The 142194-nt window shown below is 38.7% G+C and overlaps 1 protein-coding gene across 1 annotated transcript; it reads right to left on the bottom strand.

The window, feature by feature from the left end:
• Window positions 1–48239: 48239 nt before the first annotated feature.
• Window positions 48240–134387, bottom strand: LOC150079598 (uncharacterized). Its single transcript, XM_090382431.1, has 4 exons — window positions 134267–134387; window positions 105749–105893; window positions 79155–79647; window positions 48240–48660 (listed from the first exon to the last, which is right to left on the bottom strand). Exons 2-4 carry the CDS (start codon window positions 105881–105883, stop codon window positions 48620–48622), a joined length of 669 nt encoding a protein of 222 aa, XP_090238557.1. The 5' UTR covers window positions 105884–105893; window positions 134267–134387; the 3' UTR covers window positions 48240–48619.
• Between the last annotated feature and the right edge of the window lie 7807 nt (window positions 134388–142194).

Genomic DNA, 142194 nt, shown 5'->3' with positions numbered 1-142194 from the left:
CCTCCAATGGAAAATATCGTTCTCAGTGATGACGCAACATTTCATCTGCCTGTAAAGGTAAGAGACACATTGTGTCTCTTAATGGGGATCTGAAAATGCTTTCATGTAGTTATCCCTAACTTCCATGGATTATCTGCCATGGAGATGACACCATGGCAGATAATCCATGTAATTCCTGACTAGAAAGCTACATGAAGGGAAAGCTGCAAAGTTTATGATACTTTTCATCTACAGGGTGTCTCAAAAATATTGATACAAACGTTTAGGGGAGGTAGGTAACATCTAAAGGAATATGAATCGCATAGGAACCCATAACCGGAAACGTCACCGTAAGTCTGTAGACGGCGCTGTTCATCAGTTCGCGAGAGGGAAATTTTTTGGTTTGCTCATTCAAGCAGTAGTCGCCGCACAAAGAGCATGCATCGATATACGAACTGTGAGCTGGCAGACATGCACCTAGTGTATGGATTAGCAGAGGGCAATGGACGAGCCGCTCAACGAATTTATGGAGAACGCTTCCCAGACAGACATGTACCGGACCACCATTTGTTTGCGCGTGTGCATCAAAATTTGTGCGATTATGGGTCATTTAGAGGTAACAGGAGTAGTGCGGGCAGACCACGTTCGACCCGAACTCCCGCCATGGAAGAAAGTGTGTTGAATGCCGTCCAGAATAATCCTACTACCAACACACGTGCCATTGCCTCTACCTCAGGAGTGTCTCGTTGCAGTGTACAGCGTGTCTGGCACGACGATTCCTTACACTCCTTTCATCTCCAAAGGGTTCAGTTACTGCTCCTCCAAGATCATCCTGCATGTGTGGCTTTTGCGCAGTGGTTTCTCCAAGATAGTGTTCTGTGGGGGCTCTCAAATCTATCGTGTATGAATCGCCTGTGGAGACGGAAATGGATCTCGGGGCGAGACTCGTCTGCGCTGCTGCTACTGTCAAAGAAACTCCAGGTGTGATCGACCGTGTCCGCCAATCCATGCTGCGTCGGTGTCACGCATGCATCGCGTCTCATGGTTGCACCTTCGAGCATCTGTTGTAACATCATGAAATTCATCCATATCGTACTCCATTGTTAATATTATGTCAAATAAATGTTTGCCACTAATTACTGTCTTGTGTCATTTCTGCTTCTTGTGCCTCTGCTACTACTTTCCCGTGACGTTTCCGGTTATGGGTTCCTATGCGATTCACATTCCTTTAGATGTTACCTACCTCCCCTAAATGTTTGTACCAATATTTTTGAGACACCCTGTATATCTGTAATTTTAAACAATTGATCCTGTGATTCCAGATCACAGCAAAATTTTTCTGCGTATACTGTTTAGTTTATATATACATATTTGCATTGTAAATAGTTTATTTCCTTGTAATTACTATAAATGTTTTATTTTTAGGTATAATTTTCCTGCTGAAATCATTGGCCTTTCAACTATTTTCTTCAATGTGTTTTTCTTGTTGCATTACTATTAACTAAATGTTTTCTTCGTTATGCACAGAAATTAGTTTCCTGTTGTGTATACGTTTCTGAAATAAAAAATGGAGACAATTGCAAAGCTACCCCTAGTGAATAGCTTATCATCACGAGCTTGGGTTCTGGTGCAAGCTCAGGGTCCTCGTAAGTTGCACAACCTGCACCATAGAATGATACACCTCTATCCTTATTAAGCTCACTCAAGAGATAGTTGACAGAACTGGGATAAAGTATGACCAACGGCTATCAGAAAAGAACTTCACATAACATATTATCATAGTCCCGGAGCTGCTCTAAGCCAAAACTTTGTTCCAGCAATGCACGTCGCCGCCTATCCCGACGCAGAAAATAAAAGCATTGGACAGTGCAGTAGGATGTGATCTGCAGTGATCAATTACATTACACAGCCTAGGGATCATCTGGACGCATCTGGACGTTGCTGATAGAACACGTGTGGCTGCATATCTTCTTCCAGCTGAGGTACAGCATAAAATTGGAGCATATCTAGGTAATTTGCTGAGTTCACCAGTTTTTCGTGGTAAAAAATGGCCCAGTTAAGAAGAACTCTATTTGCTGTATACAATTCCCTTCACGGCTACAAGCCAGGGGTTTACATAAAAGAAATTACACAACATAATAAACAAAGATGAGAAAAAAAAAGAATAAAGCATTATGACTCCAGAAATGTTTGAACACTGGAGTGATGGATAGGTCCTCGGGAGCAGGTTCTAATGTTCTCTGACGTGGTACTGGGAAGGAAGTCGACCGAGTACTTTCTGCCTATATTTCTTATCGACTGCGAATTTGTAGAGGTTGCCGTCCAAGGAGTGTATGTCTTGCAGCATTTGCACGGGTATTTATTATTATTACTTTAGGGTTGCCCGTAATTGAATACATTAACCCGTATTTGTTTCTGTAAATTGCGTGTTATCTATGGTCTATTTGCCTGTTTTGCTGGACGAAAAAACCCCAGTTTCTGGGGAGAAAAACCTTACTATCTACGCCTGAGGCTGACTAATTCAGCCACGGAATGAAAAAAACCCATTAAAGTTCCTCGCGTTATCGACGGGATTCGAACTCGGGCCTTTTCCACCCGGTGTGGGGAGGACGGTGACGATACCACTGTGCTATCCGCGCAGACATTTGCATGGGTAGGAACCGATCAGATAACTTTAACTGGTTTGGAATGGCCTGAAGGATTAGATTAACTCTAATGCTTGAGATCCATCTGCAGTTAGCCAGAAATCTGGTACTGAAATAATGCCCACCATCATTTTGATGTCAAAGACGAGTCTTCTCTCGTGAATGATGGAAGGAAGACGTCTGATGTTGAGAGCTGCCGCCATCTGGGTGGTCCTTGGTGCAGGGGGAAGCCAAAATTTCCATATAATCCACTTCAGTAGCCAGAATTCCCCCGCGAAAATCCGTCTAAGATGGGTCGTAGCAGTTGAAGTCCAGACTTCGGCGCCATAGAGTATGACCAGATAATCAAATGTCTTAATATATCTGCACCCAACAGCCTGGTCATGGACGTGCATAAGTTGTTTAGTCATCCAGCGGAGTCGACAGAAATTTATTTGTAAGTGGTCTAAGTGCGGTAGAAAGGAGACCTTTTGATCAAAAATAATACCGAGATCTGTATGTTGTTGGACGGCAGAAACCGTGGATCCTCTTAAAATGGGTTGCACTATTGTTGGGTTCCGTTTGAGAGAGAAAGTCAACTGTTTTTACTTCTCAGGATTGATGTGAAGTCCGAAATCGGAGAGGAAGGCTTTAAGGTTCCGGATTTTTTGAAGGATTAAGGCAATGATGTATTCAGCAGTGTCTCCAGGGCTGATGGGTGTAAACAGTTTAAGTCATCGGCAAAGGTGATGATATCAGTTCGGCCCGTCACGAACGGCACGAGAACAGCTGAAAACAAGATTCCGGACAGGACCCTGCCTTGTGGGACTCCTGCTGTAATAGTCCTGGTGTAGCGCAGATTGCCATCGCGAACAATAATGGCCCTGTTCTCAAGCATTGTCTGAATAAACCAGAGCACGTCTCCACCAATGAGATAATGCTCACGTAGTAGCCTTGCCAACGCGTGAACGGATACGGAATCAAATGCTGCCTGGACGTCGTATACGTAATGGTGATTTCCGAACGGTGCTCAAATGCCTCGAGGATCTTGGTAGTGGTTTTTACTTGGCTGAAGGGCAGTGAGCACCACACGTTTACCTTGGGACTATCACGCACAGTTGTATCGTCACTATTCTCTCCACACCGGGTGGAAAAGGCCCGGGTACGCGAGGAACTTTTTTTCACTCTGCAGCTGAGTTAGTCGATCTCAAGTGTAGCTAGCAAGGTTTTTTACCCAGAAACTGGGTTTTTTCGTCCAGAAAAACAAGCAAATCGACCAGAGAACACAGACACATTACATAAATGGTTATACAAAAGAAATTTTGGGTGACTAATAAAAAATAATTTGAATAAAAATAAAAGAATACGTTACCTACGTTGTGATAGCACGTCGGGGAAGTCCCATACTTGTACCAGCAGGACAACGCTTCATGTCATTCTGCTCGAGTTTGAGGAGATGAGCGTCGAAAAGGTAGACTGACCAGCCAGAGTATTGACCTCAATCCTGTAGAGGGCCTCTGGTATGAATTGGATCGTCCGGTACGTGTGAGGAGAGAGTGTGTGCACAAAAAAAGAGAGTTGGATTGGTTGCTGCTTTTAATGCTGATGGAGAAAAAATATTGGACATTTACAAAAAACTGGTGAAGTGTGTTCTATGGAGACTATAGGCTGTCATAAAGGCTAAAGGTTTCAGCACACATTATCATTATTAGTTTTCCTGTAAATAGAGGTTGTTTGTAAATGTGAAGGTGTCCGGATATTAATGGTAGGGCAGTGTATATGCAATAAAAACCGGAGCGTAGTTTTGGAAATCACTCGCATTAAAAAAAATCAAGAATAAACGTGATTGCGCATTATTATTATTTTACTCTTTAGCTTACGAGTAACATTTTTTTTTTTCGTTAATTTTAATTTTTTGATAATTGAGTGACTGAAAAAAAAACATTTTCAATATTTACACGGTATACTTTTTCCACTGAACAGTTAAATGACTGAGTTATATACGACCATACTTCACCAATTCTACCTTAATCAATAATGCAGATAAAAAGGTCAAAACCATACTGAAAGAATATTAAAATTCACATTTATAATACACTAAGATGACAGAAAGAGAACGTTTTCTTTTTGTCAGAGCCCATTTACTCCAGTTTAAATTCACATCATTTATTTCATCGTACAATTTTCGCAAGCATTTTCGTTATTTAATTTGAGAATAGCTCCAAAATATTACAGGTTGCATTTTTGTTGTTTTTTAAAATTTCTCAGAAATAATCTATAGAGATTCTTCTGACGAATGATTGTGTTTATTTCAAAAAAATGACTCCATAATTGATTTGGCACCCTACTCGCATTTATTAACTTTCCTCAACAAATCAACCACTATGGAAAAAGGCTGTATTTATCATCGCACCATGTAAAATCCATTTTGAAATAATTTTCTTATTGCCAAAACGGATTTTTGTTTCTTTTCAGCAGCTACTACCAGTTGATAAAGAAGAGCAAATGCTATTAGATTGGCGAAGTCCTTTTCATTGATTTCTGTTCTATCTGTCCGTTCTGTATTTTCACAGTTAAACACGTTTTCTCCTTCTTATCAGACATTTCTCCATTTTTCGAGTTTGAGCATTTTTTTATGAAAATTTTTTCGTGAAAAGAATTTCCTTTAAATCGAAACTAAATATAAACACTGTGAATTGATGTAAAACCTTGTTAGTTCAAGTGGCTATGTAGAGTCAATTGGTGTTGGCAATTTAATTGATTAATTAAATGAAGGAAACTACTTTTTAAACGTAAAAGAATCTAAACACGCACCCGCACACACACACACACACACAGTTTACTGTACATACACGCAGTAGAATTCATACGAATAGTCCTTATGAAAATTTCCTTCGAGCAGTGTGTTGTGGAAGGTTGGAATAAGCTGTCTGCAAGGGTGCCAAGGCGAAGAATTTTGCGAAATTCAAGGAAGAATTAGATACGCACTTTTTTACGATGGGAAATATATGAGAGTTTTTTTTTTTGGTGGGGGAAGAGAAGACGTAGAATAAGTCCGCTTCCTTGCATCATTAGGCAATTTTAATACTAAAATTAATTGAGCCAAACACTCCCCTCTTTAGCCTCGAGTTTCGTTTTAGTTTTAGTATTAATGAGGCCAAATGATGCAAATAAGCAGGCTTTTTCTGCATCAGTAAAAAAAAAAAATAATAATAATAAACTCAAATAAATAAAGAAAGCCCTCGTGGGTAGCACAGGTAGTAGAATCGTCGCCCTCCTCAAACAAGGTGGAAAAGACCTGAGTTCGAGTCCCGTCAATGAGAGGGGAATTTTTGGGTCCTTTTCCATAACGTGGCTGAGTTAGTCGGTCACAGGCGAGGGTAGCATGGTTTTTTTTTTCTCCCGGAAATAAGGGTTATTCGTCCACCAAACAGAAAATCGACCACAGACTACGCAATTTACAGACAGTATACATGGAGCAAGATGGCCTTAGTCGCTGATGCTCCCAAAACCCTACTATAACAACAACAAATAAACAATATAAAATAAAATAATTAAACAAAACAGAATATTCAAATTATTCCATACTATTTCCATTCAATTCTGCTTTGAACTTAGCCGGTCTCACCGTCTTTGCTACGTTGGGAGGCAAATTAATCCAGTTTGTCAACCAGCTACCCATAAGACAACTTTATGAGATCCAATCTCTTATTCCCTGAGATTTTATATTTGTGTCCCCTGATTTTTGTCTCACTTATGAGGGAGAAGAAATCTATGTGCATTTCACTCAACTCCTTCAGCGCTTTATACACCTCAGTCAGATTTCCCCTTAGATATCTGGTTGTCAAACTGCAGTTCACATATAGTAAGCCGTTTTTCATACAAATATAACAGATTATTATTATTATTATTATTATCAATTTATTTCTCTGTTGAAGAGACACCCCTGGGACAGTCATTGGCTAGAAGGGCGAGAGTTACATTCTAAGGTGTAAAGCAGACCTATGAGCAAAAGGTTACAAAGTCCATGGGGACGTTCACCCTGAAAGGCTGAACACAGAATTTTGGAACATATGAGTAATTATGATTTTATAATAAAATATTTAAATTTTTGGCATCTTTGAACATCATAGAATATTTAAAATTTTAACATCTTGGGTTGGCATCTAGAATACCGAGAATATATAGTTAAAAGGATCAAAATTAAATGCAGTTTTTGAGCCGAGTGGCTGTGTACTACAGTTACAGGAAACGATAGGAGTCAGCAGAGACTTGCGATCTGTAGGCTTTTTCGTTACAGAGCTTTTCCGGTTCAATTCTTAGTTGATTGAAGAGTTCGATTGTGTTTGCTGGAAAAAGAGCGACTTAGGCTGTCCAGCTTTTTTTAAGTTGCTTTGAAGAGGATGTCTTGTTTCAGCAATCCTGGTGGTTTCTCGACGAGAGTGAAACAAGCAGTCAATAGTGGGAGCGTCAACTCTTCCTTTAGCAGTTAGGCTAATGCGAAAATGTTTCTTATGTTAATTGTCTGTTTCCAGGGAGGAATGCTGAGATTGGAAAGTAGGATGGCTCTAGAGATAGTAAATGGGTGATTCGAGATCCTGTTCAGCCATCTCAAGAGCCAGTATTCAATACTTAGGAAGGCAGTGGGATGGGAAGTATACATTTCAAGATATACTTTTTAACAAGATCTCGGTTTCTAATGTCAATTAACTCCTGTTTGGCAGCCCAGAGCGCTGCATGTGTTTTAGCTTTGATGTAATCAAAGTGCTCGGAGAATGTTAGTCCCTCATCCCATTTTAGGCCAAGGTCTACGTGCTTCTTTGGAACTTCGCATCCGCTTACCAGCATAGAGTTATTGTTCCTGCTCTTTTTCTTTGTAATTGCCATCCGGGCAGATCTGCTTGGGTTTAAACGTAGTCCAATACAGTCGAGGTAATGCTCCAGTTCATTTATTGTGTTATTGGCTTGTTAATTTGTTTGCTTAACTTATTGTAGATCTTTAGATTTGACGAAGAATTTCAGGTCATCAGCATATGCAATAAAGTTGTCTTTATGGGATGCAAAAAATGGTTCCAGAGCTGCAGCAAATAACAGTGAGGAGAGAACGCCTCCCTGCGAAATGGAGTGATGGGCAATAAAATCGTCATTACAGATTATGAGGCGTCTTTCCTTCAGAATGTTACATAAAATCTTCAGGAGATTGCCTTGTATTTTGAAGTAGAATGATAAAATTTGTTCCAGAGCCGTTATCGAGATATTGTCAAAAGCTGCGGATATGTCTAGGAAGATAATATCGAGCTGTTCCTTATTGTTGAGAGCTTTCTGCATACGGAAAAGGGTATCAGGAGATTTGTGATGTTTGATCTTCCAGATAAGACGGTAGGTGCAGAGGACGATGCCCGAAGCAGTGTTGGGTGAGAGCTGAGAGAAGGGTCTTCTCAAAAATTTTTAAGATGGTGCAACTTATGGCTATGGATCTAATCTATAGTCTTTGGCATTTTTTGGTTTCTTTATTTTGGGAATGAGCCTGACTATGTAGCTGTTCCATATACAGGGGAGAGTACCTTTTTGAATGATTTGATTGAAAATATGATGCAACACCTCAATAATGCAAGGGCTGTTGATTTTTGACACGAAAAGAGGGAAGTTATCAGGACCAACAGTTGCTTTATTAGGAAGTTCATTTATGGCTTTCATGAGGCTTTCTTTGGTAATTGTGATGATTGTTAGAGGTGTCTTTTTTTTTACGATTCGGTGAAGGAGGTCAGTTATTCTCTTCCTGTTTTCTTCGGTTGCTAATTGGTTGGGCGTGGGAGGTTGTCCAAATGTCTTCTCGGACCATTCGGTAAAGATCTCGGCAGTCATAAGACCCTTTTTTCTGTTATCACCAACGATCCTTTTTCCTTGTTTGAGCTTTGATAGTACAGCTGCGTAATGTGCTTGTCTTTTCAGCTTTATAAAGTGAGCACTCTCTTTTTTGTACGGAATGTAGTCATTAGGATATCTTCAGCCACTTCCTGTAAAGTCTTTGCTTTTTTCTAAAGACACCTTTTATCTGTGGATTAAACCAGTTTTTGGATTTTCCAGTTATCCTTATGACCTTCGATGCTCCTTTATAGGCAATTTTTGTGAACTTTAGGGCCAATAGCCGGACAGCTTCCTCTGCCGGCTTCGTGCTTAGTTCTTGCCATTTGTATTCTCGAAGTTCTTTGAGAATGATGTTTGGCTTGATGTATTTTAATGTTGCTCTGTACGTCAATTAATAAAATAAATTTATTTATCTGTTTATTTACACATTTCTCACTCACAGCAAGAACAGGTCCTAAACTCTGGTGACAAAGCCGAGAATGACAGAGCATATTACATCAAAATTTATACAAAATTAGCATTAGTGAAACAGAGTAAAAAGGGATTTGGCATAGTAGGTCCCACGTTCAAGCAACTTTGACCTTAAAAAGTAATTTCTTATATATATATATGAGTTGAGCTTATTATCAATGTAGCGATTATTTTTTAGCTGAAGGAAACGGAACAGGATTATCAAGTTAATGTTTAGTACGAGGGGCAGGCACCGTGAAGTAAGTGTTATGACAAGAATTCAGGCAGGGCAGAGTAAAAGGTATTGTCCATTTTGCGGGGAAGCAAATGATGCCACGATAATCAAAAATGCGAAGTAAAAAGGCTGCTTGTAGAGAAGAATTACAAGTTTGTCACTCTTGCAAGTCGAGGAAGGACATTTAAATTGAGAAGTCTTAAAATCTGAGATATTATGATAATACTATTATTATAATATAATTATATGATATTATAATATCATATTATTATAATTTATATCATATCATATCGTTTATTATAATATGAAGCCTATGGCAGATATAAGCTAGTCTGTAATCATGTGTAACAAAGGAGGTTAGGCAGGCGAAGGCAGATTACGAGAAATCTTTAGCAAAGGATGCTAAGAAAAACAGCAAGGATTTCTTTACTTATATAAACTCTAAAAGGAAGGGGATGAATCTGATTGGTCCACTTGATATGGATGGCTCGACTGTTGATGATCCTGCTCAGATAGCAAACAAAGTGAATGAGTATTTTCCATCTACATTCACACATGAGGAGTTATTAAAGTTTGAAAATGGCAGAAGGTTATCAAATTGTAGCAGGGTGCTTAATGATTTTGTAATAACTGAGAGCAAAGTGGAGGAGAAATTGTTGAAGTTAATCATAAGAAAGGCACCTGGGGTGGATGGGATCTATCCAGTTATATTAGTAAAGGAGGAGGCGGCAAAGCAACTAAGCAAACCCTTAGCCATAATTATGAGAGCATCCTTGGACTCAGGGGAGGTCCCCACGGACTGCATATGTTCAAATGTATCCCCAATTCACAAAGGGGGATCGAAGGGTGACACAAGTAATTACAGACCAGTTAGTTTAACTTCTGTTCCGGTAAAATAATGGAGTCACTGGTTAAAGATGCTTTGCAGAATCATCTAGACAAGACTGCAGAAATAATTCAGACACAGCATGGGTTTGTTAAGGGAAAGTCTTGTCTGACAAATTTGATAGGATATTATGATGTGGTTACAAAGGAACTGGATGCAAAAAATAATTTTGATATCATATATTTGGATTTCAGGAAAGCTTTTTACACTGTTGCGCATGGAAGACTATTGTACAAATTAGAGCAGAATGGTATTAAGGGTAAGTTGTTACAATGGATAAAAGGATGGTTGAGTGGGAGAAGACAGAGGGTGGTAATTAATGGGTGCTGCTCTTCGTGGACAAATGTTATTAGTGGAGTCCCACAGAGTTCGGTGTTGGGTCCTCTGTTGTTTTGTATATTTATCAATGATATTGATGAAGGTATATCAGGCTTAGTGTCGAAGTTTGCAGATGATACAAAGGTTGGCAGGGTTGTTAATGACAGTAATCGCAGTGTGCTACTGCAACAGGATCTATATAATTTTTGCAGATGGGCTAAGAAGTGACAATTGAAGTTTAACCTTGACAAATGCAAAGTACTGCATATGAGTAGAAGTATCCCCAGAGAAACGTACCAACTGTGTGGTACTACACTTAAGGTGGTAGAAAATGAAAAAGACCTGGGAGTAATTGTGCAGTCAGATATGAAGTTTTCTGAGCAATGCAGACAGGCTGCCAGGGCAGGTCATGTGGTTTTTTTTCAATTATTTATAGGAATTTTGCTTTTTTTTTTTTTGCTTATTTTAATTTGTACTTTTCACCTTTAAATGATTGACCATCATTTTTGAAACACCCTGTATAACAAAAACAAGTCCATCGGTACAATGTAGTGATACCGATTTCAGTTCTGAACCTCATACAGGTACACCACACCCTACTTGGTCTAGTAACCGGAATCTTCTCTTAAAAACATTTTGTACATAACAAAAAAGCTTAACATTATGACGATTTACAAATAAAATTGTTAAATTATCTCTATCGGGGTACAGAACCTTCTCTCAAGCTCACTTCACAGGTCGACATAATATGGACAGTGAAGAATGAAATGAATGCCAGTTTCCATCTCCCCGCAAAAACAAAAGCCAGAAGGGACCAAGCTGAATTGCTTTAGCCTAGATATTAGGCCGTGCCCCTCAGCAGGGAACAGGCATACAAACTGAATTGCAACTGGGGTCTAATCCTGTAATTCATAGTAGATTCGGACAGGAATAAAAAAAACGTTTCTCTGCCTTTCTCCGAGCCGTTTCAACGATCTTGCCATACATTTACAAGCTCATCATAGATTCTTCTCCGCACTACAGCAACCCGTCGCCTCACTAACCCCCTCCCACCTTCTGAGTAGGGCCGAACACCTAACGTCTCCACGAGGAGTCCATAGCCTGAAGCAATTCATAAGTCCAGCACGAACGATCAACAGGTCAGCAGGCAATTTGCCGGACAAAACCTGAATAGCATCTATAGATACGGGGCGAATAAATACCCAGAAGGGCGAATCTCTGGACCGAAAGAAGATGTTTCTTTATTATTGAATGTTCAGCCTTCATAAACCAAGCTCCAGAGGCATAAGTGATTATGGAGACAAAAACACTTACATATAATAAATTTAAAGGCCGGCCTTTAATTCCCCATTTACTCTAGTAATTCTCCGGAGCTTGGAATACAATAATTTAATTTTCTGTTTCGAGTATTTGACATGTTGTGTAAAAAACAAACGCTCCTCCAGGTACAAACCCAAATACCTGACATATGTACTATGGAACTAGCCTTTTCTTCAATTGTTTTCCGAGAATCACCTGCAACAATTAAAACTAAGTTGTCTGCATAGGAGATGGCACAAGAGTCACCCATACGCGCTCCAAACACTGATCCAAAACCATGTTCCACATATAAGGCCCGAAGATTAACCCCTGGGCACACTTGCACTCCAAAATACAGAACTCCCCTTCAAAACGGGACCGAACCATGACCCTGCGATCAGAAAAGTAATCCCTAAAGATGTTAAAGAGATCTCCAGTACAGAGGCCACAGGGGTTCTAGCCGTGCCTAGGACCACAGGGCATCGAACGCACCCCTGAAGTCCACAAACAAATCGAGCACATATCGCCGCGACTCTTCCTGAACAGTTGTAATTAATTTTCTGATTGCATCCTCAGTAGAATTACCCGTTTAAAATCCATATTATTCTGAAGACGGCAAGCTCAAGGATCATATCTTGTCTGATATCTTATGATGATCAGCCTCTCGTAAACTTTGCCCAAAATTGGCGAAAGAGCAATCGGGCGATATGATGTCGGTTCATTCAGTAGTCTCTCCGAATTCTTTTTAAGGATTACTTTCAAAACAGCAATTTTCACGATCTTACGAAAAATGCATGCCTTAAGACACGCATTATATAAGTCCAACAAGATCAGAGGAAACTTCATGTGAAAGCGCTTGATAACACAAGTCTCCAGGAAATCAATCCTCGGAGCCTTTTCACCTTTAACTAAATTCATGGCTGCATTAAGTTCCACAACTGGCTGTTATTGCCCCCATGATTTCCCTACTGACTAATCCCTATTTTTCTTTACCGACTAATCGGTCGATAGTTACCCACTTCACACTTAGAGTCACCTTCATGAATTGACTACACTGGAACTTCTCTAATCCAAGAGAATAACTTTTGAGTCTAGTGACGAGCTCATAATTAATCTCAATGGCTCAATTCACTGTCTTCTAATGTTTCACACATGCACTTTGGAAAAACTCATTTGCTTCTCCAATCCCACAACTGTCACAATAAAACTGCCGTATGTTATCTGTAATTAGTACATAGTAGTCATAATTAGACTACTATAACTAGTCATAGTCATAAAAGACTACTATAACTAGTCATAGTCATAAAGACTATGACTAGTCGTAGTCTTTTAATTTACCTCATATACCTCTTATTTATAAACCCTCGTGGGTAATACAGTTAGTATAATAACCGTCTTCCCAACACCGGCTGGAAGAGACCTCAGTTCAAATCTCTTAAAGGAATTTTTGATAGGCCTTTTTCATAACGTGGCTGAGTTAATGGGTGTCAAACGAGGGTATCACGGTTTTTCATCCCAGAAACTCTGATTTTTGTCTAGCAAAGACCAACTCGACCATAAAACATACGCAAATTACAAACATATTATATATGGCACAATGTGGCTTCACTTGTTGATGCGCCTAAAACCCTACAACAATCAACCTCTTATTTGCAGCAACCTCTTCTTGAAATTAGACTGAAATAAAAACGAAACTTAGGTGCACAAGAGTTCACAGAAAATTTAATTAAAGACTGAATTTATTCACAGGAAATCTCGTAGAAAACTCAACAGTCTCCTTCCATTTACATGTTTGTTAAACTTCATTAAGTACCATAAAACGTTTTGCTGTTCTTCAATACATTGCCCACACAGATGGTTTTGGTTGAACCGTTCTAAATTCGACAAATAACCAATAATTACCAAGAGTAGAACAAACAAGCGACCAAAGCGTAAAATGTCTTTAGAATTGTTAGAAAATAAAAGTCGCCCTTCCCCCTTTCTACAGAAATGTTTTAATTGATTTAAGGTCTAGAATACTTGTTTAAATCTTTCTGAGGTCCCATTTTCTGTTTCGATAGAACACGTGCAGCCTCGTGTTAATTAATTGTAGCCGTGTAGAAGAGAGAACGGTTCGTAATAGTCTTTAAACGAGAACTTATCCTTCGTGGGTTATTTCCATTAAGAACTAAATCCAATTAATAATACAAAGTACTCCACGATAAACTAATTTATTATATACGCATAACGTTCCAGAACCTATATCAGCTCTCTGAACATATGCAAGATACTAAATCTAGTTACAAGGAATCTTCACTAAATATCGTTCGATGGGACGATGCCATTAGAAAGCCTGGAACCCAGCGGTAATTATTTTTACTGCAGAGAGTGTGTGTGCAGCTTATGATATGATACTCGGTGATCAGTCATAGATTACATTTGATTACAAAAAATAAGTGACCCATAAATTTTGAATATCTCTGTACAATTTTTTTTCCTTGAATTTCCTTATATATGTAACCACTTTAATTTTTCTTTTTTACTGAATCTCTTTCGCCACCTACAGTTTAAGATTACTATTCTTGAATCTTATTTGGCATGTGTGTTCCACTATTTTGGATTTAAAAGCGAGAAAGGCTTGAAAGATGGGAAGAGTATGATAATGCGTATGCGTATGTTTTATGGTCGAGTTGGTCTTTGCTAGACAAAAATCAGAGTTTCTGGGATGCAAAGCCATTAGAAAGAGACTCAGAGAGGACATAAGAAGATTTAACACAAGAAAAGTAGAACAAGCATTAAGGGAAAACAAAGGATTTAAATCAGCAGCCATGAGCAGTAATACAGAAAGACAAATGATACTGAAACTGAAGAATAGCGATGGTGTACTTATAAACAGCAGAGAAGGCATAATTCAAATAGCAGAAGACTACTATAGAGGATTATACAAGGACCAGGGGAATGATGCCAGCAGTGGGGAAGATGGATTGCAAAGTAGTAACACATACGACATACCCAACATTCTTCCTGATGAGGTAGAACATGCATTGAAGAAAATGAAGAATCAGAAAGCCCCGGGGGAAGATGAAGTTACTGTAGAGTTGTTAAAATTGGGAGGAAGAGACATAACACAAAAACTGGCAAGGCTCTTCACAAAGTGCATTAGAAAAGGTGTGACGCCTAAGCAGTGGAATAATGCAATCATAGTTTTGCTGCATAAGAAAGGAGATAAATCAGAAATTGGAAATTATAGACCAATTAGCTTGTTATCCCACATCTACAAGTTGTTCACAAGGGTCATTACTAACAGATTAGAAAGAATACTGGATGAGAATCAACCGAAAGAGCAAGCTGGCTTTAGGACAGGATTCTCAACTATGGATCACCTTCATGTAATATCACAGCTAATGGAGAAAGCAAATGAATATAAAACACCATTATGCCTGGCATTTGTGGATTATGAAAAGGCATTTGACTCCATACAGCATAAGGCAATGTTTCGGGCACTGGAAAGACAAGGCATTGATACCCCATATATTATGATTTTGAAGAAAATATACGAGAGTGCTACCTCCTTTATTAGACTAGACAAAGACAGTAGCAAATTTAAAATTGAGAAAGGAGTTCGACAAGGAGACACAATATCTCCGAAGCTGTTTACTGCTGCCCTTGAGGAAGCTTTCAGAAGATTAGACTGGTCGCAGAAAGGAGTCAATGTGAACGGAGAGTACCTAAACCATTTGCGATTTGCAGATGACATTGTGGTCATAAGCCATGATCCCAAAGAATTAGAGGAAAATCTTAATCAGTTATGCACAGCTAGTAAGGATTTTGGACTAAAGATGAATATGGCTAAAACAAAAGTAATGATGAACAAGTATGCGACAGAAAGGGAAATAATGATTGAAGGAGCAGTAATTGAAAAGGTGGAGTCATATACTTATCTGGGACAAGTTATTAGCTGTAATAATGATAAATGGCTGGAAGTCAAGAGAAGAATAAATTTTGGATGGATAGCATTCAGGAAATATAGTCACATACTGAAGAGCAATATCCCAGTTTGTCTGAAACGTAAAATAATGAATCAATGTATACTCCCCACCATGACTTATGGAAGTGAAACTTGGGCACTCACCAAAAGAATGGAAGAGAAGCTGAGAACCACACAGCGAAGAATGGAACGAATCATATTGGGAATAAGACTGTTAGATAAGAAGAGAAACACATGGATTAGGCAACAAACTCAAGTAAAGGACATTCTTATCAAAACTAAAGAACTAAAATGGTCTTGGGCAGGACACATAGCTCGAAGACATGATGACAGATGGACTAAGAAAATAACAGAATGGTATCCAAGAGGAGCTAGAAGAAAACCTGGAAGACAAAGGCGGAGATGGATAGATGAAATTCATGAGTTTGTGGGTAGTAAATGGATGTCCAGTGCTCAAAACAGAAGCAACTGGAAAGTTGCTGGAGAGGCCTTCATCCTGCAGTGGATTGAAAATGGCTGATGATGATGATGATGATGATAAGAATGGATATAAGTTGTATAGAAAAGTTTTTTCTTTTGCCATACGCAAAAGAAAAAAAAAACCGTCTGTTTTTTTTTTATTCTCACCTGATGAGTAGCTTGTCTTTCAACCTTTCAAGAAGCTCAATGTTTTTAATTAGATGAGTTCAAACCTGGAAGCCATATATGAGACGGTACTCCGCCTCATTTTAGTCATGTCGCTAGAAACCTTTTTGGATGAACGGTTCCCTAATAAATGGATAGGTCGTGCAAGACCCATTGCCTGGCCTGCGTTCTCCTCGGACCTGAATCCATTTGATTTTTACTTGTGAGGGAATCTGAAAGCCATTGTTTATTCTAAATTTATTCCACATCATTTGATAACATTTAAATGCTCCGTCAACGTTTGGAACAAGGCTGCTAGCAAATCCGACAGACACCTGTTATCTTTGAGCTGGTGAGGAGGTCTATGATGTAGGCGTTTGCAGGCTTGTATTCAGGAGCACGGTTGTAAATTTTAGCATTTCCTGTAAACGTGAACAAATAGTTGCTGGAACATAAAATGGCTGTAACTCGGAAACAAGGCAAAATCAGACTTATGTTTAAATGAACTTTTTTAAATTGTTTTTTTAGGCCCTAAATCCAGCCCTGAAGTGGATCTCACGTGTTATGGTACAACCTGCATGTATGACCACCTTTTTTATACTTAACCGTGGTTCATCAGATGGAATCCCTAACTGTACAATCTCTTCGGGACAATCTGGACTGGATAACATAACTTGGACTACCCGGACCAGATAACCTAACCTGGATTAATCAGACTAGATTTCAAACATAAAAGATCTCTTGAGAGGATCTCATTGATATGTATCCTTTTTGCATTCTCTTTCCTACTTTATATTTATTTATTTATTTATTTTATTGTTTTTTATTTATTTTGTTTTGCTGCCATTTCAAGGCAGGAGCTTTTGCTTCCCCTCCTTTTTGCGTTGGTACCATTGGCTCCCGATGGTACGGTTTTTTGGGGTCTGTAGATCACTAACTCCTATAAATGCGGGATTCAGTCTCATCTTATACTGAAATAAGACAGTACAAGAATTAAAGGCCCGCAACTCCTGGTGTGGACAGGTATGTGGAAGCAGCTTTCTTAGTGATGGCTGTTCCCTGATGGCCAGAAACAACACGTACAACATACACTTTATACAACTATTGCACTCGCACGCTTCTGGCCCTTTTACAAAGGTTGTATTACCACAGAGAACCACGGCGGAGGTAAAATAACATTCAAGAGCAGCGCTATACAAGATGTACATGTCCACACATCCACACGTGTTTTCGTGGGAAATCACGGATTCGCAGAGACTTGTGGCTCATTGTTTGAATTCCCAGCCTAATTTAACGGTGTTGTCGACCATACGTGTCCATCCATGCTCATAGTTTATAGATCTGGTAACGGTAATTTCCCGCAGAACAGTGTGTTGTGTCACAAGGCGGGGTAATAGTTTCAGAGGCTGAGGATTATTTTACCATACTTCATTGGCCTACTCAGGCAACGCATCTAAACCCGAATGATTATCAGTGGGACAAGATGGAATGAGCTATTCGTGACAGGAGATCCAACGGCATTCAATCTGAAGATATTGTGGTATGCATTCTTGGGTACTATAGAACGTGGAAATTAGAGCACAAAAGCGATCCTGGTGAAGTTGTTTGCCCAGGGACTCCGTGCTGGCTCTCAACGCCCCCCCTCACCACATACAGTCGCCGAAGTTGCTCAAACGTTACGAAAAAGTGCTGAACTATAAAGCAGAAAACATTAAATGTTTTAATATACGAGTAGTAGTGGTAGTAGTAATAGCAGCATCGGCGAATAAGGCCCAATTTCTCGGTAGATATATATTGTCTGTAAATTGCGTGTTCTATGGTCGATTTTCTGTTTTCTGGACGAATAACCCTTGTTTCGGGGAGGAAAACTATGCTACCCACATCTGAGACCGACTAACTCAGCCACGTTGTGAAAAAGGCCCATAAGAATTTCTGACGTCATCAACGGGACTGGAACTCAGGTGTTTTTCCCCCAGTGAGGGGACGACGGCGATTCTACCAACTGTGGTACCCACGAGGGCAAATATTTTAATACTTTACTGCACTTATTGTGTGGAGTAAAAGAACTTGAAGTTTTGTCATGTCGTACAGTCTGCGCGGGTAGCACAGTTGTATCGGCATCGTCCTCTCTACACCAGGTGGAAAAGGACCGGGTTCGAATCCCGTCGATGACGCAAGGAACTTTAATCGACTTTTTTCACTCCATGGCTGAGTTAGTCGGTTTCAGGCGTAGATAGCAACGTCCCCCCCCCGCAACTCGGGTTTTTCGTCCAGAAAAACAGGCAAATCGACCAAAGAACACACGCATTTCACGAACATAATACACAATGCACAGCAGATGAATTTAATTATTCGGGTGGCCTAAAAATAATAGTTTGGTTTTTTTTTGTCATGTCGTACAGGGCAGTGAGAACTAATTCTGACTAAAAGTTATTCAGTGTGAAGTGATCTTGTGTACTTTCGTTGGAAGCTCAGATGACTCGCTGCTGATGTCTGACACGCGCCACAGGCTGATGGAAAGTAATGAGGTGGAAAGTCCTTCCCCTGGCACTCTGTCTTTTATGAGAATAATTTAACTGATGCTAAATACCATCAGATTGAGGCAGTTACGCCACCAGCTGTCCAACGGACGCTATCTGTTATTTCCGTAGTCATTTAAATAGCTCGCATCAAGTCTAAAGAGAGTAAAAAAGAGAAGAAAGGAAGGAGGGCAGTTCCCTTCTTTATTACTCTCTTTACACTTGATATCGGAGCCCGAAGAGGTTCGCAAATATCGATGAATTTTGGGGAAGATTATTGTTGCTGTTGTTGTTGGGTTTTAGGTACATCGGTGACTTAGACCATATTGTTTACTGGACAAAAAATATTATCAGGCTTTGGAACTTATTTCATAGTAATTGTACTACACTTATGAAACAATAAACTATGATTTTGTCAGTTTATCTTATGGAGTTAAACGTCTTTGTAACTTTAAAGTTAAGTGTCTACCCACGCCACGCCTTTAACACAAAATATACTAAAAGTTTTGTTTTAGTAGAAACAGCAGGTGTAAAATAAAATTTTTTCACATTTGAGAAGTTATCAATAAAACGTAGTGATGGGCATAATCGAATGATTAACAATCGGGAGATTTCAATAATCGAATGATTCGTAGTTAGTAACTACCAATCATTCGAACAATATAATCGAATATAATAATTGAATGATTCGGTCAAATAAAATAATCGTCATAATCGAGTGGTTTTTCCATAATAGAACGAAATAATTGTCATAATCGAATGATTTTTCCATAATCTAATGAATCATTCAAAAAAAAAAAAACATTTAGTAAGTAAATAATCCATTAGAAAAAAAATTAAGCACTGGTATATTTTAAACAAAATTTAAAAAAAAAGAAAAAAAGAAAAATTTTAGATCCATCAGACAGCGCCACCCTTTCTTTAACTACTGAGTTAATTATTCTCGCTTCCTTTGTCCAAATCGCACCGTACGCTTCTGATTGCTAGGTTGGCAAGAGTCAAGAGGAAAAAGTGGGCAACGGCAATTCCTTATACCTGCTTGTAGAATTTGTGGCTCTAATTGCAGTACTACAGAGTTCCATTTTCAGTGCAGTGCATATTTTATAAAAGGACTATTTCACACAGTTCCTGTATGCGATAAGTAAACGCTATAGACGTAAAGCAATCAAAAGAAACGATATGCCCCAACAACCTTGCATCTATCCTTTTGCCCCAACGTAATCATCACCCAGGTCGAAGTGCTTCTCCCACCAGTGAGGCAGATGATCAACAGCAGAGCTATAATCGAACATGCTCAGTCGATGTAATGATCCTCTCTCAGCCATGATGATAGTGTCTGAAGATTCAAACGTGTCCTTCTGCCATTTCTCCAACAGTTACATAATACTTTATACCAACAGGGCAATTTTGGTCCTCACATGGCTAATGTTCTCGGAGAGTTTCTCTGCAATATCGACATGCTTTCCTAGTCTGTTCCCTGATACTATGATTCATATTGAACATGCCCGGAACACGCCAGACTGCCTAAAAGCTATCTACTACTGTTGTAGATTGTATTTCTTAAACATTACACACAATTAAAAGACAAACTAAACATCCACGCAACTACAGTATCTTTTTTTGTTCCATTTTCAATTCCAAAACTTTTAAAATTAATTCCAGCAAATTAAACTAAAATATTTCCAAGAATCACGGTATTATCTGTTGCATAGTCGTAGAAGAAATACGAAGACACACTGCGTTTCAGTTTAAAATGCATGAATGGCAAAAGTAGATTGAGTAGAATGTTCTCTCCAGGGAACGAAGAAAAGTTAATAAAATGCATCTACCAACAAAATATCTTCCTGTCGTTTCAGACAGTGTTTTATACTCTTCCTAGAAAAAAAAACGCAACTTATCTAGTTTAAGGGCATCCTTTTGACGTGGTTGAATATATTTAATATATCCCAGAAAGTGAATTCGTTTTTTTTCTCTATTGGAGATTTTTTAGATTTAAGAATAACATTCTTATTTCATGGATATATAAATTTACAACGGTTGCCATAGTTACTAGCAGACCTGCTATTTCATCGATACATAAATTTCTAATGGGAAAAAAACTGAAATCTGTAGCAGTTGCCATAGTTACCAGTAGATTAAATTAATTTATTCCCAGTTGTTATTATTATTATTTTTTTATAAGACCGCATAGATTTTCCAGTGCCATGTTTATTTTTTCTCGTTTTATTACTTTTTTTTTTTCTTTTTTTTTTTCTTTTTTTCCCGGATTGGCGACCTTTGACCATTTTTGGAGAATTACTGTCAAATAGTGATGTATGGCTGTTTAAAAATCGAATTAAGTTTTTGGATATCCTGCTTCTACTGTCGATGTTTAGTGAGTTGGAGGGAGGAAAAAGGCAGGGAAGACTAGAATAAAGGTTGAAAACTGGTTCCTTTAGATTCTGTTTGGTGGCTGTTTCATCAGATAATTGAATTAAAAACAAATTAACTCCATTCCATTGTCGTTGGAAGTTACCAAGAAAATATCCTATCGGACTGGCTCCTGCTGGATTTGTTGTGAGGGGTAGACAACAAAGTTTCCTCTATAAAAGGTTTGTTATTTGGTTGTTAGTGAGAAAGATACTCAAGTGAAGGGAATTTTCCAGCCAGAAAAGAAGTTCAGGTAAGACACAGGTTGCCTGTGCCGATACTGTGTTTGTTAACTCTGTGCATAGTATGTTATATATATTTTTATATCCAACGCATAAAATTGGTGGTCAGTACTTTCGGAAAGGTTAAAAAACACCGATTTAGAGTAAAGGACCACGAGACGCCAATATACTGTATTGTATTTTAGCTCGCACGTTTTCATCTACTTTCACAATGACAGGTGGTTTATATTCGTTTCTTAAGGAAAATTTTATGAAAATTTTTATTCTTCCCAGCCATCACCAGTTAAGGCTCTCAGTATTTCTGTAGATACTATTTCTTGAGAGGATTTATTTAATTTTTGGCAAAGTAAGGCTGTAAGGCGTCAATGTAGTGTCTAATTGCGTGTATTTTTAAGTTGGCTTGCCGTTGTTGGATGAAAAATGTATGAATTTTAAGGAACAAAGAACAAAGAATTTGAACAAAGTGGTAGAGATTTTCTGAAGTATTCTGTCTTTAGTATAGGGCGAGTTATTGTTTGTTATTTGGTTTTTTTTAAGGAGCATTAGCAACTAAGGCCATATTGCTCCGGGAATATACGGTGGTCATTCCCTGACCTTTCCGCATCCTCCGTATTTGGTGATCACGGGCTCGAACCCCGGTCTAACCAAGAAGCATGTGCTACGCACTGCTGCTCCTGCCCACCTGGCTATGGAGGCGATAGGGCGAGTGTCCACTTCTGCTTTACAACTACATGTTCATATCTCTGTTAATATTTCCTCTGCTGGGTGAAGACTTGGCAAATTCTGCTGAGTTATCCGGAATCTCTGCGCTGACTTGGTTCATAGTTCCAAGACATCTGATTTTTCTGCTTGGATTTCGAGTTGGTCCCGGATCATTTGGAGTCTCTATGTTGGCTTGGTCAATAGTGTTCGGTCAACTTGACTGCTTCAGCTGTGATTTAGATTGCAAAGAAGATCCAAGAATTCTGAGACAATGGATTAGGGGCTAAAGGTTGAGATTTTTTGTGCATCTTAGGTGTAATCTGGTGCGCGTCTCCTTGTTATACTCATGTTTGTGGTTTCTACGTGTGGCTCCTTGTATCACTAATGGTGTCTCTGTATGGATTTGGTGGCTCAAGAAAGCTCTACTCAGATTGCCCTTCAAGAAGAAACTGCTCAATCTATTCCTGTGCTTTTGAAAATCTGTTTGACACCTTAGTTCAAATCCTGTAAATGACACAAGAAATTTTTATCGACATTTTCGCAACGTAGATGAGTTAGTCTCAAGCGTGGGCAGCATGGTTCCCCCTGCCCCGAAACTCGAGTTTTCCATCCAGCAAACAGCAAATCGATCACAGAACACGAACGTATTATACAGGGTGTTTCAGAACTTCTAAGAGGGGTAGGGTACATCCTGACAACTCGAAATCATATAGCAATGTGGGGTCGGAAATGCTTTCCTGAAGCGGTGTTGTACACAGAAGCACCATAAAAAGAAAAGAGACCGTAAGTGAGAAATCGTTTTAATAATACATGAAAAGAAGCAAAAGGTACATGGATTAAAGTAAGTGTTCGAAGTTTCTTCAACCTCGTATTGCTTTCGCACAGTGGTACCTTGGAAAATGTGCTACAAATCCCCTTTTTCCTGCTGAAGTGTTGTTTTCCGATGAGGCATCCTTCACAAGGGAAGGAATTTTCAACACGCATAACGACCATATCTGGGCGGTCGAGAACCCGCATGCAATACGACGTCGTGCAGCACAGATTCGATTTTCGGTCAATGTATGGGCCGGTATTATGGGAGATCACCTCATCGGACCTTACCTGTTACCCTGTCGTCTAACCGGACCTATCTACTTGATCTTTCTGCAGCAAGTATTGCAACAACTTTTAAGAGATGAACAGATTTCTGCATCGACGCAACAGACAATGTGGTTCCAACACGATGGAGCCCCTGCCCATTATAGCGGAGATGTTCGTAACTACCTGGATGTCACATTTCGTCAACAGTGGATCGGACGTGGTTGTCCCGTGCGTTGGCCTGCTCGGTCATCCGACCTATCATGTCTTGATTTTTATTTCTGGGGTCATATGAAATCGCTAGTTTATGACACCCCTGTTGACAATGCTGAGGAGCTGGTTGCAAGAATCGCAGTAGCTGCCGAAGAAATTCGAAATTCGCTTGGAGTATTCCAGAATGTTCGGATGTCCATGCATCGGAGATGTGAGGCGTGCATTGTAGCCCGTGGAAGAAACTTCGAACACTTACTTTAATCCATGTACCTTTTGCTTCTTTTCATGTATTATTAAAACGATTTCTCACTTACGGTCTCTTTTCTTTTTATGGTGCTTCTGTGTACAACACCGCTTCAGGAAAGCATTTCCGACCCCACATTGCTATATGATTTCGAGTTGTCAGGATGTACCCTACCCCTGTTAGAAGTTCTGAAACGTTTAACTAAACACCCTGTATACGGTTATTATATGGCTTAATAACCAATCAACCAACTTGACACTTGGTTTGGACTTGAGACCTGATTGTGACTTTTTTGTGCTTTTCTTTAAGGAATAAATCTGTAAATTGTAAATATGAATCTATGTTGTAAATATACAGCGGGAGTGCCCAGATTTGGCCGGGATTGCTTAGTACAATAAACAATAAAATAAAAAAAAAAAAAAAAAAAAATTCGTTGTAATAGGGTTTTATGAAGGAGCATCAGCGACTGAGGCCATATTGTTCTCTGCATATTGTCTGTAAATTGCGTATATTCTGAGGTCGATTATCTGTTTTCTGAACTTAAAAAACATGCTACCTTACTATCGTACAGTAAGCTGAGACCGAGTAATTAAGCCACGAAAAAAGTACCATCTAAATTCCTCCCGTAAAATCCGGGCGAAATATATGCTAAATCAGTTATTTCATTGATATAACGTATCCTCAAAATAATGTCTATTTAACATGCTATTAACAATGGAAGGCTACATACTTCTAGGAACTAAACGTCGCAACCATTCTTTAGAAACATCTGTAAAAAGATCAAAAGAAATAGGTTAATATTTTTTTTAGAAATATTTGCTGATCACAAATTCAGCCAATATTTATTATAATAAAATATCCTTATTTATGATAACAGACTTCGTAAATCATCTCATTCCAGTTAGACTAACTTTATGTCTTTTTGATATATCTATATTAAGACATTCGACAAGTAATCCATTTCTGACTTACATTCCCCGGATTTGTCTCAATACATTTAGTATTTACTCCTTGGCTTTCTGTTGCTAGGGAACCGCTCTTGGCTTCTTTAGTTCGGCAAGTCATTTCCAGATAACGTGATTTCGGTATCTTTAATCCTGAGACTTTAATGTCACCAGTGAAGTTCACTGAAGTGGTCAGTGCTTTCTTATGTGGACTAGACAACCAAAGGTCACATAATAGCCACAATGGGTCGATTTTTGACATTTTGACCAATGTATAACATCTCTCATTTTGATTTTTTCAAACACTCAGGCCTAAGAAGATAATCGTACCTTATATCCATCAATGTCCATGTAGAAGAATTCGAATATGAGAAAATAAAATGTCAAAAATTCTTTCTAATAATCTTGCATAACAGTAACTTAAAGCTATTTGTTCGTGTGGCACACGAAGAAACCTTGACAATAAAATATTGATTGATGGTTGTCAAATTAAAATTATATCATACCATAAAATTTTAGATTATTTTTTGAATTTATTTCAATATAAATAAATAATCTTTATTTATAATGCACAAAGATAAAGAGCAGAAATGCACTCACCCCAATAATTATTTCAAAGGCTTTTACATTAGCTGTTGGTTGATTTTAAAGGTCAATCGACAGCTGAAGTTAAAACATTCACGTCCCCAATAGAAACAAATTCACAGTACAGTATTAGCATATTAAAGTATCATTTATGCAAGATCACTGCATTATTTACAGAGTAACTAGGTCCAAATTACAACATTCCGTGTCGGTATCCTACAGTAAGCAGCTGTAAGTTCATCACACAACCCCATGGGCTCACATCTGATGAGTATGGACTTGGCACCACAGGGTCCTGAGGCTGGATATCATCATTCTTCTCTTTTTTGGTGATTCCTTTCTACCCCTCTCTCTCTCTCTCTCTATAATAATAATAATAATAATAATAATAATATATACACTACTTGAATTTACACCTTTATCAGCAGCTGAAGTAGCAGCAAGATAGTGCTCAATAATCACACACTTGAAACATCTGGCAACTGACCGCCTGTTTTCGGAATCAGTTGCAAGTTTATATAAGTATACTTCGTGATTTAGGAGGATTCTATCCTCGGGAGATTTTTAGTTGGAAGAAAACTGTCACCAGTCTTTACACGACTGCTTTTAGTTTGAAGTGATCAGCAGATATAAAGGCTGGACGGGGTATCGCATAAACAGAGTGATCACTTAATTATGATAACCTATCTAATACCAAGGTGGACCACCGTTCGCACGAATAACGGCCGCCATTCGTCGAGGCATTGACTCTATTAGCTGTCTGAAGACGTCCGTAGGGATCTGCAGCCATGCTACCTACAAGGCTTTTTACAGTGTCGAAACAGATAACGGTTGAGTATACATACGCCTCACTTCCATTCAAAAACATCCCACAGTGTTCAATCAGATCGAGGTCAGGCGAATTTGGAGGCCAATCAAGGTGGGTGATATCTTCACTATGTTCCTCGAACCACTTGTGCACAATGCGAGCGCGATAACATGGCGCATTATCGTCCTGGAAGATCCCATTTCTGGGATCTTCCAAGACGATAATGGCGGCCGTTATTTGTACGAACGGTGGTCCAACTTGGCATTAGATAGGTGATCATAATTTAGTGATCACTCTGTTTATGCGAAACCTCGTCCAGCCTTTATATCTACTGATCATTTCAAACTGTACGGGGAAAAATGTAACATGGCAGGATGCACATGGTCTCCTAAGAACTGCCGATAGATCACACAAGTGAAAAGTTGGCAAATACGCAATTGTGATCCTAGTTTTTGCCAGCAAAATGTGTCCCATAGCAACCACCGCTACTTGCATGGATAGTGGGCACCATACACTATGGATCCATTGACTCCAGTTGATTGCGCCATACACGGAGTTCGTCGGCGTGTTGCACCAGGTATTTGGACTCATTCCACCAGCACACTCGTTTCAGTCATACAGTGTCCGATCAGCATGCTTTTGACACCACAGCATTCGCCGTCGACGACGATCAGCGGCGAAGGGAGTGTCCCTTGGGTCGTCTGCTTTGGAACACCATACATCTGAGTGTGAAGCGCATCGTCAATTGGGACGTTATTCTTGCATTCCCAATATTGTATTCCGTGAGCAATCGACAAGATGTGCCGTTTCCGATATGGATGCACCTGATTCACGAACTCCCACAATTACACTCCCCACAGGTCTTTTCCACCCGGTGTGGAAAGGACAGCGATCCTACCACCTGTGCTACCCATGAAGGCGAGTGTTCAAGAGTACTACTTTTTAAGCATATAAAATGATTCATACATTTATTTAATCACTAAACCACTATAGTGAGCCCTTATGGCATTCAAATGTACTTTCTGGATGTTAATTAGTAACGTACGTAAAATTCTAGGTGGAGAGGATTAGAATTAACCACTTGATATTTGATTTTCCAATGCATCCCATATATGCACAGTAGGATTTCGACTGCACCCTAATTTTTTCTCAAAGGTGTATTTGCACCTCTAAAAAAAGTGTAAACACCAGTGCCCGTTTAAAAAAATAGAATATATTAAAAAACGGTGATTGAACACTATATATTTATTTTTTTTTTTTTTGATTAAACATGTTTCACTATATGGATGGTTCTTTTATAAATTTCTAGAGGTTTTACTCGGGGTTAATGGAGATTTTTTCAATGGTGAGCCATTAAAAAAAACTTACTGAAAACTCTCCGATCTTGGTGCAGTCTTTCAAGGGAACTTATTTATAGCCTTGAAAATAAACTAATCGTGCTACATGTGGGAAGTTTTTGCAGAGTCTAGTAAAAACTGCTAGCAGATATTTCATCACTGAAAAGAAATTAAATTCTTTTCAACGACCAAAATCTTCAACTATAAATTCGTACCTCTTATCAATTGCTAACAATTAATATTAATAAACTTTTTAATGAAATAAAATCGCCAAAAAAAAGAAAAGAAACTTTCTCTCTCTACGAAGAGGCTAATCTAATTTAATCTCTTGAAGATTACGTTCTGAGAATAAATCATTATCTAATGCTCTAAAACGCCGAGCAGAACTGTTAAAGAATCCATAACGTAAGTAGTTCTAGAAAACTTCGAAACTAATAACATAATCTTCCGTAAAGGTCTAAAAGGGCATGAAAAATCCAGGCTTCCTAATAAGACAAGGTAACACTCCTAACCCTAAAGAGTTCTCTTGAAGAAAGTAAGATCAGACGCTTCTCTTCTCAATTTAGAAGCATAGGAGAGTTTTAGGGGGACAGGTTCAAATAACACGCGTCTAATCTAGAGCAGAGATGATATGAGCATCAGAAATTCTTACAAAAAAAATTATATCGTAGTATTTTAAAGAAGCCAAGTTTAGAAGATACAAGTTTCCCTATATCTTTTAATGCGAAGTTTATAGAGTATGCTGATCTTATGAATTTAATTCCCAGGTGGCTCACTGTGCTCCACTCTCTCACCCCCTAAAATAATGTTATACAAAACATCTATCTAACACTGGAAGGAATGGGATAAACCACATTGGACCATTAGGTATGAATGGTATAACTATTCATGATCCTGTTCAGGTAGCTGATAAACTGAATAAGTAATTTGCAGCTACATTCACGCGTGAAGACGTTTTTAGGGACGGGAATACCAGAAGTATATCAGGTTTTAACTAGGAAATAAATAATGTGAAAACTGCGAGGAAAGTCGATGAGAAATTGTTGAAGCCAAACATAAAAGGGCAGCTAGGGTGGATGGGATCTATCCAATAATATTAAGAGAGGCAGCAAAGGAGATATGCAAAACCTTAGGCATAATTATGGAAGCATCTTTGGATTCAGGGGAAGTCCCCGAGGACTGGAGATGTGCAAATGTATCCTCAATTCATAAAGGGAAATCAAAGGATGACACGCGTATTACAGACCTGTTGGTTTGGCTTCTGTTCCAGAAAAAATAATGGAGTCACTGGTTAAAGAAGTAATGCAGGAACATATAAATTGGATATTATGACGCAGTAACAAAGAAACTGGGTGGAATAATTCCACACTGCTCCAATTTGTACAGACTGCTGGACAAATTGAAGCAGCGTGGCATTAAGGGCAAATTACTGCTACAGATAAAGGGATGATTGAATGGGAGAAGACAGAGAGTGGTTATCAGTGGGCACTGCTCTTCTTGAACTAATGTTATTAGTCGAGTGCCCCACGGTTCAGTGTTGGGCCATTGTTATTTTCAATATTTATTAACGATACGGATGAAGTCAAATCAAGTTTAATGTCTAAATTGCTGATGGTACGAAGGATGCAAGGTGGTAAATGGGAAGAAGTAGGGTATGGTGTTCCAACAAGACCTGAATAAATTAGGTGCACGGGCTGAGAAGTGAATAACTGAGGTTAATTATTGTTAAATGGAAGTTTTAATTTGGGTACCACCACGGCCTCCGTAGCTGAGTAGTCAGGAGCGGGAGTGCAGTAGCACACGCTCTTTGAGTAGACCAGGGTTAAAGCCCCTGACTGCTAAATACGGTGGATTTGCCAACCCGCATTGGACCAGCATGGTAGATTATGGTCCATTTCCATCAACATGAATTTTTGAGGAGACTTCCATCCTGCAGTGGATTGATAATGGCTGCTTCTTACCTGTTCCCAGAATAACATACCAATTGGGTGAAACCATACTTATGGCAGTGGAGAACGAAAAAGACCTGTGGTAATTGTATAGTTCGAATCTAACTAATCCTTTGCCACTCAATCTTTTCCATAAACGTTGAATTAAAGATTTCTTTTACTTTAACTAAAAAAGTTTTCAGTATGTCAGGGAAATTGCTAAACTGCACTATCCTTCGAAAATCTAATGTGAGTAATCGATTGAATTAAAGCATTCTTTAATTTAATTTATGGAGTCTTCTTTCATTTAAAACATTGACATTAATTAATATCGCAAATATTCAAAGTAACTTCATTGTTCCAAAGACAAAATGTGTTTCATTTGTTGAGAGAGAACATTTACTCAATTTGATTCATTTATAAAAATGACATTAATATTTCAGAGTCCAAGCAAATTGATTCAATTAATAGCGACCTATATTGTTTACAACTTTTGTGACGTTAAAGAATTTGTAAAATTTTCAAGAAAATTGATTTAAAACTTTACTTAACACTGGAAATTTTTTTAGAGATAAAATGACTGGTAAACCTATAGTACAGAGTTACAAAATACAGTATTTCTAGAGCATCAGCTCTGGCTTTAACCAGTGATTTTTCCGGACGACTGGACGTAACAAAAACCTGTTATCCGGAACTGGAAGCTCACAACATAGACAGGGGAATGTGTGGATATGTATATGTTTCTTAATTAAAATGTCGTTTTTCGTATTTTATTATTTTTATTTTGTGAATAAATACTTTTTTTTCTTTTTCCTTTCTGCTTCTGTTGCTTTTCACACTAAATTTCCAGACAGTGTGTAAATATGTATTTTACGTATGTAGTTAAATTTATGGGTAAACTATGGTGTATCGGTAAACTACACCGATATTATATATTTTATTTTATCACACTGAAAAATAATAATTGAAAGCCAGAATTAAACAGTCATATATTTACAGAACACGTTGATTATAATAGTGGTTGTTATTCAGAAGGGCAGTGAGACTCGACAGCTCCGAATAGCAGGTTTTTTGTCACAACGAATCGGCCATAGCAATCACAGGTCGGAGTTCGATGCGATTGGAATGGTAGAAATACGAATGTTAGAAATACGATTAATACCAAATAATCACTCACATTAAGTTTGGCTTTTACAGATTGCTCCATTTTTTTAAACAGGCACAGCTGATCGAAATATTTAATAAATAGAATAGTCAATCGATTTGCCCTCTTTCATTTGTGACGTTAACACTAACTCATAGCACAAATTTTCTAAGTTTATTTTAAAGCTTCTGTCTCATTTACAGAGATTAAATGTTTAATTTATTTGAGAGAGAATACTTACCGTACTTTGCACAATTCAACTTATTCATTTATAACTACGATATTAACTGATTTTGCAAGATTTCCAAGCATATTAAAGCTTCCATTAACTTACGTAATGGTAAACTGCGTTTATAACGCCCTCTTTCGTTAATAACATAATGACATTTAATAAATATATAAATAATAAATAGTAATCCATAATGACTGACGCCAATCACAAATAGGAAATTTTAACAACTCATAGAAACAATTTAACGTTTAACAAGATAATAATAACCCCGCCGTGGAATTCCTTTAGTATTGATGCAAAGTTTAAGGATTCTAAGTTTCATAGTCTTCAAGTTATGGTGCTGAATCAACGTATGAACTTGTATATTATTAATAAAAGCTACAGTTCATGCGACTTAGAATAGACTCAAATAGTTAACAAAATGTAATAAAAACATGATCTTTCTCAACTAAATGTGATTCTGAAAACCATAAGCATAAAAATTATTCAGGGAAGGGTACAGATACCGGAAAAGGGTATGATAAATGAAGTCATTATGAATATTTCGAAGGCAATAAAACCTCACACATGGATAATCTAATAAATTTACTAGTTTCTAGAAGAGAGAGAGAGAATGCCATAATTTAAAAAAGATTCAGTTATTTAAATAGTACTTGAAAATGTGGAGGAATCCCGTTAATAATACAGCAGTGCTTTTGCTTGGTGCTTGATTAAATTCGCCCCTTACCTTATTAACAGTTTAAAAATATTTAATGAAATATAAAATATTTAAAATTTAAAGATAAGTAATTTAAAACATATGATAGACAACATGTACAGTGTATTTAGAGGTAGTATCTACAGTGGCGCCAAAACAATTGCAAATTCACTGAATTTCTGTGAGATTTGGCAATATATCATACATGAAAGAGTTTGTTTAAGCATGGATAATGCACATACATCATTTATACTACCCAGGTAGTATGAATGCATCGTTTAATTATATCTCATATTGTGAATTAACCTTCACAACGAGTGGCCAAGGTATTGCACTGCCTTGAATAAGTAACGCTACACCAGCGAAGAAGACTAATGTTACTTATTCTCGGCGGATACCACCACCCCGATGACACCGTTTGAAAAATGTTATGGGATAAACACTGTGTGATCCACATACCTATTAGACTTAGGAAAGTAAAAAAAATATTTCCTTTTAGACTTAGGAAAGTAAAAAAGGTGTAGGAAAGTGATAGTAGGAGAGGAAGAAGAAATGCCGTCGAAAGAGGAGAGAGACAGTTACTCCTCACACTCACTCCTGAACTAAACCACTCATAAATCCCCCGAATAAGCAACGCTTCCCCATTAGGGAAGACTGTTGTTACCTATTCGCGGTAATGTGGGCCCATCAAAACTCCCCCGCCAGACGGAACCGGTTCGATTCTTGTTGGCTTACTCATCGGTGGGTGGGCAGATATCCTGTTCTACTACCTGGATAGACTGATATACACTGATGCAAAACGTAAGGACTAGTCAGGTTTTCACCTGTAGCTTCTCATAGGAGTGGCCTGTATATGGGAAAAGCATACCAAAGGAACCTCGTGAGGTACAGAAATGACGAAGGAAACAACACCGACACAACAACGGAAACAAAACAGTACAGAGGACTTTATTCAAAAATGGCAACATAGCACTGGCTGCCATCATACTGATGCATCACTGCCAAAGATTCTTGGAAGAGGTGGTCATCAGTAGGAGATATGGCTACCCCTAATGTCGATGCAGTCTTTGCACCGCCTGTCCATACTTAGAATAATGTTGTTGATAAGTTTTTGCGGTAACATCGTCCATTCTTCAGTCAGCGCCATCTTCAGCTGGTGAAAATTTTCTGGTGGGTGTGGACGTGCCGCTAAGCGTCTCCCCCAGAGCGTTCCATATGTCTTCGATGGGATTTAGATCAGTGGAATGGGCAGGCCAATCCATACGAACAATGTCCTCACTTTCCAAAAGCATTTCAACAGCTGTGCAATGGGGTGTGCAACAGCTGTGCAACAGTGCAATGAGGTGTGGCGTTATCATCCATAAACACGAACTCGGGGCCAATGGCACCTCGGAACAGACACACATGGGGAAGGATTACCTCAGTACAGTAGCGTGCACCGGTTACAGTACTGCCTTCCAGTATCTGGAGTTGTGTACGTCCATCCAAGATAACGCCTCCCCAGACAAGAACACCTCGACCGCCATATCGATCCCTTTTAATGATGTTTGCGGGGTGATACCGTGTGCCACCCTCTCGCCAGATTAGCTGACGTCCAGAATCGCTGCTGAGACTGAATCTACACTCATCAGTAAAGAGTACCTTACCCCATTGCGCTGCTGTCAAGTCCTTGTGTTCGATGCATCACTGTAAACGGTGTCTGCGATGGGCAGGTGTTAAAAGGACACAGTGTACTGACCATTGGACAAACAGTCCACCTTTGTGGAGTCATCTGGCCACAGTAACCGCGATATCCTGCGTCCTGTGCTCTTGTGCAGCTGGTCTGCTCTGGTGTCGGTCCCACTTGGCCTGTAGGATTATATAGCGGTCATCATCGGACGTTGTTTTTCGTGGACGACCACCACTGGTCCTTCGAACGGCTGTAACTGTCGTTCAGAAGACCCACCACGCAAGTGAGACGATGCTATGGGCGATACCGAACTCTGCAGCCACTCTCCTCGCACTTCGACCTTCCTCGAGCTTCCCAATTATTCGACCTCAGGTAAACGCATCCAGATGTTGTCTACTGGCCATTTCGTTGTGTGTAGCACTGTATGAAACCAATCGAATGTCTATAACAATCGTGCTCACCATTCGGTAATTTGCCCATAACTGCTGCTTTTATCTGTTTATGTGAGCCCTCTCATTACGATTCAAATTTTTGCGTGTGCACCAGTTTTCTATTGAACGGCCACAGTTATACAAATCGCCACAGGCTGTTTCATTTGATTTTGTGGTTGTAACCTTTAGGAATAAATAGTGTTGGTCCCTAAGTTTTGCACACCAGTGTAGAAACGATGTATCTGCATTACCCATACATAAACAAACTCTTTCATACTCTTAGGCATTTAGTCAAGAAATATTTTTAGATTATGCCACGCACACCATCAAGCATCTCTCATATTGTGGAGTTATACTTCATAACTGAGTTATGACTATTGCAACAACAGGGTACCTGCCCACCCACCGATGAGAAGCCAACAAGCTTCGAATCGGCGCCGTCTGGCGGAGGGGAGGGTATTGATGGGGCCCTCGTTACCGCGAATAGGTAACAACAGTCTTCACCAATGGGGAAGCGTTGTCTATTCGGGGGATTTAGGAGTGGTTTAGTTCAGTGAGTGAGTGTGAGGAGTAACTGTCCCTTTCCTCTTTCGACGACATTTCTTCTATCTATGTTATCGACATACAAAAAATTAAAGGCCACCGTCTAACTTGGACAAAAGAGCATGCTAGTTGGTCTAAAGATCAGTAGAAATGTGTTATTTTCCCTTGCATGGTTCAGAAGGCCAGAGAACTGTTAGACAAAGAAAAGGAGAACAATTTCGTCCTGACTATTTAGTCTCCATAGTGAAAAATTCTGCAACTCAAATTATATGGAGCTGTATTTCACATAGAGGAGTTGGTCGTGTTGAATTTATGAAGGGTACAGTGAATGCAGAGGTATAAAAGGACATTCTTGAGACAAAATTACTTCCCACAATTAGAGATCACTATGGGGATGTTGCCAATTGCATTTTTCGGGACGACTCTGCTCCATGTCATAGAGTCAAGATAAATCAGTTTGCACAATAACAAGGAGTGGGAACGATCCAGTTGAAAACTATGGAACAAAATGGGTGTTTCAGTAATAAAAAAAGAAACCTCAGGAGATATTAAGATAAACGAAGCTTCAAGAGATATTAATCCGTGTTTTGCACCATGAGATTTCCCATGAATACATAAAATAAAAATAATAAGCATAAAAATTTTCTATTATATGAAAATAAGTAATATCCTGTTATTTTGGAGAGTAGTACTTATTTCATTGTATTTACCCCTAAGGCATAAAAGTAAATTTTTCTGCAATTAATAGTTTCATTTGTGTATTGTTATTACTTATTTATGTTCTTCCAGCTAATTATAAAAGACCAGCTGTCAGTATAAAGACAAACCTAAAAAATGAGATTCTGCAATTTTTTTGGACACCACTGTATGTTATACATTTGATACATTTAAACTGAATACTCTAGTAACTTTTAAATATTCTATTGAACAGGAAGATGCTGTGCTTCACGCTGTTGTGTGCCTGTGGTGCTGTTACAGGATTTATTCAGCCTGCAATATGTAAAGTTTTGCCCTTACGGTACATGCAGATGGAAAGTAAAGAAAGTGGACAAATGGAACCCATATCTCAGGTGAGTGAACATTGCTGGATTATCCCTTTTTGCGTTTGAGTTATACATAATACATGATGTCTTCAATAATGAATAAGCACTTTAGACATTCAAGAAAACAAAAATATATATAACTGGATGATATTTAACTGCCATCTGCCATCACTGCTGCCATCTAATGCAACTAGATGGCAGTAGCGTTCTGTTTTATTTCCATGTTGGGTCTATATAGAGTTCGTGGTAAACAAAATTATGGGAATTTGTTTGACGTTTTACCAACATTGTAAAGTCTTAAGTGCTATTAATTCATAATGTGAGAGAAGTACAAAGGTGGTAGAGAAATAAAACTATAACAGAAGTACCAAAATGTTTATTGTATTTTGAGGAATGCATTAATTTACTCAATACAGGGCAGAAAACCACATGCCCTCGTCTGAGACCGAATAATTAGGCCACTGGATAAAAAAAATTTCCCTCTTCACGTGGTTCGAAACCAAATATTTTTCACAGGGTGGAAAAGCAGTATTTATAATCACTATGCTATCCGATAGGATAATATTTAAAGGCAACTGCTAGTTTTATCTTCTGGTAGTTTCAGAAGTGTTTATCAACAAATGTTCTGAAATTATGGTTCATGAATGAGAATTATCGTGAATGTAATTCACATTAGGCAACTGAGCAGATACCCCCATGACCTCTTTGCAGTAACTGCCTGCCAATGTCTTTGTAGATACGTTCATTATCGATAAGATATCGACCGCTTTAAGGCTCAATTTAGTGCCTTGAAAACGTCTTCCATGAATTGATTTTTTCAATTTTAGGTAAACGTAGATGTCTTGAGGCACCAAGAGCTTTAAAGTGCTTTTACATCAAGAGGTTGATGTAAAAGCACTTCTCATCCATATTTTGGTAACAGTTCAATGGCTTTTTCTGAGGAGTAGCATTGTCTTGAGTTGTGAAGAACACATCAAAGATTTAGGTCGTTTCTTTTTAATTTCGGAGGGTAATTTGTTTTGGAGAACGTTCTTGTAAAAATTAGCTAAAACAGTTGTATCTCGAAAGCATTTTGTCAATCACTTCCATGCAGGCAATATCGAAACAATGATCACCATTTGCTTCCATTTTGATTTAATTACACTGATTGAAGTTTGAAAAGCATCTGCCTCTGTTCAGTCCGTTTCCAATCTCAACCCCATTGAGCATCTGTGAGGTGAACTGGAAAGGCGTGTTAATTAACATCCTCTACCCACGTCACCCCAGGAATTGAAGATAGTTTTGTTACGTGATTAGTGCAGTATTCCTCACATTACTTGTCAACACGTTATTGTCTCCCCTCTGCATCGTGTAGGAGCAGTGACTCCAGCCAACAATGATCCAACTCGTCATTAGGTCATTGTCCTAATAAAATGACAGGTAGTGAACACATTATAAAAAAAAATATACATATTATTTTATTAGGGTCTCCCGTAAATGATTACATATACCCGTTCATGTATATTGTCTGTAAATTGCGTGTGTTCTCTGGTCGATTTGCCTGTTTGCTGGACGAAAAAAAACCAAATTTCTGGGGAGAAAAACCTTGCTATCTACGCCTGAGACCGACTAACTCACCCACGGAGTGAAAAAAACCCACTAAAGTTCCTCGCGTCATCGGCAGGATTCGAACCCGGACCTTTTCCACCCGGTGTGGGGAGGACGGTGACGATACCACTGTGCTACTCTCGCAGACAGTGCACACATTATACTTGATCTTCATTCCTAATCCGAGCCAACACATTCTTCCTCCATTTCGAAACGTTATTGTTCAAAATTAAAGAAGAAACTTCTCGCTGGAGATCTAATCACCAACTGAAGGCTATACAGAACGATATAGCATTAGCATGTTGTACACATAGCGTGTATCATTTTTGGGATATTCTTCGTATTTGACCAAACCTCTAATTCTTTTGTTCCATGCACGTCAAGTTTCTACTTTGAATTTTAACGTCGAGAGCCCTTCGTTAGTTTCATGTATAATGCGCTTTTCCCATAGCTTGAACTAGGATTGAAATGTGTCTTGGCGATTCTTTCACATCTCTGGTTTCACCTCTATAGCCTTTATGTATGCACTGCATCAGTCAATGGATACATCTGATCCTGAGCACAAAACCTCAACTTGTATTTGAAATGTCTTTCCATATAAGGGTAAACTTGTATTTGGTTGACTTGAGCGCTGCCTAAAGTAGACAACAAATCGCGCATGACTTAAAGATATGCTTGGTTGGATTTTCCAAAGTGATTTTAAAATTGGCAAATACTGGTTTACTGATATCAAGACTTTAAGAAAGAGCATATACCAAGGAGGTTCTTCAAGAGTTCACCAAAACTTTAACAACCTAGCGGTAGCTCAGTTGTTATAATTGCTGTCCTTCCACTCTGTGGAAAAGACCTTTTCGAGATAGAAGGAGTTTTATGCACTTTTTCTGGTATTATATCTGAGTTAGCCAGCCTCAAACTTGTGTTGAAAGTTTTTTTCTCCCGTAACTCGAACTACTCATGTCCAAAGTCAGGCCAACTACTGAATCGTCACAAATGCCAACAACTCGACTGTTTGTGTGGAAATGCAGTGAAAAATACCTCCAAACATTTTCTCCTTCATGGATAAGAAGCTTTTATTATTATTATAAAACTTTTTATACTTTATGGGGTTTTTCCCGGCACGTGACAGGCACTGGTACCAAGTGCATGGGGTGGTTGGTTGTGTCCGTTTACTATTATTACTGTTGGTCGAGGAATTTTCTTACTATCCTGCAGGTGTTCATGATCGCGGCTTTCTGGAGTTCCACGTAAGCGTTCTCTGGGAGGCCTATTGCTGGGTTCTTATGGAGGCTCTTTGGCAGCATAGGTGGATGACACGATGAACGGGATGGTCATTACTTGTTCATGCTGCATATCTTTGACTTCCTGTCTTAGGTCTGAGTACCTTCTAATCTTTTCCTCGTAGGTTTTTTGGAGGTTGCTAATGTTGGGAACCGCTTTATCGAGCTGGTATTATTATTATTATTATTACAATACCAGCTAATTATTATTAATGATTATTATAATTATAATAATAGTAATTATTATCATTCGTTTTTACAGTGCACAAACATCTTAGGCAATATTGCTCCACTCTGTTATGTCTGTAGAAGTGTGTATTCATGGGCCGATTTGCATATTGGGCGGGTTGAAAAACCTGGAATAAGAATGAGACAATCTGGCCATGAAATGCGAAAAGACGAAACTTAATCTTTCAGACCAAACTAATTTGGAGAAAAGAACTACGTAGGAAGGATCTCTGTAGGTTCGTCTACAGAAAATGGGCAGGTATCTGAATTATTGATCTAACTGTCCATTTAAGATAAAAGCAGGAATAATGGAAAAGGTCACCCACGGAACGCTAAGAATTTGCATAGAACAGGATACTGACATCAAAGAAATGGTTCCCAGGAATTAAACTCTCGATCAACGATATCGTATACATGGACGTACCGTAATAGAATTATGAATAACCCAAGAAACTTTCCACAAATCATAAGAATTAACATTAATGACATGGATGAGAAGATTAACTAAAAAAATTCTGTACCAGGTACATAATGTCTCCTGCTGTTAGCATATTTAACGTGTTTTTCATTTAAGAGTCATCAGCAGGAGTTAAAAACGTTTTAATTTTCAGATATTAATAGAATTCATGGATAATAATATAACAATGTTTTTATTTTATTAATAATAATTACATATCGAAAAGTATTGGTCTGTGATGACTAACGTAGGATATATAATTTTTACATTGAAGAGTTCGCGACTAAATACACCATCTATAGTTGTTCCATTACGTGTAGTATTTATCGAAAGATCTGATGACATCTCCAAGTTGAAGAATGTTTTCTTAAATGTGCAGAACACTTTTCCAGCCTCAGAGTTTAATTGTAAAGAACAAAAAGTACGTTCAATCTGAAAACACCAGGTGACTTGAAACCAGATGCGTTTTCGAATTAACGCATTTCCCAGTTTCCGAAAGTTTTTTTGTATCTTAAAACCTTAATATTTCTCTTTCTAAATTCCTTAGCTTTCCAAAGAAATGCTATACGTCCACATTATCCCGTTTATTACGTGAGAAAATTTCCTTGATCCCATGTTCATATTTTCCACTATCCTGGAAAAACTACTGCAATTTTCAGAGGTTTGAAAGTTTTTCCTCTAGTATAGAACTAAGATGAAACTCCGTGCCAAATTTCATTAAATTTGGTCCAGTAGAAGATAAATTAAACTGGAATAAATTTTCGTAACGCTTTTCGCGTGACGGTTTTTCGTTACATTTTTTTTGGAATAACGCCAATAAAAACGTTTTTAATGTCAAAAAATCAGTGGAAAAGATAAATCGAACCGTAAAGACAAAGAAGAGGTATTAAATAGAAATAGAAAAGAAAATATTAACAAAACTATATGTGAATGGACAGCGTTACACCGGATTAAACGAATGTTAAGAATAAAAAATTAATAATTAGTACTAGTACAGTATTGGCCATATAGCGCAAGGAAGCCATATGCTTTTGTGCACGACTAAAAAAAATAATAAAATAATAATAATAATAATAGAAAACGTGCTTCAACCCTCTCGCAAGCAACTGTCCAGCTGATATCTGAATTTCTTCAAACTGTGAGTTCAACTACTTGAGGAAGCAACTTGTTGAACACTGTAACTAACTGGTTAAAAGAAAACTTCTAGCAGTCCAGTTTAAACCACTTTCCCCGTAATTTTAATTTATGGTCCCTAGTTCTGAATCCTTTATAACAGTAAAAAATTTCCCCTTAATTCATTTTATTTCTCCTCTCTGAGCCTTAAAAACCTCAATCAGGGCCATTCTAATGTGCCTCGTTGCCAAACTCCGTAAACCATGCAATCGAAGTCTCCTCGTACGGTTGTCCTTTTGAAAATCTTACCATGCGTGTTGCACGAATCTAGATCATTTCAAGAAGCACAATGTCTTTTTTCCGATGAGTCGCCATACTTGGACACAATTTTCCAAGTCAGTCTTACAATTGCCTTATACCGTGGAACACTGTTCGATAAATCATCGATAGGACATTATGGGCTCTCCTTTCCATCTGCCTACACTGCTCAGAGAACTTTGTAATCGCTGGTGTCATAACTCCCAGATCTTTTTCTTCCTGTTTTTAATTCAATCCCACAAAGTGTATAAATTATTAGGGGTTGCTATTCCTCAAGCACAAGACCTTGCTTTTGCTGAACTAAAATATAACTGCCAATTTTCTCACAATCCTTAAAGCCTGTTCAAGTCATCCCGAAGGAGTGTTACTTGAAACTGATCATTACGACTCTCCCAATATTAAAATCATCTGCGCACTCTATCCCTTTGTCGATGTCGTTTATCAAAAATTATAAAACAACGTAGTCCAAGAACCGATCTCATTCCCCCCCCCACTTTTAACGTTACACCAATCTGAATAACCTCCATTAAACACATCCCTCTGCCTCCTACTCTGCAGCCACCCTGATATCCATCATAGAATCTTGATCGTAATCCCAACATGTTCCAGCTCATACAATAACCTCTCATGAGGCTCAGAATCAAACGCTTGCTAAAATCCAAATAGACTATGTAAAATTCTTCCCTGCATCCTGCTCATGAGTAACTGTGTCAAAATAGCTAACCAGTTTAGCTAAACATGATTTTTCCTTAATAAAACCAAATTTCCGCACATCTATTCTACATCTGTCTTTCCTCAATTCGAATTTATGCCCCTTTAGGTTCGTAATCTGAATAAGTGGAAGAATCCCATCAGAATTCAGCGTGCTCAACCCATTTCAGATCATCTTGCAGGTGCCCAGTCTCCAGCTGCTGCAATTTTCAGAACTTAAGCCGCTCTTGGAAAGAGGATCCCTTCATTCCCCTCACCAATCTTGTTCCCCTTCTCTGTACACGCTCAAGCAAATCTACATCCTTCCTAAAATGAGGCCTACAGACCTGTACGGAGTACTCAACACGTGCCCTGACCATTGCCTTATACAGAGGGACAATCACATCCTTTTCCCTGCTAACAAAATTACTGTGTATCATTGACAAAACCCAATGACCTGCCCTGGCCGCCTGTCTGTATTTGTCAGAAAACTTCATAATTCACTGCACAATTACTCTCGGGTCTTTTTCATTTTCTACCACCTTAATTAAGTGTAGTACCACACAGTTGGTACGTTTCTCTGGGTTTACTTCACCCATATGCAATACTTTGCATTTGTCAAGGTTAAACTTCCATTGCCACTTCTCAGCCCATTTGCCCAAATTTTCTAGATCCTGTTGCAGCAGCACACTGCCATTACTGTCATTAACAACCCTGCCAACCTTTATATCATCTGCAAACTTCGACACAAAGCCTGATATACCTTCATCAATATCATTGATAAATGTACAAAACAACAGTGGACCCAACACCGAACCCTGTCGGACTCCACTAATAACATTAGTCCACGAAGAGCAGCACCCATTAATTACCATCCTCTGTCTTCTCCCACTCAACCATCCTTTTATCCATTGTAGCAACTTACCCTTAATACCATTCTGCTCCAATTTGTACAATAGTCTTCCATGCGTAGCAGTGTCAAAAGCTTTCCTGAAATCCAAGTATATGATATCAAAATTATTTTTTGCATCCAGTTCCTTTGTAACCACATCATAATACCCAACCAGGTTTACAGACAAGACTTTCCCTTAACAAACCCATGCTGTGTTTGGATTATTGCTACAGTCTTGTCTAGATGATCCTGCAATGCATCTTTAACCAGTGACTCCGTTATTTTACCCGGAACAGAAATTAAACTAACTGGTCTGTAATTACTCGTGCACCCTTCGATTCCCCTTTCTGAATTGGGGATACATTTGCACATCTTCAGTCCGTGGGGACCTCCTGTGAGTCCAAGGATGCTCTCATAATTATGGCTAAGGGTTTGCTTACTTCCTTTGCCACCTCCTTTAATATAACTGGATAGATCCCATCCACCCCAGGTGCCTTTCTTATGTTTAACTTCAACAATTTCTCCTCCACTTTGCTCTCAGTTATTACAAAATCATTAAGCACCCTGTTACAATTTGATAACCTTCTGGCATTTTCAAACGTTAATACGTAACTCCTCATGTGTGAATGTAGATGCAAAATACTCATTCAGTTTGTTTGCTATCTGAGCAGCATCATCAACAGTCGAACCATCGATGTCAAGTGGACCAATAAGATTCATCCCCTTCCTGTTAGAGTTTATATAAGTAAAGAAATCCTTGCTGTTTTTCTTAGCATCCTTTGCCAAAGATTTCTCATAAACTGCCTTCGTTTGCCTAACCTCCTTTGTGACTTCATTATAGACTAGCTTATATTTGCCATAGGCAAATATAAGCTAGTCTATAATGAAGTGAACCCTTCTATAAGTGAAACCTTCTATAATATAAGTTAGTCTATAATGAATTCTGTGTCGCCTTATAATTTATATGCATCCCATGCATTTTCTCTGCCACGAGTCTCATTAGCTCATTTGACAATCATTTAGGCCTAAACCTTGAACATAATGGCCGCATGGTGCAAGAAAGCCTATGGCTTATGCTGCATCAGCCAAAAAAAAAAAAAAAGAATAAACAATGATAAAAAACCCTAATAATTAATAAAAGAAAATGAAATTAAACCTATCATCCTATGCGTTTCTCTCACCCGAAGGTACTATCCAGAAGATGGCCTTTGAATTTCCCCAAACTGTCAGCCTCCGCCACCCATGTAGGGAACTTATTCCAGTAATTCACAACTCGCTGGCTAAAATAAAACTTCCTGCAGTCCAATCTAAACATTTCCCCCCGTAACTTGAATTTATGTCCCCTGGTTCTAGCATCATTTCTAACCTTGAAAATTTCGTTCTCATTCTATTTTACTGATGCCTCTCAGAGCCTTAAACACCTCAATCAAATCTCCTCTAAGGTGTCTAGTTTCCAAACTCTGCAACCCACATATTCGAAGTCTTTCTTCATAAGGACGCCCTTTTGCCGATCTCACCAAGCGAGTTACCCGTCTTTGCATTCTTTCAAGAAGCTCGATGTCTTTCTTTAGGTGCGGTCTCCATACCTGAACACAGTATTTCAAGCGCGGTCTAACAAAAGTCTTATATAATGGGATTATCACGTCCCTATCTCTACTTGCAAAAGTTCGATAGATCATGGATAAGACACCATGGGCCTTCCTTGTAACCTGTTTACAATCTTAATAGGTATGAAACTTTTAGTAGCTTCCAATTAACTATTTGATATCAAAATTATTTTTAGCATCCAGTTCCTTTGTCACCACATCGTAGTATCTAATGAAATTGGTCAGACAATACTTCCACTTAACAAACCCATGCTGTGTCTGAACTATTGCTGCTGTCTTGTCTAGGCGATTCTGTATCTTCTTTTTAACCAGTAATACCATTATTTTTCCTGGAACAGAAGTCAAATTAAGAGGTCTATAATTATTTGTGTTATCCTTTGAACCCCATTTTTGAATTGGGTTTACATTTGCACATATCCAGTCCATGGGGACTTCCCCTAACTCTAAGGATGCTCTCATAATTATGGCTAAGGGTTTGCTTACTTCCCTTGCTGCCTCCTTCATTATAACTGGATATATTCCATCTGTACCAGGTTCTTTTTTATATTTAACTTCAACAATTTCTCCTCCACTTTGCCCTCAGTTATCACAAAATCGCTTAGCTCCCTGTTCAGTAACAGCATCACGTACGTGTTCGTACCATGCGATATAAAGTAGATGGGCAGACACATAGGAATGCTGCATGTGTGTAATTCAATGCAATTCAGTGCAATCTAGAAAAACGGTTGAGCTGAGAAATGGCAATTGAGGTTGAGCATTGACAAATGCTTAAGTGCTGCATATGGGTAGCAGTAATCCCAGAGTAACTTACAGTTGTGTAGTACTACACTCAGGGCAGAGGAAAACGAAAAAGACCAAGGAGTAATTGTGCAGTCAGATATGAAGTTCTCTGAGCAGTGCAGAAAGGCTACTAGGACAGCACATGAGGTTTTCTCAGTGATATACAGAAATTTTATTATTCCATTTTATAAGGGAATGGTCAAACCAAATCTTGAGTACTGTATACAGGTCTGGATGCCTCATTTTAGGAAGGATGTGGAGTTGTTAGAGCGGGTACAGAGAAGGGCAACGAGATTGTTGACGGGAACAAGGGCGTGCTCTTGCCAAGAACAGCTTCAGTTCTGCAAATTTCAGCGTCTGGAGACTAGGCACACGTACGAGGCGATCTGACTGAGGTATATAAGGCTTTGAATGGATAGAACGAGCTCAATGCTGATGGGATTATTTTTCTTGTTCAGACTACGCACAAGAGGGGACATAGATTCAAACTGAGGAAGGATGGTTGCAGAACAGATGTGAGGTTTTTTTTTTTTTTTTTTTTGGCTGATGCTGTATAAGCTTGCTTTATTGCATCATTTAACACCATTAATATTAATACTAATAACATAAAATAATGGCCATCCTATGGTTGGAAGCAAATTATTGATGCGAGAAAAAAAACGGAGGCTGACAAGCCTCATTGTGCATAGTAACAGAAAGACTGCAGTCAGTCAAATACAAACCCAGTACAACAGTAGTAATCGAAGAGGCATTTTAGAGCACATTACTCGTCCTACCCGATCATGGACGGGGTATCGAAGCCGAAGGGCTAATGATCACCAATACCAGCCAGCTGAGAATTGGAAAACACAGCTTGGTCTGACGATCCCAGTTCATTCTGTTTCACGTTAATTGGAGGACCATAATATGGCGAAAATATCATGAGTCCATGGACCCGTCATGCTAGGTGTAAACGATGCAGCATGGTGGTGTCGGCTTAATGACGTCGGGAGTGTTTTCATGGTGCACAATAGGTCCCTTGATATAGGCGCAGCAATATTGGGTTGCCACAGATTATCTGAAAATTGTGTCTGACCACGAGCATCCCATTACGGCGGCGATGTATTTATCTGCGAATTGGTTTTTCGAACAGGATAATGCGCATGTCACAAGGCCCGAATTGTCGGAAATCAGAAGCGTCGCAAGGTCAGAAGTGTCACGACAGCTCAGCCCAATTGCGCACCTGCAGGATGAGGTAGAACGAGCTCTTTCGAGTAGAGATCCGCAACCATCCAATTTGCAACAATTGTTGAGAGAAACAGTCAAAATGGGCCACCAGCATCCTCGTGGCATGTTTCGACAACTCGTTGAGCCCATGGCACGAAGAATCCGAATTGTTTTTTGAAGGCCATAGTCGCTGTTAGAAAGGCGTACCTAATAATATGGTTACTAAGTGTGAACTATAACAGGTGGGATAAGCAAAGGCTGTAATTCAAAGTAAAAAGTCAGAAATCTTCATTTCTGTAACATCAAGGCTCTCCATAAGATATCATATTTTCTTTTCTATTTCGAAAGAGATTCATGTCAGATCTAACGTATATCCATCAACTTGATACACCTTTCATTATCTCCATCATTTGGATTATAAACAAAAAAACGGTAATCAGTAATAGCATTCTGTGAGTTCTCGTAAATTATTGTTCTTTTAAGGTGGCCTTAGTGACTGATGAGCACATCGCCGGTTACTAGTTAGAAGAAAACTGAGAGAGAGAGAGAGAGATTGCAATTACTTTTGTTTGGTTTCACCATGTACCTGGAGATGCACTAACGAAGTAATATATATACGCAGAAGGGTTATGCTAGCATAGCCTTTAACAAGTGTGCTGCTTATTTGCTAGATCATATTTCAACCAACTTTGTGCTAGTGTTTGTGTACCTATGTATATATATTAATTCATTAATGCATCTACAGCTGGACAATAAAACCACATTTGATCAGGGACAGTGTCTTATTACAACCAATCAATCGATAGATAGATTACTCCATCCTTTGTAATCTTTCAGGTTACTGTTCCTGTTTATGTGTTAGTTAAAAAAAATTCCACTGAAAGTGCTTCCCAAACAGACCACTTTCTTTTCCTTCCTATGACGTTGACATAGATTTTTACTTAATATTTGTCGCAATTTGACTATTTTTAGAAGTTTCAGTTTTCTCAGATGAGGCAGTCATAGTATAGGGACGATAGGTTCTCAATCCAGCTGAATGCCAAGATTTAAGGGGTTATTGAAAATGCTCTACTTATGTTTGTCCTGACCTTGTTGTCCCTGAAGAAATTCTCGCCAAATTTAAAAATTGTGCTATTTTTGATAATCTGTGTTTATCTTACATTAGTATTTTTTTTACTTTCCCAAATTTGTCATTTAATATTGAATTTCCACTTATTGTTTCCTAAGTAAAAGAATAACTTGTCCGCAAGAAAAAATGTGACTATCAGATTTTTCGCCATTAGACTTCTTTTTGTAGGATTATGTTAAAGACGATGTGTACAACAATAATCTTCACATTCTGGAAGAAATAAAAAAAGAACATATCCAACATCACTCCCAACACGCTTTAGAAAGTGTTTTGTAACATGTTGCGTTGTGTTCAGTCATGTTGCGATCATTTTCAACGTTTTTGTTCTGAAAAATTAACGTAAAAAAAAAAAAAAACACTGGTAAATTTCACATCACCATTATTCGCATTTGCTTGGGTTCTCATTTAAAATGATCACCCTGGATGGGAAATTTTACAAATTTTCAACAATTCGAACGTTTATAGCTCGCAACAGCCAAATAGTGAAAATTCCCAATTTGCCTGCCAAGATTAAGTAATATTTCTTAATTCCCGTCCAAGAAAAATTATGAACATCCGTTCTGTAGAAAGATCTTTTTAATGAAGACGACACAGCTTCTTTTAGAAGTTCTCCAAAAGCCGAACCTTGTTCGTTGTGATTTCATATTCTTATTAAAGCACATATGCTGGTCACCACACCACTCTATAGGTTGTTTTGGATAGATAAATGTCATATTTTGCTGAAATCCGCCTTTTTGTAACCTTTAACTGTTTCACGTTATGTAAAAATGTCTTTTTATTTACAGTATCAAGAGGTAAGAATTAATTTTACTAGTTAGTTACAATAAAGTAGTGTACGATGCTTATATTTAATTATTATTGTAAGTCGTTCAAATTTATCACTTGTATACAATTTTCATCCCGATTGTTAATTTTCACTCATTTTATATTCTTTTACAGATTCCCAACGCTACGCCTTTAAGTCTGATGCAAGTAAACCCACAAGATGTTCGACTCGACTTCACCGGTCTTTTACGTTGGGATGACACAGATGGACGACTGCATCGAAATCTGGTCTTACGACCTTTTCGACTTGCTACCAGAGATGGCAGCATTCTGAAAATACCAAATGATAAACTACCTTTGGGATTATCTAGTAATCGGCTAATAATTCCACCATTTATGAATAGCTTTCAGGGAGCCAGAGGGTAGAAGCGGCATTTATTGTGATAAGAATGTTAATTTTTAATTTTTCTTTTCCTGAAAAACTGAGCACCATTCACTAATATGATAAAATGTAAGCATTTGTAATATCTGGCAACTTCATTCGATAAAGTATTTCAGCAGAAAATGGCTTGTGTTTACTTTCATATTATTTTAACAAAATTACTAAAATATCTTTTTGATTTTGTATTCAAACCAAGGCTGGATCGCTAACTGAAAATTATAAGAGCAGAGTTTTTTTTATTATTTAAAATTTATTTTTCTGTTTGTGTACTTTATAATCATATCTGGTATTTATTATATTATTTAAAATTTATTATTTTTACCGTATACTTTATAATCATATCTCGTATTTATTATATTATGATTATTATTTTAAATTATTTAAGAATTTTCATAGCCGTTAGAGGGCAGCCTTTCACAACTTGGCTTTATATAAACTTCCGGTAGGTTTCATCGTCTGCTGTGTTTACGTATGGAAATATTAACTGAACATAATGTTCGTGTGACCTTTAAGAACTTCATAATTATTTAGTAAGTTCAGTATGAAAAATTTATTTAATATATCTCCTTAATCTCTTTGTTTATTTATATACGTATATAAATGTTTATTTTTATACGTATATAAATAAACATTTAATTTCCTGTTTTGCTTTGAAAAGAAATTTAAAAAAATATATTGTGTTAAAACGTAACTTTTGGTTTTAAATATTATTTCAGAAACCAGCAAACAGCTAATCTTTCAGTAGTTTTTATTGTAATTTATAATTTACAGAAATCTATACGGGTTTCGAATTGTTCAGTTAAACACACAAAGCTGTCTTTAATTGATATTGCACGAAATGTTTCTACAACCAGAAAACTGATCTGCGGCGGAATTGGCATGTAGGAAACTGTTGAGTGCCCAGACACACTCATAGGTGATATCTTGTCCAAATAAAATATGGAATTATTAGTTCTAAGGGAACATATCGAGTCTCCGTCAGGCCCAATATAAAATACTTTATCACAATACACGACGCCATCACTGTTTTAAGATTGCCAATTAATTTCATTTCCCCACTTTTTGCCTTTGATTTAGATGGACACACGGGGAATGCCTTCCGCAAAACCATTCAGCCTCTGCTTGCGAAGAAAAGAGCTTCTCTTTTTCCACCTGAAAAATAAAACGAGAGCTTTTAATTCTGAAAAAAAATAATTTAAAGTATTCTGTTTTGTTAATGTTGGTGCATATTCTATGATTAATAAGAGAAATTTCTAAGTAAAATGTTTAAAATTAGGAAGATTTAAATATTTTTAGCTTCTTCACTACTCAACCTTCAAAACACCCTTAGCTGGAAGTTGAAAAGATTTAATGTTTACCATCCTCTGTTTTGCTGTTTGTAACTTTGGCAGAGGATTGTGCTAACGAACTGACTTTCCAGTTCATTCAACAAGTACTCAATAGGATTGAGATTGAGCTGTCCAGAACAATAAATATCACTATACTTCTCTAATGGAGTATAGTGATATTTATTTAAAGTGTATGCCAATACACAGACCATGGTTTTTGTACTTGCTTGGAGTCTCTTTGGTAGTTTCTTGGAGTCTCTGTGAACACCCGAATGGTATACATATTCTGGATATATCTTGTCGTTGAGTTGCTTAGATATTCACAATGCCTATCTACCCAACGAGAAGACCGATATTATTTACTTGGATTACTGCGATTATCCGATTTTTGTCAGTGCGTTCTTGTTCGCGTGACTGGAAGTGCTGCCCGGTAATTTAGGATTTTATTATGCCAAGAGGCACTGTAATATTATAATTTCTTTCCTTTTTTGTCTCATTCATAGTTAATGATGAGTTTATTTATTAAAGAACGTACATTACAGTTTGTTCCCCAATCAGGGCATTCCAATAGAGAGATAATAAATGGTGTAACTAAGAGAGTGAATATTAGAGGTATTAAACGTTTCACTAATGCCATATTATAGATATCAAGTGCGTTGAACAGACTGTACAATGACGGACAAGTTACTGGAGGGGCTTCCCGCTTGGGAACGAAATTGTTAGCCCCCACTAGGTACTTCTAGAACTACCTGAAGAATGTATTAAAACTGAGCTTAGCCAGTTTGGCACAGTTAACCAGATTGAACCGCTATTTCTAGATCAATACTAATGGGAGATACGGTCTGGAAAAGTAGTGGTTGACTATTTCTGGCCACTACTAAAAATGGTGGAGGGATCGGTTAGTGCTCAATCGGCAGAGGACCCCTTCAGGTTTAGAGAAAGAAGGGGGCCAAAGGACGTTCCTATCGAAAAAGACACGTCATCATAGATAATAGCCAATCAGAAAGCTTCTCGAGACCGTACTGAAGTGTATAATGTTTCCATTCCGATGGAAGAACAAAGAATAGGAATAAGTTTCTTTAAAAGAACACATGAATCCCTAAAAAAAGACAGACTCACGGAAACAGATGACAAAAGGGTGGGCTAATACCGAACATGAAAAGAGAAAGGGATGGATTTTTTTCCTAGAAGAGTCATATTATTTCAGTCTAGTTGGTTTGGATAAGGACATTTATAGTTGGGGCACATAAGGTAAAGGTAGAAGAAGGGAGATATTTGTTGCCTGACCTGGGAGACGATCTAGCGTCTTTTGATGAAAGTTTGTAGTTCATGGAAGTGTCGCTTACCGAAATCACCATGGCTATACACAGAAAAAAATCAGAAAGTGGTAAGATTGAAAAGATAAAGTTTATGTGGGGTGATTTTATAAATATACCATAAGGGAACATGTTCTGTAGATGGAAGGGAGAGTGGTTAGGAGACTCCGGTATTTCGTTGCATAAGTTTTGGAAATCGCTTCTGCAGTTTTCTCAATGAACTATTTGGCTATAGGTGCCCCTTAACGTTACAGATTTTAGGAAGGCTTTAAAGCAGCAATATGCATGGGAACATATGACTACTTTAGATCTCCACCTATAATTTGTTCAGAAAACCTACTTTGCTGACTTCTGGCACATTCTACTGTTTTAGTGATGCGTTTGGTGGTTATAATTTCTGGATTTTTAGGAAGGACAGGGCTCAGGGGTAGGCATTATTGTTAGACCCTGAAGAAAATTGACAACTTACAAAGAGACATGGAAAAAGGTTAGTATCGATAGACTGCAGATGGAACGGTCAATCCATGCGATTCATCAATGAATTTCAGATTAGCTTGACCTGATCAGGGATGCCGAACAGCAACCCTTGATCTGGTCAGACTTTTCAACAGCTTAAGGGCATTCATCAGAGAAGCTGAGTGACTGATATCAGGAGCGGCGACTGGAACTCTGCCCCGCCCTATATGACGTTATGAATAAAATTGTACAAGTAAGCGCCGATTGGGGCTTCCCTGTCCAGCTGTGGTGTATGTTCCACCGATTGGTGTATAAAGTCTCTTCCCGGCAAATGTCACGTGTGGTGTATGCTGGCCAATTGAAACGTACACTATACTTTATATTTCCGCGGAAAGAGACTCGTTGGATGTTTGGAGCCTTCAAAACTTCAAAATGCAAACACTAATCCAAGTGGTGCGTGGATGGTGGAAGGTTTGAATAGGCTAAATGCTTTTGGCCTAATTGCACATGAGGACACCTTTATTCTGCATTTAAACCTGGCTACACGCCAGCAACTCACAGATCATAACTAATGATGGCTAGACTACCTCTCTTCCCTACGATACATCATGGACAAGGAGTTTAGTGACTCAATACCACTATTTTTAGAGAAAATCTAACCTGAGTTTGAGAACAAGTTCGCCAAGACTGTGAATAACATAAGAGATGTGTTGCGCATTTATTTTCAGTAACTGGAGAAAACAGCTGCAGCCAGGAAAAAACTTAGTGAGATTCTACACTTATGAGAAATGCGACGAAATTTGCACCATAATGGGGACACGTGGCGTTTAAGATTAGAACCTTTAACGGAAGCAGACAGGCCGGGCGCAGCATTTTCGATTTACGGGCTCGCCGCGGAATTGCAAATGTTATTACGTTGATTCATTCGTGCACAGTACGTTTTGCAAACGCTGAAGATATTTTAATGAGAGTCTTCAATTATCATAAGACAATGGCTAGGGCTTACGCAGGCATAGATTTGTCAGAGGACTGGATACCGCCTTGCTTCTTGGCACAACAGCAAAACTTTCATAATCAGCCTATTACCCAAACAGTTTCATTTGGGTAATAGGCTGATTTTTTCTTTTCTCTTATCTTTATTCCTTTCTTATTTGAAGATATTACGCTTCAAGAGTTAAAATTCGCTTTCAGGGTGAGTACTAGATGCACTCTGAGGACGGATGGTCTGCTGGTGGAGCCCTATATAACTTTTTGGGACATTCTGCCACTAACTCTTGTCTATAATGAGTTCTACGCAACGGGAGTAGCGCCACTAGCCTTCTTGGAAGCGCAGATAATTAAACCTCTGCTGAATTATGGAGGCTTATTGCATTGTCTAATATAAAATGTATGCAAAGATTTTGAACGGAAGGTTAACAACACATTTAAATAAAATCATTCAAAGCAATTAGACATGCGGAATTCCGGGCCGATCCATGTTGTTTAATCTCCAATTTTTCTTCGGGATATTAACTTCTACGCTTCACAAAAACTGCCCTTATGGAAGGTTTTGAAATAGCCTAAGTCAGGAACAGCTATCAAATCTTTCCTGATTAGGCCTGAGAACAGGAATTCAATAAGAAATCCGGAATCGTCTCCAATTAAATAGTTCTCTTGTGTAGGAGTTTTACTTACTTTAAACACATTTTACCCAATAAAATTCACTTAAAGAGATCATGTGGTTTAGTGTTACTCACATTTAATTAATTATATTTTTTAAAATGAACGTACTTCTATCGAAACGAAGATTTGATTTAGAAGACAATGCACTCAAATGAACCGCTCTTCAATAAAGGATACAGCTATTCAACATTTTAAAAATAATCGACTTGTACAATAGATAACAACGGTTGAGAAACATTGTATAAATAATTTATGGTTTAACATAACAACATTACATATAAATACACAAAACACATATGCATAAATCTACCCTATGAGGACTTCATCTGGTATTCACGTAGCCATGTTTTTTTTATTGTGAAGTAACACCATCTACGAACTCTAAGTTCTCAAAAATACCAGAGTTCTTCTCTCGACTTACACTCAGTGGAATGGAGGTGGTCACAATTCAGTGGTCACTGAATTGTAACCAACCCCATCCCTAATGGACTATACCGTATAATTTGCAGTATAAAATGTTCAACAGCTTTATACACTAGAGCAGTGGTAATTTGCATCTGGTCGTGCAAATCAAAGTGATAAAATAGCAGTTACAGGACGTAGTAAAGATATTAAGGAATTTCAGAAGTGCACGATGGTGGAAGCTCGTGTTTTGGGTGCTTCCATATTGGAAACGGCATATATTGTCGGTTATTCACGGCCCACTGTGGTTAAGGTGAATACAAAAATTGGTCGAATGGGTCAAATCACCTTTAGCCGACAGAACTAACCAAACTATTATATTCGGGTGGTTCGGTAAGTTATTACATTTACCCATGTGTATTGTGTCTGTAAATTGCGTGTGTTCTCTAGTCGATTTGCCTATTTTGCTGGAAAAAAAAAAAAAACCTAGGTTCTGGGTGGAAAACCTTGCTATCTACACCTGAGACCGACTAACTCAGCCACGGAGTGAAAAAAGCTCATATAAGTTCCTCGCGTTATCAACGGGATTCGAACCCGGGCTTTTTCCACCCGGTTTGAGTAGGACTGTCATTTATTTATACACACAATTTTATAATACATTCAAGATTTATATACATGATTAATATACATCCATTTATATACATTGTCATATTATATTCTATTTAAATATTCTTACGCCGATAGAACTGTAAACGATTACCCAAGGTTGATCTTCTTTGCGAACGAAGGGTGCAGCGCGTTGTACTGGCTCAATGGCAGGACTCTGTGCAATCGCTGACACCACAATGCAATACAGGGAATGCAAGAACAATATACCAAATGATGATGCGCCGCACACTCATACGTATTTTGTTCCACAGCAGACGATCGATGAAACACCCTCTCCTCACCGTTGATGGAGAATGCTGTGGTGTCAACAAAACACTGGTTGGACACAAGATGACTGGAAACTAGTGTACTGGTCGGATAAATCCAAATACCTGATGCAACACGCCGACGGACGCCTTCGAGTATGGCACAGGCAACATAAGTCCATGTACCCATCGTGCATCGTGTCCTATCCAAGCAGGTTGCGGTGGTTGCTTAATAGGGCGCACGTTTTGCTGACAAGATCTAGAATCAGTGATTCGTATGGACAAAAGTTTTTCACTGGTGAGGTGTACCGGCAGCTCTTAGGGGACCACATGCACCCTGCCATGTTGCTTTTTTCCGGACAGAAACGGGATATTCAAAGACGATAATGAGCCATATCATCGGGCTCACACTGTGCGCAAATAATTAGAGGAAGTGGGTGTAGATATCACCCATCCTAATTTGGCCTCCAAATTCCCCTGACCTCAATCGAATTGAACACCTGTGGGATGTTTTGGAACGAGAAGTGAGGCGTATGGACAGGCAACTGTCATCTATTCCGTCACTGTGGAAAGCCTTGCAGGCATCATGGCTGCAGATCCATACGGACACGTCCAGACATCTAGTGGAGTCAATGCCTAGGTGAATAGTGGCTGCTATCTGTGCAAACGGTGACCCAACCTAGTATTAAGTAGGTAGTCCTAATTCAGTGATCATTCTATATATATATACGGTATACTGTTCTATAATGTATTATTTCACTGAATTAAAATGTTTCTGGTGGACACAGTCCTCAGCTCAAAGAAAGAATTGTAACGAAATGGGAAACAAAGGAAATAAAAATAGCATTCGATCAGATCTCGGTTCCTGCACTTTTAGATATCACGGAAAATTAATTCAGATTTGAGGAAATCAAAAAATAAGCACCCCCCCCCCCCACCCTCTTTAAGATATACATCTATGCGTCTCGGGTGTATCTCATAAGAATATCAGTGAAACACGCAGTTTGCAGAAACCTTATGACCTTAGCTGCTTTTCCACAAAACAACATTAAAGTACATAATTACAAAACCCGTAACCAGCATCTTCCCAGTGCTACTTCTTCCACCAGTGTATAAATTCACATTTATGAATAACTCTGTCATCCATGCCTCAGGGACCTTATTAACTCGTAATGTTCGTGGAAATTTTTGAATAAACCTGCGTACTTAGAATTTCCCTCACGCAAGCGGTTAGTAATTACTATTGTAATTATGTTCTCAAAAGAGAACGTGGAGGCTTGTGATCAATCAAGATGTTCAAAAATCACTTTTACATATCTCGTGTTTTATATTTTAATCTTAACTAAACTTTTAAACTAATGTAGTATTAGTTTTATTAAATTGCTTTATTATTAAAGCAGCGAGAATGTACGTTGAATGTAGCTATAATGGGCCTCATCCTCAGTATTTTTTAAATGTTTTTTCGTTCAGATTTTAGAACATGTTGAGGTTAGTGGCATGTCCGTCTGTCAGCTCAAATGTAATACTTCGACTTCCAGCGAACAGATTTTCACGAAATATTACATTTGACTCTTTTAGAAAGATTTCTTGTAATCCTTAATTTAATTAAATTTGGACTAATAAAATTTTGGCAATTATTATTATTATTTGTTTGTCTTTCTGAATGTAATGACTCGAATCTCAATCGATGGATTTTCATGAAATTTTACAATTGTCTCTTTTAGAACGATTTGTCGAACTTTCCAAAATGTCATTAAAATCTGACCAATTCTGGCAATTGTTATTAAGATATTATTACTATTGTCTTCACCATGTCTGCCCGTCCGCATGTAATAACTTGACTCCATGGGTGGATTTTTCAGAAAATTTTACATTTGGCTCTTTTAGGAAGATTTATTGGGCCATTCCAAATTAATGAAAACGGAATCAACGGAAATCAAGCAATTATTATGGGTCCACGAAATTTGTCGGATCGCCCATAAAAGCTATTGCTTTTATTTATTTATTTATTAATATTAAAAGCTAAATAATTGTGTAGTTCGCTTCCACGAATTCCTGTTTCGATTAAATTATCCATCTCTTCTAACAATGCAGGTATCGAGTGTTGCTTTTGCATATTTTTCATCATTAACATCATTAATTTTGTACGGTTTATGGATATTTCTGGTAAAGCAACTTCATTTCTTACAGTATCTCCTCTGTTCAGTCGGAAAACGAAATAATCCTCTTCAGATAGATAACAATTATCCTCCGGATGATCAATACATCAATTCTTTCCAATCGTATAGCTTTTTAAATTATCTTAAATTGTAAATTGATTGAGCAATTACACTCATGTATTCACTCAGCATGGAAAGATATTGTTAAGTACTTCGATTTTTTTCCTTAGAATCGATGTAATTTTTCTGAAATTGAAAACGTGATTGAAATACATGCACCATTAAACTAAAACCGACCATTACTTTTCTTTTTGGTTTAATCAGTTTCTTCGACGAACTGGAATTTATAAAGGTGACAGTAATACAGAATTTGTAAGAAAGGGAAGTAATCGGCTCAAGAGAAAATTTAATAAACATTGGGGTAAAAAAAAGGATCTAAAAGAATAATTAGTGTACAGAATGTATCTTGCTTTAGAAAAACACCTCATTTCGATTTCTGAAAAGGCATCCAAGTTAGATGATTGCTGTAATTTGATAACGTGTGGAAAAGGCTCAAGTTCGAATTCTATCAAGACGGGAAGAATCTTTATGGGCTTTTTCCACAACATATCCGAGTTGGTTAGTTTATAGTGAGAGTTTTTATTTATTTATTTATTATGAAAACGCCAAACACGAGAGGTATTAGAACCTATAGTACTTAGTACCGTGCATGGGTTGGAGGTAGTAGTAGTAGAGGCATGTGATGCAAGAAAGCAAATGTACGAGTTTATGCAATATCAGCCAAAAAAAAAAAATAAATAATAAATAAATAAAATCACACCATTCCCTGCAAATGCCTGTCCAGTTCCTCCTTAAATTTATTTAACCTATCAACTTCCACAACGACAGATGGAAGTTTGTTCCAGCAATTAACTACCCGCTGGCTAAAGGCAAATTTCCGCACATCTATTCTACATCTGACTTTCCTCAATTTGAATTTATGCCCCCTTAGGTTCGTAATCTGAACAAGTGGAAGAATCCTTCAGAATTCAGCGTGCTCAACCCATTCAAGGATTTGTACACCTCAATCAGATCACCGCGCAGGTGCCTAATCTCCAGCCGCTGCAATTTATAGAACTTAAGCCTCTCTTGGTAAGAGGATCCCTTCATTCCCCTCACCAATCTTGTTGCCCTTCACTGTACACGCTCAAGCAAATTTATATTCTTCCTAAAATGAGGCCTCCAGACCTGTACGCAGTACACAAGGCGTGGCCTGACCATTGCCTTATACAGAGGGAAAATCACCTCCTTTTCCCTGCTAGCAAAATTCCTATGTATCGTTGACAAAATCCCATGACCTGCCCTGGCAGCCTGTCTGCATTTCTCAGAAAACTTCATATCTGACTGCACAATTACTCCCAGATCTTTTTAATTTCCTACCACCTTAAGTGTAGTACCACACAGTTGGTACGTTTCTCTGGGATTACTTCTACCCATATGCAGTACTTTGAATTTGTCAAGGTTAAACTTCACTTGCCACTTCTTAGTCCATCTGCCCAAATTTCTTGATCTTGTTGCAGTAGCACACTGCCATTACTGTCCTTAACAACCCTGCCAACCTTTGTATCACCTGCAAACTTCGACACTAAGCCTGATATACCTTCATCAATATCATTGATAAATATACAAAACAACAGTGGACCCAACACCGAACCCTGTGGGACACCACTAATAACGTTAGTCCACGAAGAGCAGCACCCATTGATTACCACCCTCAGCTTTCTCCCACTCAACCATCCTTTTATCCATTGTAGCAACTTTCCGTTAATACCATTCTGCTCCAATTTGTACAATAGTCTTCCATGCGCAACAGTGTCAAAAGCTTTCCTGAAATCCAAGTAAATGATATCAAAGTTATTTTTTGCATCCAGTTCCTTTGTAACCATACCATAATAACCAACCAGGTTTGCAGACAAGACTTTCCCTTAACAAAACCATGCTGTGTCTGAATTATTGCTGCAGTCCTGTCTATATGATCCTGCAATGCATCTTTAACCAGTTACTCCATTATTTTACCCGGAACAAAAGTTAAACTAACTGGTCTGTAATTACTCGTTTCACCCTTCGATCCCCTTTGTGAATTGGGGATATACATTTGCACATCTTCAGTCCGTGGGGACCTCCCCTGAGTCCAAGGATGCCATCATAATTATGGCTAACGGTTTGTTTACTTTCTTTGCCGCCTCCTTTACTAATATAACTGAATAGATCCCATCCACCCCAGATGCCTTTCTTATGTTTAACTTCAACAATTTCTCCTCCACTTTGCTCTCAGTTATTAGAAAATCATTAAGCACCCTGCTACAATTTGATAACCTTCTGGCACTTTGAAACCTTAATAACTCCTCATGTGTGAACGTAGACGCAAAATACTCATTCAATTTGTTTGCTATCTGAGCAGGATCATCAACAGTCGAACCATCGAAATCAAGTGGACTAATCAGATTCATTCTCTTCCTTTTAGAGTTTATATAAGTAAAGACATTCTTGCTATTTTTCTTAGCATCCTTTGCCAAAGATTTTTCGTAATCTGCCTTAAGAAGACGAAAGAAGATATTTGTTTTAACTAGACTTGAATTAGACTACAATTAGACTTGAACCTCTGTAGACTGTAATTTTCAGGAAATAAGTATGAAGGAAGATTGTTCCACGAAACGGCAGTTGAATGAATAAACGAGGAAGATGAAAAGTTGATTCTGTGAGTTTGAAGTTGGACAGTAAATGGATGTTGGCTGGTGGCGGCACATGTTCGGACTGTTTTGAAAGAGAGAGCAGGAATTACAGAAGTCAATTCAGAAGAACAGTGCCCGTGGAAGTATCTGTAGAAAAGGCATGAAACAGAACGACTATGAGACTGTTAGAGAGAAGTCATAAACTAACCTAACTGCCCTCTTCTGAATATGGAATCTAGAAGACTGAGAGAAGCCCTTTTGGGGGCACTGCCCCAGATGTGGGAAGAATATTCCATGGTAGGGCGGATTTGCGATTTGTACAGAGTGAACAGCTGTAACGCCGAGAGCGAAAGAGAAAACTAAGTTTCTTAGATGTAGAGGAAGCAATATTTGTAATGTGCTCGTACCAAGAGAGATTGGAAGTCAGGGTAATTCCCAAAAGAGATATATCATCTTGCCTAGAAATCGGAGTGTCACCAAAGATAAGCAAAAGAGCAGAAGAATCCTTTTTTTGCGAGATATAAGATAGGACTGAGTTTTAGAAGGATTAAAATCAACTAAGTTGTCTTTGCCGCACTGGAAAATTACTAGAGATCGACATTTAAGGAATTGGTAGCGGATATTCGAGAAGTTGAAGCTGATTGAGCGGGGCGAGGTTTCTCAAACTGGAAAGTGGAATGCAAAGCTATCACCAGCACAACTATGGATAGGATTTCCAGTCAATGGAAGAAGGTCATTAATATAGAAGAGGAAAAGAGTGGGGGGAAAGAACTGAACCTTGGGGGACACCAACATTAGTGGAGAAGTTAGAAGACGAGAGCCATCTACCAATGCCCTAACTGAGCGGTAAGAGAGAAAACTGGATAACCAATAACAAAAAACAGTTGGAAAACCATAAAATGGAAGCTTGTTTAGAAGACTTTTATACTAAACACGATCGAAAGCCTTTGAGATGTCAAGAGCAACTGCTTTTGTTTCACCGAACTTTTCCATTGTGTTTGTCCATAAATGGGTAACATAAATCAGAACCAGTTGATAGACATTGACGGAATCCATACTGCATTCGTTGATCAGACAGAAGGTTTCTAGATAGTTTAAGAGTTGGTGGTTAATTGATTTCTCCATTACTTTAGAAAGAGTAGAAGTAATTGTATTGGGACGATAATTGGATGTGAGGGATTTGTCACCCTTTTCACGAACTGGCTGGATATGAGGAAATTTCTAAGCAGAAGGAAAAGCACCTTTGGAACAAGAAAGTGAAAAAAGGCGGCATAGAACAGGAGTAAGTTCAGGAGCACAGGTTTTGAGAGCAAGTGGAGAAATACAATTAGGACCTGGAGCTTTCTTAGCATCAAGATTCGTCGATATCCTTGTGACATCCTTTTCACGGAGTTGCAGTTCTTCCTCTGGAAATCTGTTTTTCATCCAGCAAAATCTACAGCCATTACAAAGTATACGAAATTTACAGAAAATACGACCCCTAATAGCCTTAGTTGCTTTGGCGCAAAAACAAACTGAACCAATCCATTTCTGGAAAACTGGTATTGGACTTTGATTAGATCCATGTTAAGCCTGGTATGATAAACGATTTATTTTGCAGACTACTTCTCCTGACGTTTTTGGCCTATTAAATATTATATACTCCAGAGAGTGTCGATTTGCTTCTTGCTGACCTAGCGTCACAACAACGAGATACACTTGGACGGGTTGTTGACGTGCAATGAAAATGGCTTGAGTCAGCAACACTAAATGATCACATTATTGTCTATCATCCTTTGAACCTGTACAGCTCACATTAAAACCCCCACTTTACCCACAGAAGATTTTGCTATGTGTCTAATGGAACACAGCTGTGTTTCCATGGTCAAATCTCAGAGAACAAAAGTGTTTCTATTAATTTTTTACGTATAGTTTTATTCTATCCTAAATATCTGCATGAACATTTTTTTGATCACCCGATAACTTGTATGGAAATTCTAAAAATACTAAGTTCAACTCATTCATTACGCTATTCAGTCTTCTTCATGCAAGAGAAAACCGAGCTAAATTAGAATTAATCCATGGAGTTGACAACATTAAAATCTCCACCTGTGATGAATGTGCAATTCTAGGAGACAGCCAGTCTGGAAAGTAATTGCTGCACGTTCTAACACCGTGAATTTAACATAATGTATATGGCACTAAAAGTTATTAAAGTGATAAAGATCTTTTCAATTGGAATGAAAATTGCAGGGAAAGAAGATGATGACAGTGGTCAAAACAGTAGGCTGCTCTTAATTGCGTCGAGGACACTAAAGCCACGAGGCATCAACTATATTGTGTCAATAAACTGAGTGTTTTATACTTGGTTTGAATGTTTTGTGAAATGGGAAACCCGGAGGGAAACCATGCATCTAGAGAAAAATCTTGCATCTGAAGGGAAAACGCCGAAGTCTAGAGGGAGGAAAAAATCGTTCATCGTCCACCAAAACTGGTGAAAAAGAGTCCATAATCGAACTCCGGCCTTTTCCTTATACTCTTACGAGTGTATTTTCAAGACATAAAAATATCATTAATAAAAAAAGAACATTAATCATAAAACAGGTTTCTCTGTCATGTATTGATATCACTGGAGTTGTTCAATTCAGTCAGTGTATGAGATAACCATTTATCTAACCCCAGATGATCATTAATCCATGCTGATAGGTGTCATAACATAAAGAATATTTGAGCACGCGCGTGGAAACTTTATTTACAAAAAAAAACTGTATGTCTATAAATATTTAAATAATTGGTTTTAGGAATAACACGGTCAACACATATTGGATTCAGAACTTTGATGTTTTACTTCGTTTAGAATTATTGGTGCTTCAAAGATGTTTACAGGACTTTTACGACTACTGAGTAGTTTGCCACAGATTTGATATTGTCATGATAGAAAATAAATCTTTAAGCGACCGATATTTAGCTATTTATTCAGTAAGGGTCTCTTTATATGTCTCATTGGAACAGGTTTTGAATAAAGTATGGGAATCTTCTATTAGTTCTAATGGTCTATGATGCACTTTATAAGGAATGCCAATCGCGTGACATCGTGGAAAATCCAAACCATACGAAATAAGATTACTGCTTTCATCGCAAAACGAGACAAACACAAGATGGTATAACTGTGGAATTAAGGGGGGAAGTACTTTGGAGGGGAAGATAGAGAGAGATCTTTACTTATCAGGAACGTTCAAAGATTGTAAATATGATTTCTTGAGTATTATGGATAGAGAAGATCATTTACTATTCTTCAACTGGAAAGTTTTTAGTAATAAATTGTAAGAAATCGGATGTTTGTATTTCATAAAGATGCTCCTTAGTAAGTGCAGAGACAGAACTGGAGAAAGTGGATCGATTAAAACAGAAAGGAAGAGGAATATTTAACTATTGTGATGAAAAACCCAAGTGATATCTGAATGTACATTGCTGATTAGGACAATTGAATAAAAACAGGATATTTTTGAGAGGTAACAAATGGACTTCATAATAAATTAAGATAAAATGTTCAATCATTAAGAAATTTAAGAATGCCAGTCTCGACTAGCAAGCTAATAATGTTTAGAGCTGTGTTAGCTTTTAATGTAATTCAATTGCGTCCTACTAGGCCATCATTAGATGAAAGCACAAGCGACGTCATTAGTTAGTAATGATAAAACTATTTCAGGGAGCATAATTATATAATTGCGATGCCCAGAATGTTTTTCAAAGAACTCCAGGTGGAAATGCTTTAAATCTCATTATTGGTAGAAATTCAAAACCATTAATTGTAATTAATGGGCAAGTTTTGGTTCACTTTCTGTAACCTTTCAAATTATAAACAATGACTTTGTTAGCAATCATTGTAATCTAATTATATTATTTAATAAATTCATTCTTTTTTAAAAAATGTTCATTATATTTTAGAAAAACGGACTTAATTCTCTCATAGAGTTCTTTTTGTAAGACCACAAAGAGAAAGCAAAGAAATTAATCACATTTCCACACTCGATTACAGTTTATGAATTGTTTCTTAAATATCAGGGTCTAATAAAGCACTCTTGGGATTCTAGATGCTGGCCACAGTTTTGGGCCCCTAAATTGCTGAAATATAAAACGTTTAAAATTTTTTTAGGCAATTTCGATGTCGTATGGCGCCATCAAAATCTGTTATATGGCAGGTTGTGAAAATGTTCAGGGATTCGTGTTTGTACATCGTCTGTTGTGACTCAGGAACTTCTAGAACAGATTAGGGAGACCGCAGCAAGTAAACTTAAGCCATTACAGAAGCTTTCACAACAAATGGTAATAATGCATTGCCTAGAAAAATTAAAACTATTTCAGTGAATATATGGCTGAGCTGTCCCCCCCTTCCTGTCCCTCGCATAATTTCAAATGGAATATGGCCATCATGCTCACCAGATTTGATGTCACCATTGTCAGGCTTCTTTTTATCGGGCGAGAACAAAAACAATGCCTACAACAATAATCCACGCAATGTGGAAAGTAACAGTAATCTGACATCATTTCCAACATAACTTCGAAATTGCTGTTCTTCAACTGGATCTACAATTTCCATCACTCCAGAAGTTGTTGATAGTTTGCATGATCTGGTGATGAGTGATCGACTAGTATCAGTTCAGTACATTTCCAGTGTCTTGCGAATCTCGCCTGAACCGGTGTACCACATAATAACAGAAGTTCACGCTATGAAAAAGGTGTCAGCACAATGGGTCCTAAAGTTGTTGACAGCAGATCAAAAACGTACAAGGTTGTCAAGTCAAATGAACATATTCAAGCAGATCCATCAAATTTCCTTGCGCGGTTTGTGACCATGGATGAGACGTGGATACACCACTTTGAGCCAGAGAAAAAAGAAATGTTCCAAACGATGGAAGCACAGCTCTCCTCTCCATCCAAAGAAAGCCAAGTTGATTCCATCTGCTGGAAAGTTGATGACATCGGCTTTTTGGGGTACTGATGGAGTGTTGCTAGTGGATTACTTTCAGAAATGTCAGACAGTCACAAGAGCATATTACGCAGACCTTGTGAGGTGTTTGCGTGTAAAAGTCAAACACAAACACCGAGGAAAACTCAGCAAAAGAGCCTGATTCCACCAGGATAATGTACCTACTCACAAGCCTGTCATTGCTATGGCTGCACTGCGTGAGTCCAGCATTAAACTCTTGGACCATCCCCCATCTGTACCAGATCTACCACCATTGGATTTACACCTATTTCTTATTTTGAAAAAAATATCTGGCTGTCATTTTCTTCACAGTGACGTTATTGCTGCAGTGGATGTATTCCTCGAGGCCTAAGAGAAAACATTCTTCGCAGCTCGAATCAACGCATTGCAGCATCGGTGGCAGAAGTGTATTGACTCCGAAAGGGATATGTTGAAAAGTAACATATTACCAAACTGCTCAAATAAACCATCCATACTCAGGCCACGAACTTTCTAAACGTCCCTCTTATGTTACGACCACTGGCGAACATTTAACACTTTTTATGGCAAAGCAAGTAACAAAGAAAAAAGATTTTTACGTATAAATGTCATGTCATGTATCCAGCACTCTTTTTTTCGAAGTTATTCACATTTTAATGGGTTATTATTTACAATGATACTGTATTGTAATTTCCCTAAGATTTGAATTGAACTAGATTTGAATTTCCCCAAGTTGTCAGCCTCAATCACCCACGGAAGCAACTTATTCCAGTAAACAGCATCTCTCTGGCTAAAAGAAAACGTCCTGTAACCCAGTCTAAACATCTTCCCCCGTAATTTGAATTTATGGGTCCTAGTTCTGGAATCATTTATAATGCAAATTTCACTCACTTGTTTTACTTTACCACTCAGAGCCTTACATACACCTTAATCAAAGACCCGTCTAAGGTGTCTAGTTTCCAAGCTCTGTAGCCCACATACTCGAAGTCATTCCTCATGTGGAGTCACGTTTTCCGATCTCACATGGCTGATTTCCCGTCTTTGGATCTTTTAAGGCGTTGTAGGTGTTATAGAGAGGCATTATGAGCTTCCTATTTCTACAAGAAAATGTTTGATAAATAATTGATGGGACCTCATGGGCCCTCCTTGCCGCCATCTACAATCTCGTAGACCTTCATTATATAGTACAATCCCATCAAGTATGTAAGTTATTTATGGGTTGCTATTCCCAAAGTGTAAGACTTTGCTGCTTTAAAACTAAACTCTAAAGTCTGTTTATGACAGCCTGAAGAAGCTGTGCTTGCCGATGATCATTGACTACTCTACCGATCTTGATATCATCTGCAAGTTTTGACATCACGTCCGCTTTCTCCTCGTTAATGTCATTTAAGATATTGAAAAACAAGAGTGCTCCTAGTACCGCTGCTTGGGGAACTCCACTTCCTTCATACGTTAGCCCAATCTGAAGAATAACTGTTATACGCAACCCTCTACTCCTGCCCTGCAGTTATTTCCGCTCGTTCGAAGCTCACTACCCTCGAAACATCTTGCCAACGTTAGTTGGCAAGACGTTCTGAGTGTAGTGACGTCTACAGACAGTAGAGGAATCCTTGAGATGTGTGAAAGCGTTACTTTGATTTAACATTATCAAATAAACGCTGTAAGCAGTTCTAGCATTTCATACGTTTCTGTTGAAGATTTTCCCCGTTTAAAGCAAACTTTGATGTTTGTTCGTGGTCCCATTGCAAAATCGTCGATCGTGACACAGAACATTAACGCTACTAACGAAGCTGGTTGTTACTTGCAACCTGTCAACCTACTGGAAAATCTCTGTACCACCATCTGCTGGAGGAAGTTTGAACTACAAAGTACCATTTCCATTTATTTTCAAACTCATCGAACAAACCCCTCGTAGATGCGAAGAAAGGTTATTCAAAAGAGCAGAAGTAAATGGAATCGATGAGGAAGAGAAAAGTTTGTTCTGTGAGTTTGTAACAGGACAGCAAATGGATATTGAGTGGTGGTCGTGTTCGGAAAAGAGTGGGAACTACAAATACCAATCGGGAAGAACAGTGACCATTGATGTATCCATAAAAAGGCAAACAGCGAAACTGAACCTATGAGACAGTGTGAAGAGAGTTTATAAGAAATGGGTCATTATCCATGGTAGAGTGGATTTTACATTTGTACAAAGTCAAAGCAACAGCGAAAGAGGAAACACAATTTTTTAGATGCAGAGGAAGCAGTATTTGTGATGTGCTTATGCCAAGAGAGATCGGAAGTCAGCATAATTCCTAATAGAGATATGTGATCTTGTTTAGAAATCTGGGTGTCTTCGAAGATAAGTATGTGAGCAGTAGGCTCCGTTTGCGAAATATAACACACTACAGAGTTTTAGAAAGATTGAGGTTAATTAAATTTTCTCAGCTCCATTGAGAATTAGCTGGAGCTCAGCATTTAAGGACTTGGTTGCGGAATTTGAGAAGTTGAAGCTGTTTGTGCAAGGTTTTTTAAATTGGAAGGCGGAATGCAATGTGCTATCATCGGCAAAACAATGGATAGGATTTACAGTCATTGGGAGAAGAATAAAGAAGAGAAAAAGAGTGGGAGAAAGAAAACTTAACTTTGGTGAATACCATCATTAGTGGGGAAGTTAGATGACAGAGAGCCATCTAGCATCACTCGTAGTGAGCGGTCAGAGAGAAGTCTGGATACCCAATTTCAAATAACAGTCGTAAATCTAATAGAAGAGAGCTTGTTTAGAAGACCTTTGTGCTAAATACGAGCAATGGCATTAGAAATGATAAGGAGTTCACTGTAAATATTCCATTGAATTTGTCCAAAGATGAAATACCAAGGGTTGCACTGTAAATGTTCCATTGAATTTGTCCAAAGATGAATAATATAAGTGAATATATCACCAATGTATCGATACTGACGGAATTCATATTGGCGATCATTGATCAAATGGAAGATTTCGAGATAGTTTAAGAGTTGGAATTGATGGATTTCTCCATTTCTTTGGAAAGACTAGAGATAAGTGAACTGAGGCCAGGAGAGGGACGAAATTAGACAGGAGAGAATTGTCCCTCTCTTTTTTGAACTGGCTGAATATGAGCAAGTGTCCAAGCAGAAAGTAAAACGCCAGTGGAATAAGAAAGTGTAAAAGGGCAAACGAGGAGAACAGGTGAAAAAAAGTGAAGGCATTCCACCAAAACCCTGAGGTTTGTTGGTATCAAGATTGTTCAGAATTCTAAGCTCTTTCTGTTGGAATACCAGATGAGGCATTGATTGAGTGTTTTAAGTACAACAGGAGATGATTCAACTAGATCGTCGATATAAGTGTAAAAAAAAAAAAACCTGGCATTTCGACCGATAATCTTCAGCAACCCCATCATTTCTTTACTCATACCAGCTGCTCCTAATATCTCTAATCTTTACATGTTCATTATCTTTATGCGTCCAGCTTGTCTCGTTCAGTAACTACAAACAGACGGCCAGATACTTAAGTGAATAAAGCAGGTCATTCAAATGAAAACTAGATTTCTTGTTATAGGGTTTTGGCGCATCAGCTACTCGGACCATATAGCTCCTTATGTAATATGTCTGTAAATGGCTTGTGTTCTGTGGTCGATTTCTTTTTGCTGGACGACAAACCGGAGTTTCCAGGAGAAAAAACCATGCTACCTCGCCTGAGACCGACTAACTCAGCCACATTGTGAAAAAGGCCCATAAAAATTCCTCACATCATCGACAGGACTCGAACTCAGGTCCTTTCCACCTGGTGTGTGGAGGACGGCGATCCTACCAACTGATATCCACGAAGGCCATATTATCCACTATTAAAATCACTATTGAGAAAAAAAATTTCTAAATCCAAGATGACAGTTTAATAACCGGTCGTAGAAAACGTTATCCTCGTACTTTTAATTTATCGTCTCAGATAATTTTTTAAATGGAATTTGATTAATAGAGGGCGCCAGATAAGTGTTTTTCTTAACGATTTGGAACGTATTGTATTTCCAAAAGGTATTAACTTCGACTATAACCTATAAATCAAAGCGATAATAAAGCTATCTTGGAGAATTTTTACGTTAAGAAAGAGCTTATAACACAACCACTTGAACTGAAAACTGAAACAGGACTAAACAGACATTTATCATTCCTTACTTGCATATACTTAAGGTGAAAAGCGAGACTCTTCCATTAGAATACGTAAATGGACGTAATAGAGTACGTTACATTTATGCTACTTAGCATAAATGGATTATTCATAGTTTCTGGGGAGTTTTATTATCGTTTCATTTATATGTCTGACGACTTTCAGAACTGGAACGTATAAATACGAGTATGTTCTGGTTACTTGTTCTTTGAAAACATAAATATGCAGTTATTCAGATCGTAGTTCAATTAGTATCCTTCAGAATGTGTTGTTATTGTGTTTCCACAGGATAAAATATGCAGTACAGATAGGTTACACGCAATCTGGGGTTGGCTCATGAAAACACAAAACTTTTCTACTTGGTAAAACTCAGATAACGGTATTTACCATGCAGCTTTCGGAATACACCGGGGCCAACATGTTTTAATGCAGTTCCAAAAAAAAAAAAAATCTTATTTTGTTATGTTGTAATTGTAGTATTTTCTATCTGAATAAACAAACAGTATCTGTAAACAAATCGAGTTTAATTCAGAATACGGGAGTTTCTTGTTCAAGAGTTGAGCCTGAATTCAACAGTTAACAGAAGAAGCATTTAGATTGGATTTTGGGTTCGACAGCAATGCACACTGATGTCGATTTTAGTTGAATGTTTAGGATAGATAAGAGGTTTTTTTTGATATCTTCGCAAAGGTTGCCTTCGTGGGTAGCACAGTTGGTAGAATCTCTGCCCCCCCCCCACACCGGGTGGAAAAGACTTGAGTTCTAATCCTGTAAATGGCATGAGGAATTTTTATGGACCTTTTTCACAACGTGGCTGGGTTATCGGTCTCAGGCGAGGGTAGCATGGTTTTTTCTCCCGGAAACTCGGGTTTTTCGTCCAGCAAGCAGAAAATTGACCACAAAACACGTTATTTACAGACGGTATACACGGATTAATATGGCCTTAATCGCTGATGCTCATAAAAGCCCAAGAACAACAACAACCCGCTCAGAAACTCATCCCTTCAACATTGCAGAATCCCCATAACTCATAAACAGCGGAAAAGGATCTAAAATTAATAAATTTAAATGACAGCAAAGAACTTTATCAATAAAGATGGCTGAATATTCTGGCTGAAGGATTTACCAAACTTTCCGTGGGCGTTCTCTCAATTTAAAGATTTGGCATGTTTCTGAAAGAGAAACCACTTTTATTTAATTTAAGATTTTGGTGATAAACGCAACAGATGCAGAACAACTTTCGACAACAGCGCCTAACCGTAGTCATTCCTGGAACTTTGTGGTCGCTCATCGTAAGTAGAAGAGATAGTGTGATTGAAGCTAAAAAAACAGCAATCAATATATCACACAAACAAAAACTTAATCGTGCCTTCTAATAGTCATAAATTTCAGTGTTATTTTCCAAACTGTCAAAGTCTAAAGTCCTCTGCCACTTATCTCAAAACGAGCTTACTCGTGGAAGACAGGGATCATCTGTTTTTAACTGAAATATGGTTAAATAATCTTAATGACGCTGAATTAATTACCGTCTATCTGCGCATTAAGGAACGATCTAAGTAGCGAGGAGTGATGATTTGACAGCGAAGAAGGATCTAAAATTAATAAATTTAGATGACAGCGAAGAATTTTAAGAATAAAGAACGGTGAATATCCTTATTTTCGTAGTTTACCTCCTCTTCGTGTTTATTATCAAAGTACAGCAAGCACTAGTTTCAAATTTGGACAGTTTAACATTAATTTTAATCCACACAACAACAGTTTTGGAATATTGATAACAGTGAATTGGTTATCATAGAGACAGAATTACAGTTCAATGTGGAAGACTTTTGTCTTATTTATTTGGTTGTGAAGCTACTTTTTTTAAAGAAGAAAATTGACTTTGTTGCATTGATTTCTACGTTGGCTGATATGGTAGCCGAGTAATCAAAAAAGGGGGAAAAAAAAACCAACTCAATCTACAGTGGAAGAATTTTTTTCATTCCATCCCACGGTCGCAAATTGGGTCAGAAGATTCAGACTATAGTTAAGCTGTATGGTGGTTGAGAGAGTCTAAAATTGTTTTTAGGAGATTATCCAATGGACGATTCTCCGCTCTTGTTTGAGATGTAAGTCTGTTTTTGTGTCAAACATTCTACGTTGAAGAACTTTCCTATTTTTCCTGCATCGGTCTGGATTTCTGTAGATCTTTTTACGACTGATTCTGATTAATGGGTTTAAAAGTCACCAGTGCAGAGGTAAATGTAAAGGGCAAGTGGTTTCCCTATGTTGGAATTATCTGAAAAACTTGTAATTTAGATTTACCCTTTTAATGAAAATCTAAATATTAGTGTTATTGAGTTTTTATTTATTTATTTTTTTACCTTCGTATCATAATGACTTATTTCTATTTGGTGACGCATAAGTTTAACTCAAAGTTCGTACAACAAACAGAAATTTTCTCACTGTGGATTGTGATGATCTAAAATCTAGTTGAACTTTAATTTTGATTTTAAATAATGACTCAAATGAGCAAATAGGATAACTTTTATTTATTATTTTAGCTAATAAACTATGTTTGCCAATGAAATCTTGAATGATGCGTAAATGGAAGTGCAGCACTATTAGTTGTCATAATAGTTCCCATAAAAGTTTCCACTCAACCCGTGAGCATCCATTTTTGCAAAATAACAGTGGGCAGTGCAAACAACAGAACCTCGATTTCAAGGATTCGTTGTTGTAGTAGTGTTTTAGGAGCATCAGCGATTAAGGCAAAATTGCTCCGCGTATGGTGTCTGTAAGTTGCGTGCGTTCTGTGGTCCATTTTCTGTTTGCTGGACGAAAAACCCGAGTTTCCGGGAGAAAAAACCATGCCACCCTCGTCTCTGACTGACTAACTCAGTCACGTTGTGAAAAAGGCCCATAAAAGTTCCTCACGTCATCGATAGGACTCGAACTGAGATCTTTTCCACCCGGTATGGGGAGGACGGCGATTCTACCAAGGACTTACCCATAAGGGTTTCAAGGACTCACCTCACTACTGGCACCAGAAACCAGATAAAAGAATGGACCAGGCACCTAAACCGGACAACAGAATGAATTCGGTGCATTGCTTCTGAAGAAATCTGGGGATTCTTCGCGAATCCCCAGATTTCTTCCTTTAAATATTTCTGAGAAAATTATTTAAAAAAAACATTGTGTCGGAAATCTCAAACCGCTGTTACTTCCCCCCCTCCCTTAGTGCAGGGTAGGATTGGATCACAGGGACTTCAGGAAACTTTCAGAAGAGCTTACCTGCTCATGGGCCTACGCAAAAAGACCTATTGAATAGGCAGTTGTTTTTAAATTAAACTAACGCAACTTATAGGAGTAGTTCTATACGTTTTTTTACTTGTTTCGGTACTAAAAACAACCCCTGTAATTTTATTGAAGTAATTTAGAGACAGTGTGTGCTCGCACAGATTTTAAACTTTGAATTATTTTTAAATTTAAGAAAAAAAAATGTTGGTAAGAAGATATAAAATTTTCACTGTTCTTGTTTTGGGAATTTTTACCGACTATTAAGACCATACACTGGTGTTCACAAACAAATTTACATGTTTTGGGGGCTAAAAAACCCAAATCCGTGCATTACCTTATAAAAAACACTAAAAGGAAATTAAAAAGAAAGATAAGCATCTTTTATTCACACAATTCTCGAAGTCGATTTCTACCTCCTCTGCAACAAGATCAATAAATCACTGCCGACATCCTGAATTCTGTCGATCGCGAGTTTGCCGGTCCCTAACCCCCACGATCGGCTTGGGATACTTGTAGTTAAAAAGAAAAAAAGTTGCAGCCTCTTCAAAACATTTCCCAGGGCCCCATGTAACTACCAATCCGCCACACTCTTAGTGTTACAATCCCTCTGTACCAAATTATGCTCTTAAAAGACTTCCATCTTTCACTGGATGCTTTGCTATCATCACCAATGCTCTCAATCAACTGCGATTTGAAGAGCCATCATTTCTTTCGGGAGCACCTGTCAACTTGCCTAACTTGACATTGCTGTGTTATGGGACTGGATTGGAACTTAAAACCTCTCCACATCACGTTTTTCTTTGCCTGCCAAATTAAATCTCTTCTTCGAAGCAATATCGGCATCTGCCATCGACCAATCACTTCTGGGAATCTCAGATACATGCTTACTTCTACCCTACGAAGTTTTTATTGCAGTTCTTCCTTAAAATCGAAGCGCCGAGGGAGAAACCACAGTTTCTACCTAAATCGTCACGGGTACGATGCACCCGGACTACTAGATAGCACTCAGCGCCTGCTTTTCGCTACAGGTGGTCCCCTGAGCTAAAGCTTTGTATCCGTATGTCGCATTAAATGTCTCAATCACTGGGCGAGGATAGGTGAAACGTCATTAGCCAGACGCATGAAAGCTCGGTTTTGTCTCCGAGTTCCATTTTCAGGTAGCTTTTACAACTTTGTTTATGTTTCTACAAATGTATGTTCCCTTTCAGAGTGCATAAATTCTGTCATTCACTACACGCTACCCATCTATGGGGGTGAAAGGTAAAATTGCTTTTTGTTTCCTGCCTAAAGGAAAACACATTTGTGTCTCTGTTAGCAGGCATGGCTAGTATTAGCCAGTAGAGAAAAATAACTTCATCTTCGTTATGAAAAGCTTACCTTTCGTTCCAAAATTTAGTCTGTATTTCACAAAATAGTTTATAATACAAGGTTTGATCAAAAGGTTCGGTGGATGTTGCGAAAAATTTATTTTATTCGACGAGTATATTTGGAAGTCTTCCTTTTTGTGAATGCTTTGAATCGACTTATTAATCCCCATCCCCTTTTGTGTCCTGTTTTAATATTGGAAATAGCCAACAGTCGCGCGGTGCCAAATGAGAAGAATAAGGTGGGTACGACACTACAGAAATGTTTTTGTAGGTCATTAATTAAAGGTCTGTGGATAATGTATGATACAGCGCATTGTCGTGGTGAAGGAGGCACTATTTCCCATTTTTAGTTCGTTTAGAGCCTCTCAGTCGTTTTAAAACTTGTTGGCAGTAGGCTGCATTAACAGAGACACCTCGAGGAAATTCCGATAGCATTCCCTCGTTGTCAAAACCTTTGATGATGGTGTTTATCCATTGAGAGCTCTGTACCTTGGTCTTTAGGTCATATATTATAACTTTCCACCTTTTTAAAACGAAATTTAAATGTTCCCACTTTGTTCGTTATATTTCCACAAGTGAGGGAAAAAATGTGTTCAAGAATTATAAGATCATTGCCGAACTTTTTGATCAAATCTTGTATATACAAGAACGAATAGATACACAAAAATTCAATAAAATGTATCTTTTGTAATAAAAGATACACTGGAAAACGAATTTAAAAAAAAAGCAAATAAAATTATAATTACACACAGGAAATTACAACAAGGAAGTCTTAATTCTAAGAAATAGATTTAAGATATAAATTTCATAATAAAAAAACAAACTTTCACGACAAAAAGAAACAGAGTATTTGGTCTATTGCTACAAGATGGTCAACAACCCAGTGATTTATTTCAAGCGTAGTTAAGCATTATCCTTCAATGTTCCAAATAGTTTTGTACATCCTGATGTCTTCAGCCTAAGACAAACAAGATCTTTACAAACCATCAGTAACAGTAAGTCTCAAGGCAAATCCCAGAGGCGAACCCTTATCCAAGGTGAAAATGTTTTGGATTGTGTGTTACGGATAAACAAACGCAGTTCGATCGATTGCTCCTTAACCCCATAAGATTACTTCCAGTAACATCTTAATAATTAGTCCTCTCTAGGACGAGGTCAGGATCAATTGAATCAAAGTCTATAGATAAATCAATATATACAATGCCAAGTTGATGGCCGGTCTCCTGAACCTCAAATAAAACCTTTTAAGAAAGCACTACGTCAGTCAAAGTGGAGGTGAAGGAGCCATGAAGAGTAAAGGAAATCTATCCCTACCTTTGGCGAGAGTCTAATTTCATGGAGCTTTTTTTTTAAGTTCCAGGAAATTACTTATGTTCTTATTGATTCCTAAAAATACTCAGCCATCACGAACTACAACAGGACAGTTCAAATTCGCTTAACTTTATTTGATATCTTGAATATTTTCGATTTCCGTTGAAAGAAATCATAAGTGAGGCAACTTTACCATGTTCCATATTTATAAAGATTCAAAGTAGACTTATCGATCAACAAATAAACCTTGGAACCATTTTTCACTTGCAATAATTACAAAGAAAGAATATTTTTCCGGTTATTTTCCTTGTAATTCATCAACTTCAAACTTGGAAGAGTTTAAGAAATAGTTTTATTTGCTCCTCAGAAGTGTCAGCTACTAAACTGGAAATAAAGTACCTTACAGGTCATAATCCTCGGGGATAAGCTAGCACAATTATCTCATTCCTCTTAATAAAGCTCGAATTCTTTAAGTCACCAGAGAGATTCGTTGATTTATGATCTCCAGGTCGTTTTCGGATACCAAATTAGCATTAACTTTTGCTCTGACGCGTGCTATTTTTCATTTAATTATTCTGTTTGAGAAGTAGTCACAAGTGTGACGAAGATTATTTGTACTCTTGGGTAATTTGTCATGTGATGTCATAACAGGGATCCCTGTATTCTCAATTGATGATTTTAAAGTGGAGTTCAAAAGGAGGCTGACTGACAGTTAATTCTTTTTGACTGTCAATGTCAGATGAAGTCATCGGATTCATTAGGATGAAGACCTAATGGAAATTGTAGGTTGCGCTGAAAAAGAAGGATTACAAAATAACCTATAAACAGTTTGTTAAGCGACAATTCCTCAAAGTTACGAATATTAATGAAATGAGTTATATGAAGTGAAAAAGCAAGGCTGTTAGGAGTTACACGATTATTTAGTTTACCATAAATACAATTGGAAATCAGTTTCTACACTATTCTACCATTAATATCGGGACACCATATCCACAAGTAACCTTTATTTATTGGAAAACTAATGGAGTCTGATGAAATTTTTAGTCTACGGTTCTTTGTAAATATTCTCTGATATTTTCTGCCATTCGCTAACCATCTATGCCTTCATCATTGTGCAAGAAAAGAAATCTTGCAGTATTGATTCTGTAAAGAAGAAAGTGTTTTGTAAAGCGAAGTCACGTGCTGATTACATTAGAAGTTTATTTTTCCCCTAGGATTCTTCGAAGGCGTTATTGGTAGGTTTATGAGGCTGTTGTTGGGTTTTAGGAGAATCAGCGACTAAGGCCATATTGATCCATGTTTATTGTCAGTAAATTGAGTGTGTTTTGAGGTCGATCTTCTGTTTGCTGGACGAAAAACCAGAGTTTTCGGGAGAAAAAACCATGTGAGATCGACCAACTCAACTACGTCGTGAAAAAAGGCCCATAAAAATCCCTCTCGTCATCCCTGGCTGTTCAAGGGAAGAGAAACAAAGAATAACTTTTGTTTCTGTGAAATGAAAGTGAATTGAGAGTTTGGGAGATTTTAATTCCAGAAAATTAATTTATCTACACTCACTGGACAAAAAATTAGAAACCTTTTGCAACTGGCGTTAACAGATAACTGAGCGCATGGTATGCAAATGCAAGTTGTATGCCTTATATTTATCTGATAGCAAAGAACCTGTGATCGCATGTATGATCACAGTTCCTTGGCAGTATCAAATAAATACCGCATGCTTTCCTGTGGCCTCCTGTGAAAGACAGGTGATATTTCCGATTTTCAGAAAGGTGTTATTGTCGGAGTACGTTTATCAGGAGCCACAACTGAGTAAGCCACTGTTCAGTCGAAAGCAACCATCTGAAAAGCATACAATGAGTGGAAGACGAATGGAGAATGCAGCTCTAAAACGAAGAAAGTGTGGCAGAAAGTTGGTATTCTAAGAACGAGACTGTAGGAATTTAAAGCGAATTGTGCGTCAGAATAGAAGGTCCAGTCTGTAGCAAATGACTGAAAAAATTCAATTTAGGCAAAGAAAGACAGATTTACAACCGACTATACGGTGGAAGTTGAAGAATCTGGGATTCGTTAATCGTACTATACGAAAGAAACTTCTTTCCGTAAGAAAGGTTCAATTGGAGTGATGCTGCCAATGCAAAGACTGGACTGTGGAACAGTGGAAAAAGATCATGTGGTCTGACGAGTCCCGATTTATATTTCTTTGCATAAACAGTTGGGACTTGAACTTCATGAAGCCATGCACGGAGACTGTCTCGTGTCCGCCATTCAAGCAGCTGGAGGTGGTATCATGGTATGGGGTATGTTGCCATTATACCATCAGAAGGTCATGTTACCTCCAGTGAATATCTTTCTGTCGTGTGGGACCAACTTCATTCTGCAATTCTTCATTTTTACTCAGATTTCGATGGATTCTTTTAAGGATGAATGGCCAAATCCCAAGTTAGACTCCTCAGATGTCTAGCAGAATCCATACCGACGTGTACTGGCTGTAATTGTGGCAAAAGGTTTAATTTTTTGGCCAGTGAGTGTAATTTTGGGAAATTTTATTCTAAAACACTGATGGACAAAAGCTAAGGTATAAATGAAAAAAAAATATATAGAAAACAATATGCAATAATTCGGAAATTAATTATTAAAAAAAATCAATGGAATTTAATAAGGGAGTAGACTACTAGTGTACGTTCGTTCTGATAGTTAAATTATGTAATTTGAAAATTCGCTCATACATATCTCAGAATCGTTTGTGAATCATGAAAAGGTCTTTGTTGGGGGCGGGGAAATAATTGTCGAGGACTCCAAATTTGTCCTTCCAAAGCATCCCATACATGCTCAATGATATAAAATGAAGACCTTGAGGTAATATAATCACTCTGAAGAAACTTCTGAAAAATTAGGGAAAATTTATTCTTCTCTGTAGAAGTTTCCTTTACATAATGTTCGTGGGGCGGTTTTTGGGTCCCTTTTTTCCCCTCCTCTCTAGACGATATCGGATAATATTGGCAGAATTAATGTTCAGCGCATACACTGAGTTCAACCTTTCTCAATCCAATTTGGGAGTAAAATGGCTACATCATCCTCTACTACCCTTCAGGATGACACGGAACCCAGTTGCAAGAATTGATGCTGATGTATCACCATCAATTCTTGGAGCACTTTTCAATCGAGGAATGTGTGTTGCGTTTCGTCCATGTACAATGTACATGGACGAAATTCTTCAAGTATATCAGGCATTTTCAGGGAAGAAATACTCGAGTGGACAAAAATCATGGGATACCTACCAAGTAACGCGTAGGCCCACCTTTCGCCCGGATAAGAGCAGTCACACGGCGAGGCATTCAGTCCACTAGTTCACGAAAGCCTTCACAGGTATTTCCATCCATATTTTGCTACACCGCTGTCCATAATTCCATCGAATTCCTGGGTGGAGGATCGAAAGATCGAACGGACTTTTCCACAGCATCCCAAAAATGCTCCACAGGATTCATGTTCGGTAAACGTGGAGGCCATTCCATGGTGGTCAAATCTGCGGAATGCTCTTCGAACCACGTTCTAGTCACCACGGCTCTGTGAAGAGGCGTATTGTCCTGCTGGAAGAGTCCATTGCCCTGTGGATACACGATGACCATGGAAGGATGGACACGTAACCTGGACCGTTCAGAGATGCGTCTAGACGTACCAGAGGTCTCAACGTGTGCCAGTTGAACACGCCATAGACCACTGCCGACTGTCCACCTACCCGAACAGTCCCTTGTTGACATGACGGGTGCATAGCTTCATTCGGTTTCTGCCAGATACTAACCCTCCCATCCGCTCTAACTGGAAACGGGTCTAATCGGACCAGGAGCCCGTCTCCAATCATTCAAGGTCCAGTGCCGATGTTCTTTCGTCCAGTTAAGACGCAGAGTCCTGTGTCGTGGTGTTAGCAATGGGACTCTGGTGGGTCCCATAACCTATTCCAGCTAATGATCGCCTGATGGTCTTGGTGGAGACGTTTCTGGCACCTGCTTCGTTGTAGTCGGCGATGATTTGTGCTACTGTCGCGCCCGGTTGGCTGAAACAATGCGAGACAGATGTCGACGGCCACGTTCTTCCACCACCTTTCTCCGCCCACAGCACTGTCCACGATGAGATGCTGTTCCGGAAGAAAGTCGCCATAGCCTAGTGGTCAGGCGCGCGGGTGTATAAGTACATGTGCCTTGAATGACCGGGGTTCAAGCCCGTGACTGCTGAATACGGTTCTGTTTCTTGTATTCTGTCTATCTTGTTAACTCCTCTGACTGTTTGGTCGTCCCGGAGTATAAACAGAAAATTTACTTATTTTATTTTAAATGGCATATTACCGATACACTCTTGACACTGTAGACCGAGGATAGTGCAATGCTGTAACACCGCCGCGATAGAGTAACCGATGCGTCGAGCACCCACTATCATCCCTCTTTCAAAATCGGTTAACTCACGACATTTATCCATACTGACATCGAATTATCGTCTACGTAAATGCAGTGTACCTATATACCTGCCAAGCGGTGGATTCGTCCACTAGTGAGAGGGGTGACAGCGTCGCGTTGCACAGGGTAGGTTGTGGGAATTTCCTTTGGAGCGAAAATATTTCGTTTGTACGATATGGAAAGCTCTGGAGAGACAGAAATAGAAAAAAAGATAGTTGTGTGTTATCTGGCTGTCAGAGGTAATCATAACTCCCTATGAAGATTCACAACATCCTCTGCTGTATGCTCGTTTTCAAGAGTAATTTGCATATTTCGGAAATGAGAAATTTTATCCATAAAGTCGACTATATATACTTAATACCAAGTGTAATTCTTTTCTGACGATTCCAATTCAACAGTAATAAAATTATACAACCACACTGCTCTTAGATTGAATTAGCTGACATTATTTGGTCTCCAATCTAAATTAGCTTCCCAATACTCTTGAATTTCATCAAAATAGATTTATTCGTTTCTTCTTCTTCTGCAGAAATAAATTAGTTTCAATCAGCTCAATTATATTTCCGGATGTAACAAAATATGATCTCCAGGAACTTCGGATTCATCGACTTATCGGAGGTATGCATGGTATTTGTTTCTACAAACGGATTCTCACAGACGTAACTAGTTGTAATCCCATTTCTCCTCTTGTTAGTCTCATTCAAAGTATTTCTAAATCTTATTTGGGAAACAGATTCTTTGTCATTAAGTGATTGTGAAGACTACATCGAAATTAAGCTCATGGTATTGCATTCTAAGCATCTTTAATATGGAGGTTCTTTGAATGATTTTAAGAAGAAAAAAAAAATGTTCATATTAACATGACCTCATTAATATTAAATTAACAAGCTCTCAATTATTGATTCTTATGTATATAAGTATTATCGTATTTAAAATCAAAAGGCCTAATATTTTCCTTGTTTTGATCTTCTTGTCTATATGTCTATTATGGGAATTATGATCTTAAAGTTGTTGCTCAAAATAGCGTTGAATATGACCAGTCAAGAAAATAAGGTTGAAATTCCTATTTTAATACTTCTCCAGCTCAAGATACATTATTTGTCTGTAAGATAAAGACTATTCTTATTACACAGATGAGTTGAGGTATAACAGATAAGTTTTTTGATGATTGCTGATGTTAACTAACCTGATATCGGACTTGACCCATACCGCCGGACTGTGTTCCATTTGTCGCTGCTGGGGAAAAATTTCTTCCCCCTCATTCCAAAGAATCCAAGTCCTCTTTTATTCTGGTCTTGATCTTGTGAAGTTTGGCTTTTCTCTCCTCTATACGTTCTCTGTGGTGGGGTGGATCCACGCATACGTCCGTACATTTTGAGATACCATGATGGTTTGGGTGGTAGAAATGATGACATCTTATCGAAGTTTGGTATTTCGTTGCCAAACCTGTAATCGGGTAGCTTTCTCCTTCCTCTCATTGGGAGAAATGCCATGCGCCTCTTTTCGTCATTGATTGAATCCCAATGGGATCCTTCAACCTCTTGAGCAGGCAACGACTGGGAGGACTTTTCATTGACCATTTCTTCACTCGAGAATTCTTCAGGATCTATTCCAGAAGATAGTAGAGGATTGATCATCCTGCTTTGAACCTCCACGTTTTCAGCTTCCAAAGGGAAGTTCTGCAAACAAAGACATAAGAAAAAAAATTAAAATCACAATTATGAAAATATTAATTCTAAACTTCTTATCTATAGGATGAAAAAAACATTTGTTTTGGGCATTGATCAAAATCAATAAAATAAAAATTTCCGCTATCGTTTTAATTGGAAAATACAAAATAAAGTATTTGAAATGTTTAAGTTCTTTACCGTTCGATATTCAAAAACTGACTGACCTATATTGATGAACACTGAACGCTCAGTGTCCATTCTCTCCGGATTAAAATGCTGCCCAAGTAAGCGGGCTAAATCTCCAAAAGAGGCATTTCCACATCATCACTTGAAACAACAGAATACAACGGGTAGCCCTGTTGTACCCAGTTGTTTGGTGCCTGCTGAACTGAAACTAGCACCTTGGTCTTGGTGTGGAATCCTGAGATGCCTTTAGCTTTAGGATCGCTTCTGGACCTCTTAGGGTGCATCTTATGACATTAAAATAGGATGGAGTACTGTTGCTAACGCTACAATTGATATCTTCCCATTTACTAACAACATAATATGTCGCAATACTATATCCAATTATTTCCTGTTATGTATGACATCCTGGATTTTAAAGAGGGAATCTCGAAAATTGTTTGGATTGATCTGTTCTTTCTAGAAATAGTGCACTATTATAGCTGACAGTTTTGACTTTTCAAAGAGCTTCAAGGAAAGTTATATCCATGGCTGCTACTGGATATCTTCAGTTTCAAGATATTCCACCACCACTTGAGCTCTATGTGCAGTGACGTTGTCGTGCATGAAAAGAAAATCTGAGCCAACAACACCGCTAAAAAGTATCACATAGGATTCGAGAATCTGTTCACGGTTCATTGCGCAGTTACGGTACCCCTATAAAAAATTAAAAGGGGTGCAGTCGTTGTTCATTATTCTGCCTCACAAGAAAACACCACCTCCACAGTAAGTGTCCCTTTCTCTGATGTTGAAGGGATGGTTCCGCATTCCTCGTTGTCTCCAGACGAAATAACGTCTAGAACTAAAATGAGACTCCTGTTTTATTGTGAAAAATGTCTTCGGTGACACTGTCCAACTTGGACATCAAAGCAAGATTAGCATATTTTGTGGCACATCGCGTGGATTCGAACAAGAATATTGGGTAAAAATCTGTACTTGAACTGGCCACTCAGCAACGATAAGTTTTGTCAGTTTGATCTTTTCCAACAGACTGCGCTTAATACCAGAAGGTGTAAAATTAATGTGACCTCCACCCACTCATTGAGTTGGAGAAAATTTTCCATACTTTTAGATTTATCTAACAAAACAAAAAAGTTACTGGCGATGCTGAAAGTAATCCCATTAAAGAAAAAAACTTCAAAATCGGAAGGTTTTCATTCATAGAATGCTAAAGAAAAAGAAACCTTTTAAATTTGCAATTTCTATTCTGATAACAAGGATTATTTTCGCTTAGCAACAGAGGGATCAGTTGAAAACATTAAAAAAATTAATGAGCCCTTCAACATAAGCGTGGAGATCGATCAATTAAAAGCAAAATTCCAGATTACCTCTCCTTCTGTTCTGAGATTGCTTGCAATAATCAGGACAAACTCGTAGAAATTATAGTTAAACTAATCATGGTAATTTCGAAGATAGATTAAAAATATTGAAGGCAGTTTTCTCTCAAATCTGGAAGGGCCATTCCCCCAATTTACTAACCACATTAATACTCTAAACAGGACTACCAAATTATGATAATCTTTCTCAATATTGTACTTCTACTCTTGAAAAGAATTACTAAGACCTTACGTTCTCTAAAGAACCGTGAAAAGTTAATGGAGAACACTTAAGTATTCCATTTTATCATCAAACTCTTTCTTTCAATTATAAGTTTCATTACTGGACTCATTATATTCTAATAAAAGCATAATGAGAAATTATTGGAAGATGGATTTGACCAATATTAACAGAGAATTTATGAAAATCCATTGGAATCTTAACAGCCCTTCAAAACGAAAAAGTATCTAAAATAGCTAACACAGCTATTATACACTACTCAACAAAATTAATAGAACACAAGAAGAAAACATTGTGTAACTTGTGCAGCTTGTGATGAATCGGGACACAATTTGGCATGGTGGTGTACCACAGAACAAAGATGAAATGAGGGGACAGCGAGAATCGTTGGACAGGTACAAGGGGCATTTACAAGGGTTGTATAAGAATTATCAGAAAGGTCACATTACAGAAGTCGATACCAGATGCTCGAAAATATTGTCACATGACGTCAGTAGACGTATAATCCTGCCCAACGGCTAAACAAGCCTTACAGTGGTGAACCATGCTCGATATAAGAGCGTCTATAAGATTCTGTGGCAACGAATCCCATTCTTCCACTCACCAAGTGACGAGGAGTTGGCTGTTGGCGTGCAATGCGACACCGAAGGGCATCCCACTCATGTTCGATCGAGTTTAAGGCTGCTGATCATGTTGGCCTTTGCAGTCGTTAGATATCTCCAGTTTCAAGATATTTCTCCACTGCTTGAGCTCCATGTGCAATGGCATTGTCGTGCATGAAAGGAAAAGCTGGGTAACCGCACCCTTAAAAAGTCGCACGTAGGGTTCGAGGATCTGTTCTCGGTACTTCTGCGCAGTTACAGTATCCCTATCAAAAACATGAAGAGGGGTGCAGCCGTTGATCATAATTCCACCCCACACGAGAACACCGTAAATGTCCCTTTTGCTGATGTTGGAGGGATGGTATCGCATTCCTCGTTGTCTCCAAATGAAATAAGTAGAATATCTGTTTGTACGCTAAAACTGGACTCCTATTTTATTGAGAGTAGTGTCTTCAGCGACTCTGTTAACAATAAAATATTCATGAAGGACATTTTGTTCTGTTAATTTTGTCGAGCAGTGTATCTAATAATAATAATAAGCTAAAGCATAATCGGTTAAAACTGTGGTCCGAGGATCTCCTACCTGATTTTCACAGCAATGAAAAAGTGTGGGTATGGAAGAAACCATACAAGACAATGAAGGGTAATTTCAAGTTGGAAATGCAACCATCCATTGTGCTAAATGTATCATATTTAGCGATCATGTGGATTCGAACCACCGTCAATTGAATGGGTTACTGAATTTAAAATAACAGGAATTCTTTTAAAGTGGAAATTAACTGGATGACCCTTGAGGAGGAGAATGCGAAACACGTCAGGCTGTATAGGGAGCCCACAGGAATCTATCCCTGGTTGCAGTTTAGAATTAGGCGTACTCAGATGTTTTCAAATTAGATGTGGCCCCTACAGTTCGATAATCAGATTCGCAGTGCTCCGAAGGTCAGATTCTTAGTTGATTTATTGGAAGAGGTAGACGGTTGGATTTTTTTCACGTGGAGATACGCGAAAAACTTTGTATGCTGAGAAAATTTGTGATGCTAGACATGCGCAAAAAATAAAGTAAAAAATATTCTTCGCAGCTATAGCGACAATCAGTGAGGACAGGCCGCACCGTGTATATGGATAGAATTTGATTAGCTTAGATGTCTTCGGGGCTACAAGCGGTGCTCACATCGAGACCTTTTAAAGTGTCAACATTGAACTTGGAGAGTTTCTTAACACTTTCCAAAAATATTAGTGTTTTTCGTTTCGTATTCAAAGAGTCCATAAAGTTTGAATTCCGAGAGTTCTCTTTCGAAGACACTGTACTTTATCCCATCATTTCACTTCAAGGATCGATCTGCTGAAGGGTTTGGTCCTTTTTTTTAAATTTATATTAAAGATTTATTTGAAATAGAAAAGAATTATAATATTTGTTGTATGCCTAAGATTTGAATGTTTTTTTAAGTATTGCCTAATAATCAGATAATAATATACTTCAAGCGTGCGTGTGTTAATTGCCAAGGCAACAGTATATTTATATTGAGTCTGTAATTTGTGTGTTTTCTGTGGCTGATTTGCTTGTTTACTCGACGAAGAAACACGTTTCCAGAAGAAAAATATCATGCAACCTTCCATTGAGTTCAACTAATTTGGTGAAGTTGTGAATAAAAACCCATAAAAATTCTCCACATTATTGACATGACCTCAAGACATTCATTTTCCATCTGGTGTGGGATACACGATGATTATATCCCCATGCAACCCGTGAGGGCAATATATTTCAAGCAGTACTTTCTACACTGCTCGATAAAATTAACAGAACACGTGGTGGTATAACTTGTGCAGCTTGCGATGAAGCAGGGGAAATTTGGTATGGTGGTGTACCAAAGAACAAAGATTAAATGAGGACAGGTATTAGGGACGTTTATAGGGGTTGTATAAGATTTACCTAAATGGTCACATTACAGAAGTCGATACAAGATGCTCGCAAATATGGTCACATGACATCAGCACCGTCTATGATCCTCTCCAACGGCTAAATAGGCCTGACAGCGGTGAACCATGCTCCATATAAGTGTATCTATAAGATTCTGTGACAACAAATCCCATTTTTCCACAACAGCGCACACCTTAGCTCACAAAGTGGCCGAGGAGTTGGCTGTCGGGTGCAATGCCACACCCAAGGCGTCCCACACATGTTCGATCAGATTCAAGTCTGGTCTGAAGATATTCAACGACTACCATGCTGGCCACGGCAGTTGTTGGATATCTTCAGTTTCAAGATATTCCTCCACCACTTCAGCTCTATGTGCAGTGGTGTTATCGTGCATGAAAAAAAAAAAAATCTGGGCAAACCAAACCCCTAAAAAGCCACACATGGGGTTTCGAGGATCTGTTCTCGGTACCTCTGCGCAGTTATGGTACTCCTATCAAAAGCATGAAGAAGGTTGCGGTCGTTGATCATCATTCCGCTAAAATGGGCCTCAGAGAACAGAACTATACCCCATTTGTCAGGGCTCCAAGTTACTTGCTCATGGCATCAGTTTCGACCAGATGTGCTGTGGCTTGGGGTTAATCGGATAGAAACCACTGGCTTCCTTGCTTAGAGTTCATTTGATTTGAGGTATCTTAGCATAGTTCGGTTGGAAATATTTTCACCCGTGGTCGCAGCAACCTTGAGAGATAGTTGATGATGGGTCATCGTAGGGTTTAGTCTTTCTGTAAGATCCAGATGGCGGTCTGTTCTGTTTGACGTAGCCCTCGGGTGACCTTGGCCAGCTCTTTTTGTAAAGGGTCCTGTCCCCTGAAACTGCTTTCATGTGGGTATATGTATAGGGCGGCACCTAGAACATCTTTTCAACTCCGCCTCGGTTCTCTGTGAAGAAGAGAATCGCTGCAAACTGGCCAGATATGCGATTGATGTAGGTGTGTGTGGGAAGTGTGCATGTTCTATTGTGTTCTGGCCACTTGGCTACCCAGAAGCATCAGTCACCTGGAGAGATTATTTTGGGCATTCGTCCACTGCATGGGAAGGTGGGCCAGTCCAAGTAAAGCACGTACCAAATCAAGAGGCGCTGACCCACCTGGTGTTAGCAGAAGGTGGGTCAGGATCCTGGGCTCATCCAAGAGGGAAAAAGAAGCGTGGTACTGGTTATGAAATAAAAAAATATATAAAAGCCACTGGTGCTGGTAAAAAAAAAGAAAAGAAAAGTAATGTTGAATAAATACTTGTTTTGCCGTCCAGGATAATTTAGAAGTCATACTGATGTTCTTTAAGATCAGGGCAAAGACAAATTTTACCTACACGAACCATAGAAGAAAATATAGCTAATTATGGTACCGTTATGCTTAATTCATGAGCAACCCAAATACAGAGAAATCTCTAAGTGCCCTCCGAAAGAGCTCTTGTCATCCAGGATAGCAGAGATGCAAACTGTTATCCCTCACACAAGTGCATATGGTGAATTGTTTTGGTTCGTCACTTCGGCATTGATTCACTTTCTGCGAGCAAAGACCTCGGAGGAAAAGTTCTGAAGAGCTGAAAGATGGCTTTTATTCTGTAGGGGCAACTCCTTACGTCCTAGAGAGAGAGATCCGGAACGCCAGTTCGCAGCCTCACCCCAATATCGTCGTAGATTGCACAGTTAAATAGCCGGCGACTCCAATCTTCTGTATTCTCGTAACGGCAGGGATCGGTGTGCCAAACTGAAAGAGTTTTTTATTGAGGGAGCCATGTCCAGTTACCACAAAAGAAGTTTCCATAGTTAAGGAGCACCAGGTTTTAACCGATTTAGAAAGTAAGAATGTCACATTAGGCAGGAATTTTCTTGTAGCAGCTCCAAGTGGGGTGGTATCCCATCTGGTCTCAGATACTAATTAGCTCCTTAAAGCATCCGGATTTCTCTTTTTTGGGATCTTCGTTTAAATTAACTGGATACCCAGTAATTCTGAAGGTATTTGTTTTTTTTTTTTTTTGTGCGTGTCGAAAGCAGAGGACACGATAGATGCAAATAGCTCCAAAGGGACACCGCAATAACTTGCACTGCAGTGGTAGAAACTGTTCTGCAGACTCTAAGAACAGAGAGGAGTATGACCGCTGGATAGAATTCAGCTTTAATCTCATTTTGGAATTGGTGGCAGGTGAAAGCAAACTCCTGCCGCATAGGTGACTATGGGTAGGAAAACAGCGTTATAGTAGAGAAAGGGTGACTTCCTAGAGAGACTCCATTCCCCCCCTGAAAATTCTAATAATTGACCCTGTGAATTTTTTGATTTTAGTACTCATGTGAATCAGATGAGGGTAGAAGGAACGCTTATGGTCAATAATTATCCCAAGAAGTTTAGCCTGAGTGACTACAGGGAACCGTTTTTAAATAATTGACTTGGAAAGGTCGCCAGAGATCCATCTTGTATTTAAAAAGCATAATTTTATTTTTTGGATTAATTTTAAGTTTGTTAGCCCAAGTGAAAATGTCAGATAAAATCCGATTTGCATTCACCTCCAACACCACACGAGAACTGCCCAAGACTACAATTGTCAGGTCATCGGCCAAAATCATAATTTTACAGTTCTGGAAAGAGCGGCTCACCCAGTCTTTAAGCACACTGTTCCAGATAAGGGTCCCCAGGACTGAACCATGGGGGCAGCCTCGAAAAACCTTCCTAGAGACCTGAAGAAATTTTGATTTGACAATTATTGAGCTGTCAGATGAAGGGCCGAAAAGCCCTGAAACGGTGCCGTCTGGGTGGTGGTGCCCACCGAGAATAAGTAACAATAGTCTTCTGTTTTGGTAAAGCGTTACTTATTCGAGGTAGTGCAATACATGGTAATTCGTTTGAAGGATGAGCACAATATGAGATACAGATAAAATGATGCCCCTTCAAACTACAAACGTAGTTTCTTCGTTTAAGTGGTTTCTATGGTGTATTTACACCAATATTATATAGAATATTTACACTCTTAAACATATGATGCTTTATTGCATCAATCTTCATTTTAACAGAAGTAACTTTGATATAATTTGTACATATGAAAGGAGCATCTGGCAGACCGAAGACTTTGAAGGGCGCTACCACACCAGACAGCGTCGAAGGCGCGTTCGAAGTCGACCATAATAGCTAGTTCAAATTTGGACTTAGAATTTTCAAATGTGCCAGATGAAGTCAAACAAGGCCTCCTCGCAAGAATGACCTCGAGTAAAGCCATACTGACGAGCGGAAAAGAGATTTTGCTGTTGAAACAGTTGTTAGGCGAACAGCCATAAGACGCTGCAAGATCTTCCCAAGATTGGCAAACAGCTCAATTGGTTTGTATTTATGCGGATTTGAGGCAGGCTCATCTGGCTTTTTGATATGACTGAGCACAGAAACGTTCCAAACAGAGGGAAAACCGAAAAATGAACACCGATTCAATCATATCCATTCCTGGACGCTTTTTCACGTTCAGAGGTTAGTTCTAAAGTAAATGGCTCGGTACATTCTTCAGCGGTGTCATTGTTATTTGCTTCTCGAATTGCCATATGCTCTGGAGAATCTTCAGAAGGATTATCCATAGTGAATAAGTTATCAAGAATTTGCTTGACAGAGTCCGTCCTGCAAAATTTTTCATGGGTCTCAGACGTAACAGCGCACAGGACATCATAGATGAATGTCCTCTCTCGAGCTATCTTGTACATGAGTCCCCATGGATTTTTGCTGTTGGATTCTTTTACAAAAACGGCCAAGTTTCTCTCTTTCTCGTTACAATTGCTTTATTAAAATGTTCTTTTTGACAACGTAGTCATTATACAGTCGCATAACGTCAGCAGCAGGTCAGTTGCAATGTATACCAGCGACTCCGCAACTGGCGGTGAATTGATTTGCGAAGAGTAGTGAGGTCCTCCTGAGACCACCAGGAGCAAACTTTACAGCCGATGGTCTTCTTTGCTGAATGATAAGAAGCTTTTATAAGAAACGGTTGGATAAGCTTGGCTAGATTTTCCGCAGAAGTTAAACTAAATCTGTGCGAAGGGTTTAAAAGATAGTCGTTATGATGGCGGTATCAGTTTTTATGCAAAGCGGGACGAAGTTTAGAGTTTTAGGCGAGTAGCAGTTGGTAGGTGCATCGACAGAGACTTAGTACACAATGGCTCTATGGTGGCGGTTGAGCTGCAATATGTGGAGAATTGGCCTGGTCGATTATGGACTGCATGATTATGATTTAAGAAAGTCTTCAAGAAGAAGGCCTCGGGCGTCAGAAACAGCACTGAACCTAAAATGGGAGCTTGTATTAACGTCCGAGGTAATGAGAACATTCCTAGAACCTAGGAAGTTGAGTGCGAACTCCAAGAACTTTAGCGAGTCATTGATGTCTGCAGAAGAGGAGCAGTAGATTGACAGAACATAAAAGGAGAGAAATGAGAAGGTCATTTGCACACACATCGCCAGTTTGTTGCAGAGATCCTGGACAACAACCACATCTAAGTTTCTGTTTAAAATGATGATTCGTGTTTTAGGCTTGGGACACAGGCTGCGCCACTCAGACATAAATGGAATAGTCCTATAATCTTGGAGACATGCCCAAACAGACTCTTTGGGAAGTAGGACTCCTGAATGGAGATCATGTCCACAGAGTTTTTCTTTGCAGCCGGCAGAATCTCCATGATTTAAAAAACATGGAGTTTAAGTTTTTGTAGAGTGCAGGAGGAAGAATGAGAGTGAAATTCTGCAGAAGAAGTTTCATCCTGATTCACCACAACTAGAGTTATTTGAATTACTCTCCATCAGCAGTTCTGAGCCGTATCATTTCCAAGGCACATTGGTATTTGGGGCAGATTGTATCTTTCACTGAGTGCTGTGAAGCTCTCTTGCTCCTCTTATAATTAATGCAGACAGGCTACTTCTCTTTGTGTGGGCACTCTGCAATGATATGCCCACTAAGGGCACAGTGACCACAGAGTGCAATATTGTGCGGTATGCCCGTCGCCTAGGCAAATAAAACATTTGATTATTATTGTGAATGCTCTAAACATGTGGGAGCCACAGCCCAGGAACACCCGATCAAAGAAAAGCACTCCTTTATAGATTTTGGGTCAAAGCTGACAACCATGTGCTTAGTCGGGGATGAAGTTGATTGACTTGGTATTGAACCGAAATGTAGTACCCGTCTTTACTTCCTCGTATGAGAATCCTAAATCATATTGGTTCTTAAAGTCCTCTAAGGAGTCCTCATTTGAGAAGTCTTTGGGAACGCCATAGAAGAGAATTGCAGAATCTGATCTTTTTTGAAGCCGATGTGGCGACGGCAGCAACAAAAAAAGCAAAGGAAGAGATTGTATCGAGACCTTCCTTGGACGCGGTTTTCAAGATGTCTTCCCGATTTCTAATCACTCTGAGAGATTTTACTTTAACCAACTTGAAGTTGCTTTTGAGAGTTTGGATACAAGCTCCTTCACCGCACGGCTAGTTTTGAGTTCGATGGTGCCATTGGCTCTCAAAAGATGTATATTCTGTGATGGTTGGGTTATGGGGCCAAATTGAACGCTGTTTGGGGTCTATACTGTGAAAAGTTTGTTGTTATCAGAAGAAGGTGAGGAGATGCCCTTCCTCGGGGCATCTGTAATGATGCAGCGGGATCTGGGATATATGAAGATGTATGTGGGTTGGGTTTGTTGTGAAAAAGGTCTAAGTCTTTTTCGAGGAGGATCGCTCTGGATCGTAGCTCATCGTTGACGGGGCGTAGCTTCTCGTTGTCTATCAGCAGCGCCATGGCAATTGTATCCAGGCTTGATCACAAGTCCTGGATGTAGTTCCCTGCTGTTTCTGTAAATCTATTTGCATCGCAATTAAGAAAAGACATCAGTTCTTTATACAGCTTAAAGATGATCTGGTGAAGGGGACACATTCTCAAGAATGTGTCCCCTTCACCTGCCTGGAGGAGGAACTGGAGCCAGAAGAAAATGAGCGGCCCAAAACAGATGTCCCGACAGGAATGCAAGGAATAGGAGTAACTGGGAGAAGTAACCTTGGAAGCAGCATGGTTGTTACTAGGGGAGTCAGCAAGAGGACATCCAGGAGAACTTGCCACTGACTCCATAGGTCTTAGTTTAATTTATTCATATGGAGAAGCAGCATTCTCATAGCGGAACAAAAAGGAGCTTAAGTTTCTTCTTGCTCTTTTTCTTTGATTGAATTTCTCTGAATTGGTGTTTATGTCAAGGGATTAAAGTAACTGACAGCAAAAATATCAATCAAACTAAGTTAATAATAATCTGTTAGTTTAGCCCTGGGCTGTACACCGTCTTTAATTCCACTATTTTCTGAACTATCTACTGATTTCTTATTGAGTAACTCAATTACTAGCACCAGGCAGCGCCACAACTGCAGGCCATTTGCAAATTGAAATAAGAATATACTTCCAATTTATTAAAATACATTAAACTATATCTACCTCTCTCTTGCAGTGTCCCTCCCAAATAAAGACTCCAAGGTACACATACGAATTTCTCTTTTATTATTATTATTTTTTGTTTTCCCAATATAAAAGGCACCACACAAGTAGTCTGCTGTTATTAGCAATTCAAATTTTGCTGTCAGTTAATTAAATCTATATTCATAATTAAAGTACAATTGCAATTATGAGTACCTCGTTATCCAAACTATCAGTGGTCGTAATGCAGGCTTCCAGTGGCCCCCAAGAAGAGAGGGCAAGACAAATACTATGACGTTACAATCAGCAAGCAAAACAACATGAAGGCAGCGGTATTGAAACAGACGTATACACATTGGACAATCGTAGACAAACGAAGCTGAGCAAAACACTTACTGCAATCGAACCACTCAACGACCACTTATCACCACCATACGCAGAATAACTTCCAGAACTTTATGGCACTATTCATATTCATGAAGGTAATAATTATCCCCATAAAAACTGAAAAAAAAAGGAGCTTGAGGAACCATGACCGCATGATCACGTCACCTTGGCAACTCTAAACTGCTTTCATGGTCCCAAGATGACCTTTCGTGACACATTAAGCCAACGTGCCACTTCCACCTGCAACTGTCCTGTTTCAAGTCATCCGACTGCCATCTCAAAGAATCATCTAAACAACGATGAATTGCCATCTTGAGTATTGTAGATGTGGCTGTCCCACTGAGCAAGCCAAAAAAACGGGAATGAAGTGATATGGTCGAAACCTGTGTTTTTATAGTCATGAATAATTTGCTGTTCTGTAAGGTAGTAGATCGATTTGTATTGGATACTCGGAATTTGCATGCCACGATTTATATCAACTATTCGCCTTCGACCAAACTGTTCACAATAAAATATTCATGAAAAACATTGTTTATTTTGATCAAATTAAATTTTTAATTAAATTGTAAGAAATCATGTCTATTTTAGAATAAGCTTTACAAGTGCGTCTTTAGACAATTGGAAAATGTTCAAAAACGGTTTTAAATATTTATTGAAGCAGATGAACTGAACTTTCACAGACAGTATTTTAGGAGCTACGCTGGTGCTAAAAGGTTAAACGCAAATAATACAGAAAAGGCCCGAGTTCGAATCCCATCAATACGTGAGGAATTTGTGCGCTTTTTCACAACGTGGCCGAGTTAGTCGGTCTCCGGTGGGAGTTGCATGGTTTATTCTTCTCTGGAAATTATTTCTTCTAGCAAAGATGATTCTCTGAAGTGAAAAGCAATACGGAGAGTGGAGTCTGGAGAATGTCTAGTGGAAATATCCGGATGGTTGAATGCGACTGGCAGGCAGCATTAGTAAGCAGGCTGTGGAATGAATTCAAGAATACGAAACTGTCACTTGAATTCCTGTCGAGACCGTCACTGTGTCATTTCCATCAGATATGCGTATATGCGAACACGCAAAAAAAAAAGAAGGGAAACTAAGTTATGTAAAACATACGCATTGAGTCAATCAGGAGAAGACAGGATTATTTTGGACTTACCCGGCTGTAACTCATGATCTGACTTCGGACCAGGCCATACCTCAGGACATTTTACAGAGTTCTGTATCGTCACAGTCTACCACGGAAGATTTCAACCAGTGTTCAGGAGTCACCCTACCTAAAACATACTCCATGTCTACACCCATCCATGTCTGTGACGACCACTCTTTGGTCCTAACTGGAGTCAAATTTCACAGAACTTTCTTTGGAGCTGGGTGGATCTATACGAAGGCTTCTATAGGGAGAGAATCTACAGAAGCTTCACGAAACGGGAATTTAATACCATTGTGTTCCCTCGACCACAAGAGAGCAAGGTGGTACAGTTTCCTGCTGTATGTAAATGGCTCAGGGAGCAATGGGCCATGGTTGTCTTCACAAGTGAATCGAGATACAGAACACACTGCTCTGAAACTGCTATCTTTACTACACTGTCCTACCATTAATATACGGACACCCCTCCATTGGTAGTTGGTCACGTCCTATCAAAGCACCACTTCTCAGACAATTACAAAAATTGCTTATAGGACTTTGAGGAGACAGTACACGATTGTGAATGTCAGATTCCGCGATCAACGGAATTCAGATTTCCAGAGCGGAATAGGGCGCCACATAAACAAGTCTGTAAGTGACATTTCAACAGCACTCAAGATCGCCAGATCGACGACGATGTGATCTGCAAATGGAATCGGATTGGTGCTCAAATCGTCACCAAACGACCGGAACACCTGACGATATGAGACAGGAGTCCCTACAAAGAGTCGTTTGCTCTAAACGCAGTCTACGTTGTTTCAGCATACACAGGATCTCAGTGAGAAGATTAGGACATATGTGAGCACTAGTATAGTGCACAGGACGCTGCATCATATGAGTTACCACGGTCGTGCAGCCCTGCAGAAGTCACTAATCGCTGAATAATGGGAGACGCCGTCTAGTTTGGTGTAGTCCAAGACCTGTCGTTCTTGGACTATTTATCAATGGAAAGCTGTATTTTGTGACGAGTTAGAGGCCAGAGTACATGCGCTACCACTCTGCTGGTTGTGCTAGTGTGTGGCTGATTCTTGGGGAAAGCCACCAGCCGGATTGTATCGTCCAAACAATGAGGTTTGTTGGAGGCAGCATTATGGTCTGGTGGCTGTATTTCGTAGTTTTGCCCGGGGCCATTCGTTGTTTCGGACAAAAACATGAATACTGGAATCTCTCTAGACGTCCTCGACAATAATGAGTTACCTCCGTTGTGATAGCACGTCGGAGAAGGTCCATATCTCTATCAGCAGGTCAATGCTCCATGTTATACTGCTCACGTTGTGACGGACTGATCCGAGGACACGAGAGTAGAAATGTTGGATTGATCAAACCAGAGCCCCGACTTCAATCATACAGAGAACCTCTAAGATGAATTGAATTATCGGATGTGCATGAGAAGAGACCGCCATAAATACAGAGCTGAATTGGTCGCTACTTTGAAGGCCGAATGGTGGAAATATCAGAGGGTATTTACAAAAAAAAAAAAAAAAAAAAAAAAAAAAACTGGTGTAGAGTGTTTCACGGAGGTTAGAGGCTACAGGGGTTTCAGCAAATGTTATTAGTTTTTCTGTAAATAAAGGTTATTGGTAGATATGCAGGTGTCTGGCTATTAAAAAAGGTAGGACAGTGAATTGTACCAGGAGTTAGTAAAGACGAGCTAAACCATTATAAAATACGTGACATAATAATATCAGAGAAAAGACTTTTTGAAAAGCTATTGACATTTGGAGTATGTGAAGCTCCAGGGGCAGAATTATACCGAGAAAGGTGTCAGGCGAATGCATGAGACATTAGTAAAATGAGATCATCAGATGGACAAATAATTCCCTTGCACTAGAGAATGAGGAGCCAAACAAGTGATGACCACTTATAGACCAATGAGTTTAAGTTTTATGGTTGGCAAGATTACCACATCTATGAATAAAGAAGCAATACCGGACCATCTCGACAAGAATTGTACCCTAAATGGGCCTCAACATGGTTTCATGAAGGGGAGATCCTGCTTGATTATCACAACGTTATAAACTAGCTGCGAGACACAACATAAACATTATTAACTGGATTTAAGCAAGGCTTTTCATGCAGCTCCTCCTAAGATGGATCAGATCTACCATTGCGGAAAGAGGCACAATAGGATGGGGTAGTTTAATGGTGCTGGCTGAAATCAATATGTGTGAGCATCCCGATTCCATGTGATCCTACCACTCTCTCTCGATTATAAGATCAATAGATTCAGACTCTTGCCCTCGTGGGTAGCACAATTGGTGGAATCGTCGTCCTCCCCACACTGGGTGGAAAATAATACCAGAGTTCGAATCCAGTCAATGACGCGAAGAATTTAAGTTCTTTTTCAAAACGTGGCCGAGTTAGTCGGTCTCAGGGGCGGGTAGCAAAGTTTTTGACATTAAAAACGTTTTTACCGGCGTTATTTGGAAAAAAAGCGTTACATTAGCTAAAAATCGTCACGAAACGCGATGCGCATGCGTTGTACTTGTTGCGTGCAGTGAGGCAACAAGTACAAATGGGCCTGTTGTACTGGAGATTAATGAACTATATATCCGGTAATAAATTTAATGACAAAAATGTAGCTTTCAGGGAAAAATGGACCCCTTCATCAGCAATATACAAATTCTAATGTAATAATGACGTTAGAGACGTCATTATTCCATTAGAATTTGTATATAATAGATACAGAGTTGTGTGCGCTGTGATGCTTGCACTAACAGCGCGGGTTCACCTAATTAAAGAACTTTCAATCTCTGACAGAGAGATTATGGCGTCGTTCGATGTCATGTTCCTGTTTACATCGGTTCCAGTCCAACAGGCCGTAAACTGCATCAAGCGACTTCTGGAGAAAGACTCAAGATCTACCGAGCAGAACATCGCTATCCACAGAGGATATCTGTATTGCCTTCAACGTCAACCTATGCTTGTCAGGCAGCGTCATTACCTTCGGGGATCCCCTGTACAAACAGGTGCACGATACTGCTATGGGTGCCCCTGTTAGGTCCGTCGTGGCAAACATCGCCATGGAGGAATTGGAGGAACAGATATTCCTGAGCCCGCCTGTACCTATTACAGTTTGGTGTAGATACGTCGATGATATCTTCAACACTACTGGAGTACCTCAATTCTTTATCAGTATTCATCCAGTTCACTTTAGAAGTATACCGGTCCCTTCCATTCTTAGCTGTTCTGGTAAAGCGTGTGGGCCCACGCCTGGAGATCTCAGTATACCGTAAGTCAATGTGGTACGGGCAGTTTACCAACTACAGATCGGGCCACGCCCTTTGCCATCTCAACAGCACCACCTGCACTCTATTCTCCCGAGCTTGGAGACATTCCAGCTCAGAGGAAACTAGGCGCTACGAGATTTCCAGGGTAAAAACTGACGTGGTCAATTGTAGTTGTCCAACCCACATATTAGACAAGTGCTTACTACAAGCGCAAGAACTCGCAATCGGCCCAAGACCATCATCACCACATGACAATATGCCTATCGCTTATATTCCCGAGTATAAGCGATACTATCCGAGCATGTTGAACCATATTTCGAAAATCCTCCGGGAATATCGCTGGCAGCTAACCCACAGATGTTCGTGCACCAACAATGAGCGCCAATCTAGTGTTCAATATCGCGGCCATGCACGCATCACAGCGCGCACAACTCTGTATCTATTACATTTTGTCTCTAACGTCATTAGTCTGTTAGAATATTGCTGATGAAGGGATCCGTTTTACCCTGAAAGCTACATTCTTGTCATCTGTCATTAAATTTATTACTGGACATATACAGTATCATTAATCTCCTTACAACAAGTACAATTGAGCAGTGACGCGCTACGTTATACCGTTATATCAGCGTAATGATTAATACCCGAGTGACTGTGCCAAAATCTACAGCCCAGCGTTCGAAGGAATATCGTGAAAAAAAGGGAAGTTGGACTGAAACGTGAATCCAGATGAAATAATGAAGGAATATCGTGAACGGAAGAAAAGGAAATTAGAAATTCAAACTATCCCGAATCATAATGAAATTCAACCACAGAGTTCAACTATGCCTGATACTTATCAGGAAATAGTAGAACTCTGCGCGAAAAAAGCGAAATTAGAAATGGCTAATAATGAGATTCCTGATCACATCCCTATAGTGTGTACACGAGCTGACAGCGAGTTTGAAAAACTAGTGTACAAAAACCCATTTGGATTTAGCTGCAATGTTTGTGATCGATTATGGTTTCAGATAGATTTGAAATCATTTCCAACAACTTCATATGAATTACTTCAAAATGAATTTCATTTACAAGAAGCGAGCACTTTCATGACGTGTAATACACGTCATATTTCATTAAAAGAGGGACTGATACCAACTATGGATTTATATATCCAACATATCCTACTCATTTGCCTCCACTGGATGTTGTAATTGAGCGTTTGATATCACCACGATTACCCTTTATGCAAATTCGTCGTTTACTTTATGAACGTGGACAATATCGGATCATTGGACAACTAATAAATGTACCAGTTAACGTAAATACGATGGTTCATCAAATCTTCAAGGATTGTGCAGAAGAAAATATGGTTACGGTATTTGATAAATTCATCTTTGTATAAATTCTATGGCATAAAAGTGAGTGACGATTTCTTGGGGACAATGATGATACTGAAGAGGAACATTCAGATGAAATCGTGGAACCTGTCAATAATGATGAACCATTGTTAATTCAACAACAAACATTATTATGGTCGAAGATAAATATTTGTTTATAGCACCGGGTCAGAAATCATCTCCAACAAGTTTAATATTTGATATACACGCAGAAGAACTTTCTTTTCCAGCTATACATTTGGGACATGAAATAAAATTTAAAAATGGATTGAAAAATCACTCCCTTTATGATGGTATCGAGTGAAATTGGTAGATCTGATCATCGTGGAATAACTCCAACATTTGCTACATATGGCAATGACAATTATGACAGACACCACAGATGACACACGACAATGTTCTTGACGTTGAGTGGATGTGAACCAACATGGCTCGTGTTACTACGTATATTATACAAATTCAGATATAAACGAGAAATTACAACTAATGAAGTTAGGGATCTACCTTACATGGAAAGAGCTACATTAATAAATAAAGATTCCGTAATGTGTGCCATATACTTCAAAAAAATTGTTGAGAGTATACTCAAATTTTAAAATCTAAACCTATAGTCCTTTTGGGAAATATTATGTTGTGAATTTCTTTAAACCATCGAGGAACAATGCACCCTCTGCAGCATTAGATGACAACGAAGGTGGGATGGAAGAAGCAATCCAAATGATAGATGCATTATGTTCTATAGGAAAAACTTCAGAAATATCGATTTGAAGCACCTTTTTGGCCAATGTCGCAAACTCGTATATTGATACCAATAACCGCAGATGGCAATCGAAGATTAGCTTGCCGCAAAAAATGTAAAATGCACGACTCATTAGAATTGAATAATCATGTTAATTTTGAAGAATTCCTTAAATCAAATCAATGCCAATCAGAAGAAGAATACAGTACTAAATATTTTGAGGGCTGGTTTCAAATGACCACGTAATTTCTTAAACGCAAGATAGAAGAGAAATTTATGAATAATTACAATCCTTGGATTTTAGGAGTGCTCAAGTCCAATTTGGATTTACAATTCATCATAGAAGAATACTCGTGTGCAGCATATGTAGTTGAATGTGTGAATAAGCAATCTGCAAAGGAAAATTATAGAGATACAAGAAGAATATCCTGATATAGATATAACTGATGGAACACGAGCATTAAGTGTAGATGTATTGAGTTCTGTGGAGATGAATTCACAAGAGGTAGCTCTTTTCACATAATTTTAGTTTCACAATGAGTTCTTGCAGTAAAGACGTTTTTAACGGCTGCCGCTGTGACATTATCAGTATATTGATACCACAACGGCCAGCAAACAGAAAATCGACCACAGAACACACGAAATTTACCTACAGTGTGAACAGAACAATATCTTTTTAGTCACTGATGCTCCTAAAACTCTGATATACAACAATAACAGATCTTGGCTGATACTTTCTCGAAAATTCAATTCTAACAAAGCAAGAATCAAAGACAACTGATTAATTGCTTCAATGAGACAAAGTCTATTCAAGATGAACGGTCTTCTTCCTTAGATTTGCCATGATCACTTCCTGCTATTGATTCCTAAGTGAACCACAGATGACAGACTTTTTCCTGCTAATTGCAGTGTCTCGCTGACTTTCCTTAGATTTAATCTTAATTTGCTCTTGTTGTTGTTGTTTTTTTTCAAAGGTGGGGAGGGAAAAAAAAAGCCCTACCACGTCAGGGCTACCTAAGAACGAACTCCTCTACTCATGTGCAATACGTCCATGAATTGCATATGTTCTCTGGTTGAGTTGTTTTGCTGGACGAAAGAGCTGAGTTTATGGGGGGGTACTTTGCTATTCCCTCCTAACACCGATTTACTCATCCACTGAATAATAAAAGCCCATAAAAGTTCCTCTCGTCACTGACGGGATTCGAACCCGGACCTTTTCAACCCGGTGTGGGGAGGATGGCGATTATAACCATTGTACTACGGCGCGGACATTGTCCATTGAGGGGCGATTAACTTAAGTCGAATAAATAAATAAATACAGGCCGAGAACGTACAAATTCAGGAGTGCGATTGTTTCATAAATACTCGACCACGTCGCTGATTCATCTCAATAGTCAGACTGCTGCAAACCCCAACACACCTCTAGTTATCGCAGTGAAGCACCTTAAAGTGTTATCTCAGACGAATTTTCCCGAGTATACCGTTCGAGACGGTCGGGTTCTAGTATGGTGTGAAAGAGGAACCCAAAAGAGATGACGTATGTACAGGAACACAATTTGGAGGAGGGAACTGACTGGTATGGGACAGCACATTAAGTATGATTATGGTATGACTAAATTCGTAAGTGTATGTCCACGCGGTTAGCATAATCACAGTCCACTTCACACCGGGTGAAGAACGTCCGGGTTCGAATTGCGTCAATGATGCGAGGAACTTTTATGGGATTTTTAACTCTATGGCTGAGTTAGTGGTCCCAGGCGTGGACAGCAAGGTTTTGCTCCGGAAACTCGAGATTTTCTTTCCAGAAAAATAAGCAAACCAACCAGAGAAAGGACACAGAGAGAGAGAGAGAGAGAGAGAGAGAGAGAGAGAGAGAGAGAGAGAGAGATGAATTAGTTTCTGGGTGGCTATAATATGAAACTTTCAGCAAGCATGTATGCACACGAGATCCAGCACCCAAATTGCAATCCTTTTAGTGTTGTAGGCGAAAGGTTCGTCCTAATGGATGACAACACTTAACTCCATAGAGCACAACTGGTCCATAACATTTTGGAAGATAAAAGTATCGTCTGTGTGAATCCAACAATCGTAACATCAGCTGAGAAGGGATCTTATACAATAGAGGAAACTCATTCTGCAACAAACCATTAATAACTTGATATTTCCAATGAATCGCAGATACGAAACATGGTCCTCAGCGGTTGCTGAGGACTATACACCATATAGCATAATTGAAAAGATGCTTCAGGCATCTTTTCAATTATGCTTTAAAAATTTCAAATAACATTTTGAATGTTTGATTTTTTGGCACATCCATCACTTTGATCATAGCTCACCAATTTGTTCATGTCCATGTGATTTGTCCTCAGCATGTAATTGGCTGCATGTAGAACAAATTCTGTCCACCGGCCGATCTGCACATTACTCAAAATTGGTTTAAAAATCCGAGTATCGCAATAAAAGAAGTTCAGAGATGCATAAAGAAAAGATTTACAGATGTTTTAACACAACCCGAGATCGATTTGCTGGGAGAAAGTATGAAAGAAAGACCATAAAAATTCCTTTCGTTTTGATAAGATTTGAATCCGGGCCTTACCTACGAGAATGACTTCTGTAATATCAAAATAGGAAAGCATCGAAAAATAAAGGGCTTCTAATATATAAAATCTTGGAGAGCTGCTCTCGCAATTCATGTATCAGTCTTCTAAACACAGAAGTAATAAAATCCTCAACTATAAGGAAATAATGACGTCATGTCATAGATAATTCAGTGCAGGTCAGGGAAAATCCTTTTTGTCTGCATCTATGGGACTCTGCATTCCCGTAGCATCCATCTTTCAGTTGTCTCAATAAATGATTCAGGCTTTGCTAAAAGAATGCAGTTCTGTATGCACGTTCAAAAGGGCAAAAGATAAAGCTTACAATAAGACTTATTCAAGAAATAAATAAGGTCGAAAGAAATAGAATTACTTCCACATCTGATATAAGGTCGAAAGTAATTCAAATGATAAAATTTTAAATGTATTTTAATTGAAATTATTCAGATAAAACTTTTCTTTGAGTAATGGAAGCTTAAAGTGACCAAAATTGAATACTTGGATTTCAGAGTGATGTTTTGGATTCTCCCCCCACCACACCATAGCCAGTCTTTTACCTTTTCGCATATTTTGATGTTATGATGGACATCATATCGGGATATAACATCCCAATCTTATTCTATGATCTATTTTAGCGGGTACAGTTCTCTAAAACAGATTTTAAAACTCTTGAGAATTATGGATCTCTTTCACAAGATGGCTGAGTTAATCGGTGTCAAGCGAGGGTGGCATGGTTCTTTCCTCTAGAACCTTTAGGTTTTCGTCCAGAAAACCCATCACAGACCACACACAATTTATAGACAATATGTACGGCGCAATATGGTCTAATTCCTGATGCACCTAAGAACCCTGCAACAACCAACCAAGTCACCCAATGAGATGGGAAGAATTTCTGCTTTTTCATCGTGGCCGAGTTAGTCGCTCTTCGGAGGACCACTCTCTCCAGTGGTTTCAGCATTTAATTTCGCACGTCAGATTTTAAACATGTTTTATATCAAATGGGACAAGGCCATTCAGGGCCCGAATAAATCACATTAAAACTATCTTGCACCAGAATCCTTAGTTTCGTTTTCTGTCTCTTAATGTTCACAATATTTGCAAAGAAGTTTACTTCCACATCTTCAACTGAATATAACGCCGAGACCAATGATACACTACTCGACAAAATTAACAGAACAAAATGTTTTTCATGAGGCGAATAATTCACATAATAGGCATCCTGGCGTGAATATTCCGAGTATCCAATAAAAATTAATCTACCACCTTACAGAGCCGCACATTATGCAAATTATTTATGCCTATGGAAACAGGAGTTGCGACCAGAACAATTCATTCCTGATTTTTGGCTTGCTCAGTGGGACAGCCACATCTCCAATACCCAGGATGGCAAGTCAACGTCGTTTAGATGATTCTTTGAGATGGTGGGCAGTTGGACGACTTGACGGCATGGACAGAGGTGTCACGTTGGCTTAATGTGTCACGCAGTGTTGTCTCGGTATTATCGAAGCAGTTTCAGAAGACGGGAACCATTACAAGAAGAGCTGGCCAAGATCGCCCGAGGACTATGTCCAACAGAACTGATCGTTATCTGGCTCTAACAGCAAGACTGAACTGTATGATCTTCTGTCACAACTGTCTCTTGATGTTGCTGCAGTCACAGTTTCAGGTGAAAACATTTTCAACCGGACTGCTAAGAAGGCTCAATTCAAGAAGACTCTACTCAATGAAACCAGTGGTTTGTATCCCATTAATTCCAAACCACCGTAGAACTCGTCGAAACTAGTGCCATGCAGGCAACGAGTCTTGGTGATAGTGACTTGGAGCGCTGAAAAATGGGATACAGTTCTGTGATGAGTCCCGTTTTAGCTTAGAAACAGATTCTAGACGTTATTTCATCTGGAGACAACGAGAAATGCGATAGGTAACATCCCTCCAACATCAGAGAAAGGGACACATACGGTGGAGGCGGAATAATGATCAACGGCCTCACCCCTCCATGTTTTTAATAGGGACATTAACTACGCAGTGGTACCGAGAACAGATCCTCGAACCCTAGTGCGATTTTTATGGATGCAGTTGACCCAGATTTTATTTTCATGTACGAAAAGGTCACTGCACACAGAACTCAAGTGCTGGAGGGATATCTGGAAACTGAAGATATCCAACGACTGCCACTATCACCAAACTTAAATCCAATCGAACATGTGTGAGACTCCCTTATGCGTCGCACTGCACGCAGACAGGCAACTCCTCGGTCACTTGGTGAGTTAAAGTGTGCGCTAGTGAAAGAATGGGATTTGTTGCCACAGAATCTTATGGACATCCTTATAATCGAGCATGGTTCACCGCTTGTCACGCCTGTTTAGCCTTTGGGGAGATCATCCGCCGTACTGCTGTCACGTGACCATTTTTTCGAGCATCTTATATCGACTTACACAACGTGACCTTTTTGGTAGTTCTTATACAACTCCTATAAATCTCCCTTACACCTGTCCGACGTTTCTCGCAGTCTCCTCAGTTGCTAGTTATTCTGTGGTACACCACCATACCAAATATCGTTTCGCTTGATCGCAAGCTGCACGATTACACCACGTTTTCTACGTGTCCTGTTAATCTTGTTGAACAGTGTATCGTACCTTTTCTCTTCAACATTTAACTGCACTGTTCATCATTGAAATTACCTAGCCAAACGCAGCTCTTTGAGCTCAAAAGAAGTGAAGTGGCAGATATTAATATACACATACAAAATCATCAAGTTTATTTATTCAGTAGCATTTATTTCTGAAAATTCGGTGAACACCAATATGAAAAATGACCTCCACGAATAAGTAGACAATCGGGAAGGTGATGAATTTCAACAAATCTGTTTCTTTCCTGTCGCTAGTCGGAAGACTTGTCCATCCTCCAGCTGTGGAGTCCGATACCACTGGGGGCCTTAAAACATGACCGACTACCTTTCTCTATCCATTGTCACTATCATCCAGTCGTTCCAACATTGCCAGATTAACCATCCAGCTTCCCTCAACCCAGTAATATAACTCCTCTCAAAGTTCCTCAGCTGTACACACATACATAACCTATGTCAGTGCGGTAACAGACACATGAACGTCCAACTAAGCCGATTAGATTGGCATGCCAATTATTTACACCCACATACATCACAGTTATGCGTGCAAAGGTAATCTTCGCTATCTCTCTAAGAGATCAATCAAGATTATGGTTTGTAGCCCTTGAGGTTATGTTAAAAACAAATTCCAATCCTCTAAATTTTGTTTTAACTCCTTAAACACTTGGAATAATCAAAAGCTCAGAGCTTCATTTAAAATCTAATTGACCAATAGCAAACGATGACAAGTTGGTCCTCCTAATTAGGAATTATCTTTCCAAAGATATCAAATTTCTTTAGCCACGATGTATTTGTTTCCTCCGCTTGAGAAGCAAATTATTTTCCTTGGCTCAATTATGTTTCCTATGTAACTAATACGATTTGCAGTCCCCCTTCATATTATCTGGCTTCATCTCAAGTTACTGTTTCTCTACAAAATAATTAATTCTCGCATGGATGCTCCAGTTTCATTCTTTCTTGCGGTTGCACCGTTCTAGGATTTTTAGAGATCGTTGCCTTTCTCTGTTCTAGTCTGTAAATTGTCTTGATTTGAATCTTTTAATCGGCACCGTTAATCGCAGTCAGAGTGATAGCTTTTCTAAATCTGTCCATCTGGTAAACATGTTTTCTCTGCATTGCTAATTGGTTGGCACGAGCTCGTTTTAAATTCCACTTTCAATGTCCAGTTGAGGCTTCGATAGCGTGGCTATAAAATTAAATCAATTAGCAGTTATTATTAAGCAAGCATTTGGAACATTACCGCAAGCTACACTAATCAAAATAATTAAGGAATCACTGCACAACCTATTGGACAGTCCACCATATCGATACCCAAATACTTAGTGGTGGGAAGAGGGGAGTTACGTTGCAGGCGTGTTGGAAAATACGGAAATAGGAAAAACCAGTAAGAAAATTGTGCATTTAAATATTTGTAAGTGTTTGATCAACCAATAATCCAGAAAAATACAATATAAGAGACTTAGCTTACTTGCAGATGATTTTTTGTTGGTCAAATAGTTCAACTATTACTTTTTCGTGATTTGGATACACGTTTCAGTTTCTGCAGTTCATTCCTACAGAAGGTGAACTACACTAGACTTAATCAATCGTTCAATCATGGGCGGCAAGACCCACTTTTATTGAATGAGTGTTGTACATAAACAAAATTTTAGATATTGGGCAGACAAAAATCCACATCACCATGAATAACCACTTAACAGCCAAAAAAGTTACCGTTTGGTGCGGGATGTCTGCTTTCGGCATCATCGATCCATACTTTAAAGAAGGTATTCATGGTTCATCTCTCACAGTAACTGGAGTCCTATACGTATGTAAATACGCTGCAAACATTTGTAAGAGAGGATCTTTCCTAAAAAAAAGTCCATCTACGAAAAATCTGGTTTCAACAGGACGCTGCTATGGTACATACCGCAAGGCTTTCTATGGGCACTTTAAAGGAAATGTTTCCAAATAACAGTGTCTCGTTTTGGTCACACAAATTGGTCACCAAGATCAGACTTTTCTGTTTGCAATTTCTTTTTATCTGGGTTCTTAAAATCCTAAGTATACGCAAACCATTAAAGGACACTTGAGGAACTGAAACAAACATTCTTAATGAAATTGAAGTCTAAAAATGACCTATATTTCTATAGCGTTGTGTTTCATTCAGTGGCCGACATCGCAGGGCCAGAAGAATGAGAGTACTCAAAATATTACCGCGTGCTCTTCATAGACGAGTCTGGATACAGCCTACAGTGGGATTCCTGCATGATCGTAGTGTAGTGTGAAAGAGGAATCCGAAATAATTCCATCTATCTACAGGAACACAAATAATCCGGTGGATTGTTGGTATATGGCGACATTACATTTTTTGGTCAGAGACCTCTATGTCATCAGAAACGGGACTCTGACTGCACGCCAGTATAGAGATGAGTTCTCGGCCCATGTTCCGTCCCTGTGCTGAACGTGTGAAAGATTAGGATACTGTCCGTTAGTATTGGCCTGCCTACTCTTCGGACCTGGATCCCATGAATTCGTTGTCCATGCACAATGGCTTCTGATGTTCCCATAAAGATGCAGTTACTGTTCACTCTGGAATTGCTTTGAACACAAATCGAGAGAGAGACAGCTTCCGATTTGTACTTGTGGTATACATCAACTTTAAATGTATAAAATAAGAAAGGTACAATGGTTCCTGCCTATATCCTCTGACACCATATAGATCTGTGGTCAATATGGTGTCGGAGGAGTTTAGAGGACTGAAATAAGTATATTACCGTATTATCTGTAGTCTCCTAAATATTACGCAATATAAATTGGGTCACGAACGAGAAAAGGTTGCGCACCACTTTAGACTTCGATAACCCTTTGTGTTTATGATCACAAAATGATCAACAGTAAACGTTAAATTCTAATATACAAAGCAATCTTCTCCTATCACTAAATATTTGGAAAGATAACTAGCCGCTCTTCCGGGATAAACATTTCCTATGAGTCCACGTAGGGATCACCCTCTTTCCCTAGGCTAGAACTTATGTAATCTGTTTACGGCTCAAAGTGTACCCACCAGAACCCACCATGTTTGCTGAAATCAATTAACTCGTATTAGTTTCGAAGATGCTTAGCTTGAAAATCAGCCTTTAGGTCTATTTCCTTTAATATTTATAATTCACAAGCTCATTAGCCATACTGAACTTCATTTACATATACCATTTAAGGGACTCACCTTCTCATCTGTTCTGACAATATTTGAATCATCCAAGCTGTCTGCCCGCGTTAACATTATTTGCAGGATAAAGACCAAATACAGACTCCTCACTAATCCTCTTATGAGATCGATTCTTCCAGAGAAACAGCCCATATTCGATTTCCTGTAAAAAGAAAAGGAAGTATATTGAACTAAGAAATAAACTTAACAAAAATACCTGGATGAAAAATTATATTTATGTCTCTAAGATAAAGTTTTTAATAAGTAATTTGATTTCCACAGAAAGGAGATTCAATCTGATATCCTTTTTAACATGTATTTGCAATTTCGGGGATATAAAGTTGGCAACATTGGTGATGACAATAGTTAGCGGCATCTGTCTCTTTCAATGATGAATACTATAGGTCATTGTAAAAGATTGGCTAGATTTTTATATTGACGAAATCGAATCTTGTTTTCCAATTGCTTACTGCCTTTCATCATTAACTGAACGTTTCATTTGTAATAATTATTCTCAAGTATCTGAAACCCGAATCACCTGCAGATATTGTCTTGTACTAGAGTTGCAAAATAGTCCCAGAACTTGGCTAGTGGGCACCTTCCTAAATTTAAGGCCATATAACACTAATGATAGAACGAAGGAATTGTATAAAAGTGTCTAAGAGAAAAGTCAGACGTGAATGTATTCAGTGGCAAAGATTAATGATTTCAAAGGAAAATTTCGTTCTAATATTTCCAGTGCTTAATGAACTGTTGGTTGTTCGTTTCGAATAATAGGACTCATTCTTCATTTCCTCTATAATTAGAAAGAAAGGAAATATGCGTAAGTCGCCAGAGGGATTGGTTTACTCGAAGGAAGTTTCAATTTGGATGACAAGAGAATTTTAACTTCTATAAACGTTAGCCTTCTGTATGTTATCAATCTAATTGCTTGGTTTAACAACTTTACCGACTAACATGTTTGTATTCGAGGCAACCTTTACAATAATATCCAGAATTTTCTTATTAATACATAATTTTGTTGAGGAAAATGAAGTCTAATATCTTTTCAATGAATGTATACACCTTTCTTAGATTTTGTCATCCTTTTGAACATACAAGCATCTGGAAATGACTTTGGGATTTTCAGGTTCGTAGTTTTTCATCCAGCAAACCTTGATCCTCCTTTCAAATGGTTCGGACCATTTGAAAAGAAGATAGAGGCCATTCGAGGCAGACCAGTCTTGTTTTTGGGATGAAAAGCCATAGTTTAGATGATAAAAAGACAATTTTTGAAGAAACCGTAAAAAAATAACTCTAACTTCAGAATAAGCTCATTGAACACAACTTGTTCCAGTAAATTAGATCCTATTTTTATAAACATTTCAGATTAATCATGGACAAATTGGTAAAATACAACAGACGAGATCGATAACATTTATCTTTAAACGTTCTAAAACAGATTTGTTTGGTTCAAAACCACCTCAATGTCCCCTTGTTAAAATTTTATTACCCCAGTGGTAATTAGAGAGGAAACATCAATTGATACAACTGTTTAATACTGATGAACTTCCTTAACGACATCTCAAGTGTACGACATAAGAGAAGCTTTCCTTTGGGAAGAAATGAAATAATGGATACAGTCTCAGGATTCTCCTAGTACATTAATAACGGACATCTTAGAAGGTTGGAGCCTACACTAATTGCTCCATTTCGTGTTGCGAAGCCTCTTGTTATTAGCATTTGTGACAGAGTGATAATAAGTTGGAAGTGGAGCTTTCCGACACCCGTTATCATTTCCACAACCCACCGTGAATTACTTCGTCAGCATTTCATCACAATGAGGAGGAGCAGAGGAGGGAAAGTAAAGATGGGAAGATGCTCTGCAAAAGGTAAACTGTCATATTAATGCCTTTATTCCTTAAAGGTCAGCTGCATAAACGTCATTTATTCAAGTAATTATCACGGCCGAGTTTGCGTGACGACAGTTAAGGCGAGAATAGAATGAAAGTGACAGTTAAATGGCCGTGTAAGTGCCGACCATTTAAAACTTAACCACACTCTTTAAGGTGAATTTTAGACGGACATTTTAACTAACTTTTGTCCGCTTTCGACATGTTGCGTTCTTTTCGATTTCTGCTAAAAGATAATGAAGTCCGATCGATTATGAACCTGTCACGCCATGCGAGTGGATTACCTCATGGAACTAAAAAGAACTTCTTATTTATTCTTTTTAATTGCATGGGTAAATTATAGCGAAGCTCAAGACGCGTTAAGACATATGGGCCGAGTCCACAATGATTGAAGATTTCTGATTGGTTGGGTGATTAAGTATGGTTGATCTGCCAACCCGCACTGGACTAGCATGGCAGATGGTCCATTTCCCTCAACATGTATCGTTGAGGAGGCCTCCATCCACCATGTAGTCGGAACGATTAACATTTAATTGCATAAGGTGTCGAATATTTTGTTTAGATAGTGTATATATAAATTCTAAATTCGAACGACTCCTTGAGGAACTTTCAGCCTAAATAAAAAGAAAGAAACTATGGTCTCATTTTACGAGTTTATTTTTATTTTGCAATTACATTTTGGTAATCGCCAGAAAGTGTTTTTGTTTTGACAAGACAATAATGAGATTTAAGAAATTATGGCCTCCCATGTGCCAAGATATCAGTAACTTTATGACTGAACTCTCCCTGGTTAATTTTAAATAGCAGGACATCTCCTCGACAGAGCAGTTAACCTAAATATTGTGGAAAATTCGAAGATATCATAATCATTCTCGAAATTTTTCATCATTCGAAGCTCTCCAACAATATTAAACTAATACAATGATAGACTAATCTTTACCATTGGGAGTGAAAAGCCCCAAGCAATAGATTTCCAATATTTAACCATGAAGATAAAACAACACGCTAATTACAAATATACACCATAAAAAGCAAAACGCTGTAAATTACTTTTGGGTTTCGTTTTATAATTCATTATGACCAACGTTGCTAGTAAATAAATTAACGACTTTCCACGCTGTTGTTGTTGTAGTAGGTTTTTAGGAGCATCGGCGAATGTTTGCTGGATGAAAAACCAGTTTCCATGGAGAAAAAACCATGGTACTCTCACCTGAGACAGACTAACTGGGCTATGTGTGGGAAATCATCATAAGAATTCCTCCCGTCATCAACGGGACTCGAACTCTGGTCTTTACCACCCAGTGTGGGGAGGACAGCGATCTTACCAACTGTGCTACACCCACGAGGGCCATTATTTTTAAACAACTATTGAAGGTTTCAGAAAATCGTGCCTGTTTGCGTGTAATTCCAAATACCTCGTTATTGAGGTAGATCAGTTCTCAGATTACAAGTTCTGCTAAGTGGTTATAGGTTTGGTTTATAGTTGCAAACTACCAAGAGATTCCCCTCCTGCAAGTTTTCCAAGTTCATTCAAAGCAGTAAATATTTCACGAAGGGGCTGCATTGTCATAATTCTGCTCTTCCTGGAATCTTCCCTGTAATTCGTAAATGGGACATTTAGCACATGTATAGGTTTACTTTCATGGAAATAAAAGTGGAGATAAAAAATCAGATTTATGACGATTGTGGAGACAAATCAGTGGCAACCACGGTATTATGGATCCCTATGCGTAACTTGCGCGGTATGAGTTTAGCTTGGACTAAAAAGTGGTCAATGTAATCCAATTAAACAAAAAAAACTTTAATAATTGAGAAAGATTAAAGAAAGACATCCCATTTATTGTATTAAAACTTGGTCTCTTTAAGACAGTTTTAATAGAAACATACATTGAGGAAAATGGCGTAGTGGAGTGGTCAGGCATGACGTTACATAAGTACGTGCTTTGAGTAACCGGGGTTCAAGTCTGACTGATAAATACGGTGCTGTTTCTCGTATTCTCTATCTTGTGAACTCCTCTGACCGTGTGGTCGTCCCGGAGTATAAACAGAGAAAGCGTGAAAGACTGAAAACAGAACGATAGACAAAAAAAGAAGATACTAGAATCGACAGACAGGAAGAAAAAGGACAGAGAGAGAGAAAGACAAAAAACCGAAAGACAAAACTCGATAATAGAGAGACAGAAAAAAAGATAAAGAAAGAAAAAGACATAAAAGGAAAAGAGGTAAGAAGAACGGGAAGTGGAGAGATTGGAAAATTGTAGACAGAGAGACAAAAACAAAGAATGCTAGAAAGATAAGCAGTCAGCTAGAGAAATGGAGATAGAGAAAGAGAGATTAAAAGGGAACAGAGAAGTTGATTATATACCGGAAATGTGCAAGGAGTTAAGCCATCGGAAATCGCTGATTCAGTGGTAAATTAGCGAGGTCTTAGAGGCCATCCGACCTACAGCCATGGCCACAGTCAATTGGAGAGTAATCCCGATTCTAATTAAAGTCTCAAGACGTGAGAGTAATGAATAATCGAGGCGAGTCTCGTTAGACTTCCCCCCACTCGCTATTGATTGTTTCTTTGGTAATGGGCTGGCTTACCCAGAAAACAATGCCGTTATTCTTGTGGGCCAGATCAACTAACAAGCTCAATCAGCGTTGATTACCAGTTTACCACCTGCTGGTTTCACCTCTGACGTAACACCAACATGAAATAACAAAACGCGCGCAATTTCCTTTCCAAAAATAAATAAATATTTCGTCTAGCCAAGAAGCGGAACATTAATTACAGTAGTTAACAAAAAAAACTTCGCAATGAAAATGCAATTCTGGAGGAAATAAATGCGCCGATTCCTAAAATCGCCATAAAAGGTCTCTATCACGTCTACATTAAAAGATGTACCAACGTTTAATGTTAAAATAAAGGGATTAATCCAAGTTTCTAATACAAGTGTCAAAAAATACGTTCTCTATAACTCTTATTCATCACTCCAAGATTTTTGAGGGAAAAAACCGAGATGGGAATGAAGAAAATGAATTTAACGACATTGGACGTTTTTGTAGCACTCAAGTAAATTAGACACCAATATTTCATAGTTTTCTCCTTTCCTATTACCCAAAAAACCATGAACTACCACCTTAAATAATCGCAATGCTGCCAGTTCAACCTCCTTTAACTCGGATTCAATCACATCGAAGGAATTCCTTCCTTAAGTTCGGCATATGTTAAATTAGCAAACACTTCTCAAGTATGCAAATCCGTTACCTTCTTTGTCTAGTCCATTCACGAAATTTTTCATCAGTCCAAATTTGATGTGCAGCGGTGGAAGAAGAACCTTTGTTTGATTGCACTAAAGGAATATAATTTACATTACATTGTCCTGGTATGAATTCGTCCCGCTTGTCCCAATATTGCACAACATATGTTCTTCTGTCGCAGGGCTGTCCCACAAAGACAAAAAACAATATTTTGTGAAATCCCCTGCAAACCAACAAGCAAATCTTAAGATCACTGCATATGTTCCAACCATAATCCTGGTATTTTATAGCAAAAAAGAATCTTAGACATGCTTTCACGAAGTCCAACTGAATGAAACACAGCAACTGATGGAAATTCTTTGCCATTAAGAAAGAAAACTGCTTTTAAACTTAATTTTGAGGCATCTATGATTCTGATTTATGGAAGACACCTAGTTCTTTCAGAAGTCCAATAATATCTTTGCAAAAACACCGTCTTTCACAACGAGTGGCCGAGGTATTGCACTGCTTTCAATAAGTAACGCTTCACCAATGGAGAAGAGTAATATTACTTATTCTCCGCGAATACAACCACCCAGAGGGCACCGTTTCGAAATATCAGCGATTGTTGATCGCCAGAGGGCACTAAAATTATTAAACAATTATTTCAGTTCAAAGACAGTTGGACAGATCTAGGAGCGTTCACGATATCCACCAATAGAGAAATAAAAATAAATCAAAAACAGAGTACAATAATCTCCATATTTCGACATGCAAATCACTTAGAATTGAGTCAACTTTTAAGGTTTAAAATCCACCATTTTCTTTATCTTACGACCATTGTTCCAGTTACAGAAATCAAGAAAAATCAGAAGGGGGAGGGATGTAAATCTTGCTTTCTTTACTACAAAAACCTCAAAAGTCGTGACAGACATTAGCATTTATTTCTTTAAGGAAGTAGTATGAGATAAACTGGAGGCTGTTCCATTAGGGACGCCAAAGCTTCTTTAAGGATATGTGCTAGATCGAAAAGAACAACCGTGGATGGTAGTAGGCAGACGTCTTTCCTTACGTCTGCCAACAACAATCTCAGAAGTTGTGATGCTCTGCAGTTTTCCCTCGTTCAAGTAGTTTGCTTGTAGGTGGCGTTTCTCAGAGACAAACGACACAACCTATAAACGTAATTCCTCTTATAGTCGTCTGTCAGCAGCAATTTGGGCAAAATGAGATGGCAAAAATAAACTGGATGCTATTCCATGCTTGTCGCCTCTTTTACTTAGTCTTAGAGTTCAGAATATGGCAGATGTCGGGTTTGTTTACTTGTTTTGAATCCTGTTTGTCTGCTATCGTGCGAGGAGTATTAAGTGAACCCGTGCCATGCATTTCATGGTATTTTCTTTCTTTCTTTCATATTTTGTTCTTGTCAGTAGAGCATGTTCCAACTCGTTAGACCCAACTATCCCTTAGAAGGAATTTCTTTAAATAATGAATTTTCTCGGCAAAAAACCACACTTATATACGGAAATTGGTTTCGTTGAAAACATTTTTTTAATGATTCTTCAAGAAATAAGATTCAAACACAATCTAAATACCTTTAAGAAATCTTCAGATGATTTCAGACAACTGGGGGTTTCATATACGATGGTTGTTCGATAAGAATGATCATAATTTATTTTTCCACAGCATACTTTTATTAATCATCCAAACTTTGATGGTCCTTTTCAAAAGTAGTCCCCATTTGATGAAATGCACTTACTCCAACGTTTCTGCCATTCTTAAAAAAACATGGTGGAAACCATTTTTTAAACATGCGTTTGAGAATCGTCTCCGGTGTCTTTACAACTTCTTTTGACAACTGGAAATGCTTTACTCTTTAACTTTGGAAACAAGAAAAATTTCCACGTCCATCTTTAAATATTCTAAACCATTTGCAGGTTGTGTTGTATGGAAACTTAGATTCACCATAACACTAACATTTCTTAAGCTTCAGCTGATGTTCTCTTGAGAGGGAAACAAAATTTGAGAGCAGCATACTGTTCCTCACATGTCACGTCCAACTACGTTGGGAAAAACGCCCTTAAATTCCTCGCGTCATTGATGGAATTCGAACTTAGGTCTTTTCCACCCGGTGTGGGGAGGATGGCGATTCTAGCAACTGTACCACCCACGAGGGCTTCATTTTAGTAATCTACAGCGCTTTTCTTTGCACAAGATTATAGAATGACTTAGTTTCAGCCTTTCCACTGTTTCATAGAAACATTGAAAGTGGAGCGCTACTTCAGTGATCCATTTTTGAGTAATGGATAGACCATCGGGCATGTGGATTTATCTTCTAGAAACCATATTAAAAATGTCACGATTGGGCCACCCGGAATTCATTTGTCCATTGTATTTATGTCTGTGAATTGCGTGTATTCTCTGGTTAGTTTTCTGGACGAAAAGCCCGACTTTCCGGGTGGGGAAACCTTGCTATTTACGTCTAAGAATGACTAACTCAGCCATGGAGTTCAAAAGGACCACAAAGTTCCTGGCGTCAGTGATAGGGATTCGAACGTTAGTCCCTTACTAGAATGGCCAAAATGATAAAAGGAAAACTTTTCATTCTCTGTGAGAAAAAAGAAAAAAAGTCATACTTTTCTCCATCTTGAAAAAAAATGGCCATCCATTTCCATTTCGAACTTGAGCAACTCTCCGCCTCGGCTACTTTGGACATTTGATTAATTTCATTAACATACAACACGCTGCTTGAAGGTAAACTTCAAGAGAACCAGCCTTCTGTTTCTACCCAAGATTTTAAATTTGTCTCCATCGTTTATCTCCTCTACCAGCCCTCACGGGTAATACTGTGGATATAATCACCAGCCTCCACACACGGGACGAAAAATGCCCGGGTTCGAATGCCATCAATGACGCTTGGAACTTATGGGATTATTTCACAACGTGGCCGAGTTCAGTCTCAAATAAGAACTACATGGTTTTTCTGATGGAAGCTTGGATTTTTTGTCGAGTAAAACAGGTAAATCTACCGCATAATACGCGAAACTTGTAGACAATATACTGTCGCCTTATAGCCTTAGTTGCTTTACACACACATGCATACACTCACTGGACAAAAAAATTAGAAGCCTTTTGCAACTGATAATTAAACGTACGGTATGAAAATATAAGTTAATTACAAGTTTCTTGGCATCAGATAAGTACTGTTCGCTTTCCAGGAGGTTCTTAGTCGATCCTATCATGGAGAAGATTGGTGATATTCCAATTGTCAGAAAGGTGTTATTATTTAAGCGCGTTTAGCGGGAACCACAATTGAGAAAACAAAGGAAGGAATCCAGTGGTGAGTCGAAAACGATCATCTCAAAACGTACACAACGAATGGAAGATGAAAAGAAAATGCAGCTCTAAAAGGAAGAAGCGCTGCACAAAGTCGATGCTCCAAGAACGACCACAGGAAGTTAAAGCGAATTACTCATGAGAACAGAAGGTCCGGTGTGCAAAAAATGGATACAATATCCCTTCCACAGCAGCTGTCAAATATCCTGATGGAAGAATGGTCAGATCTGAAGCTGGACTTCCTCAGAAATGTAGTACAGTCCATCCACGATGTGTGCAGGCTGTAACTCGGAAAAAAAGATGGCCCTATTGAATAACGGGTTCTAATTTTTTGTCCAGTGAGCAGTTCCAAAGATAGTTCCAAAATATCTATTCAAATCACGTGCCACATCGTGTGCGTTGTTTTTGACGAAAATGTTGCCATCCTTCAAGGGACTTCTGTTTTCTTATATTCACACTTCAAAATATCTTTACAGTTTGCTAATTGTCAATGGAAAGTCACGCCCACTTCAAAAGAATATTACACCCAGCGAAAAACACAGCAGTGTCCTTTACCAAGAAAAAAACAAGCCATTGAAAAATTCTTCCAAAGAAAAAATGTGTTTATCATACCCCAGAATTTCAATAACTCGTTTCGTGTGTTGACTGAGTAATATGTGTATACTTCTAAGTAGATCCTTCTTTCCTTCCTTGCCTTGCAAACACAGACAGAACATAAAGTCACATATTATAAACAGTGCAGACTACGCAATAACCCTGTTGGTCTCCTTCTGCTTCCAAGAACATACACGTCCTCTGTTTATTGAAATATTTAAGCCACACGTTCCCTAATATCCCAGCTGGGAAAACGCGGCAGAAACTTTTTTCTTCTTGTCTTATTCCACCAGATGGCGTACGATACCAGAGATACTACCATTAACAATGCATGGATCGAATGAAAGATTCAAGGTTCCTCTTTATCGTCAAACTGAGATAGCTGAGAGTGTAGGGATTTTGAACGTGAGGCTACATACAGATCAGCGCGCATAGAAATGAAAGAGTGTGCACACGTATTACTCTCGAATATCACTATGTGGATATGGAAAGATTTCGTTTGCTGTTATATTTCGAAATTTTTTCCTCTTGGGAGAAGAGGAAAGTCAGCCTTTGCAGAGACAGCGAATACAAATAAGGCTCATTGAAGAGCGTGCTCGATTACTTAGACGCATGCGTACAATATTAACTCGCCAGATGAAATATTACCGTTGTAAGGTTCATGACAGATATTCCAGGGAGAAAAAACAAACTCCATCTAGAAATTGCGAAGGTCAAAACAACAAAAAAAAAGAGACCTTCTACCTAGAAGTAAGGTACGAAGGTCTATTACGCTAATTGGTCATTTACAGGTGTAGTGGAAACTGGCCAGCTGTGTAGCCCTAGCAACGCAGCCTTATGAGGGTTAATTGAATCGGTTTCGGTATTGGAGATTCGTTGTGTACACATACACAGCTGTGTATTGATGTCAGAGTTATTATGTAGAGTGTTGGTGGTTCGCGGTCCGTGCAGTGGGCAGAACTTTTTCGTCTTTCAGGAGAAGATTATAGGATATACGAAGTTGTCCAAATGTTGGAAGTAACTGGACATTGTTATTAAGACATCCCGATACAAAAGAAATGTGATTTAATAATGTGGGTTATTTCTTTATAATCTTATTGGTTTAAACCATGGAGGTTGAAATCCAGTGTTGGAGTTTTTCATAAAATTTGCCAGATGCCAACGACAGATTGAAATCCTTCCTAATTTCAATCTGACATTTATTTGTATACTTTTTATAGTCTTTATTAACCACAAAAGGGGGTATGTTTCAGCAGTAACGTTTCTAGACTCATCTACAAGCTGTGGACACAGTTGAGTCAGTTGCAGAACCTCTCGATGAACTTACGCAAGTGATCTTTGGCATGCAGCGATTAACTCTTAGTATAAAGATTGTATTCATTACTGCTTCGGCAAGGAGCGGGTAGATGGGTGGGAGAATCCCTAATCTCTAAAATCTTGTAGCGTACAGCTACTTGAAACCTCAGCTGATGACGTTCGCTGCATGGTGTAAGAGATGAAAACTAATTTACTAGAGTTTAGGATTAACAAGAGCTTTGTGTCAGAGATCGAAAGAACGGTAATTATACTGGACAAAAAGTCCTTGACACAGACCGAGCCAACATCTAAAGACGTTATGTGATGAGTCTAAATTAAGTTTCAGAAAATTAGGTTTCTCAAAATGATTAATGAGGCTCAGCCTCTAAGACTCTTGTCGGCATTGAACTCTAATTTACTTTCGGAGCTTAAATTATTATTCACGCAATATTTCCATTTTATTCTAACAGCAAGGAACATCCTCTTTCGTTAAGGAATCAAAAGTTTCGAAGTTTGTGGTAAACTGCCCAACGGACTAATATGTTGATTGCCAATACATCATAAGAGTTGCTAGCCAATCCAGGTTTCGAATTAATTGCTATTTGATAAGATCAGAGACTGGCTATCTTTTCTCTGTTTAGTTGGTAAAAAATTCGGTATTTATGACCTGCATTTAAAATTCACCATTTAGCTCCATGGTAGCATGAGATGCAGCCCCTGGGGTTGTGCGGTTTCGTCCATAGAGAGCGCAATTATGTTCTTCTGAGATGAAAAGTAGAAGTTATTAAACCTGCTACGAGATTGTTCGTTTCCATTTTGATTTTTTAACAACCATCAGTGACGTCAGTAGTGGGGACGGCCATCTCCTCCCCAACTGAAAGATGGTGTGATAAATGAATTATGAGTTTGATGCTGATCATCTTTCTATGTCTAAATATTTGCATATTCATAGTCGCATGCAATTTTATGCAATCAGAGGGACGTCATATGACTTTTGTTAGGATCGGATACATCGTACCACTTCAACGTTGAAGACATCTAGAAGGGCATCTTTCTAGAAAGATTGATTAGAAGAATGCAAATTGTTCAATACTTCCTACCAATAATTTCTTCTTGGAAGAAGAAATGTAGCTTCAATGCAAAAAATAAAGGAATAATCAAGAAAATACCTATAATATAAAAATTATATACTCGCTGGCCAAATAATTAGGAACTTTTATTCAATATCCAGTTGTTCACCTTTTCCACGAGTTACAGCTTGTGCATGTCGTGACCGGATTCCACTAGTTGTCTGAGGAGTACAGCTCCAGATTTGACCATTCTTCCTTCACGATATTTGTCAGCTGCTGTACTAGGGTGGGCAACAACTTGCGAAGCCGAACTACCTTTTCCAACTTACACCAGACATTCCGAAATAGAGTCAGACCTAAGAATTAGGCGGCCAGCGTAGCTGTTGGATATCTTTGGAATGTTCCTCGAACCATTCAGATACAATTTTTACTCGACGGATAGCTGCGTCGTCTTTTTTAAAGGATTCGTCGCAATCCGGGTAAAAATGAAGCATTGCAGAGCAAGGTTGGTTCGATACATCAGAAGGATATATTCATTGTTTGGGCAACCTGGGAGCTGGATTGCTGGCGCACGCCTATATTGCTCTATCTCCGGTGGGTGCGGAATTTTGTGCGTTTTAGCACTACTATGATGGTGGTCCTAGGCCAGGCTCCACGTGCTCAGGGACGTGCACTGGGCAGCAGCCGCTCAGGTGTTGGCTGCTCCCTGGTGGCCGGTTGGCCTAGCACAGGCAATACGACAACACACGCACATTAGGCTGACACACAAGCCAACACTTTTTTCGAGCCCGCTCTGCAGAGGTACCACACCACCACAGATGAACAAGGTGGAGATGGGAAAATGCTAGGAGCCACCAGCAATACCACACATACAGAAAGACATTCATTGGAGGTAACACAACCTTCTAATAGTATGAGCAGACCCTGTTCGTAGCAACAGACCATACCATGATACTCCAGTCACACGAATGTCGGACACGAGACAGTCTGAATGGTTTCATGTGGTTCACAACACGCTTTCACCCTAGTATTGGTGAAAAAATACGAATTGAGACTTGCCAGAGCGTATGATCTTTTTCCACTTTCCAGTCACGGTGTGGCTGGCACCACTGCAGTCGAATCTTTCGATGTTTTTTTTTTCACAGAAAGATGTGACTTAGATTCGTTACCAAATGATGCAAAGAAAGCTTCATCGTATATTTTCAGATGGTTGCTTTCGTGTTGAAAGTTTTACAAGGATTTCATTAGTCATAGATCAAGTAAAAATGTATATGGTAACATAAGTTTGTCTCCGGATCTCCAGTGCAAAAATGGAACTTTTTTTATGATCAGCCTGTATTTTTACAGTTAAAAGCGAGTTTACCGAACTTTGGTATTCTCAAATAGAAATTCTTCTGTCTTTAGAAAGTTTATCGCTTTCTCAATGCCAGAAAAAATTATTTCGAGACTTAAAATGATGAAAAGAGATCTTTAACAAAGTTATTTCATAATCTTTTTGATGAATTCTATCGAATTAAAGCTATTAAAATTCCACTCATTATGTCTTTGTAGAAAAGATTTCCCAAAAAAAAAAAAAAAGAGTCCTTGGTTCTTCTAAAAGCGAGTACAATACCTCTGCTCTTCAAAGATTTATAACAACGTTTAAAAGAAACATTAATTGCTATTTGAAATGATGACTGTTTTTTCTGAAGAACCACATTGGTGGCATCGATATGGCTAAAAAAAGACTTTAACGAGCATGATGGAAAAAGAAAAAACACGGACATTCGAATAAATCCTCATATCTGAAGAAATTATTTGCTTTTTATCTGGCTTCATTCGTTTCTGTTTCGATTCTCACTGAAAAGTCACATTGGACTTGAATAATTAGATGGGGTGGAGGTCACGGGAAAAAAAGTCTGAGTTCGTCTAGCCGATACTTATGTTTCGAATTTGAGATAAAAAGAACTCAATAAGCTGTGAAAGTCTCGCATTTTCGAAAATTGGTCAACAGTATTGAGAAGAAAAATGATTTTGTTGGTTTGTCCACAAGAACCGAGCAGCAAGATTTCAATTTCTGTACCGTGGTGCTCAAAAGCTAAGGAACCATTTCATAAACATGAATACATGTAAAAATAGGTCGCCTTAGGATGGGTTTCCATGGATTATCAACTAGCTGTTTTTGGCCATTCATGATCTCATTTGCATAACTGTAACCTTAGATCAAAGTTAGTCCAATCTTTGAGTATTATTAATTCACATTAAAGCCAATGAGACTCTAATGATTTGTTAGAAGACTGGCCGGGCACACGGACTGAATTGGTCGACTGAATCGGGCCAAAGTTGGAGTGAGGAGAACACCTTGTCCCTCCTTTCACCCCTTGCGAACGGGAGGGACATTTCTAGGCTATTTTCACCCTGTGGCTGAGTGAGTGGATTTCGGACGAGAGATAGAACGGTGAATCTCACTTCCCGAAAGCCCTCATGGGTGGTAGGATCGTCGTCCTCCCCACATGGCGTGGAAAAGAACTGAGTTCGAATCCCGTCGATTACAGGAGGAATTTTATGGACCTTTTTTTCACAACGTGGCTGAGTTAGTCTGTCTCAGACGAGGGTAGCATGGTTTTTCGTCCAGAAAACAAAAAAAATCGACCTCAGAACACATGCAATTTACAGACAATATACATAGCCTTAGTTGCCGATGCTTCTGAAACCCAATAACAACATTTCCCGAAATGGTTAGATTTTTCATCCAGAAACACGCAAAATGCACACAGCCTATAACTGTCATCATTATTACATATCTTCTTTCTTGGCAGAAATGAAGTGTGCAAACATATTGCACGGGACTCAAATACACATTTTAAGAACTAATTCTGTAACAGAACTTTCACGATTACATAATCTATCAATGTCCTTTCCAGCGGTGAATCCAGATGAAATAAAACAATTTTGGCCTTCATCCAATTCATTGTATTGACTGTTCACTCTAATGTAATCCTGTATATTTTATCAACTGACCAATGGGAGAATTACTCAATGACGTGTTCGTTTAAGAAGTTAGGATTAAAATTTCAGAGTGAAAAAGAGTAGAATGATTGGGACAATCGAATGAAAATTGTACAACTATTCGGCTGGTCTTCAAACAGTAGAATAAATCTGCGATTAAAGCAGCGTGTCACCGATTGGTTATTCGATAATCCATTTGTCGATTTTTCTCATCACTGCCACTAACCAGGTGTTGCAGGAATATGAGAACTTTATAGTTCTCTCATATTCCTGCAACACCTGGTTTCGTGTATTCGTTAATTACTTCAAAGTTGAACGCAGTATTAGTTTCAACTACCAGTGACCAGACTGCTAGAGTTAGTGCAGTGTACGAAAAGCTGCAGTCTCTGGCAAAAAAATAAATATTGCAAACCTTTATTCAATATAATAGGACCACCTTTTGTCCGAATTACAACGCATATTGTGGTATGGATTCCACTAGATTTTTGAAGGAGTCTAGTCCTGTATTTGACTGTTCTTCCATCAGGATATTTGTCCGCTGTCATATTGTGGTCGGCAGAGAACTAAGAAGCAGAACTGTCCTTACAAAGATATCCCAAACATTCTCAGATTCAGATGTGGAGAACTAGGCGGATGTCAAAAATCTTGGGAATGTTCCTCGAGCCATTCAGAGACAATTGTAATTCAGACATAAATCGTTCCTACATCGCATACTTATACACTACCCTCCAAAAGATATCCGGACACACATCGGTTCACATTGACGTCACTGCCACTCACTTCAATAGCGTGTAATTTTCTCCCAATGACACACCAATTCTCCTGGCTAGACTTTCCACCAACGAAGGAGATTGAAGCAAGTACAGAACTCGATTTCCTCTATGGTGCAGCGACTAGCTGAGCTACGACTAGACACCAGTGTGGGACTTGTTGATTTTGCCCTCGCTCGAAGTTCCAGTTCATTCCAGATGTGTTCCAAGGGATTCAAATAAAAATTCTGCACCGACCATTCTAACTTTTATACATTCATATCCATAATGTATTCTCGAACACCACGGGATGTACTGAATAGGGTATTATCTTGTTGAAACAAACAGGTCTATACCAAAAAACTAGGTTGATGGAACCGCACAAAATGATAAATGTAGGCGTTTTCCATGCCATGAGAAACACTTCCATACAACAGTCCCACTTCCTCCGAACTTCACTGTTCGCACCACACTTGGAAGCACAACAACTGGCAGCAAATGTCTTCTAGGGATTCTTTGCATCCACCCATCTGGTCGTTATAAGGTGTAGCGGATTCGTCATGCCATGAAACATCTCCTGCTCTCTGGACCAATTATAGCATTCACTGCACTATGCAAGGTAAGATCACTAATTGCGGTTGGCGATATTTGGCTTATGCGCAGCCGCTGTACCACGAAAATCAAGGCTGTGCATATTCGTATGTAGTGTGTTCGCTCAGAGCTCAACCTTTGATGCCTTGAACTTCCGATTGGTATTTCGCCAGGATGTCTGACGAGGTTTTAGTACTACCTTTCCGAGTATTCTCTGGTCATGGAGCGAGCCTTGGTGACTTTCTGCAAGTTTCTATGGAGCTGTGGAACCACCATACTTCCATTTCATGACAACCTCCCCGAGAGTTGACCTAGAATGGTGTAGGCTGTCAGCAATTGCACGAACCGACAAACCAGAATAGTGACATCCAACAATAACGCCCCTCTCGAAACTAGTACGCTCTGCTCTACCTGCCATGGCCACTTCAGTCACTTCTCGATCTGGGAAAGATCCAGTGACCCATAAAAACAAGGTTGTCCGAACACTTTTTTGGAGTAAAATATGCATTCAGTGATCACTGAACTGTGACCACCCCATTCGCAATGGACTATTTCGCATAGCTCGCAGTACAAAAAGCCGAACAGCTTCGTATTCTAGAGCAGTTATAATTTGCATCCGGTTGTGCAAATCAAAGTGGTGGGACGTAGTAAGAAAAAAAAAATGTTACCACGGAGTTTCAAAAGGGCATGATGGAAGAGCTCATGAGTCGGGTGCTTTCCTATTGGAAACGGCACGTCTCGTAGGTTGCTCACGGCCCACTATGGTTAATGGGTACAATAGATTGGTGTCCAATGGGTAAAACCACCTCTGGCAACGGAAATGTAAAGGATTATGTAAGGTGGATGTTCGTGGTAAATCAATTATCCAGGGCGTTGTACGGGCTCAACGACAGGTCGCTGTGTGACAATTGACATCGCAATACAATATGGGGAATGCAAGAACAATATCTTAAATGACGATGCGACGCCCACCCAGACGTATGGGGTTCCACAGCAGACGACCCCAAGAGACACCCTCTCCTCGCGCTGATCTGATCATCGTCAACGGCGAATGCTGTAGTTTAAACAAAGCTGGCTGGACCCTGGAGGATTGAATCCATCGTGCATGACTATCCAGGCAGGTGGCGGTAGTTGCTAAATATGTGGCAAGAACAAGAACTCTTGGTGCGTATGGACCAAAGTTTCACTGGTGCGGTCTACCGTCAGTTCTTAGAAGAATATGTGCGCAGTGCCATGTTCCATTTTTACCCCGGACAGAAACGGAATCTTCCAAGACGATAATGCGCATTCTCATCGGGCCCGTACTATGCATGAATGGTTCAAGGAATGAAGTGAAGATGTCACCCATCTTAATTGACCTCCAAATTCGCCTTACTTACTTCAATCCAATTGAACACCTGTGGGATGTTTTGGAACACTAGATGTTTACAGACGTCTTCAAATATCTAGTGGAGTCAATGCCTTGGCAAATGATCACCAAGTGTACGCGATTGGTTTTCAATTAAAAAACACATTTAAAAGCATTAAAAGTTTTCTTTATGAAAAATTCGCCTTCATCATCTACATGGGTGTACCATTGCTTCACCAATCTACATATTCTTTCTTCACAAAACTCATTCGGCAGATTCATTCTTTGTAGAGTGCTTTGCCTTCGTCATCCGAATTGAAGTTACATCTTTTTAAAGCTTTTTGCGGTGGAAAACAAATCACGTGATGACAAATTGGACATATTGTTTGAGTGCCCACCAGCGCATCTTTTGAAAGAAGGATGAATTGAGTTCCGAGCAGGTGAGCGTGCGATAACGCGAAGTGGAATGATTCCTTCTGTCAGTTGTTCGGCTATTTGATGCGAAAAGAAGGAGATTTAAAGTTTCAGCTAACCGTTCTAAGTTAATGTTGGTGCCCCATTCTTTAGAGAGTCTAAAGGTTACCATATCTTTCCTTACAAAAATCTGGGGTTGGCATTTTTTTTGCTCTTGGAGACAGATGTTTTCCACCACATATTGGAAAGTTGAGACTCCGGTTTCTCAATCGCATCTTTCAGCAAAAATAGCCAACTCAGTTACGAATTTATTTTACACAAGCATCATCTATTTGAGATTCCTTACCAAATATTGAGCACACAAAATCGTAAACGAAAAGCAAACGAAGCGAATCTTGTTATGTACTAGCATGTCGACGTGTTGGTTTTAACATACACCGTTTCCCTCCACCCTTCTGGGAAATGTCAAGCGTGGAACGTGTTTTAAATGAACAATCCTCATATTTTTATTCGGTGCGCAGATTATATTTGAGGACATCTGGAAAATAGATAGTGGGTGGGGAGATATTTTACAAATGTGCTTCTTCATTTTCACCAAAGTGAGAAACAAGGTGGGAGTGGAGATTAACAAGCGTACAAACTGTTTTTTAAGAGGTGGAATAAATAAATCATTCGAAGAAGTTTTGAATGCCAATACCACGACTTTTAATCTCATGAGTGGACATTGTCCAGAACAATGGAACGTACAATGGAACCATGATACCACTCAAGATGCTCCAGTGGTAGACACGAGACAATCAAATAATTTCCAATCCACCATTAAGAATTTAAATAGTAATTATTTATTTATTGAAAACAGATTTATTTTTAAAAATTGCTCATTGCATTCTTGTTTTGTAAACATTTTGGTATATTCTCAGATTTTTACACAACGGTGATTTGAGAATTACGGATAGTATAAATCTCATGAAATATTGTAAAGAACTTCATTTGGATTTTAAGATAGCGATTTTTCTGATATAAAAAATCTACTTAAAGAAAATTCAATTTCTTTTAATTTCTCAGATGCGAGAAAATTGGTGAAAAACAAAAAGTTATTTGTTAACGTGGGATTTGTTTTGTTTTTTTAAAACCCAAACATGAAAAGGTATTTAAAACCTACAGTTCTTAGTACCGTGCGTGGGTTGAGGAGATGAAAGAACATACACTGGTGTGCAAAACTTAAGGACCAACACGATTTCTAAAGGTTACAACCACAAAATCTTTACATAAGGTACTCTTTACTGATGAGAGTAGATTCAGTCTCAGCAGCGATTCTGGACGTCAGCTGATCTGGAGAGAGGTTGGCACACGGTATCACCCCGCAAACATCACTGAAAAGGATCAATATGGCGGTCGAGGTGTTCTTGTCTGGGGAGGCGTTATCTTGGATGGACGTACACAACTTCAGATATTGGAAGGCAGTACTGTAACCGATGCACGCTACTGTGCTGAGGTAATCCTTCCCCATGTGCGTCTGTTCCGAGGTGCCGTTGGCCCCGAGTTCGTGTTTATGGATGATAACGCCACACCCCATTGAACTGCAGCTGTTGATATGCTTTTGGAAAGTGAGGACATTGTTCGTATGGATTGGCCTGCCCGTTTCCGCAGATCTAAATCCCATCGAACAAATATGGGACGCTCTGGGGAGACGCCTAGCGGCACGTCCACACCCACCAGAAATGTTCACCGGCTGAAGATGGCGCTGACAGAGGAATGGACGATGTTACCGCAATAACCTATCAACAACATTGTTCTAAATATGGACAGCCGGTGCAAAGCCTGCATCGGCATTAGGGGAGACCATATCTCCTACTGAGGACCACTTCTTCCCTTTGTTCCATCTTTGGCAGTGATGCATCTGTATCGTGGTAGCAGTGCTATGTTGCCATTTTTGAATAAAGTCCCTCTATACCGTTTTGTTCCCTTCATCATTTCTATACCTCACAAGGTTCCTTTGTTATGCTTTTCCCATATCCAGGCCAATCCTATGAGAAGCTACAGGTGAAAACCTGACTGGTCCTTAAATTCTGCACACTAGTGTACTTGTTCACATTAGACTTCAATTTCTGTAGATTGAAATTTTTAAGGAACATATGTGAGGAGAGCTTGTTCCAGAATATGGAAATGGAAGAAATTAATGAGGAAGAGGAGTTCGTTCTATGAGGGTGAAGTTGAACAGTAAAAGAATGCCGACCAGTTGCGGCACGTGTTCTGTCTGGTTTGGAAGAGAGAGAGAAGCCAATTCAGAAGAATTGGCAACTATGGAAATACCTACAGAAAAGGCATGTAGAAGAAAGAGAACCTCTGTGTGTGTGTGTGAGAGAGAGAGAGAGAGAGAGAGAGAGAGAGAGAGAGAGAGAGAGAGGCCACCATTAATTAACATGACTGCCCCCTTTTTAATGGAGTACACAAGTCTGAGAGAAGTTGAGGCACCATCTCAGTTGTGGAAAAAATATTCCACAGTAGAGAGGATTTGAGATTTGTGCAGAGGGAGTTGCTGTTTAGAAGAAAAGTAACGCGAAAGCGAAAGAGAAAATCCAGGATTTTTAGATGCAGAGGAAGCAATATTTGTGACGTGTTTATGTCAAGAGGGATTAGAAACCAGGATAATCCAGAAGAATCCTCTTTAAGAGATATAAAACAGGACTGCGCTTCACAATGATTGAAATTAAGCTATCTTTGCCCTACGAGAATTACTTGCAGATTAGCCTTTAAGGAATTGGTACTGGTTATTCAAGAAGTTGAAGCTGTTTGTGCAGGGCAAGGTTTCTCAAACTGGAATACAATGTGCTGTCATCAGCAAAATTATGGATAGGATTTCCGGTCAATGGAAGAAGATCATTAATAAACAACAAGAAAAGAGTGGACGTATAACTAAACCTTGGGGAACACCAGAATTAGTGGAGAAATTAGAAGAGAGAGAACCATCTATCATCATCCACATTCGAAGAGAAACCTAGGTACCCAGTTACAAAAAACTCTTGGCGATCCATAAGCTGGAACCTTATTCAGATGACCTTTATACCAAACATGATCAAAAGAGTTTGAAATGTCAAGAGTAACGCTTGCATTTCAAATTTTTCCATTGAATTTGTCAATAGAGATGGACAACATAAGCCAGTATACTATCAGCGGATCACCACTGACGGAATCCATATTGGCGATAATTGATCCGATGGAAGGTTTCAAGATAGTTTAGGAGTTGGCGGTTAATGGATTTCTCCATTACTGTAGAAAGAATAAAAGTAAGAAAAATAGGACGATAATTGTATGGGCGGGATCTATCACCCTTTTTAGGAACTGGCTGGATATGAGCCACTTTTCAAGCAGAAGAAAAGTGTAAAAAGGTGACACAAAACAGGACTAAGCTTAGGAGCACAGGATTTGGGAACAAACGGAAAAATACCATAAGAACTGTAGCTCTTGGCATCCAGATTATCAGAATTTCTTCTGATATTCTTTTAACGGAAGATCACAAGAGGCATTGAACGAAGTGTACTGGGAATTTCAGGAGGTGGTTTACCAAGATCACCAATACACAAGTTAAAAGAAAAGTAAGATGTTAGCGAGTCAGCTTTGTCTTTAGCTGAAGTGGCATAGAACCATCTTATCTTGAACAGCCATAGCACATTTATTGGAAAACCAAGGTTTAGATAAAGTACGAGATTTTAAGGTGGAATATGTAATAAATCATTTTATCGTTGCAAGAATAATTTTATTGACACGATTTGAGCAAACGTTGACATCAGAAGATTTAAAACAGCAATCCGAGAAAGGAAAAGAAGAGAAATCTCGCAGATCATCCCATTTTGCATTCTTGCAATGCAAAACAACAAGAGCTAAGGATGGCCATGAAAGAAGAGCTCCATTGGAGAAGAAACCATCACTAAGTTGTGATCTGAAACGCCCAGAGAACCACTCACCTCGGTGGTACTAGGAAGGGTTGTTCGTGAGAAAAGTTCAAGAGTGTTGGCTATATGGTTTACGATTGTCTGTTATTCTGGTAGGAAAATGAACAATCTGTGCGAGGTCATTTTTAACTGCAAATGCCTCAGCATCTCGAGAACCTGGACCTGTGTGATGTTTGTTGTTGTAGAGTTTTAGAAGCACCAGTGACTAAGGCCATATTGCTCCGTGTATATCGTCTGTAAATTGTGTGTTCTGAGGTCGATTTTCTGTTCGCTGAACGAAAAACCGAGTTTGCGAGAGAAAAAAACCACGCTGTTCTCGCCTGAGACCGACTAAATCAGCCACGTTGTGAAAAAGGCACATAAATTCCTCACTCCATCAAAGGGACTTGAAGTCAGGTCTTTTCCACCCGATGTGGGGTGGACGGCGATCCTATCAACTGTGCCACCCACGATGGCAGATCTGCGTTAGTAAAATTTGGACGCCAGCTGGAGTTGTAAACATTAACATATCCAAGGAAAATAATCTCATCGTTAGGAAAGCTGGACTGGAGAAAATCTATCTTCAAAGAGTTCCAAGTGATTAGCAGAATCCAGAGATCCGAAAAGGCAACAGATGAATTTTACAGAATGGGGGAAGAGAGGTTTTAAGCCAGAGAAAGTCGAATATAGGAGATTCCAATGTCTGTTAGAGGGAATATCAGAGCGGACATATGCGCAAGTACCACCTTTGAAGCGAAAGGAATCGTACAACGAATAATTAGGACAACTGTGGTGAGCAGTTGTTGAAACAACCGATAATTGAAATTCTGTCAGAAAAAGTAAGTCGGGCTTCGCAGACTAAGTGGAGATGGACATCATTGTGATTGAACTGATACCACGTATACTTGTGAAATGAACGAGAAAGTGTTTGGGAGGTTTAGATCTTTTCGCAGATAAGTTTGTTTTGTTAGTTTGACTATTCATAATGTATTCAATAGTAAGAAAATGTGGGGAGGATATGTTGTATAAATAATGAAATTTTTAGATATGTCGTACCACGGCATGAATAAACCCATCTCCTTGACATAAGGCAGCCTCGACAACGTACACACTACCTGGACTCTCTCCAGTCACCATGTGTCAGATTATATACAGGGGCAGAGAGATTATATACTAGCTGACCTGGATGCCTCCTTTACAAAATAAATAAATAATAAAATCACGGGTTTTGAACCCGGACGTTTTCCACTTTCTGTGAGAGGACGATTCTTTTGGGCCTGTGACTACATAAACCATCCTACTATTAAGCTGATTCTAATATTTGGCAGGGCGGTGTATTCCAGGACAGTATGACTCATGGAAAAATCATCAGCCAGATATGCCAATGATATTTTTATGGAGTTCATAAATTATGAAATTCATCGTAAAATAACTTTGGATGCTAGCATTTCCATTTTATTCGAACTGACAAGATGGCATCATAAATTCCCTTCTCACAAAAAATTACCTCCATTTAGCCCGTTTGCTTGGCAAAGCACAAAACAATTGGTCATAAAATTTGAATTAATTGTACTTTTATAATTCATATTCAGTCTATGGAGGTGTTTTGTTTTTCCTCGACTTTGTGTGCCGACAGGTACGAACAAAATGCACGTGGCTATTACGAAATTGGGTGGAGTGAACACACGTACATAATTTTATGATGAGTTTAGAATGAGGTAGTTGTTAAAGCGCAGTATTGATTGGATGGAGAAAACTTGATTTCTAACTTGACGGATGAACTTGGGAATTTGATCAGGAGATAAAAACGTTGGAGTCAAATTCACAGCGAAATCCGAAAAAAAAAAAAAAAGAGAAAAGACTGGTGGAGTAAAGATTTTATTAATTGTAAAATAGATTAATAAACTTAAATAGTTTTTGTGGCAAAGACTATGGTGTTTCGTGTATTGTATTATCGGTTTGGTGGATGAAAAACCAGATCGTCCGCTGTGGAAGAGCCTGAAATCATCGTGCCTCGCGGTTAACCGACCGCAGAATATCCGCGAGGGTCTGAGGCCCCATGTGGAGGAGAAGTGACCAGCGAGCATTTTTTCACCGTCACTAATATCTTGAACTTTCTCTTGAAACCTTGGCATCTTAAGAAGAGAAGGGAACGTGTGGAACGGCTTACGAAGAAGTACACGTTGATAGCAGTCACATACTTAAGTAGGCAGCGTTCCCTAGAGAGAGAAAAGTTTCTTGCCCGTCTTCCCGTTGCTTATCCACCCGGATTTACACCTCATACAAGATAATAAGATATAAATCTCCGAATTTTATTCTTTGGAGAACGAGTTCTCTCGTAGAAAGAAGTTGCCATTAAGTCTGTCCTTTCTAAGATTGTATTCTAAACATTCTGAGCTTTCTAAATGCGATTTAGAAAATAATACTGTTCTAAATATATAATAAAAAGATAAAAATGTCAAATTATTCTAATATATTTATAATAATGAACCGGTGGGATCTTAATTTAGGGAATACAGTTGGCAAAGTTGAATATGTCTGTTTCGTTGTAGTTTAGGAGCATCAGTGACTAAGGCAATATTCTTCCGTGTATATTGTCTGTTTTGAGGTCGATTTTCTGTTTGCTGAACGAAAAACCAGAGTTTCCGGGAGAAAAAACCATACTGCACTCGCCTAAGACCGAATAACTCAGCCACGTTGTGAAAAAGGCCCATAAAAATTCTTCCCGTCATCGACGGGACTCGAACTCGAGTCTTTTCCACCCGGTGTGGAGAGGACGGTAATCCTACCAGCTGTGCTACCCACAGTTGGTAGGATCTTCCCCTATAAAGTTAAATATTAACTTAATTTTGTAGGGGAAGCCAGCAGGTGCAATTCGTCTTGGCCTTAGTCTGAAAAGAGCCTAAATTCCAAAGGAGAAGCCTCAATCCAGACAATGTTCCTTTTTCCCACGGTTAATTCTCGCATCCAGAACCCTGAACACCAGGACCGGCCCTTTATATAATTATACTAATAACGGCCATTTCCAGAATTAGATATTCTTGCATTTAATGTTTTATGCATATAAATTATGAAGTCGCTCAATAGTTTTCAAAATAATTACATGCAAATTAGCTTATGCATATCTAGCAGAAGAGATTGGACACCTTAGATTAGGTGATTGTCGCTGACAACCGTATAATACTCACAGCAGTCTTTCAAGCTGTACGAATGTTCAAGGTAATAACGAAGTTTAACCTCCCCGTAGAGTAGAGATTTTCAAAAATCATTACTCAGACTTGGTATCCTCTCATAATCCAACTGAGAGAGAGGGCAGTTAGGCCACTCTGTTGAAAACCTCCCATATCAGACGATGTGCCCAATCGAATCCGCCTGAATTATTTGATTATGAGCACAAAAGATAAGTACGGAGACTAATTTTGTTCATAACTTTTACCCAGTAGTGTATTTGTTGAAAGCGATTAACCTATGTTTTATTAATATCGAGAATCCCTTCTATTCTAACCATAAAGCTGGAAGATTGCCAGCAACTAATAATAAATTTATGGAGTCAAAAAGCGAAGTACAGGATGATTATAACGGAACCTGGCCATTTCAGAGTCGAATATCTTTACAACTCATAGGCTTGTTATGATAATAAAACTTTGTGTGTCATCAGAATTATTCGAACGACACCTGTTCATTCGTTACTATGGAATCCACGACCTCACCTGGACTGATCAGAACATTATAAACAACTCCGAGGTTGTTTTAGTAATTCGCTGTCACGCTATAGAAAAGTAGTTCTCAGGACTTAACTATTCTATCTCCATGGCATTGTTTATTGCAACACGATAATTTCGCTTTGTTTCTGTCGGTCCCAGGCGAGGGTAGCATGGTTTTTTATCCCGGAAAGTCGAGTTTTTCGTCCAGCAAACAGAAAATCGACCTCAAAACACACGCAATTTACAGACAATACACACGGAGCAATATGGCCTTAGTTGCTGATGCTCCTAAACCCCTACTGTTTTGGAACTTGCCTAAGTTTTTGTATAACTAATTGTACAAAGTTAACTGCTGTCCATTAACAGAGAAAGAACCGTGTTAATAGATAGCAGATTATTGACCTGTAATTGATATTTTGGTCTTTGCATATATCTTAGCGTTACCAATTCTTCCTACCATTCAATTCATATGTTAATCTTATTGTTCTGCCTCCATGAAAGTGTTTTTGTTGTTAGGACTTCTGCCCTGCGCGTGATTTAGGACAGACTATGCTTCTACGTACATGGTTCTTTCTGTACCATTAATAATACACCGGTATTATTGTTATAGGAGACTGCTACCCTGCACACTATCAAAGCTTGGCCAATGACATAAACCTGGATTTATACGTGAGTGAATAGTTGAATGATTGCACGAAACTCTAAACAGAAAGCGATTTGTACTTTTACAGGGACCTAAGGAAATTAACTTGGAGTTACTGAAATTATCAATAAATCCAGAACAAATAGGACTATCTGATTTTAGACAATTTATGTAAAAAACTTTATTGACAAATAATTGGGGATGGGCGAGATTTGTATTGCAGTGAGGGATTAATAAAATTTTCTGCAAACATCTATAAATGATAACTTCCATTTATTATTAAACGCAATAAACGCGTAAGTCACGAAAGAATAATAAAGTGGCCAAAAATTATACAAATTATAGGAATAAAGAATTACACTAGGATTAATAGGGAGAGTGATCACACCTCACTGCAACACGAATCTTACCGAGCCCCAATTTCACTACAGAATAAATTTATTATTCCGTAGATGAGTAGGCAATAAATCCTATTCCTTTTCAAGGGAAGATTTCAATTTATGTTTCATCCCTCACATGGTTCAGTCTGGAGATGTGAGACATTCCTGCTTTTTCTGGTACCCCTCCCCCCTCTTTCTAGAAATTCCTTAACTCATATGGAGAAGCGCGTTTTCCTCCTTAAAAATGAACCGAGGACCATTTTCACCCAGGGATTACACCAGGAGTTCTGAGGCTTCAGTCCTAAAAGATGTGTAGGAAATTGGGACCCTTAATGGTGATGCTTCACCACAGCATTATTTTCCCATTACCAAAGCTCTCCTATTCGCATATGTTAGAAGGGCTAATATCGCTCACCACATTTTGTTCAGATGTAATACTATCAAGATTTGCTATCGAGGCTCAATCGTAACTCCACTGTTTGCCATTCCAATTGACGGTGGTTAGAGGAACATAAATTGCAAATTACTTTTAAGTGCGGAGGATTCCGTGTACTCTTGATGACTTGGACACATTTCTCTGTTCCGTTTGGTTAAGGAGGCTAGATATTAGCAATCCTTGGATGTTACTCTCTGTGGACAGCAGCTACGGTCCTGCCTTGTGGACTTCTTTCCATAACTTAAGGAAATGTTCGGACATACCGAAGAGCCAAAGAACTAAACACTAATTGAAGTTGGACCATCCTCCAAAAAAAAAAAAAAAAAAAAACCCTGTCATATTAGGGCCACCCAAGAACTTACTTATGTGCCCAGGTCTAAATAACGTGCGTTCTTTGGTCTATTTGTTTGTTTAGCTAGGCGAAAAAACTTACTGTCCACGCCTAAGAGTAACTAACTCAGCCACAAAAGTCCCTACCGTCATTGACGCAATTCGAACCCGAGCTTTTTCAATCTGGTGTGGGGAGGACGGCGATTATAACCACTATTGATAGTCTCGTAGATGACCATCCTCCAGCATCTATCCACCAGTTAAAATCGTCCCATCGTTGCCCACAAAAGTGAAAAATACCATTTAATCTAATTTATAGAAGGCGTATGAATGTGTGGATGTTATATAAATATTCAAAATGCTTTTATGGGGAGGTTAAGTCCCAAAGTAACTAAGACTAAAAGGCGCCAGTATCGCTGGAATAAAAACCAGAGTTTATGGAGATAAAAACATTAAATCCTCTCCCGAGATGCACAACCTGAAAAAAGCACATTAAACACATAGCACACATTTCTCTAGTTATACAAATACACGTTGTTTCAGTGAAAACACATAGCTTCCTTAACTTTTGTTCATGAATGTATATATAATCTTATTCAGGGTCGTAACGTGAATTTAATTGATAAACTTGAGAATGGTATTGTAGGGTAGATTAGAGATCAATCGTTGTTGTTGTTATTTGGTTTTTAGGAGCATTAGCAACTAAGGCCATATTGCTCCGATTAGACATCAAGGCAATATCGAAGACAGACATAAGTAAAAAAGAAATCTTATCTTATTAATTTTTTCACTAGGAAATAGGATTATAAGTTGTTAATATTAATGTTAGACCACATTGTAAAAATATAGTTTAAATATCGTATAGAAGAGTATTTTTTCTCGTTGTCCTTCCACGATTCAAAGGTTGGGCATAGCCAAGTAAGAAGGTGGGGAGAAGTCAGATAAAAATGGTAGAAACAGGAATTACACGATCGTGTTCCTGTCTGTCGCTTTGTTGATAAATATATCGACGAAACCCAGCTGCCAACTAAAATCCAAAACAATCATATCTACAGTTAAAATAAAGGCTTCATATGGATAAATTACACGCGAGTATGTTTTATTAAGACTGACGTAATCACATTAACTGAGAAATTCTTTTTATCCTAACGAAAATCATAAAGCAGAAGAACACGCCAACCCTAACTCTCTACCAGTTGTATTTCTACAACCTATATTTAAAAGTTTGCGTAAATTGGAGCTTAGAAAGACAATTTCTGCATCACAAAAGTAAAAATAGTGGAAGCTTAATAAATTAAGAACATTTTTCTGTAATAAACCAAAAATGACACTTCTCATGATCGGTACTTATTTTTTGTCTTCATCACTCACGCAGTGATTAAAAAAACAGTTAGTAAAACTTTAAAGAACGCATTGGATCAAAAATTCAAATACTGATCAAGAATAACCGAAATCTAGCAAACAGACAAAGACAAAAGTGTAAAAAAAATCCTTATCATACACGAATTCCTTAATTCATAAATAAGAAAAAATTTCTTAGCTGTTAAATTCTCCATAAATATCGCATCGTTAATGTTGCAACATGTTTTACGGTTAACTGAATTTACTTACGTAGCTGTTGATCGGTCGCTTGGCACCGTTCACTTCGCTTCGACAAGTTCTCAAGACTCGAGTCTGATAGATCGTTGAGGTGGAGCAATACTGTGCCAAGTTGCATCCTCCAACTTTTATCTTTAACACGAAGGTATTATCATAAATCCGCCGTTACGTCAGCCTTCGAGTCACGTGATCGCACCTGGCCAGTTGCGCGGATAAGCTGGCGATGCGTCCTCAGGTAGCGTTCATTCTCTGTTGTAAAACATTTCACGAATGTACGGATTGCAATTGGGGTTTCGTAGTGTGCGTAGGTGGTGGATTTTTCGCTAATTAACCGTAATTTATTTATTTTTTAATTTAACAAAAAAAATTATATCGTTAATGTGTATTTTTTTTGTTTCACTTTCAGATTCTGTTTAGTTTTAAGTGTATGAGATTCTACGATATTGAAAACATGAAATTGACAAGCTGTTCAAAATGAGAAATTGACATACGCTTCAAAACATGAAATTGACAAATTCTTCAAAATTTGAAATTGACATTTTCTTCAAAACTTGAAATTGACATATTTCAAAACTTGAAATTGATTTACTTCAAAACACGAAATTGACAAATTCTTCAAAACTTGAAATTGACATACTTCAAAACACGAAATTGACAAATTATTCAAAAGTTGAAATTGACAAATTCTTCAGAACTGGAAATTGACATACTCTTCAAAACATGAAATTGACAAAATGTTAATTAACATTTTGTCAATTTCATGAATATTTTGAGAATACACAAAGATTTGTGTATTCTCCATCTCAGCATGATTATTATAGTTTCTAATTTCCAAAATATTTAATATTAACGGCGCATTTAAAATAAATAAATAAATAATTTTTATGTTTATACTCCGGAAGGCCACACGGTCAGGCATAGTTCACAAAATAGAGAGAGTGTTCAAGAAACAGCACCGTATTTAGCAGTCACGGGCTTGCCGGGTCACTCAAAATCCAAAGAGAATTTCAGTAGGGGATAGGGAGGTAATAAGTAGAACGTGGTTCCATTTTAAAAAATTGTCGTTATAGCTACTTTTCTTGTAAACGCAAGAAAATGTGTAATTCTAAAAACAGCAAGAAGCGATACGTCTTGTGGACGTTTACGCCTCATCACCGATGAAAGTGATAGTCAGAGATCCGCAAACTTTGCAATACTACGACTCCCTAAAATGATAAATGGTTTGCGCGCAAATTTTTGTGCATAAACTTCTACAAAACAATACCTCATGTTAAATGCACCTGAAAATAGGGGGTTTATTGACAAGAACTGATATGGAATTCTTCGTATGCTCTATATAGTTTTGTTTTTAAGTGATGTCTATTACGTTGCCTTATAAATGCAGTTCAACAGTGCTAATCAATAGAAACAAACTGTCAATAATGATTTCATTGGAAGCTGGCTAAATTAGTCAATCACCGTGGAGACTTAGCGAGCGCCCTCTGCTTTTACAGCTGTACGTAATTGAACTAAGGTACAGTCTGATACATATTTTGTTCTATTAATTTAAATAACCGTTTATAAAAGAAAAAAAAACAGTCGATAATTTATAAAAATAAATAATATGTAATTTATAAGAAAATAAATAATTTATAAATAAATTAACGTAACTTATATTTATTAAAATGGTTTCGCTTCAAGTATATTAGAATCGCACTGCTCTATTTAAAACTTTCTTCGGATTGTTATTACATTACAAAATTAATTTCGGGTAGTAATTAGAAATTATTTATTACGGTAAGTGAGAAGTGGTAGGTAGGTCGCTTTTGTCTCGAGGGCATTTCGTATACGAGCAAACCAAACTGACACCAGCTGGCTATTGTGTGTTAAGCTAATGTTTGCTTACGTCACTTTGTATGCAACTTTCTCTGAAATAACGCGCTGCCATTTTAGGATTTACTGTGTAAACCTTGAATACTTTGCCGAACTATTATTGCTGGTACTTCTCCGATATAAATTGCACAATTTAATTATGAATAAATTTATAGTGTTCAGCGCAGATATATGAAATTTGCGAGACATTTTCCTTAATGAACTTTAAGGTTTAAAACTTGGTTATAATGGGACAGGTAGGCGGTAGTTGAGTTTAAAATTAATTTCTTTACATACGGGATTAATGAGACTAGTTAGCTTATAGAGAGAACATTTACAGGTAGGATACTTCCTCTCTCTGCTGTTCGCACTCACTGGAACAAAAATTAAGTAGATATGGACTTCTTAAAGTTAAATTAAAAAGTACTCGTTATATCTGCAATGAGACATTTCTTTTTTCCCTTGGAAAGGGTATGAATGCTGCACTCAAATCTTCTGATTCTCTTCCATAAAATCTCGGAATAGCCAAATTACGTGGCATATCTGTAATTAAGCTATATCATGTTTCGTATTTTTTTTCTTCAAAAAGCAAGGTGAACTTTACTGGCATAAGTTGTACTAAAATGTTAATATACATACCTCAGTTGGCCGGGTTTTGTTAAATATTGTTCATTATTTCACAAAGGCAATTGAGGCCATGAGGATTCGTGTATTATATCGTAAATTATGAATAATCTTCGATCGGTTTGCCTATTTTCTGGATGAAAAACCATTCAACTCTTGCCCCAGGCCGGCTAAGTCGACTACGCTGCTTAAACAGCGCCTGAAAATTCATTCCTCCAAGACAGGATTCTAACCCAAGCCTTTTCTTTCCACTTTAGTATTAAAATGCCATTATAATATAAGGAAACGAGTTTATTCTGCATATGCCATATTACTTCATATTATTTCCATAGTCAAAAAGTGCCTCTCCAATTTTTCCGTGAATTTTTTAATTCCCGGCTTCGGCCACACTTAAAGGCAACTTATTGCAACGTTCAACAGCGTACTGCAAAAGGTAACTGCATAATATCTGGGCACGCTGCCTAAAACTTTCGGTATTGCACTTTGTAAGAAAGCTCTGTTTTCTTATAATGTCTTTGTGTCCAGTAGTATTTCATCGAAATTCCCATGATTACATGACATTTTTTTTAAGTATTTGAATGCAAGGTTGAGGGAAAATCCTGTTTCAAAAGGTTTTAAAGTGTACCATCTAAGATCTTTTTAGAGTTTGGAGACAAGTCCAGTATTCACGCCCAGGTTTTAAGATTTTTTCCTGTTTCTAACTTCGGTTATCATTCTTTGTATTGATACAGAAAGTTTCATGTCATCTGGTTCGGTTGGATCGTTTCAGATTGGGTACCTAGGCAGCTCAGTGCAGCGTCAGTATATTGTGTTTGCAAACTGCAAGTATTCTATGATTCTGTTTGCCTCTTTTCTACATTAAAACCCCAATTTTCCAAAAGAGAAAGACAGCAAAAATCTTGCAAACCCTCAGTTGAGCTCCAAAATCGGCTACGATGTCACAAAAGTCCATAAAGTTTCCCCTTGTTTCTGGACAGTTTTAACCATGGTATTATCCATGAGGGTCATTTGCATAGGAAATAATCCTATATTGGACACCTAAGAATGGTCTTAAAGTTCAGTAGTATTGCTTTTATTAGATTTAAGAGGTTTCCTTGAACATTTAAGGACTAAGGGAGTATCACATACGAGAGAGAAAGATCCCATCCAGTTTTGTGGTACATTTTCGACGTTCTTCAGAGATTATTTATGGTAGATTTCTTTTCGATTACTGAATGAGTGGTGTGGGGGCTAGTCTGCAAGACATTACTGCTGGTATTATTGCTTTATCGAATAATTTGAGTAGGGGGATGTCCTCCAATATTTTTGGCTATTACTGCTTTTTTTTCCTTCTCCATATATGATGGATAAAGGTTAGTTTGATAAAGCCATTATGAGGGCGAATGGTTCTATTATATACGGGCTACACATTTTAATTATACAGAGTGGTATTCTGTTTGCTCCAGCAGTGGATATATCTGAAAGCTGGTTAATGATTATCATTAGGATCCATCGATGTTTTTGCACTTTTGTTCATAGTTCGTCTGTTTACTCTTTCCATTAAAGGAATGTTCCAGCGTACTTTTTCTTATCTTTGCTTCTTGTTAATACAGTAATGGGCACATGAAAATTTCTCAAGTTAACACAACAAGGAAATTATTTACTTAAGAAAATTGGACTAAATACATATTTCTCATTGTTGTAAACATCTCCTACCACCCCACAAATAATATATTTTTCATTGGCGTTTCTGTACTCACAATTCTTTAACTCAAACGATGCTTTGTGAGTAACACCAATACACAATTTAATTTACACTGCCCTACCAAAAGTCACAGGGTACACTTGTTAGTTACGGCTGCTTCAATAAGCCTTGAAGATTTTCTACTAATTTCTGGACACGCTGAAAGGTGATGGCATTGTGTTCATTTGACAGTGTGCATTTGCTTTTGTGAGCTGAAGTTTTCTGTGAAATTTTATGTCGAGCAGATCAATGCATGTCGTGGAAACATTTATAGGTTTGTTTGTAATTACCGGCACCTCTACATCCAAGAAAAAAAAGTATGGGACAGTTACAAACTATCGCGAGATAGTGATAAGTATTATAAAAATGTATATAACAAAATCGGTAAAAAAAAAAAAGTACGACAGGCGAAGGAAGAATACGAGAAATCACCAGCAAAGAGAGCTAAAATTGGAGACAAAGAGTTCTTTTCGTGCGTGAATACAAAAAAGTAGACAGTGAATCAGATGGGTCCCTTACTTAATCAAACTGGAAAAATCACAGAGACCCCCAGAAGGAGTGACATACAAGTTGAATAGGTACTTTGCAGCGAACTTTACACGTGAAAGATCTTTAGACCCACCAGGGATCACCGATAAGGAGCCAGACTGCTGTAAATCAATTGATACATCAATCTCGGAGAAGAATGCATGGAAAAAGCGTGCTAAAGTTGTGCTAAGGTAAGGTTTCTAAGAGTAGACGGAATACAACTTGATTTTTTAAACAAGCTGCATATGAGTGTGTCAATTCCTTTGGGGATCTTAATGAAATATAATTAGTGTCTGACATTTGAATCAGTAGAAGCTGCATTGTCGCCCGGTCTACAGGTGGCTAAGTTAGTCAGTCTCAGGCATGGAACAGCAAGGTTTTTATCCTCGAAAACTCCGTTTTTTCGTCAAGAGAAAACAGGAAAATCGACCAAAGAATACTCCAATTTATAAACATAATACGCATGGGCAGATGAGTTAAAAGAAAACAGCAAGCTTATAAGGATATCGGCCAAAACAAACTTCTCACATCACCTGTCCCTCCCTTCCTGTAATTTTTCTACTTCAAGGTGCGACCTGACCATTGCTTTGTATGTACAAAGGGAGGATTATCTACGTGTCCCTGTCTGCACTGCTCAGAGAACATTATATCTGGCTGCAAAATTATCCCCAGGTCTTTTTCATTTTAGACTACCCTGAGTGTAATCCCACACAGTTGGTGCGTTAATCTGGGATTATTTCTACCTATATGCAATATTTTGCATATGTCATAGTACCGGGCATTTGTCAACGTTAAACTTCAACTGGAATTTCTCAGTCCATCTGCTTAATATTTCTAGATCTTGTAGCAGTAGCATGCCTTAATTACTTTCATTAACCACCCTGCCAATCTTTGTGTCATCTAGAAACTTAAACATTAAGCCTGCTATCATCATAATCAATATTATTGAAAAATAAATATAAAAAATAACAATGGGCCAAACACTGAACCCTGGGGGACTCCACTAATAACATTAGTCTAGGAACGGCAGTGTTCATTGATAAACAATCTCTGTCTTCTCCCACTCAATTATCTTTTTATCCATGGCTGTAATTTGCTCTTAAATGTCACATCGCTCAAATTTATTCTTTTAATGCTACAGTATCAAATGCTTTCCTAAAATCAAAAGTATATGATATCAAAATTATTTTTTGCGTCTAGTGCTTTTGTTACTACATCATAATATCCAATCGATTGGATATGTAAAGGGACAAAATCGAGCCTTTACAAATCCACGCTGTGAATTGGTTAGTTGTTGTTGGCGCATCAGCAACTTTGGGTATTGCACAGTGCAAAGTGAAAAGTGTATTAAGTGTCTAACGGCACCATGGGTTTCCCCCATCTCCGCGTTGCTTTCATTGTAGGTGTACCAGTTCACTAGGAAGGCCAGAGATTTAAAAGTGTGTGGATCATGTGAGTTTGTAATGTTATGTACCGTTATTCCTCTGGCCATTTAGCCGCTGGATCCCTGCTGAGGCCTAACGTTGGCCGCACTTCGCCCCGTGGAGGCAGACCAGGTAACCACTAATTTAAATTTGCACTCTGGCAGGTCCTGCCACCTAGTTTCCTGAGATTTCATTGGCTAGGACCTTAAAAAAAAAATTTCCATGGGGATATTGCGCTAGAATTGGAAAAGCCAAAATGGTGGGCGAACAGTGTAATTTAGATACGGTTATTTTTGACGTATGGGGCCGCTTGCGTACAGATAGAGTGGAGTGGAGAGAATGAAGATTGGGGGGATAAAGACAGAAGAATGAGGTCAATTGGAAAGACGACCCCAGGTGGAATCAGTGGGGAATGTCCATGCCCCACCAGAGGGAAAAGTGGGGTCGGCGAGGAGGGCAGGAGACAGCAAAGCCGTCACCTCCGCCCGCTGGGGTGAGGGAGAAAAAAGGGCCGAACAAGGGAATCGGCTCAGATCGCCAACAAGGCGCGTATGCAGCAAAGCTGCGGCTTCGTCATGTCCGCGACAGCGTCCCGTCCAATAGTTGGTCAGCGCTGGGATAGAATCCCGGCCACTGCTGGTCCAATAATCAGGATGTCAGTGTGGGATGGTGTCACTCATGGGTTCTAGGTCCCATCCAGTAAAGTCATAGTCATGGTTGTCCGTTTCGGTTGTCAGAGTTGCAGTGTCGAGTCTAGGGAAGTTGTGGTAGTGCTCGTAGTCTGGTGAACAGTTCGTGCTCAAATTGTGAGAAGGCTCTGTAGTACTCCTCCTCCCACAGCACAAGGTGTTCCCGATCCTTCGGGTTGAATCTTATATCCTCAAAGAGGGGACAATCATGCATCAGATGTGTCCATGTCTGGTTTTCACCGTAGTGGCATAGTGGTGATTCTTTTATTCCGAAGGTCGAAAGTTTGTCGTTAAAGGAACCGTGCCCCGTTAGAAGGAAGGTGGTGTAAAGCCCCAGTCAGAACCAGGCCGGCTGGTGGGGGTAGACTTAGGTAACGTCCGGGATGAATTTCCGGGTTATGTCGCCTTTAGTTGATTCTGTCCATCGGGACTGTCAGGTTTGCAGGAGATGGTTCACCAGACGTTTTTTCCCTATGTTGCTGTTGTTGGTTGGATCGGTAGTGAAGCCGATGCAGGCTACACTTTTCTCCCTTGATAGTTGAAAGAGCATGCCATAGCGGACAATTTCCAAGTATTGCACAGTATAATATGTCTCTAAATTGCGTGTATTGTATGGTCGATTTGCTATGTGCTGGAAAAGATACCCGAGTTTCCAAGTGAAAACCCACGCTACCCTCGCTGAAAACGACTAATTCAGATACATTGTAAAAAGGCCCATAAAAATTCCTGGCATCAATAACGGGATTCCAACTCGGGTCTTTTCCAACAAGTGCGGGGAGGGCAATAATTAAACCAACTGTGCTATCCACGAGTTCAATTCACACTGTGATTGCAGCATAACAGCATTTCTGTCTAGATGGTCTTGCATTACTTCTTTCACCAGTGACTCCATTATTTTCCTGCGGAACAAAAGTTAAGCTAACACGTTTGTAATTAATCATCTCGCCTTTTGGTCCCTTTGTGAATTAGGGATACATTCCAACATCTCCAGTCCATAGGGATCTCCCCTGAATCCAAATATGCACTTAAAATTATGGCTAAGGGTTTGCATACATTCTAACTGCCTCACTAAATATAATTGGAGAGGATCTATCCAATTAT

Source organism: Mastigoproctus giganteus, chromosome 10 (assembly GCF_048544385.1).
Source record: "Mastigoproctus giganteus isolate SK-2022 chromosome 10, ASM4854438v1, whole genome shotgun sequence".
Taxonomy (NCBI): domain Eukaryota; kingdom Metazoa; phylum Arthropoda; class Arachnida; order Uropygi; family Thelyphonidae; genus Mastigoproctus; species Mastigoproctus giganteus.
The sequence above is the reverse complement of the archived record's forward strand: the minus strand, read 5'-3'. Positions and strand labels throughout refer to the sequence as shown.

Bases quoted from the DNA above. Each gene is read 5' to 3' on its own strand.
- LOC150079598 (XM_090382431.1), bottom strand. From the start codon at position 105,883: ATGGGCTGTTTCTCTGGAAGAATCGATCTCATAAGAGGATTAGTGAGG. The intron at 79,648-105,748 runs GTGAGTCCCTTA...CTTTGTTTGCAG, and splicing joins TTGTCAGAACAGATGAGAAG to AACTTCCCTTTGGAAGCTGA. The intron at 48,661-79,154 runs GTTAGTTAACAT...TTTATTTTTCAG, and splicing joins TGGGTCAAGTCCGATATCAG to GTGGAAAAAGAGAAGCTCTT.